General features: G+C 35.9%; 11 protein-coding genes across 40 annotated transcripts in view; 7 read left to right on the top strand and 4 right to left on the bottom strand.

Annotated features, from left to right (window-relative positions):
* Positions 1-2,692: 2,692 nt before the first annotated feature.
* On the bottom strand, positions 2,693-16,284 carry LOC100262176 (tRNase Z TRZ1). Its single transcript, XM_002273022.5, has 9 exons — positions 16,086-16,284; positions 15,283-15,496; positions 13,833-13,995; positions 13,610-13,680; positions 13,409-13,504; positions 12,539-12,652; positions 3,364-3,432; positions 3,176-3,250; positions 2,693-3,032 (listed from the first exon to the last, which is right to left on the bottom strand). Exons 1-9 carry the CDS (start codon positions 16,199-16,201, stop codon positions 2,958-2,960), a joined length of 993 nt encoding a protein of 330 aa, XP_002273058.2. The 5' UTR covers positions 16,202-16,284; the 3' UTR covers positions 2,693-2,957.
* Positions 16,285-28,314: 12,030 nt separating this feature from the next.
* LOC100265726 (uncharacterized) lies at positions 28,315-51,542 on the top strand. 2 transcript variants are annotated; one of them, XM_010665097.3, is made up of 13 exons: positions 28,315-30,123; positions 31,087-31,264; positions 32,714-32,826; positions 33,007-33,105; positions 36,885-36,954; positions 37,498-37,553; positions 47,129-47,179; positions 47,302-47,406; positions 47,657-47,701; positions 49,017-49,125; positions 49,800-50,002; positions 50,519-50,599; positions 51,127-51,542. In XM_010665097.3, exons 1-13 carry the CDS (start codon positions 28,441-28,443, stop codon positions 51,298-51,300), a joined length of 2,967 nt encoding a protein of 988 aa, XP_010663399.1. In that variant the 5' UTR covers positions 28,315-28,440; the 3' UTR covers positions 51,301-51,542. The 2 variants fall into 2 exon arrangements, with proteins under 2 accessions (XP_010663399.1, XP_010663398.1); XM_010665096.3 differs by having other exon boundaries at positions 49,794-50,002.
* Positions 51,543-53,411: 1,869 nt separating this feature from the next.
* LOC100243400 (isochorismate synthase 2, chloroplastic) lies at positions 53,412-65,380 on the top strand. Of its 19 annotated transcripts, XR_009464566.1 has the most exons (18): positions 53,485-53,869; positions 53,951-54,157; positions 54,768-55,009; positions 55,168-55,285; positions 55,943-56,059; positions 56,153-56,299; positions 56,525-56,599; positions 56,697-56,765; positions 57,805-57,923; positions 58,087-58,144; positions 58,392-58,502; positions 58,794-58,878; positions 61,040-61,137; positions 61,390-61,482; positions 61,750-61,826; positions 63,344-64,165; positions 64,288-64,535; positions 64,617-65,380. XR_009464566.1 is itself a non-coding variant. In XM_002267645.5 (16 exons), exons 1-15 carry the CDS (start codon positions 53,765-53,767, stop codon positions 61,786-61,788), a joined length of 1,683 nt encoding a protein of 560 aa, XP_002267681.2. In that variant the 5' UTR covers positions 53,485-53,764; the 3' UTR covers positions 61,789-61,826; positions 62,881-63,075. The 19 variants fall into 19 exon arrangements, 12 of the variants coding, with proteins under 12 accessions (XP_059590050.1, XP_059590049.1, XP_010663407.1 ...); XR_009464567.1 differs by having other exon boundaries at positions 64,298-65,380; XR_009464565.1 differs by having other exon boundaries at positions 64,288-65,380.
* On the bottom strand, positions 63,969-66,592 carry LOC100267345 (pectate lyase). The gene is given in 4 exon segments (XM_059734189.1): positions 63,969-64,187; positions 64,278-64,520; positions 64,592-65,313; positions 66,562-66,592. Coding segments are annotated over 4 exon segments (1,215 nt in total).
* Positions 66,593-66,992: 400 nt separating this feature from the next.
* On the top strand, positions 66,993-67,869 carry LOC132252838 (uncharacterized). The gene is made up of 2 exons (XM_059734188.1): positions 66,993-67,071; positions 67,313-67,869. Exons 1-2 carry the CDS (start codon positions 66,993-66,995, stop codon positions 67,867-67,869), a joined length of 636 nt encoding a protein of 211 aa, XP_059590171.1.
* Positions 67,870-69,242: 1,373 nt separating this feature from the next.
* LOC100246789 (uncharacterized) lies at positions 69,243-94,194 on the top strand. 2 transcript variants are annotated; one of them, XM_019226349.2, is made up of 3 exons: positions 69,243-69,418; positions 93,313-93,486; positions 93,727-94,194. In XM_019226349.2, exons 1-3 carry the CDS (start codon positions 69,334-69,336, stop codon positions 94,023-94,025), a joined length of 558 nt encoding a protein of 185 aa, XP_019081894.1. In that variant the 5' UTR covers positions 69,243-69,333; the 3' UTR covers positions 94,026-94,194. The 2 variants fall into 2 exon arrangements, with proteins under 2 accessions (XP_019081894.1, XP_002272600.1); XM_002272564.5 differs by lacking the exon at positions 69,243-69,418 and adding an exon at positions 92,905-93,074.
* A 5,918-nt stretch (positions 94,195-100,112) lies between these two features.
* Positions 100,113-101,351, top strand: LOC104882318 (17.6 kDa class I heat shock protein). The gene is made up of 2 exons (XM_010665108.3): positions 100,113-100,514; positions 100,707-101,351. The coding sequence occupies exons 1-2, from the start codon at positions 100,379-100,381 to the stop codon at positions 101,198-101,200; spliced, it is 630 nt and encodes a 209-aa protein (XP_010663410.1). The 5' UTR covers positions 100,113-100,378; the 3' UTR covers positions 101,201-101,351.
* Positions 101,352-104,758: 3,407 nt separating this feature from the next.
* LOC100262158 (protein QUIRKY) lies at positions 104,759-108,598 on the top strand. The gene has a single exon (XM_002267278.4). The coding sequence runs from the start codon at positions 105,146-105,148 to the stop codon at positions 108,173-108,175; it is 3,030 nt and encodes a 1,009-aa protein (XP_002267314.1). The 5' UTR covers positions 104,759-105,145; the 3' UTR covers positions 108,176-108,598.
* Positions 108,599-111,361: 2,763 nt separating this feature from the next.
* LOC100245018 (mitochondrial outer membrane protein porin of 36 kDa) lies at positions 111,362-113,958 on the top strand. 2 transcript variants are annotated; one of them, XM_003634266.4, is made up of 6 exons: positions 111,362-111,499; positions 111,600-111,686; positions 112,177-112,230; positions 112,871-112,938; positions 113,023-113,234; positions 113,330-113,958. In XM_003634266.4, exons 1-6 carry the CDS (start codon positions 111,451-111,453, stop codon positions 113,634-113,636), a joined length of 777 nt encoding a protein of 258 aa, XP_003634314.2. In that variant the 5' UTR covers positions 111,362-111,450; the 3' UTR covers positions 113,637-113,958. The 2 variants fall into 2 exon arrangements, with proteins under 2 accessions (XP_003634314.2, XP_003634315.2); XM_003634267.3 differs by lacking the exon at positions 112,177-112,230.
* Positions 113,959-115,097: 1,139 nt separating this feature from the next.
* LOC100245034 (hypersensitive-induced reaction 1 protein) lies at positions 115,098-119,806 on the bottom strand. Of its 9 annotated transcripts, none has more exons than XM_059734004.1 (6): positions 119,708-119,806; positions 117,230-117,423; positions 116,593-116,713; positions 116,345-116,436; positions 116,155-116,251; positions 115,098-115,689 (listed from the first exon to the last, which is right to left on the bottom strand). In XM_059734004.1, the coding sequence occupies exons 2-6, from the start codon at positions 117,416-117,418 to the stop codon at positions 115,328-115,330; spliced, it is 861 nt and encodes a 286-aa protein (XP_059589987.1). In that variant the 5' UTR covers positions 117,419-117,423; positions 119,708-119,806; the 3' UTR covers positions 115,098-115,327. The 9 variants fall into 9 exon arrangements, with proteins under 9 accessions (XP_059589987.1, XP_010663414.1, XP_002272225.1 ...); XM_010665112.3 differs by having other exon boundaries at positions 119,631-119,767; XM_002272189.5 differs by having other exon boundaries at positions 117,230-117,430; positions 119,631-119,761.
* Positions 119,807-124,614: 4,808 nt separating this feature from the next.
* The window catches only part of LOC100250150 (probable polygalacturonase At3g15720), a 2,293-nt gene continuing 1,222 nt past the window's right edge, over positions 124,615-125,685 (bottom strand). Inside the window, exons 6-9 of the mRNA XM_019226453.2 lie at positions 125,593-125,674; positions 125,356-125,464; positions 125,164-125,277; positions 124,615-125,074 (exon numbers count right to left, since the gene is read on the bottom strand). Coding sequence (XP_019081998.2) covers positions 124,838-125,074; positions 125,164-125,277; positions 125,356-125,464; positions 125,593-125,674 — 542 coding nt within the window. The 3' untranslated portion in view covers positions 124,615-124,837. The remainder of the gene's footprint in view (positions 125,075-125,163; positions 125,278-125,355; positions 125,465-125,592; positions 125,675-125,685) is intronic.

The raw sequence follows: 125,685 nt of genomic DNA, 5'->3' as shown, positions 1-125,685 counted from the left end.
TTGTTATCTACCTCACCAAAGTCCATGTATGATGCTCTATAATTATTTTTTTTCATTAATTTACAAATGTATTTCCATATTGAAGTTGTGTTAGTTCATGAGTACAATATTTTTTTTTTCTTTTACTACAAGGTGTTTTGGTGAAAAAGTTGCCCTAGTGGACCAATATTTTTGCTTTTATACTTTTCCAAGATGAACATGTGTCATGTCTTAGAAAGACATCCATAACGGAAAATATTCCTCTTTGTTTTGAATTTCAATACGACCTATAGTTCATTTTCATGATATCACGGAAGAGTTGTTCGTTTTCTCCAGCACACGGGTGGTCGTGCTTAAAACCTATATCCATTACACCATGCGGCTAAATTTGTATTCATAGTAATTGTTGAAGGTTGGCCTTATCAGGATCACTCCAGTTTCCTGATTTGCTCGCCTCCTCAATTGAAGAAGATGTTTCCTTCCTTTGACTTGCAAAAAATATCCGGACAGGGGGTTCGGACACACCCTTCGATGCCTTTGTTAGTTTTGCTTTCTAGCATATTGATATTTTTATGGGGCTCTTCTCCTTAGAAGAATGCTTACCTTCTTTGACTGTGTGAGGGCCTTTTATAGCACCAGGAGCTTTGTCCCTTTGAATGGTAGGAAGACTTTTTGGCTGTCATAATGGTGCTTAGAGGGTGACAGAGTTATCATTATCCTACAGGCGGCTTTCAGAAATTGCTGGAGGAATGGTTTGCCGTCATCCTTGTCTTTTTACTCTGCAGGCGGTGCAGGGCAGGTCATGGTAGGTCGCTTGAAGTGACCCAGGAAGGTCTTATCGAGCATGCTTTTGGCAAAATGAGTAATGATTGACTGTGAAACGCGGTCAAGAATCTTATTTGATACGCTAACCATTGGGTTCGGACTAGACATCTGAATAGACGGTATGTACCGCATGTTAGTCCACGTGATCGTTCGGATAGAGGGTTGGACGTGTCACATGTCAGTCCATATGGACATCCGGACAAAGGGTTGGACATGCCACGTGTTCAATGGAGGAGTGTCATGTGAGGCGTACGCAAAGGGGTGGTCCCCAAGTTAAATTTGGCATAAATTTGGAAATTTTGGGAATTCAAGTAAACCAAAATGGTTGAAGCAATAGATGGCGATTCAGATCACGATGAATTTGGGCCAGGAAATCTTCCGTATCCAATTCCAAATGAGAGTCATGGTGTAGAGTTATCTTATTCCACACAACTGGAATCACCTTCCGGGGTCACCACCCCACTATGGTTCCAGCTTCAATCTCATTAGGGACAACTGGGCTAGCTGTTGCCTGTCAAATGGTATAGCCCCCCTTGCTTATACGGAACTTTGGCTAGTTGTAGGGAGGTTGTTGGCAGATCAAAATCAGTTCAGATGAATAGCAAGATTGCGATGAGGCGGAAGTCGTCCTTGATGATGAAAGATTCTCAGAATAGTTATTGTCAGAGTCATCTTCTTCCTTTATTAATTTCTTGGTAACTTAAAACTTTTTGACTAAATGGCTTCTCTCTTTCTAAACGTACACTGAAGCAGGAGTGCACAGAGGAGGAAATGTACCAATGGCAACTATTAAGCTGTTGCTTGCTGGTCCGTTTCCCACATGCCTACTTGTGCAGAGCTGTTGTGACTTGTGAGCGAACCCGGAGTATGAAGGGGTGTAAACAAATGGTTTAGTTTCATCGGGTTTTGTTAAAAAAAAAAAAAAAAAAAAAAGCTTACTTATGCTAGAATAAGAACCGAACTAAGTTGTAAATGGAATGAAATCAAATTGTTTAAGGTGATTTTGATTCATTGCTTGGATACAAGTGGATTTAGATCTTGTTTTTGGCATTGTAGGATGGATGTATTTATAATAAATTAATTTGGCTACAACCTAATGACCATGAATTATGTGATCAGTGTTAGTTGGATTGATCAACTTTTCGATTTATCACTTCAACCCTAATGTCTAGTTAGGTTAATTTTCTGGAAAATGCCAAGATGCCTACGGAACATGAGATCTGTCAGCTAGGTTAATTTGCTCGCGTGCATCTATTGGATGAAGCTTTTCAGTAGGTACAGAAAAGTGAGCCTTCGGTACCTGACCCTAATTTTCCCATCTCTATATCCACGTCTTGGGACCCAATCGCATACAGGGATGAAAAGATGTCTTAACTAAGCCTGCCAACTATTTCGCCCCTGTAGTCGCGTAAACTCTCAGGGAGGTACTTCATTGTACTACAATATCATGGTGATGTGATCAGGCTACAGTTATGCCACATGCATCCCGTGCTCTTCAATAAGAGAAGGGTTAATAATCGTAATTTCTTTAATTACTCCTACAATTAAGTCAGATCTATTTCTCTCTCTCTCTCTCTCTCTCTCTCTCTCGTTTCAACCTTCTTTTTTGCCTTTCATGCAAGAATACTTTTAAAAACTACTTAAATATTCATTTTAATCTTTCTTTTTCTTGAATTAATTTAATTTATTTGTTAAAAAAATCTTTGAATATTTATACCCCTAGTTCAGGCTCAATAATTGCATGAATAATCCAACATAAGCATTCAAAATTTCCTAATAATATTCAGCTTTGACCTCTATTTTTAGTTAGAGATGAGTTAATTTGAGTGAAAATATATTAACGAAAACTTAGACATGGAAAAACATCACTGCCCATTGCATATCTAGGTGTCGAAAATGAAAGCAACGAATTTCACTAACCGCAACTGAAAAATGTTATATAGCTTGGGCTTTTAGCATTTGCCACCACCTAATTACCATTCCTGTTGTGCATAATAAGTTTAAGAACTACACCCTGTGGTGCCTTTGTAAGGCTTTGGGTTTAGCAAAACAAAATTGCAGTTGCAAGAAGCCAAATCTAACTTTAGTGACTTGTGTAATAAATACGCTTAATATACACACTTGACAGGTTTGATTCTCAACTTCATTTTCCATCAAAATCCTTCTGTCAGTGCAAATACTCGACCTCCCAAAGGCGGAGGCAATGCAGAGACAGCTTCTTGAATTTCCTGGTAAACATGACATGTTAAAATCTAAACCACTTCAATCCGGTAAACAAGATCATTTACAACCTAGTCATGTTATTCTCTTACTACTGAAAGAAAAAAGAAAAAAGCCCACAAAAAAATTGAGCAATTTTAAAGAAACTTACATCTGTTGTATAACGAGCAGAGAAGTGGATCAGAAGAATTGCTTTATTCTGAAACCTATCTGCATAACTGACTATCTGAAGAGGATTATCCAAGGATAAGAGATAAATAAATGGTGAGGACAACAACATAAAAGTAAAGGCATAATAAAACATAGAAGTTTCTTCTATGAAAGCTATGGAGACCTAACCTCAGACAAATGAGTGTGGCCATATTCTCTTGCATGCTCCACAGTCACTGTGTTGTCAACAAAGGTGCTCTGCACAAAGAGTCATCAGGAGGAAAAAAAGTCATTTAACAACAATGTTACAAATGTTCCATACTGAATTCTAGAAGCAATTGCCAGAATATTTTCAACTTCTTCAAAATTCCACATAATGTTTCCACTTCATTGGATACAATTTAGAACTAAAAACATATTAATACTTTATACTTGATGATTTTGTAATTGATACTTTGAAGGCAATATCTGTCAAAATATTGTATGAATGACCGAATACTTTGGCCTTGAGTTTTGTATATTATATATAGACTTTACAAGGATGCTTTACATGGAAAGCAAATAAAAGCAAATAAATTCCAGCATGATTCTAGCCCTATACATGTAAACTATAATCTGTCAAATAATATATGCTAACTGTACAAAATAATAAATGAAGAAATAAGGAAACAATTGTGGGCTAAAATAAGGAAAGAAGGGTGGGCTAAATTAAGGAAGGAAGTGTGGACAGCAAGTGTGGGCTAAAATAAGGAAGGAAGTGTGACAGCAAAGCTGTCCTTTGATAGCTGTCCTTTGACCAGCAAAGCTGTCCTAGTGTGGACAGCAAAGCTGTCCTTTAACAAAAGCTGTCCTTTGACAGCCCCCCTCAAATTGATGCAGGTTGATCAACAAGCATCAATTTGCTACTTAGCAAGCAATGTCGATGACGAGGGAGAGCCTTGGTGAAGATATCAGCAATTTGTAAGTCAGTGGAAATATGTGGAAGAGTGATAACACGAGCTTCAAAGGCTTCACGGATAGAGTGACAGTCCACTTCAATATGCTTTGTGCGCTCATGATAGACAGGATTGGCCGTGATCTGAATAGCGCTTGTATTATCGGCATGGAGAGGTGTAGGATCGGTCTCAGAAAAATCTAACTCCGCAAGCATACCTCGAAGCCAAATGATTTCAGAACAAGCAAGAGACATCGCCCGATACTCAGATTCCGTAGATGACTTAGAGACTCTGTCTTGCTTCTTACTTTTCCAAGATATCAATGCATCTCCTAAGAACACACACCAACCAGTGATGGAGCGACGGGTATCCGCACAACCTGCCCAATCAGCATCACTATAAGCAGCAAGGCGAGTAGAATTGCCTGCAGGGAAGAACAAGCCACGAGTAGAAGTGCCTTGAACATAGCGTATGATCCTACGAACAGCAGCCAAATGAAGATGACGAGGAGTCTGAAGGAACTGGCTGACTTGCTGTACAGCAAAAGAAATGTCCGGTCTAGTAATGGTGAGATAAACAAGGCTACCCACCAACTTCCTGTATAAACTGGGATCAGCAAGTAAGTCGCCCTCCTCTTTGCGAAGCTTGACATTTAATTCCATGGGAGTATCAACAGAAGTAGCCCCTTGTAGACCAGCTGTAGCCACCAAGTCACTCGCATACTTATGTTGATTGAGGGAAATACCAGAGGGACTATGATGCACCTCAAGACCAAGAAAATATGTGAGAGGTCCAAGATCTTTCATATGAAAGGACTCGGAGAGATGAGTTTTGAGCTGACCAAGTAAAGCAGAATCGGAACCAGTGATCACAATATCATCAACATAAACCAAAAGAACAACAATACCCATGTCTGATTTCCGAAGAAACAAGGAAGTGTCATACTTGCTCTGCCTGAATGAAAATTGTAATAAAGTGGTGCGGAATTTCTCAAACCAGGCCCTCGAAGCCTGTTTGAGACCATAAAGAGAGCGACGAAGCTTACACACATGTGAAGTCGGAGAGGGAAACAATCCCGGGGGTGGCTTCATATAAATACACTCTTTAAGATCCCCATGAAGAAAAGCATTTTTTACATCCATCTGATGTAATGGCCAATCACTGGAAGCAGCAAGAGCTAGAATCGTACGAACAGTAGTCATTTTAGCCACAGGAGCAAAGGTCTCTTCATAATTGACACCATATTCCTGATTATTCCCAAGTGCAACAAGCCGAGCTTTGTAACGATCCAAACTTCCATCAGATCGGACCTTGACTGAGTAAACCCATTTGCAACCCAGAGGAACAATAGTGGGAGGACAGGGCTCAATGTCCCAAGTGTGATTGGCCTCTAGAGCAGCAATTTCTTCCTGCATAGCTTGTCGCCAACAATCATGCTTAGCAGCATGTGAGTAGCATGTGGGAATATCAAATTTGGACAATGCAGCAGTAAGGGCTGAAATAGAATTGCCAGAACTGGAAGAGGGAAATCCATACCTATTCGGAGGTACAGACACTCGAGAAGAGCGACGTACTGAAGGTGCTGCAACTGACTGCATCTGGAGCGTGGTAGGATCAGATATCGGGTGAGCCACCGAAAGAGACTGTGGGCGGGAGCGTCTCGTATACACAATACCTGGTTGAAAGCGAGAACTGACTGGATGAAGATCTGAGAACTGTTGCTCAAAGGAGGGAAGGACCACAGTAGAAGAGGATGACACAGTAGAAGAGGATACAGGAAAGAAATGTTGATTTTCAAAGAAAATAACATTCCTAGAAATACGTGTACGATGTAATGTAGGATCATAGCAAACAAATCCCTTTTGACACATATTATATCCCAAGAAAGCACATCGAACAGATTGAGCAGATAATTTATGTCGCTCATGGGGAGGTAAATGAACAAAGCATACACAACCAAAAATACGAAGGTGATCATAACTAGGTTGCTTAGCAAATAAGCGGAAATAGGGAGACTCCATATGTAGGACTTGAGAAGGTAAACGATTAATCAAGTGAGTAGCAGTTTTTAGAGCCTCTACCCAAAACATGGATGGAACAGAAGATTCTAACAAGAGAGTACGTACCACATCTAAAAGATGACGATTTGTGCGTTCGGCAACTCCATTTTGTTGAGGAGTAGAGGGACATGAACGTTGATGAATAATACCCTTAAAAGCCAAGAATGCTTGAAACTCAGTAGACAAATACTCACCACCAGAATCTGTGCGTAATGTCTTAATAGAAGTAGAAAATTGATTGTCAACATACGCTAAAAACTCAGTGAAAGTACGAAAGACCTCAGATTTAGAGCGAAGAAAGTAGACCCAAGTAAATCAGCTATGATCATCAATGAAAGTCACATAATATTTAAATTTCTCATGTGAACTAACCGGGGAAGGTCCCCAAACATCACTATGGATAAGATCAAAGCAGTGAGATGCTCTACTTGCATGCAAAGGGAAGGGAAGAGTTTTACTTTTACCAAGTTTGCAAGAATCACACTCAAGAGATAAAGAATAACGATCCTTATTACCAGGTAAATCAGAGTTCAATACATAAGATAAGATTTGAGTATTGGGATGGCCTAAACGACGATGCCACACCATACTAAGATCTGAAACATTATTACAAGCAAAAGACTTAATAGAAGAACGTGGAGAAAAATCTGGAAAGCACAATTGTTATCAACTAATTGGCCAACAGAAATAAGATTCGTGGAAAGCTGAGGGGCAAGAAACACATCAGTGAACTTAGAAGAGGCATCGCCGATAGCAGCTATGGGCAAAGAGCTGCCATTGGCAGTTTGAATGGAAGATTGACCAGCGTAGGGCCGAACATGACACAAAGCGGTGGGATTATTAGTCATGTGATTAGAGGCCCCCGAGTCCACGTACCAGAGTTTAGTAGAATTGTTACCTTGAAACCCCATTGCTGATAATGCTGAAATTAATATTCGTTGCACCATTTCTGGGGTGCAGTAATCTGGTGCAGGAGGTGCAGGAACAGAGCACGCAGCTGAAGGAGAGTCGTGTGTTGCTACAGGAGGGACAATAACCGAAGTCTGAAATGCTTGGGCCTGACGATTCTGGGGGCGAATACGACATTCTTTGATAATGTGACCTTTCTTCTTGCAATAAGAACAAAACTTCTTAGGGCAAGTGGCAGCAATATGCCCATATTCCTTGCAGCAAAAACACTGCAAGTTTTTAGAATGCATAGGTGGTCCGCGTCCTTGGGCAGCATAAGCTACAGTTGTCGTCCCGGAACTGCCATGAGATTGCTCCAAAATAGCTTGAGTACTAAGGCGTTGCTCTTCGCGAAGTAACTCACCAAAACAAATATCAAGAGAGGGAACAGGAGATCTATTCAGTAAAGAGGAGAGAACAGATTCATATTCCGGACGTAGTTTCATAAGAAACTGATCACGCCGGGTAGTCGCGTGAATAGTCTGAATAGTTGAGAGAGCGGCAATAGGAACATCCGCTGTAACCAAATCAGCATATTCATGCCAAAGAGTCAGAAATGCCGAGTAGTAGTCCTGGATGGAAAGACTACCATGTTGAAACATGGCAATCGCATGTTCTAATTGAAAGCGACGAGCATCGTTATCCTGATGATAAACTTTCTTCAAATAAGCCCACATAGATTGAGCAGAGCGATGGGGCCGCAAGTGGGTGACAATATGAGGCTCCACTGAACCAAGAAGCCAAGACATGATGCGTGCATCAAGCACAGCCCATGAATGAGAAGTCCCAACATCCTGAGATTTGTCAAAAGTGGATGGTTTTTCAACATCCGTGCCATCAATATGACCCCAAAGGTCTTTTCCCTTGAGAAAAAGTTCAAACTGAAATGCCCAGGTAGAATAATTTGTGCCTGTAAACTTAACACACAGCGGTGCGGAATCCATAGAAAATAAATAGAACCCGAGACAAAAGGATGGACCAAAAAAATCCCAGAAGAAAACTGACCCACGACAGCCACAGAAATACTGAGAAAAATGGTTGTGGTTGGGTGCAGCACGGATCAACACAGACTTGACCGAAAGACACGAGAGGCACCTCCGAAACCGAAAAGACAGAAAAGAATTTGAGGGAAGAAAAATTAGCAACCTTGCTCTGATACCATGTCAAAATATTGTATGAATGACCGAATACCTTGGCCTTGAGTTTTGTATATTATATATAGACTTTACAAGGATGCTTTACATGGAAAGCAAATAAAAGCAAATAAATTCCAGCATGATTCTAGCCCTATACATGTAAACTATAATCTGTCAAATAATATATGCTAACTGTACAAAATAATAAATGAAGAAATAAGGAAACAATTGTGGGCTAAAATAAGGAAAGAAGGGTGGGCTAAATTAAGGAAGGAAGTGTGGACAGCAAGTGTGGGCTAAAATAAGGAAGGAAGTGTGACAGCAAAGTTGTCCTTTGATAGCTGTCCTTTGACCAGCAAAGCTGTCCTAGTGTGGACAGCAAAGCTGTCCTTTAACAAAAGCTGTCCTTTGACAATATCACATTGAGGAATAATAAATATGTGTTTCCTTTCTTTGTTCTTTTATTTCCCTCATTTTTTGTGTGATTTTTTTCTACAACCATCACTACAAACTATTTATTCCATAGTAACTTTGACTTTCCAGAAGCCCTCAGTCGTTTGCTTCGATGAAAGTGTTAGATCATCTGATGGTTTTGTTACATCAACAGATACTGTCTTGAATGATTATCTAATGCTTAAATCCAATAATTTAGAGGAAGATAAACCCATTAGAGCAGAATGAGAGGTATGGATGGTGCCAATCCATGCAGTCGGGCATGTGTCATTATTAGGATGAGTTGAGTGTTTCTAATTCATAATATCCCTACTCATGCAGATAGTGAATCTATCTCCATCTTTACTAGAATGTGCCCAAATTACACCTTGTTTAGAAGTGAAGATATAAGCATAACATCTAGTGTCATTTCAGAACACTAATCTCATTTCTACTTATTTACTAGGGTTCCCCCTTTCCCCTCTAGAACAGAGTAGAGACTACACTAGACCACTTTAAATGTTGCAATACCAGGAAAAAAATTCTTATGAGCTTCCCTTCCAAAAGAACCCCAGAATCCATCACTTCAGACCCCTAAATTGTATAGGGTAACCACATGAAGTTGTTATGAACGTGATCCTAACATTGGTGCCAGAAAAATAAGAGAGCTAAGAAATTGTAAGCCTAAGCCAAAAAGTGACATCCTTTAAATAATTAAATGCGATATCTCAATCCTAATATATCATGAACTAAAGAGCCTTGAGGCCTGACTCAAGCGGTAAAGGTTTGGGAGGGTTTGTGGGAGGTTCTAGGTTCCAGTTCCAATGACGAAAAAAATTTAACCATATATATATATATATTTGAAGAGGTGGCCTTTTATGTTTCCTCCAGTGGTCAAAGTTCCTTCTTATCTTTAGCATCATTCTAACAATTCTCTATTAATGAGGGAATACAGGAAAATCAGGGAAATTAACATACTACAAGGGAAGGAACAAAAGCACCTGTCTAAATTAGAGGTGCAAAGTAGGTTGAGTGGCCCAGCTTGCCCAACAGATAGTTCTAATTTTATTTTTATTTTATTCAACTGCATCCACGATACCCCTCCCAACAGCTAATATTATAGTTAGTTTGAGGGGTAAATGTGTAACTTGGTTATATAAAGATTTTGTATAAACAACAACAGCCACTCACCTTCCCACCCCAAAAAAAGTAATAAAACACACAAGCCTAGTTTCATGGTCACAGCTATCTACTCCCTCTACAATCTCTCCAGCATCAACCTATCTATTCTTGTTTTCAACAGGTCTACATTATCAGAGACTTGAGGTTTTTATATTAATAATTTCTTTTACATTATTATTTTATTACATATTTATTTAATTTTATGTTTTCATTTAGTTATCCTCCATTATTGACTTCTCTTAAAATATTTTGATAGCTTTAAGAATCAAGATGGACCTTGATGTTCTAGATCTTGAGAGTCTTAGATGTGGAGGAGATGAGTATGATGAATTAGTGGATGATGAAACCCCTACCCCCACTAGTGACCCTTGCCCCATCCCTTCCCATAACTTCAGAGAAAAGAGACCTTGGAATAGTAGAACATAGATGTGAAGTGCAGAACCACTTCAGTATAGTGCAAAATAATTAATATAAATACCTCAAGCTTGTTGCAGAATGCGCATATTGAAGAAAAAAACAAAGGATGTAGATGAGCAACATGCTCACAAAAGAAAACCCTAGCTTTTCCTCTTTTTTTTTCCCTAATGTCCTTATACCAAGCTTTTTTTCTTTTTTGCTACGTAAATTTTTGTCCCCATTGGGACTTGAACTTGGGACCTCCCACAAACCCTCCCCAACCCTTTACCACTTTAGTCAAGCCTCAAGGGCAATTTCCTTATACCAAATTGCCATACATGACGTTCTTTTGAGCATTTTCTATGAGTTTGAGATACAAAATAAAAATTACACTGCCTTTGATTACACTTTGAACAATATAAATGCTATAGATAAGTTTGTGAGGTCAAGTAGAGATCCATTTGGTAAAATTTACCATATGATATGTGTTTGCCATATGGTTAATTCAATTGTGCTAGATGGTTTAAAAATAATTGCTCCATCCTTAAATTCCATGTGATATGCTATTCATTATATTTCTCACTCATCTAAGTTGCAAGAGTTTCATGTGGTATGTAAAAGGCTAGTTTGAAGAAAAAAAATTGTCTTAATGCAAAGTACGGTTGAAATTCTACCTACAAATAATAGCAATCCTTAAATTCCATGCAATATATGCTATTCATTATATTTCTTACTCATCTACATTGCAAGATTTTCATAAGCTATGTAAAAGGCTAGTTTGAAGAAAAAAATTAGCTTGATGCGAAATACGGTTGAAATTCTACCCACAAATAATAGCATCTTGTGTAGGGTATGACCATGCAATAGTAGATTATGTCAATGACAAATTTGGAGGTATTGCACAGTGTGCAGAGAATTGACCAGTAACTTTCACTTCTATGGACTTCTTGAGGAGATCACTACCATGTTAGTATCACCCCTAATGTCTTGTTTAGAACTTAGGTGTATCTGTAATATTAGAGCAGTGGTTGAGCAGTGCAGGAAGTCTAGTGAAGGCTTAAAGAAGTTTGTAACCAAATAGTTATTGTTGGGAGAAAATGCCTCTAATTCTTCTTTAGCTGCTTGAATGGATCCTAGGGTTAAGTTTCATGGTGCAGAGATCACATTGAGCTTTATAGCTGAAAATATGGAATTAACATTCACACTGAAGGAAGGTATGATAGAGAAGAGCCTATTTAAATACTGAGTCTAAATGGGAGCTGGGTACTCAAGTTCCATATGTTCATGCCCATTTGGAGATTGTCTACTCTTTAGACAATTGACTAGGGGAAAGGGAAAGCAAAAGTTTAGTGCTTCAAGTTCCTTCTTACACTTTACCCTAGATGAAATCCAAAATTGTGATATTTAGCAATGGTGGAAAGAACATGAACCCACCTTTCTATACTGTCTAGAATTATACAGGATCTACTAATACCACTAGTGAATACTGCAGCATCAGAATTCTACAGGTTCAAACATAATTGAAGATACGATTTTCTAAGTAGCTTGCGTGAAGGATGGGCATGACGCAAGGAGATGTAAAATTAGGAAGATGGCATGGTAGAAATGTTTAAAAATATGAATGTGGATAGAAATCAAGAAAGAGATGGAGCTGAAAATGAAGAAATTCAATTTTAATTTCTAGTTTCAAGTATGCATCTTTTCTAGTTTTGCCAGTTTTAATAATGTATTATCAAGGTTGAGCAATGCATATGTTTCATAGTTGGGTGGGTGCCAACCTAGTTGGGATGTTCCCAAACCTATAATTAACCAATTCTCACATCTTTTTTTCCTCATAAATTTTAGTAATGTACTTTGAGTTTTATTAAAAGAATGAATAGAGTGTTTCATTTTGTGTACTTCGTTTTTTCTTATTACAAAATTTTATATTTTTACTTGTTTATTGCATTAATTTTACACCAAAAAAGAAGAAAATAATAAAATTAGGCCAACTTGGCTCAGCTGACACCAGGCCTGTAGTATACTGGGCAATACTGGGTCAGGGATATTGCTTGGGTAGGCCGGCCAGGCCCAGCCTAGTTTTCAGACAGCAGCTTGATGAGCCCAAGCTTCCACAAAACCAGGCCCAGCGCATTTGACATCTCTATGTCTAAACTGAACAAACTTAATATTAGATGAAACTACAAATTATTTCCAAATTCCAAGAGGACATGGGCAAAACAAGTCTCTATGGTCAAGTAGGAAAGTAAGACTAAATATGATCAATGTAGCGCACCTCCATGATGAGAACTCTTGCCATCAAAGCATCAACATTAGTGTGATCCAGAATGAAGTCTGACATGGTATCTCCCGTAAAGGCAATTTCAGGTGTTGTCATTGTATATGTAATCTGCATTGTGCAAACTCAACCTTGCTAGATATAAACTTAACATAAGGAAAAGAGAATGCTGGTGAGGCAGGATAAGGGAATGTGAAAAACAAAAAAATGAACCAAGGGGCAGACTGTTAAAAAGCACTGATCAGCAAGAACAAGCCAACAATGTTTTGCGGAATATAAGTTTAACCCAGAGATCTACTCGCCAGCTCCTGTTGTTTCAGTATCATCATTTAACAACTTTATCCAAAAAGATCTATTTTGAACAGTAAAGCATTAAATTGTTCTTCCATCTCAAATTAGTTCAACGATAAAACAAATTTCGGACACAATGAAAGAAAAATTCATAATAACTGACCTAAAAATTCCTATGGCTAAAAACCAAACATTAAAATGGTTTTTCTTTTGCAAACTTTTTTTGATAGGAAGTTTTTCTTTTACAAACTTGGTTCTTCTTCCATCTCCTTGGGGAAGCAACATATGCTCTCATGGTTTTGTCATCATGCACTACACAGATTTGTTATATGGTTAAGAATTTGTGAAAGTGATCATAAGTTAAAGATCAAGGCCTTGGAGGTAAGGTTTGAAGAAAAGGTCAATCTTATGGAAAGTTGTATGAGCTTGCCTTTCTTGCAAAATTCCTAGATGCTACTGTGTTTGTAATAATCCTTTTTGTTAAAGAAGAATTTAGTGAAAACGTACCAAAATCTGTGATCAAGAGGAAACTAAAATGTGTCTAAGATGTCTATAAATACAACTGTTAAGACAGACCTCCACACCTGATAACTTCAAGTTCTTAATCTCATTCCCAGGAAGGCCAACATACTCCTGCTTCAGTTTCTGCTTTACAGAATAAACTACATAACCCTGAAACAGATCATGATGGGAGCCATTAGCAGTATAATATGATTCAGAGAAATACATCTCAGGCTAGTCTTATCTAAAAGACCAGGGAGTGAAATAACTTTTTACCTGGCTTGGTATAACATGGTAGGTTCTAAACGCTCTTACTTTCAAGTCTTTTCTTAAGTAAAACTCTTCTCCTGAAAATATAACAATATACATTTTAGGTGGAATATATCAGAAGATATCCATTCAGACAGGCAAAATTAACAAGCAGTTATGTAGTCAGAGTAGTGAGTACCAGGCACTAAATTACATTTCTAACATCATTTGATTGAAAATAGGACATTACCCACATTCAAGCCAATTAGATTATGCTTCAGCTCTGACTCATCCATTGCTCTGTGCACCTGAAAAAGCATCTCCACATTTTCTTTTATAGCTTTTGGTACAATAATTATTGGGGGCTTCATTCTATACAACCCACGAGTCGCAACATACATGGGCAGTCCTCCCTAACAAATAAAAGATTGGGGCATAAGCAGCAGCAATAAAACATAATAAATGATAATATATCCATCAAAGAAAAAGATCTATCAGCAAAATATTGTGGCAAAAAAAAGGACAGAGAGCAACAAATTTTCGTTTAAGGGTTCTATACTTAAATATGTAATTTGTGACACTAGAACTAGCATAAAAATCCAGTGAAAATATGGGAAGCCCAAAGGTAGTAGACAAAATTTAGAAGAATTTAGGAATCATTTAGAATGATATATATATATATATATATATATATATGTATGTATGTATATATATGTATGTATGTATATATATGTATGTATGTATAAAATAAATCAAGAGTAAACTAGTGCCTTTTCCCTTGGGGTTGTGTTTTTATGGGAAAGAGGGGGAGGGTTGGTTCCTCCGATGCTGTTCCACAATTGCCCAAGATAATTTAGAAACTTGATGAAAAGTTCAGCAATTGTTTGCAACATCAAGTGAAAAAAGTGGAGTATGCAAGCAAAAAACATCCCTATCATTTTTAACAGAATAACTATGATATACTTAAGAAATAGCTGTCTATATATTCTTTAACGATCCAGTAATTTAATTTTTCATTGACATCATAGCACATCCATAACCAGTACTCAAGCCATTGGTTCATCTTAGAACTATGAATCACTGATTGTTCTTGAAGATTATTCGGATTTAATCCCATGTTTGTAAACATATCATATCTCAATGCAATAAAGGACAAATTGTTTACAACACAATTATATTTTTAAATTTAACCCAAGTCAAAAACTTGTAAATGAATGCTTCCTCCAAATCAAACCTAACAGCCATTATGATGAGTATGAATCTCTAAGATATATATCAACAAAGGGAATTAGTAAGGAGATATCAAATACTCTCATTAAGAAGAAATTCAGAGTTACTAGTAAGGAGTGAGAAATAATAAATAATGAATCTAGAATGCAAGAGGTGATGATTGATGGAAAATATGAAGAAACTTATGATATAACAAGAATTGTTGAAAACTTTATCCCTATATTTTTTATTTTATTTTTTTTATCATAAACTTTATCCCTTATTCCTCACCTAAATCCTAAAAAATAAAAACCATAGCTCCACCTATTTGATTGTAGGCAACCATCCAAGGGTTGTCCTACATCACATTGTTTTCCAAATTGATTATTTCATAGGGAACTGTATGGGTGTGAGGTGTTGATTTCTGTTGAATTAAATGATTCTAATAGAAAACGGAGACAAACAAAAGAATATGAGTAAGATGAACTGACAATGTGATCCATGTGTCCATGGGAAATGAACAGGAAGTCCTGCGAAATTGCACGCTGGGGACATCTACCAATGTCAAAGGCTAACTTGAGGGAGGGGAGGATTATGCAAGTTTCTTGCCCTCCTATCGACAAACCCTCAACTGGGTATCCTTCGATTTGTATTCCCTTCTCCTTCTTCGTCACAATTGAATTTGCCTCCGAATTTTTCATTCTCCTAAATCAAAATAGGGTGAAAAGTCAACTCAGATGAAGTTTAATTTTCCTTGAATCAAGCAAACTCAGCGAGAAATTTTGGATTGAAAGAAGAATAAACTTTTGGCATATAATTGGGAAATAGCGTGTAGAGAAAAAGAAATAAGAAATGGAATTACAACTGATATTCGCGGGAGTGAAAGCATTCCCAAGTAATAAACCACTCAGAGTGAAATCCGTGTTTACCAAAAAAATGAAGAAAAAATAAGTTAAACAACAGAAAACGACATTTTGATCCCTATGTTATCTCCCTCACTTTCATTGATGCCAAAAATCCAAAACCAAACCAAACCCACTCCACCATCCCCAAATAAATAAATAGAAAAAAAAAAATCAACTAAACCAAGGAGTCATACAAGTTTTAGGTAAAGTGCCATTTTCTGTATTCTCGAGCCCTAGATGGTGAGCAATTTACAATTCATTTTCTTATGAATTGAAGGATTACATCTAAATTAGAAGTACTTTCTCAGCATCCAAACGATTGAATCTACCCTAGAAGCCGATAGATTGAATTGGGAATAGGGAATAGGGAATAGCGATTGGAGCAGTACCTTGAACTCAGAGATGGATTGAAACACAGCGTTTGGAGAAAAATGATTGAATGCGTTCGTGTAGATTGGAGATAGGGGCTTTTATGCTGCAAGTAAAGCCTAAAAAATGTCAGCATCTTATTTAAGTTTCTTTATATTTGATTCTTCTTCCTAACTTCCGTCGCCATCCAAACAAGGTTGCTTCAATTTTTTTTTCTTTCCGTTCCTAACTTCTTTTTAATTCCATGGAATAAAAATAATTAAAAATACAAATGAAACTAAAAAGGCAAAATTAAAAAGAGTTATGATTTTAATTTTTTTTTACATGAAGGAATTAAGAACAAAAAAATGATTTAAAAGAAGACACATTTTGACATAAAGTAATTAAATAATAAAAATCTTTATTTTAAAAATGATAAATATGAAATAAAAAAAAAATTATAAAATTAGTTAGGATGAAATTTGTAGTATAATGTTTGGATGGAGATAGAAAATAGGAAGAAAAATAAAAAATAAAGAAAATTGTTTAAAAAGTATTTTCAACTTTTAGGGTAGGTTTGATTGGTGGTAGGATAAAATATATGTAGTTTAGGGTATTATTAAAAATAGTATGTGATGGAATTTGTATCCTAATCATATATATTTTTAGAAGGAATAAAATCTATATTGTATTTTTATATTGATGCACATATGATTGGTTCCAATACTCTTGAATTATCCGTTTGATTATGTACCAAAATCCACTTTCCAAATGTAATCATAATCCGAATGAAATTTTGAGTAAGAGTTCCAATCAGAAAAGCTTTCTAAAATTAACAGAATAAATAGGTTTGTGTGGAACTCAAATTTCCCCACCTACACTTCTCTCATTCTTACTTGGTTTTCTCTTTTGTTACATGATGGTAAGGTCCGATTGCCACTTCGAATTACGGCATTATGATGAAATTGTTCCTAATGATGAATCGGTGTCATCAAATATGTTCTTTGTCAAGTTTTGTACTTGGGCCAGAACCCTAAACCATGATGAGGAAATTAATATAGACTACAATCAAAGTCTTTTAATACAAGAAGAGACGTTTATGGTTCAATGTGAGTATATATCATGTGACTTTAAGGGTGTCATACCTCACATATGTTCGTGGCTTTTGTGAATGAGAATACCATAAGAGCTTCAACTAGCTATCACTAAAAATATCCATTGTTTTACCGTTTCCGTGGTGAATGAGTCTCACAATGTTGCTCGTAAGATACTTCCCATTCTTATGAATTTCACTACATTATGGTTTCACCCCAATATTCAAGATGAGTCCATTAATCGTCATTTAGCCATGCAACTTGAACATCCCATGCAGAAGACTACACTTACAACTAAAACTTCTATTGACACGCTTGAGAAAGTTAGACTAGAGTGTTTGGATTTACCCACTAAATGTGTTATTTGCCTTGAAGAATTTTTTTTAAAAAAGTGGAAGTAACAAGAATGTCATGGTCACATGTATATCATGAAAATTGTATTTTTCAGTGGGTGAAAAAAAGTCACTTGTGTCCATTATGCCAATTTGAGATGCCTACCATATATAATATGAATATTATATAGTATTTCATAAAAATTTTAAATGGTTTATCAGATTTGTTATGGAAAGGTACATTTTATGATTGTATTCTTGAAATGTACATCATATGGTATTGTTTCGAATTTTGTTTTTGGTCATTCATATTCTAAGCCAATGAAATTAGACAATAAACAAGTATGCCATAGTTCGAAAATTATTCAAATCTAAATTCAATTTTTCACTCGATTTGAGTTGGATTTTTAGATTTAAGTTTGCAAAGAAGTTATTCAATGTCGCTTACATTCTTAAATAATTCAAATAATAAATAAATTATTTAAATAATAAATAAACAATTGTGATATTCTTTTTACAAAGGATGTATAAAATTTCTATCATGTCTATCTCACCCTTTATCAAAGTTATAATGTTTAAGATTTGTACTCCCAACATATTTTACTATGTTTGATTATCATTTTTTATTGGAAAAATCATGACTAAATTTTTTAATAATCTAATTCACTAAATTTTTGGTCTTTTAGAAGAGTCTATAAAATGAATGAAAGCAATAACTCAAATTTTTCTCTTTTCAAATTTCTTCAATGTAAAGTTGGAATGATCTATAATAGATTAAAAATATTTTTTAAATAAGACCAACTTTTTACTTTTTCAAAAAATAAATAAATAAATATAAAAGACTAATTAATATTTAAAAAATAAAAAATAAAATGATTAAAAAAAAACCCTTATATAAACATTTTTATAAATTTTAAAAAATTATTGACTTGCCCGTGATGGACGTGGAATGATACATGTTTTTTTTTGTTATTTCCATCGAATATTATTTAACTATTAATTAAACTTGATGGCGTAAACTTTTTATTTTAGATTTTTTTTTTATATTAATGATAACTATTATATAAAATTTTAATAAGAAAATAACATTTTTTAATGAAAAAATTATTTGATTATTTTTTAAATGATGATGTTAAACTATATAGACCCTCTAAGAAAGAAAAATACGGAAATTAAGGATCGAATTAGGATAGGATAGAATCTCAATTCAATTTGTGCATTAAATTTTTTTTATCTTAATTCTTGTTTTCCAAAATTGAGAATTTTACTCATAAAGTTTAAGTATTCTTATTAAACTTAGAAGTTAAAATCTAAAATTTTATATATATATTTTGTAAAAAATTATGTTCCCGTTATAAGTGGAGAGAGTAAAATATATTTTTTTTCTTAAATGCACATCAAGGATTTGAGTTAAAAAAAAAAAAAAAAAAAAAGTTTGTCCTCGACAAAGCTGATTTATTTTTGTGAGATTTTATAAAATAATAAAAAAATTACAAAATAGAATTGAAAATTTGATCAAAATTTTATTGTATTAATGTGAAATTTGAATATTAAAATTAAAATAAAATAGAGAAATCAGAAAAAGATAAGTATAACTACAATTGGGGAATTATAAGTTAAAAAGAAGATTGAATCTACCAGAGCTTATCCTAAGGGAATTATAAGTTAAAAAGGAGATTGAATCCACTAGGGCTTATCCTAAAGCAATTTAACAAAGAAGATGACTGCCCTTTTCAAATCTAGTTTGATTGGATAAGTTGGTTTGAATTAAATAAATCAAGTAATATCATAAGTCCTAATTAGAATATAATTTGGAGTAAAAGAGTTCCTATTCTAATAACATACTAGTTTCTAACCTAATGCCATAAATATAAGGTCCTAGAAACCAAACTCAAATTCACATTCTCATACTTTCTTGTTTAATTTTCTTCTTCATTATAGTTTCTTTTTATTATTTCATGATGTCAAACTATATTGACGATATGTACCCTGAATGGTGGAAAGAAGATGGTGAAAAAGAAGAATTATTCAATGTATTTGAAGAAGAAGAATTCATTGTGTTTGAAGAAGAAAAAGAGTCATTATTCTTTTATGATTTTGAAGAAAAAGAATATGATGATGATGATGATGATGATGATGAAAATGAAGAGGAAGAAGAAGAGGAGGATGATGAAGAGGAAAAGGAAAAGGAAGATGATGATGGTGAGGAAGAAGAAAAAGAAGAAGAAGAGGATGATGATGATGATGATGATGAAGAGAAAGAAGAAGAAGAAGAGAAGGAGGATGATGATGAAAAAAAAGAAAATGAAAAGAAGGATGATTATGAAGAAAAAGAAGAGGAGGAGAAGGAGGATGATGATAGTGAAAAGGAAGAGGAAAATGATAATGATGATGAAGAAGAAGAAGAAGAAGAGAAGGAAGAATATGAAGATAAAAAAGAAGATGAAGATGAGAGTATCATTTAAGTCTCAAGTTTGTCAATGAATCAATATTAGATGTAACAGGTTGAAAAAGTAGGATGAAAAGAGTTTGATCATATTAGATGAGTTTTCAACTCAATCAAGAGTTGTCTAAATGTCATACTCTCATTATTTTTTTTTTATCCAAGTTGAATTTCAAGATCATGTTTTAAATATAATTTTTATTAATACTTATTTATGTTTAACATTTGAAATTGTTATATCCATTAATGGTTTGTTTGATTATTGGGAATTTAATATTATGTTTCTTGTAAACTTAAAATTTCAACAAAATTAAATAAAGTAATATTAACCTTACTTTATGAATGTATTTATTTCACCCAAAGAAATTAAACAACAATAAAAAAAGTTAAAAAAATGTCATGCCATGCACGATAAATCATATCTTAAAAATTCTAAATATGTCTCATGTATTATATATATTAAAAAAAATTCCTAATTAATAAATTTATTATATTTTTCATTTCTTATCTATTGCTCTAAAATTAAGCCTACCAACTTTTTTACGTAGTCAACAAAAAAAAAATTAAAATGTATTTTATTGAACATAAAAGACTAAACAATATTTTTTTTAAATATAATAACCAAAATATCCTTATTTTAACATTTTTTTTTTTATAAATTTTAAAAAATTATTGACTTAAACATCTTTTCTCTTTTATTTGTTTTTCTTTTTTCAATTGAATAATTTTTTTTTTAATTATTACCATCAAAATAAATGTACTATCTCTAATTTCAAAACTTGTAGATGAAAACTTTTTATTCAATTTTTTTTATATTGATGATCTAGGGTTTATATTTTAGGTTTTATTTTATATATCAAGTTTTTTTAATGCATATAAACTATTATATAAAATTTCAACAAAAAATAATATTTTTAATGAAAAATTAATTGAATATTTAAATATATATACCATTTTTAATTTTATTATTTATTATTTTTTTAGTAGTATTACGTGCATGAAATGTTCTATTTGCTTGTAAAGTCTAATTATTTTTATTAAACCTAGAAGGTAAAATCTAAAATTTTATGTATTTGAATCTCAATTAGAATATAATTTGAAGTTAAAGAGTTTCTATTCTAATAACATACTTATTTCTAACCAAACACCACAAATATCATGTAACCGAACTCAAATTCACATTCTCATACTTTTTTACGATTTAGTCTTTCATTAATACATTCACTTCAAATAAAGAAATTAAACAACATTTCATAGTATGAGAATATAAGTAATGTGATAACTTATCAAACTATCCTCTTTATATGGACTTAATAGCCATAAGTTAGAAATATAAGATTCTCATTTCATTTATTTATTTAACTTTTATAGTTTTTAAAATTTCTAGTTAAAAAAGAAAATGATTAAAAAAATGTGTATAATACAATTTAAAATAATGCTTATAGAAAATATTATTTAATATGAGGGAAAGAAATGATTCTAGGCTATTCCCAAAATAATAATCATTTACATATTTAATAATATAATGTAATATTTTTATTTGTAAATTGTAAATATTTTACAGATGAATATCATCAACAAAAAATAAAAAATTATTTACTAATAATTTTTGAATAATTTTCTATATTAATAAATAAGAGAAATATTTTATATTTTTTAATAGTAAATATTGAATGCTAATAATTTTTTTATATATTTTAAAACAAAATTTTTTTTATTCTATTATTTATTTCTCCTACAATTCAAAAAATAAATTTGACATGATAAATCTCATTGGATATGATGAGGTAGATAGGTTAGGATATCATTTTATCATATCTCATCTCAATGATATCCTTAATATTATACATGTTAGCATCCACGTGGATATTATGTTTCTGTTTACCCCTCATGGGAAAGAATTCCCATTTTCAATGATATCCGAAATATTGTCCACGGTGGCATCTATGTGGATAGTATGCGTCCGTTAAGTGTCCCTCACGGAAATAATTCTCTTTTTTAGATGAATAGGTTTATTGTACGTACAAAGCAAACGAAGTGTGAGATAATAAGGTATTTTTTTATATGTAAATTTAATTTAAATTATTTAATTAATTTTTATTAAAAAATTTATATTCATTTTGCATTTAAATATCTTTTATCTTAAAATATTTATATTGATTAAATTATTATATTAATACATCAAATTATGTTTTTTTCTTAAGATAAAGATAAAATTAAATTTTATCTATTATTTAAAAAATATATATATTTTAAATCGTAATTCAATGAAGTACCATCTATATTAAAATTGGAAATAAGTTTTATAATAAATTAATAAAATATTTATTTATTTTCTATTGTTTTTAATAGAAAATTTCAATACGAAATAAAAAAGTGATTAAATATTTTTTAATTAAATTAATTAATTATAATGAATAAATTATAGTTAATTTAATTTATTTTTTATTTTTTGATAAATAAACATATTTTATTATTTATTGAAATATAAAAACTAAAATAATAATCTTATTCAAATAACATTTATAACTCTTATAAAACTATATATATATATATATATATATATATATATATATCCTCTTTCTTGTTGGTTTTGAAACCAGATAAATAAAAGAAAAAACGGAAGCCAGAAAAATTTTTTCAAAATTTTTTCTCAATGATCAATACTTGTATTAATTTAATGAAATAACAAATATAGGTAAATTAAAATTGTACCTTGCAATTAGGCTGATAAATTTGAACTTCACCAAAAAGATCTTAGAATTCCAAATCCTCTAAAGCACCATGGATCTTTCTCTAACGTTCTCCAAATTATGATGAATTCAAAACGAGTGGGCGTTTTTCATTCTTGGGTTGGTTTTTTTTTTTTTTTTATCACACAACTTAATATATATTGAAAACTTGTATTCTCATCCCATCATCCGATAAACATTGAGAGAAAAAAAAACTTTTTAATACCACGAAGAAAAAAATAACTGACATATTTTGAATTTTGAAAAACATGGGAGATAATATCTCTCCCCATGATCCCGACTTAAAAAGTGTTTCTTTGAATTTTGAAAAATATGGGAGAGAATATCTCTCCCCATGATCCCCACTTAAAAGGTGTTTCTTAGGGAATACAAGTAAGTGTGGTCTTCACCACATTGTATCAAAAAATATTTTAAATAATCAAATTATAAAATAAATAAATCAAATCAAGATTGTGTGAAATTAATTTAGATTTCAAAATTCCAAACTAATAAAATCAACCCAACATAAAAAATGTTCATATAATTTTAATGGAGCCATTGAGAGGAACTATGAACATTATAATTTTAAGCTCCAATAATTTTTGACAATTAATTAACAACTTAATTAAAAAATCAAAATTATTAATTCCAAAATTACTCCACTAAAAATTTGGAATTGCACTCTTAAAATTATAAAATTAAATATATTCAAAGGATTTGAATTGCCTATTGATATAGTCACTACATATGAGTCAATCCTCCATAAACGGTTCATAATTAAAGTTAGGTTTTTTCGTTAACCTCTTTAATTATATCTTTCTCCTTAAGTGCCATTGGTTCTCTAATGAATAATATATTTATGGTCTAATCATAAATTGAGCGCTCTTATCATTCAAGGCCCGAACCAATACTTATGGGAACCGTCCATCTGACTTCTTAACGAATGAATGGATTTCATCTTGTATATTAATATTCCCGACTATTTATTTTATTATACTTCCAATACACCAAGAATTTGACACTATGTATTTGTGTCATTACCCGGTATGTCAAAAAATACAATAGAATAAATAGGAGTCTATTAATCACTCAGAATTAAGATCAATGCATATATGACCATCATTGATTAATATTGCATGCTCCATATTATAACGGAATTTATCAGAGATTCATAATTAATCGTGTTCCAGTCCTATATAATCAAATTATATAAAACGCTTTCATTCCAATAATCTCATTATTAACAATCCGGATAAGATCATTTCATTCAGAATGTAATGAACCGCGCTAGTAATTTTAAATTAAAGATCTCAACTTTAATTTTTAATTACGAACATATTAGATTATTTTACTTTAAATATTATCCTCCTGTATATAACACTTATATACAATATTTAAAGTTACAATTAAATAATCTAGGGTTTTCGATATTTATAAAGCATCTAAAACATGCATGCAACAATAATATTGAAATAATTCCTTAAAAATATTAATAATCAGCAAAATAAAAAACATCTCATTTGTTTATGGGCACATATTCCAACAATCTCCCACTTGCCCTAAATCAAATGTGACATTTTCTAAGTCCCATCCCTTCAAGATGTTGCTCAAAACTCCGAGCCGGTAAAGTCTTAGTGAACGGATCAGCTATGTTGTTCGCAGATGCGATCTTTTCAACTGAAACGTCTCCTCTACTGACAATCTCTCTTACCAGGTGGAATTTCCGTTCTATGTGTTTTCCTTTACGATGGTTCCTGGGTTCTTTGGCATTAGCCACTGCTCCACTATTATCACAATAGAGTCTGATTGGCTCATGCATATTTGGAACAACTTCCAGTTCTTTCAAGAATTCACGAAGCCAGACTGCTTCTTTAGCTGCTTCACAAGCCGCTACATATTCAGCCTCCATGGTTGAATCAGCAACACAAGTTTGCTTGACACTCCTCCATATAATGGCTCCACCTCCCAAAGTGAAAACGGCCTCAGAAGTAGACTTTCGAGAGTCTCTATCTGATTGGAAATCAGAATCTGTATATCCGATAGGAATCAATTCCCTACCAGAGTATACCAACATATAGTTTCTTGTTCTTCTCAGATATTTAAGTATATGCTTGACTGCTACCCAGTGATCTAATCCTGGGTTTGATTGGTATCGACTAACCACTCCCACTGCAAAGCATATGTCAGGTCTTGTACATAACATTGCATACATCAAACTACCAACTGCTGATGCGTAGGGAACTCGTCTCATTTTCTCCTCATCTTGCGGTGTTTTTGGACACTGCTCTTTAGAGAGATGAACTCCATGTCGAGAAGGCAAATTCCCTTTCTTAGAGTTCTCCATTGCAAACTTGACAAGCACCTTGTCAATGTATGCAGCCTGAGACAATGCCAGAAGCCTATTCTTACGATCCCTAGTCATTTGGATACCAATAATGTAGCTTGCCTCTCCCAAATCCTTCATTTGGAATTGGCTGGCTAGCCAGTTCTTTACCTTGGATAGAGATTCTACATCATTTCCAATGAGTAGAATGTCGTCCACATAAAGAACTAAGAAAACCACTTTATCTCCTCCTATTTGCTTATAGACACAAGGTTCACCCAGATTTTGTTCAAAACCATAAGACTTTATGGCTTCGTTAAATATGATATTCCAAGATCTAGAAGCTTGCTTAAGTCCATAAATGGACCTTTGTAGTTTGCACACTTTCTGCTCTTGGTCTTTGACCACGAAACCCTCTGGTTGGACCATATAAATAGTCTCTTCAAGATGGCCATTCAAAAATGCTGTCTTGACGTCCATTTGCCATATCTCATAATCATAATAAGCAACAATGGACAAGAGAATCCTAATGGATTTTAGCATGACGACTGGTGAAAAAGTATCCTCATAGTCTACTCCTTCCTTTTGGGTAAAACCCTTTGCCACCAGCCTTGCCTTGAAAGTCTCTACTTTCCCATTAGGTCCTCTTTTTCTCTTATAGATCCATTTGCAACCAATAGGCTTAATGCCTTCTGGTAGATCTACAAGCTTCCAGACTGAATTTGAGTACATAGACTCTATTTCGAGTTTCATGGCTTCCTGCCATTTCTCTCGATCAACATCATCCATCGCCATTTTGAATGTCAATGGATCATCATCACTGCCATCAGTGACTGCAACTTGTGCTTCTCCATTTTCACGATAGCGAATGGGCAATCTTATTTCCCTCCCACTACGTCGTGGTGGCGGTGGTGTTAGATCTTGAGCAGTGGTTTCTTTTCTTTGTCGTTCAACAACTGTTGTTGGTGTGGGGCTGATCTCATCAGCTAGCAACTCTTCCAGAACTACTTTACTTATAGGTTTAAAATCTGCCATATAGTTATACTCGAGAAACGTAGCATTTGTTGACACAAATACTTTGTTTTCCTGAGCGCTATAAAACAGACCTCCTCTTGTTCCTTTAGGATATCCTACAAACACGACACTCTCAAATACTATGTGATTTTGAGAGTGTCATGTTTCATATGTATTCGCGGCTTTTGTAGATGAGGACACTCGTAGAGCTTCAATTGACTATTACCATAAAGATGTATCATTTTACTTTTTCCATTGCGAATGAGTCTCACAACATTGGTCATAAGATACTTCCCATGATTATGAATTTTACGACGTTCAGGTCTCTTCCCAATGTCCAAGATGACATTACTGCTCATCTTTTGATCATGCCATTTTAAGATCCCATGCAAAAGGCTACACCTGTGACTAGAACTTCCATTGAAGCGCTCAATAAATTTAGGCTAAAAGACTTGGATTTGTCTACAAAGTATGTCATTTGTCTTAAAGAATTTTTAACTGGAGCAAAAGTAACAAGATTGTCTTGTTCGCATATATATTATGGAGATTGTATCATTCAATGGTTAGAAAAGAGTCACTTATGCCCTTTGTGCCGATTTGAAATGCCTATTGCATCAAGTTAAATATTTGATCATATTTTTATTATATTTTATAAGAATTTTAAATGGTAATTTTTTTTTTTGCTTGTTCATAACTGTAATATAATGAAAATATGCTACAAGAAGCATTGTTTTTGTTATTATTTTTGAATAATAATAAATATAATTTTTTAATATAATAAAAATATGCTTGATGTAGTGGATGATGTAGGGACCCCTCCCCCTGATGACATGTGGCGCGCATCGCTGTCCGGAGCAACTTCATTCGGATTCCCTAAGAGGACACGTGGCGCGCTCCCCTATCCAGACTCCCTCAGAGAGAAGCACACGACACTCGCGAACATCACATTCGGACGATAGCATATCCTATCCGGATATGTTGTCCGAATCATTGACTGAAGTGAGCAAGCCTTGCTACGTCATTCCGACAGTCTGCCACAACCCACGTTCCGCCGCTTGCAGAGCGAAAGGACAGGAATGATGGCAAATCGCCTCCCACGATCTCTAACAGCCGTCCGTAGGATGATAATGACCCTGCCACCACCTAGAGGCATCATGACGGGCCAAAAAGTCTTCCCACCATTAAAGAGGAAGACAGAGCTTCTGACATCATATAAAAGGACCTTCACACAAGGAGGAAGGTAAGTTTGCTATCCTTAAAAAAGGCCGACAGCTTAATCTCTTGAGTCATGACTAACAAAACCATTGGAGGGTGTGTCCGGACACCCTGTCCGGACATTTTTGCAGGGAAGACTGAACCAGAACTCAATCTTGGTTGAAAGCGTGCGTCCACTTGGCAGTTGCCCCCATTATACCCGGGCAAAATCGACAGGTTAAAAGGGGGGCATTGTAGGGACCCCTCCCCCTGATGACACGTGGCGCGCATCGCTGTCCGAAGCAACTCCATCCGGATTCCCCAGGAGAACACGTGTCGTGCTCCCCTATCCGGACTCCCTCAGGGAGAAGCACATGACACTCGTGAACATCACATCCGGACGATAGCATATCCTATCTGGATATGTTGTCCGGATCATTGACTGAAGTGAGCAAGCCTTGCTACGTCATTTGCCGTTTGCAGAGTGAAAGGATAGGAATGATGACAAGTCGCCTCCCACAATCTCTGACAACCGCCTGTAGGGTGATGATGGCCCTGCCACCACCTAGAGGCATCATGACGGGCCAAAAAGTCTTCCCACCATTAAAAAGGAAGACAGAGCTTTAATCTTTTGAGTCATGACTAACAAAACCATCGGAGGGTGTGTCTGGATACCCTGTTCATGTAAAGTTTATAATTTTGGAATTATTTTTATTTATTTGTTTTATCAAGACATAATTGTTGATAAAGATAAACAACTCTTTTCATTAAACTTATCATTCTTGCAAACAATTTCAAATATTTTAAATATTTTACAAGAGAATCAAGGTTTGTTTAATTATATTTTCTGAAACTTATTTTAAATAAAAAAATAAAAAATAACTTTTAAAAACAAGTTTTAGAAAATACAATTGAATAGATTTATATTTTTCTTTTATTTTTAAAAACTAATAAAAACAACTATTACTTGTTTTTTGAAAATTGTTTTCTATTTTACTTTATTTTTTAAAATTACTATTTTTAAATCACTGGCTAGTGTGTGTGTGTGTGTTTTTTTTTGTTTTTTTTGAAGTTTGTAATTTTGAAATTATTTTTATCTACATTTTTAATCGAGACATAATTGTTACTAAATATAAACATTATCAAACTGCCATAAATCTGGAGTTGCTGCAATGCGAAAACCCTAGAATCATTCTTCAAAAACCTAATGCGATATCTCTGATCATCTTCATCTTCTCCGGGTTTCGATCCTTAAGCTCGAAAAATGGACCATCAATGGCGGCCTCGACCAATTCAAGGTAATATCTGTCCTATCTGTTCAATTTCTCACTTTCCATTCTGCCCTCCACATCCCTCACTTGATCAATACCCAAGATTTTCTTTGGAGAACAATCGGTTATTTCAAAGACCTGTTTTGGATCCGCTTATTGATAATCGTGCACACCCGTTTGTGGGTTACCCGAACGATGGGTATGGGGATCCGCGATTTTGGAATAGAAACCCTAATTTAGAGAGGGATGCGTATGTGCAATTTCCATTTCAGCCTCAGATTGGTGGGGTTCATAGGGATGGGTTTGGATCGACGGTTTATGATTATGGTAAGAATGATTTTCTGAGTGGAGGTGACAGAAATAGTAAGAGGATGAGGTTTGATGAGACGGCTTCGGGTTCTTTTTCGAATGATTATCATTTAAATCCAACAAGGGTTATGTCGGAGGATGAGCGAAGGTTGAAGTTGATACGCGATCATGGGGGCGCCTCTAGTGGTGTGCCACATGGTGGGACAGTGTCGGGCTTGGGAATTAGTGCGGGTTTTAATGGCGAAATTAAAGAGTATAGTCATGAAAACTCAACTTCAGAGAGGAATTTCGGGAACAGCGAAGTTGTGGATCGTGGAAAATTTGATGACTTCCGGGGCTGTAGGGGTGAAATTCAGATGAACAATATTCATGACGCAGGGTTTGGTTCTGTTGAAAGAGAAGGGTCATCTTTTAGAGAGGAACATGGTTCGACCTTTGGACAACAATATATGCAGATTAATAGAAATGGATTTCAGTCTAATGTAGACCATAGTGTTTTCAGAAATGAGGGTGATGGAGTCCATTCTCAAAATGAAGGACTGAAGCAATCTCAATATTTTCAAAATGAGCATCCTCCGCATCCTTCTTTGCCAACCTATGGACATAATGGTCTCCCCACTAGGGTTTCCGACAATGTTGGGCTATCCCATTCATCACAACATGGGCCTTATCCCATTCTTGAAGTTCAGAATGAGAACTATAATGGTCACAATCTTCAACATCTTCAGCTTAAGAATTCCATGTCAGTGAAGGAGCCTCCGTATTCCCATATACCAAATTGGCAGGTGTCGTCAGGTTTGAGTGTACCATACCATGAAAAGAGAGATAGTCTAGCAGGGGATGGTGCTTCTAACAATCTTCCTGGGCAGCCTTACACATTTGAACATCCAGTTAAGCAGAAACAAGATTTCCAATCCCATGTACAGCTAAGTGATGTGAGACAGTCATTTGAAGTTAGATTTCCATCACAGGAGGGCAATCAGGGTACAGTTTTACATCAAAATTCACCTCTAGGAGCTCAATATGGTAGTCACAGACAAGGTGGTTACTTGCCAATCCACACTGGTAGTAACATAGTTTCCGAAGGCCTGAGTCAGATGCAGGCGTCCCGGTCATTTCATGTCCAGCCTCCACTTCCTGCCTCTCCGCCACCACCTCTTCCAGTGGACCCGCCAGGTCATACTTCATCAAAATCAAAAACTTCATCCTCAGCTCCCATGAAATCCTCTCCACTCTTTCCAGTTCCTGCTGGTTCTTTGGCTATGGCACCATCATCATACCCTCCAGTTCCTGGAGCCAACTCCTTGTCGCAACCCTATTTTCATAATAAATCACATCTACATGCCTCAACTGGCTTTGCTACAGAGGTATAGCTACTGACTTGTATGCTTTTTATTCACTTTGGTGCTGCTCAGCTGTTGCGTCTGTCATGTATATTTTAAGCCATTCATCATTGTTATTTGTTCATATCAAGTACAATAGAGTCCATGGAAAATGCTGTTTTTAGGCATGTACTTGTACTGAGAACTCATAAATGATTACTTTATCAAAGAAACTTTTGAAAATAAAGGGATAATGCTGGTCAGTTTGTTCTTAATTGGAGAGTCATAAGCTGCATTAGTCATTGTGGGCTCTGAACAAGTTTTCTGCTTGTAGTGGTAAACTACATCAGTTAGTATAGAATCTGTACAAGATCTTGGTTGTATTTTATACCTTAAGGCTCTTAGAGTAACAAAACTGAATATGAAATCGAAACAGGACAAATATTGTTGCCCTGTAGTTGGTCCTTGTTTTTGCTTTTTTTTCACCTTTATGTCCTTGAATCATATGAAACTATTGTCCATTCTTCAGTAGTAGCGTTGGGATTTTTTCTTTCTTCATAAAATAGGATTGGAGTTCCTGTTCCCTAGAATTGCATGTGTTTTTCTGACCATTGTTAAACAGTACATTTATTGTTTGATTGGAAGCTTGAATCAGCAAAGCAGGAAGCCCATTGGTTGACCAAGAGAGGATCCATCTCTCTGGTTGACTTTGTTTGAACTTTACGTCCTCTTAAGTTTGCGGTTGATTTTTATAAGGAACTTCTTCTCTCCCAACCGTTTCTAGCCTCCTTGTTCATGTACTGTTTCACCTCTCAGTGGCCTCTCATCCTTCTTATATGTCTTTCTTTTGCTTAATACATATAAAAATGTAGTTTCTGATAAGAGAAAAGTATCTTCATTGTTTGATGTGGAGGCTCATTGTTTGGTTCTTAAATTTGATGTCCTTGTCATTTTATCTACCTACAATACATTATGTCTTGCTAAACTTCTTCATTTCTATGTTTTTAGGAACCTCAGGATATCCGTGGGACATCTTCTAAGCAATATTTGGCAGAAGGTCAACCCTACCTGATCAAGCATCCGTCTTCAGAGAAGCCTAATTCTATTGATGCTTCCCACTTATTTAAGCAGCCACATCGAGTTGGCCGTCCTGATCATGTTGTGATAATTCTTCGAGGTCTTCCAGGTAGCTTTTCTATTCATGTGCTTTATATATATATATTCCGTGTTTACTTATCCATTGGCTATGTAGGAATACAATAGGGAGGGGTATGGTTCAAAATTTCATCTTGGGGTTAGTTTTTCCATAAAAAAATTATGGTTTTTAACTGCTAGGAGTGAAGAAATGGAAATTTATTGATACTTAATAGAATTGTCATAACTTACAAAATGTTGGAAAAAATCTGGAAATGTACTGTATGGGTTAACACATGTTTAGATGTAGCGATGGGCTTGGAAAAAAATTGTAAATACACCGGAGATCCATATGCCCAACACTTGGTAAGGCAACAATTTGAACTTGAAGAGAAGGGGTTGTTTGTAGTAGGTTTTGGAACTTTTTTTTTTTTTGATAGGTAAAGTAGTAGGTTTTGGAACTTGTGGAACCAAAACTTTGTTATATGAACCAAAAATATTTCATTGGTAAATCAATGTACAAGATATTATGCAAACACTAATTATACAAAACATCAGTTCAAAACTAATAATTTTTTTTTCCTGATAGGCAAACAAAAAGAAATATACTGAGAATTGCATAATGAAAAGGGGGCTTGCCCAAGTACATTATTCCAAAACGAATCATGTAGCTATTTATGGCCTTGGTTTCTTATTGCTTGGATTTATAAAACTGCATAGATGCATAGGCATGACCAGATTCCTCATTTGAGTAAAATTTGAATAACCTTGTTGAGGCTTGACCGGATTCGTCACTTGACCAAATCCAAATCCATGATTTTTTAAGTGGTATTGTTGTTTATTTCTCCTGAGCTGAGGCTTCAATTAGTTTCAGCTAATATTTACCAGTATGAGCAGGAATTATCATACTTGCTTCAATTGTAAATAAGCAACTCTTACTTTTTTAAAGCATGGATTTGGAGTGTTTTTGGGAACTTGAACAGTTTTTTTGCTTCCTTTGTTCTCAAAAGTTTCTAACAGACTAGGGCACATGCTATGTGAAGAAATCTGGGTCATAATTCATAGTTTGTTGTATTCTTTGATGGGGTAAATACGATCTATAAAACTGCTATATTTGCAAATTTTGCTCCTCATCTCCCTTGATTGGTGCATCTACAAGATACTAGAATTTCTTTATTCTTTTGTACCTCTATGGATTTTCCTTATGATAATGAGGAAGGAGATGTTATGAGATGCTTTTTACAAAGTTTGGTGAAACCAGATAGTAATATCTATATTTTCTGTAGGAGAGCTTTTTTTGGCCAAGGTGATCATTAGATCTCTTTTCCTTTATAATTTCTAAGATGAATGCATGATCTATATCTACAAATAAAAACTTTAGAATGCATTATGATATTATTATAAGCATGAATATGTGATTAAAGGCATTGAAGATTTCATTTTAATTACAGCGTGTGTGACAGTTTTTATGGAAAACTTATTGCATGTGTGACACCTTCAGGTAGTGGAAAGAGCTACTTAGCTAAGATGTTACGTGACCTTGAGGTTGAAAGCGGTGGCGATGCTCCGCGAATTTATTCCATGGATGATTATTTCATGACTGAAGTTGAAAAGGTTTGTGTTTGGTTTCATGCCTTGTTGATCTTTGACATAGGTGACTTGACTCTGATCCTCAATTTTTTTTTTCCTGGCTGCTCTTTGTTTTACAGATCATATGTGTACGTTTTGTAATTTTTATTGTAAGGTGTAGACAGTATTGTTTATGTAAATTAAGTATTGCTTTTTGCTATAAAGGTTGAGGAGAGCGAGAGTATGAAATCTTTTTCAGCTAGAGGCAAGAAACCAATTGTGAAGAAGGTCATGGAGTATTGTTATGAACCTGAAATGGAAGAGGTACTACTTGTCATTTTCTCTTGAATGTTAGAAATTTAGTTGTTTGGTCTATCTACTATGATGTTTCTTTGTATTTCCAGCTTTATCTTTTTGTAGTTTTCACTTGATCAGAAGGAGAAATCTGTTGCAACGTAAAATGTTTTATTATTACTTACTATATCCCAACAAATCTTGACAATGATCTGGAAGGTTGTCCTATTGTGTCTTTTTTGGACGTAAGTCACACAATGGAAGAAGAGGAACTGAAGATCATTTGAAAGCATAAAAATGTCTGATCAAGAACTAAAACTCTCATTTCTTTGTAACCTTTTGTTATGGGTTTGGTTGTACATAGATGAGAGTTCCCTAACCATGTTAATTTTATGGATTGGTTAGTGTCTTCATGAAGGGGCTCTTGTTTTTGTTGCCCTTACCTTTGCATTTTTGCTTTTTGGCGTCCTCTGTATTTGACTTATGTACCTTGGTGCGCTTTTTTCTAGGTGTTGCTTTTATTTGCCTATCCAAAAAAATTTGGGTCTTGACAATGGCTGGACATTGCTGTAGCCTATGCTTCTGAGCTTGATTTGGCCGAGCTCAGCATTACTTGGAAAAAAAGATAGAAAATATGACAATGACTAAAACATAAACTGATCTTTGATGAAGACGATTTTCCTAGTAGTTTTGAGAAAAGCATTGTTCACTTTGGAGAATATTTTCCAGAGAATAAGATTAGCTTGTACTAGATAAATTATAATTGGATTATTTACAGTGGCGACCATGAAGCCATGATCTTCTGATGAAAATATTTTGTTGGGTCAACTGGGAACTCCTCAATTCTTTTGTTTTGTATTTTTCCTTGATGGTTTGCTGCTAAATAATTTAATTGAGTTTGCTAATTGCCTTGAACCATCTCATGGGTTTGATTTTTCATCTTAAACCTGTTTACCCATAGTTGTTAACTCGTAAAATGTATCATCTATCGTTTTTCTATTTTTCTATATTGTATATTGTATCGTATAGTGTATCATAAGTGTTTTTATATAGTGAAAAATAAATAGAAAAAATATAGATGTGTGTATATTTATAGAAAGTATGAAATACACAATAATATATGATCAATATTATAGAAGATATTAGGATCTAAAGAGTTAAAATATATCATATCATATGAAAAGATTGAATGTTAAAGTTTTGAAAAGTTCAAATTAACAAAATAAGACTTTGATGTATAGATTCATCACATAATCCATAAAAATAAACTTCTTCAATTTTTAGCTATGATTTTTTGTTCCAAATTGTAGTTAGGCATATTGTTAGAGTTTTGATAAGTTCAAATTAACAAAATATGACTTTAATATATAAATTCATCACATAATCCACAAAAATGAACTTCTTCAATTTTTAGCAATGATTTTTTGTTCCAAATTCTTCAAAGTTCTAGCTTCTTAGATTTGTCATCATTCCTTTTCCACCAAAAAAGGAAAAAAAAAAAAAGAAGCATATCAAGTAAAAAAATTTATTCACCAATTACCATCATTTTCATTGTCAATACTTAAACCATTCAAATAAAAATTCTCTAATATTCATTGTAAAAACTAACTTACTTGACTTCTAATATAGCATTTGACAACAAGAAAGTAGATTTTTAAAGGATGGGGATTTCTCGGTGAAATCTTTGTATAGGACTATGCAGCCGGGGTCTCCTGCTTTTTTCCCTTCAAAAATTATATGGAACTCTTGTGTGCAGCCCAAATTGAGCTTTTTTGCGTGGGAGGCTTCTTGGGGGAGAGTTCTAACCTTGGATTGCTTGCAAAAGAGAGGTTGGGTTATGGCAAATAGATGTTTTCTTTGCCATAAGAGTGAGGAGACAATTGATCACCTTCTTATCCATTGTGAAAAAACGAGGGAAGTATGGATGGTGTTCCTTTCCTTTTTTGGTGTTTCGTGGGTTTTCCCCCGTTCGGTCAAGGAAACCCTTTTAGGGTGGAGGGGGTCTTTTGTGGGAAAGAAAAGGAAGGTGACGTGGCAATTGGGACTGTTATGCTTGTTTTGGGTTATTTGGAAGGCTAGAAATTCAATTGCATTTGAGGATTGTGAGCCGTCCATTCAAAGGCTGAAAGCATCTTTTGTGGTTGGAATCCAAATTGTGGATAAAAGATGGTCCTTCGACCTTAATAGATTTTATAGACTGAGGTTCTTAGTAGTTGGAAAGGCTCTTTTGTGGGGAGAAAAAGAAAGAAAGTGTGGAAGTCCATCCCGCTTTTCATTTTTTGGACAATTTGGAAGGAGAGGAATAGGCTCGCCTTTAAAGGGGGTGTGTTAGCCTTTCAGAAATTAAAGACTTCGTTTGTGTATAATTTTTGGGGTTGGGCTAAAGTGTACATTGATATGGAGTCGAATTCCCTTATAGGTTTCTTGGAGTGGATAGCTTCCAAGTAGGGGTGGGGTTCTTTTGTTTTTTGGTTAAGGGTTTGTAGCCTTGTATACTCCCTGTATGCTCTTTGGCTTTTGCCTTCGTTAATATATTCGCTTACTTATCAAAAAAAAAAAAAAAAAATAGATTTTATAGACTGGGTGTGTATGCGTTAAGGGAGAGGTTTTTTTGTTTTGCCTTGTCCTTTGATGTTTGGGCCCTTTTGTAAGGGGGTAAGTCCCTTTATACTGTAATTTGGTGGGTCGCTTCTTTAGCGCCTCTTTGCAATACAATCTTATACTTATTGATAAAAAAAAAAAAGAATGTAGATTTTCATATAAGATTATTTTACCTATTTCTCATTTTTATGATAAATTTTTAATCTTTTAGTATATTTTAAACAATTAATATAATAAATTCTTTTAATAAAAAATAATTAATTTGATTTCTTTTAAAAAAATTATAGAAAATAATTAAAGATGTATGTATTGTTGTATCATAATATTACATTATATTGTGTATCATATATCTGTTGTGAGATACACTTTAAAATAAGTATGGATTGTGATACATATCGATTTCTATAAAAAATTGTATTGTATCGTGTATCATAAGTTTTTAACAACTATGTGTTTACCTAATTTCACATTGTTTTTTTCAAGCAAGTTATATCATGTTTCAGTTGTTATTATGCCCATGGATGATGGGTTTTCTGACCCATATTTTCGTTGTCAATTATGGATTTGTTTTGCTTGAGCCTACTTGGCAAAGATGCTACCATTTTTTCCTTTGTTTCTGGAGACAGACATGAACAACACCTACCCATATATTATGCAGTTAGAGTTTTTTGACCTAGGAGCATTTTGAGTACCATCTATATATCCTACTTTAATAACTACAACCACTGGGAATAATTCTTTTGATAGGTACAACTATTGTGAATGGTTTTAGTTTATATGAAATTTATGATTGGCTCCCAATTTGTGAAACATGAACTAAAAAAATACAATATAGATTTTGTTTATGTAAGTGATTCTGCAATACTGAACAATGAATGATTTGTGTGTTGCATTATATCTGATTTCATGTCTTAAGTGTACCATTTTCCTTATGCCTCTAATACATGCCAAATGAGATTAGTAAACAGGTCTTTTTGCAGCATGACTGTAAGTATTCATTTATGTTCAGTTGTTGGTGCTTTAATTTGTGTTTGTAATTGTCCTTCGGTCCTCAAAGCACTTCCTATAACACACTGTGAAATTCCTTTGGTGTTAAATTTTTTGAAATGTTTGTTTGCATGACTTAGCATGAATATCTATTAAATATTTGCCTATTGTAAGATGTTATTTTTATTGTTTCAAGCCTTGATGTTATGTCTCTACAACAGGCATATCGAGCAAGCATGTTGAAAGCATTTAAGAAGACCCTTGAGGAGGGAGTGTTCACCTTCATAATTGGTATGAATCTTCTATAATGGAACTTCCAGATTAACTGAAATAGGAATGTTTGCATTGTTTACTGTTTATTGTTTTTCATTCTTTATATTGTTGCCATTTGCAAAGTTCTGATTGTTGTTTAGATCTTCATTTCTTTTGGGATGGAATCACTTGCATTATTTGTTGAAAAATATCTTAGTCAATTTGGTGACATGGTTTGTTTTGGTTTGCTGATGTTAAGAAGTGCCAACTTTTGTAATTGATTGCTTATTTTTCAGTCATTTTTCTTCTATAGATCATTAGCTTGTCTAAACCTTCCTGGACTTTGTTTAATTCAGGAAACTGAATGGGTTTCCTATTTTTTTCAATAAAATTTAAACCTTAGGTATAAAAGAAGATAAACTAATGAAGGGTTCTTACCATTATGCTAGCTTGTTTCAATAGTTTCTTTATAGATTAAGTGGCAATGCAGTGCCTGCACACTGCCTTCATTTTCACTAACCACAAGATGCAGTTTGTTCGACAATTGACCCATTTGTTGCTGGTATGTGTGCCTCGTCTTAGTGGATGACCGCAATCTGCGGGTAGCTGATTTTGCTCAATTTTGGGCAACTGCAAAGGTATACCCTCAATTCTCTTTCTCAACATCTCTGCAAGTATTTCTGTTCTCATTTTGTGTTTCCTGGGAATAGCTTGAAGGTCTGCGATTCCTCAACTTCATATATTGATCTGCTTGCAATTGGTTGCAGATCCTTTTAATATACTGCATGCACTTGCTGTCTTTGTTTGGATTTAAAAGCAGTTAACTTCCCCACTGCTTAAATTGTTGACTAGTGGTCTCTTTGACCAAAAAATTGTTTTGGCTTGTAGGTTGCTTCTTTACTTTCTCCTTTTTTTAGTTCTACCAACAACTTTCTATGTTTTGACTTCCTAACCTTTAATTCTAGAAATGCTTTTTTGTATTTACATCGAAATACAGTTTTGTAATGAGTTGAAATACTGGAATGCAAATTTTAGAAATTTTTTAGAATGTATTAAAAAGTTCCAAACAATTGTAGGATTCTTGGGTTTCTTAAGGGCCCAATTCAAATGTCTGTCATATCTGGGGGGGTGCATTTCAATGGGCCTAAGGATGATTAGTATTTGATATACATGTAATGTTAGGCCATTATGAGTGTTTTTAATGAATGTACCAAATTATCTGCTGAATGTTTTGAGCATTCGCATGTTTTTCAAAAATTTTTTTAAAAATCAATACACTTCTTAATTTCTAGTATGAGAGAGGAAATTTTGGTTTTAAATGAGTTCCAAGCCAAGAGTTCGGAACATGGTGTGGTTTAACTTGATTGGTTTTCGGTGTGTAGTTTGAAAGGTGTGGGTTGGTAAGGAGTGATCGCTTGAGAGGAAATTATTCATTTTCAGAGCTGTGATTTGTTTTTGTATATTCCCATGTGGTACTTTACTGTTGCATAGGTTTACTTGGTACTTTGAAGGTTCCAACATACCTTTTGTTTAGTTTTTTGTTTTTTGGGAGTCTTCATCCCTTTTTAGTACTTCTTGATACCTAACTTAATTTAATAGATTGTTGTTTCTGATAAAAAAAAAAGAGTTTGGAACATGGTTAGTTGGTATTGCTTGTGTAAGGGGAGGGAGGAGTCTGTGAATAACATGCTTATCAATTGTCCTATCGCTTGGGAGATATGGTCTTAGGTCATTTCCTTATTTCAGATTTGTTGAGTCGTTCCTTGATCTTTTAAAGACGGTTATCATGTTAACTTAAGGAAGACTGTAATTAAAAATTTAGAAATTAAAAATAAAAATTAATTTAAAATTTTTGAAAGTAATAAGAATTTATAAGTTTATCCATATTTCTATTCTTTTTAAATTTTAAAGTTGTTAAATTTTATTTTTAAATTTTAAATTTTTTATTCACCCATTAAGGCCTGTATTCTTAAACCTGAAGTCCATAAGATTACGTGGATGGAATAGCTATTCCTTAAAATTAAGGATTATACCTTGGGTTTTGAAAGGGAATTGCTACTCCTTAAAAACATCTGAAAGTTATTCATTGGAATACAGGAGATAGTAAACAGTGGAATAACTAGTCCCAATTCCTTTTCTTCACCTATTATGTGTACCAAACATGTTCTTAGCATTGCATATTAAAGATGCTACCTGTTAAAATGTTGCTTTTTTGGGTTAAATTGGTTTTGCATATTTCAATCATCCAGCCTTAAATACTTAACTTTGCCTGTGCGGATCTTTACTTTGATAAGTACTGCCCTTGAGTCTCTAACCTTGGGACTGAGCGATTGTAAGTACTAAAATTAATTTCACTGAAAGGTATATATCGTAATTGCCATTTTTTTAATTTATAATATTATTTTTTTATTTTTTATTTTTATTTTTTTGATCAGAAACGAAGAAGATTATATTAATAAAAGAACAAATACAGGAGAGAAAAAAGAGACAAAAGAAAGAGAAAAAAACCAAGGGAAGGATGAGAGGTCCTTCCTACACAAAAACCAAGGAAAAACACCCAACAATAGAACACTAAAAACAAAAGAAACACCAGCAATCTTCAAACTCTTGAAACGCAAACACCAATCCAATTGAGTTGTAGAATGCTTAGAGGAACTCCTCTAAAAGCTTCCGTACAAGAAGCCCATAGAGAAGAATAAAACCGGATCAAAACCCAAACCATCTCTTCCGTTCTCCCTTTATCCTCAAAGATTCTATTATTCCTTTCTTGCCACACCATCCAAATCAAAGTAAGGCAAGCAATTTGCCAAAGTGTCTTGCCTCTTAATGAGTTCCCCAAGCCTTTAAAAGAAATAACCAACATGTCCTCAATGCTCCTTGGAGGGACCCAACTCACACCTACTAGATTGAACAACCTGTGCCAAAGTCCAATGGTAACGGGACAATGAAGAAAAAGGTGGTCAATCGACTCTCCATTTCCTTTGCAAAGAATGCACCATTGAGGACAGAGGGCTTTGTAGGGTCTTCTCAATTGCAACTTGTCATTAGTGTTTACCTTCCCTTAATTTATAATATTATCAATGTCTAAAAATGAGAATACTTTTGATTTGTCTTGTATGCCTTTAGTCAAGCATTCCTATCAGCATTACATCAAAATCCCTTTTATGGCTCCATGAGTTAAAAAATAATTCGTCAATTCCTTAGTATTCCAACAGTCATAATGTTGTGCAGACATCCTAGTTCACTTCTATGCATCACATTGAGAAAGCTGAAAATCCTTAAGGATATATTAGAATATAAAGGGCTGTCTTAAGAAGAAAGGTATTGGTGTTCTGTCTCATCTACTAGTGGAAAGTGTTTAGAATAGGATCTGCCTCCTGTGGGTTCTGCAAAATTAAATTTTGATGAGTGTTCACTGGGTAGTAGAGTTAGGGATTGGATGTATGATTAGACATCATTATGGATCATAGTTGAAAGCTCATTCCAAACTTGCAAGAAGGGTCTGGTTATTGAGGCAGAGATTCGAGCACTGGTGGAGAGTTTGCAGCAGGACTGTGAGTTTCTTCAATATTTCTTGTTGGGGGGGGGGGGGGGGGGGTTTCCCATTTTTATGTGTCTAAAAGAGAGAGATGTCCATGGAAGGATGATGTATGATTGTCAAATAGTGGATATTGCAAGTGGAGTGGATTGCCCTTTCAGTTAGGCCTGCAATTAGCAAATCACGTTGTTGATTGTTTAGCCATGGGAGGAGTTGGGCAGTTGGTGTCATCCATAGGGCTGTATAGTTAGTTTTGGTTATATGGTGGAGCAGATTCTTCTTTGTTCCCCCCCGCCCCCATTTTGTTGCCCTTCATTATCCTTTTTAGAGAACAATTATTTTGTTGTTTCTAATCCCAAAGGGGAAAAGAGAGTAGTCTAGGAGGAAGTGCATAATTAAAGATGTTCTAGTAGTCATTGTGAAGGTAAATAATAAAGGATGGTCTTCCATGTCATGAAATGTTTTCCCCCTTTGTGAAATTTTATGTTGTTTTATTTTCTTCATATATTTATGTAACAAATTGATTGAGCCCAAAACATGAATGCTGGAGTGATATATTAGAATGCTGCATGTACAAATCAGTACAGGCTCAAACCATATTTTGTTTGAGGCACCGTAATTCTTTCCTGGTTTAACTGGAGCATACTACTAGATTTCTGAGGGCAAGCTTTTTCTAGTTTGTGTTATGAAGAGAACAATTAGCTGGAGGAGTACACACTTTTATGAGGTCTTATTTTTACATTGTTCATTTGATTCAATAGGAAGCTTGATTAGATGATCGATAACTGAGTTTGTTCTTTTCTAGTATTTAATAATATATAAAAAACATGTTGTTGTAAAGCAAGTTGTTCATTGTCATTCTCATAAGAATACTCAAACATCCAGTGGCATACTTCCAGAAGGATTTGTGTGACAAGTGAAATGTGATTGCAGGTTGTTGCTGATGTGTTCATGTGCCATATTGCTTATATTTAGTTTATTAACTTCCGTTTTGTGGGATCACTAAATTTCATTGCATGTAGACCTATTGACGAATTTGAGTACTTTCTAAATTACCCCATGTCATGGCACAACTTCCTTTGCTTTTTCATCAAAATTGACCTCATGGACATCTTCCTTGAGCCCTTGACAGTATTACAGATGAGCTCTTACAGCTTTCTGCTTAAAGTAGCCCTTGAAAATCTAATTTTCCTTCAAACATATTGTTTAGCCTTTTCCCTATCCCTTCACAGAATGTTCATCACAATGGGGAGCAATGTTTTGAACATCATGCTTTTATGTTGAGCCACTAAAAGAATTTTGAATATTGTTTTTTAAAACTGGTTGAAGTTAAGAGTGGATTCCAACAGATGGATGATATTTCTTTACCTTAAGCTATGACATTCTAATAAAATTTCAAATGAAATTGTTGCTTTTGAGTGAAATTAATATCATTGTTTTATTTGCCCTTGAGGCTTGACTCAAGTGGTTAAGGGATGGGAAGGGTTTGTGGGAGGTTTCAGGTTCAAGTCCCAATGGGGACAAAAATTTACCTATCAAAAAATAAAATAAAAAATTAGCATTGTTTTATTATATGTGAGAGTCATGATTACTGCCAAATCATGTTACATTTTTTTTTTTGATAAGCAAACACATATATTAGCAAAAGGCAAAACGCCGCAAAACATACAGGAAGTATACGAGGCGACGGGGGCCTCACAAGCTTACCAAAGAAACAACAAAAAACCAACCAACCCTTAACTGGAGGCTATCCACTCCAGGAAACCTATAAGGGAGCGAGACTCCGCACCACTATACAATTTTGCCCACCCCCATAGATTACAAACAAAAGAATTCTTAACTTTCTGTATAGCTAACTCCCCCCCCCCCCCCCCCCCCCCCCCTGAATGCTAATCTATTCCTCTCCTTCCAAACCGTCCAAAAAATAAATAACGGTATGGATCTCCAAATTTTCTCCCTCTTTTTTCCCACAAAAGAACCCTTCCAGCTGACAATCACCTCCTTTACAGTTTCTGGGAAGACCCATTGGGCTCCAACTAAGCCAAGAACTATCCCCCATAACACTCTAGCCACTGTACAATGTATAAGAAGACGGTTGACGTTTTCCTCATCCATACCACATAAATAGCAGCGATTAGGAAGCTGCCACCCTCTCTTTTGTAGCCTATCAAGCGTGAGAACCCTCCCCCAAGTAGCTTCCCACGCAAAAAACACTAGCTTGGAAGGAACATTCTCCACCCAAATGCCCTTTTTGGGAAAGAGCAGGGTACTATGGCTGATCAGCAGCTCATACGCTTCCTTCACTTCAAACTTCCCATTTTTCCCCCCCTTCCAAAGTGCCAAGTCCTCCTCCAAGGTGATTCTTTGACTCCTTATGATTTGTAGCAATTCATCAACCATGTTCAGCTCCCAATCATTGAAGCCCCTAGAAAACCTTAAGTTCCAACTTCCTAGGTCAGAATTGTAGTCCCATAACTCCCCCACAGTGGCACTCCTTTGGGCAGCCACATTGAAGAGTTGAGGGAACCTATGAGCCAACTCCACCTCCCCACACCAAGGGTCCTTCCAAAACCTGATTTTGGTGCCTTTTCCGACCTTAAAGTTCATTTTGTCCCAACACCAATCAGCTTCTTTCATGATCTCCTTCCAAACTCCAACCCCAAAAGCTCCATTTACCTTCTTAGTCCTCCACCCAAGTTCCTCTTGCCCATATTTTGCCACAAGGACACGTTTCCACATCTCCTCCTTAGCATTAGCAAATCTCCACACCCATTTTCCAAGAAGGGCTTTGTTCAAAGGGACTAACTTCCTCAACCCCAGTCCCCCCTTCTCCTTACCCACGCACACCTTCTCCCAATTGACAAGGTGGGCTTTTCTTTCCGTGCTTCCCCCTCCCCACAAAAAGTCTCTTTGCAACTTTTCTAGTCTTCTTGCCACTACCCTAGGCATACGGAAGAGAGACATCTGATATAGCGGCATGCTAGCCAGAGTACTCTTTATGAGTGCGATTCTTCCGCCCTTTGATATGTATTGCCGCTTCCAGAGGGCCAGCTTCCACCTCATCCTTTCCTCCACCCCATCCCACACGCTCACAGCCTTATTGGGCGCACCTAGGGGCAGTCCCAGATAAGTTGAAGGCAACTGACCTACCTTGCAACCCAACTCCACAGCCATCTCAAGGATCTCCTCCACCTCCCCTACCGGAATGATCTCACTTTTAGCCAAATTTATCCTCAGCCCTGAAGCGGCTTCAAACCAACATAAAATCCAGCTCAAAAATGTCATATCATCTTTCCTAGCCTCACAGAAGACTATAGCATCGTCAGCAAAAAGAAGGTGGGAGATATTCACAGCCTGCCCCCTGCCCCTTTGGATCCTGCACCCGGAAATGCAGCCCCCTTCCACAGCCCTCCGAATAAAGGCGCTCAACACCTCCATTCCCATAATGAACAAGTATGGGGAAATGGGATCGCCTTGCCGCAGCCCTTTAGAGCTGGAGAAAAAGCCAGCTGGTTCCCCATTAATTAATACTGAGAACTTAACAGTGGAAATGCAGCTCCATATCCACTCTCTCCACTTAACCCCAAAACCCATTTTTTGCATAACCCTCATCAAAAACTGCCAATTCACACTGTCATACGCCTTTTCAATATCTAACTTGCAGATCAGACCTTTTTCACCTCTTTTCTTCCATGAGTCAATCACCTCGTTCGCTATTAGAGACGCGTCCAAAATCTGCCTATCCATGACAAAAGCGTTCTGGTCTGAAGAGACCACTTTACCAACCACGTTTTTAATCCTATTGGCCAGCACCTTAGCCAAGAGTTTATACAGCCCGCCCACTAGGCTGATCGGCCTGAAATCCCCCAGCTCCTCCGCTCCTCCTTTTTTTGGGATAAGGACTAGAAACGTGGTATTAAGGCTCTTGAGAAAAGCCTTTTGCTCATGGAAATCCTTGAACATCTCCAAAACCTCCTCCTTTACAAACTCCCAGCAGAATTGCCAAAAGGCCCCGTGAAACCATCCGGCCCAGGAGCCTTATCCCCATTCATGCCCATAAGGGCCGAATGGACCTCCTTTTCCGTGAAGGGAAGCTCCAAGGTGTCTGCCTCTTGTTGGCTAATCTGATTCAAGTCCAACCCCCCTATATCTGCCTTCCACTCCGAGTCTTCCGTTAACAACCGTTGAAAAGCATCTACTATTCCATTCCTCACATCTTGCTCCCCTGAGAGCCATACCCCATTTATTTTTATTTTTTCCATGGTCTGCCTTTTTCGGTGTGCGTTTGCCATTCGATGAAAGTACCCTGTATTTCTATCCCCTTCTCTTAGCCACAGCTCCATTGAGAGCTGTCTCCAGTGTATCTCCTCCAGCTTAACCCATTTCGCGTAATCGTCTTTTACTTCTTTTTTCCTTGACAACTCCTCCTCTGTCAGGCCCCTTTCACCTTCCACTTGGTCCCAATAGTCCACTTGCTGCAGCGCAGCCATCTTATTACTCTCCAGATTCCCAAACACCTCTCTGTTCCAGACCTTTAGTTTCTGCTTAATCACCTTTAGTTTTGTAGCCAGCCTATAGCTGGCCCTTCCACTCACTGACATCACCTGCCACCAACTCCGCAACAGGTCTTTGAACCCTTCCACTTTCAGCCACATATTCTCGAACCTGAATGGTGATGGACCTCTTTTTATACCACCCCCCTCAATTATGATTGGAAAGTGATCCGATATAGGCCGAGATAGTTTCTTCTAGGTCACATTCCTAAACTGATCAAGCCAGCTGGGTGAAACCATAAACCTGTCCAGCCTGGCCCAGGCTTGATTTTGAAACCCCCCACTCCACGTAAAAGATCCACCTTGAAGAGGAAGATCAACAAGCTCAAGGTCATCCATAACCTGAGCAAATCTCCTCATAGCTGGTGTAATCCTCCCCTGCCTGCTTCTTTCCCCTTGAGAGAGAATCACATTAAAATCTCCCCCTACACACCAGGGTTCCCCCCAAAGCCCTCTTATCGCTCCAAATTCCTCCCAAAGGCACTCCCTATCCTCTTTGGTAAAGGGGCCATAGACACCTGTGAACACCCATATTGCCCCATTTTCCACAGTTCTGAATTTACAGGACATTGAGAATTGACCCTCCTCCCACTCCAACAAATCCAAAGACCTCTTGTCCCAGCAAATTAGCACACCTCCCGCTGCCCCAGCTGCTTCAATAGATCTCCAGTCTAAAAATCTCCCCACCCCTAAGCTTTTCACCATCCCATCCGTCATTAACTGTATTTTTGTCTCTTGGATACAGAATAAATCCACCTTCTGTTTTCTAACCACAGACTTAATAATTCTTCTTTTATTAACATCATTTGCCCCCCTCACATTCCAGCTCAACATTTTAAGATTCATTAAACAAACAGAGTTGTCCCCCTCTACTTTTCAGATGACTATTTTTCTTGTCATTCCCCTTGTATTTGACTGAGCATTCCAACCTTTTGAGCTCCCTCTCAAATTTTGATTTTTCCAGTAATCCTTTGCTATGGATCCTTTCCCGTCTTTTTCTGATTTTGGACAAGAAGTCCAATATTTCTCTCTCCAGGCCTTCTACTGAAAATCCCAAAAGCTTGCTAAATTTAGCCAAGCTGCTATCCTCCCATTTAGTCTCCTTCTCGCTCTTTTGAGCCTGGGACTCCACCAAATCATGTTACATTGCTATCGATCTTCTTATGATTTTCACTTATGGGGGCTTAATCAATACCTGAAGTAGTGTTTTCATCCAAAACCATGCATTACTCATCCTAGTTTCAAACCTGGAGTTCCTGACAAATTTTCCGAAATATATTAATGGTCTCCACTTGAACTGTGGATGTCCGTGGTTTACCACTTTTGTGCTGCCAGAGTTCATGTTGAAGATAATACACTCTAATTTTACAGGCTTGCTGTACAACTCTTATATTGTTCTTGCTGCTTACCATGTATTTTATCAAGTTTGGCTTCCTCCTAGATACAGGGTTTCCTACGTAAATCTAAGGGGAGGTGGCTTTTCCAACCAGTCCAAGCTGCCCATATCACACCTAGTTAGTTCAATATGCACTTGGCTTCTTGAATGTCAAGTTCATAACTTAGTTATACGACATGTGAAATTTTTATGCCAGGTTAAAGTTTGGGAAATTATCAATTAATATTTTGATTGACATATATGTGTTGACTTATTTTGTTAAGAGAGAGAGAGAGAGAGAGCAAGAAAATGACCATTTTCCACTGTTGGGAGAGCAAGCCCTCCATTTGTGCAATTCAAGCACTGACTCACACTGCCTGGATTTTTATGTGGGGTTGCTCAATTTCAAATTAAGCTTGTAGCTTTTTGGTGTTGATTTGCTTGGTCTTGAATCATTTGGCCTATTTAGTGTGAATGGCCAGATGGCCATGGGGTAGTGAATAAACATGGGTCCCTTTGTCTCTTGGAGCTCAGCTGTCTCATGGAGGAAGCTGATTCATTCAGCACCTTCTACAAGATTTTCTCCATTAGTGTGCCCATTTGAAACTGTCTTTTCTACCATAAATATTGTTATTTTTGTCATTATTGTTATGATTACTATTTATTATGTCTTAATCTCAGAGTAGATGCTTGCAGTTTTCTTGTCTATTATTTGATGCTTGCTCATTTCCCTTGTTTTCATGTCAGAGATCGGGATATGAAGTTTACCTTTTAGAAGCTTCATACAAGGACCCTGCGGTGAGTTAATATCTTATATTCCAGTTGTTTGTATATGGGAAAAAAATGGCTCATCTAGCATAAATAGGGCAACTTTGCTCCCTGTATTATGGATTTATGTTGATATCCACATGGTATTTCAGGGTTGTGCAGCAAGGAATGTGCATGGTTTCACCCAAGATGACATACAAAGGATGGCTGGACAATGGGAAGAAGCTCCGTCCATGTACTTGCAGCTGGACATCAAGGTATATTTAACCAAGGTTTGAAAATTTTATTTTGGGCAAAAAAATAATTTGTAGGTTCAGCAAAACATTGTCCATATAGAGAAATGGTTTAAACAACTGCTGGTCAAGCTCAGTCTCATAAAGGAAGAAACTCTAATCCATTGGGGAGTGAATTTAACTTTTGAAAGTTTAAGAAAGTTAAAATGCTTTTTCTACTTTATCATGATGTGTGTGCTTGGATTTTAATGTAATATTTTTTCTGACATGACAGTCATTATTCCAAGGGGATGATCTGAAGGAAAGCGGGATTCAGGAGGTAAAAAATATAGTGCTCATATTCAGTTTCTGTTTATCAAGAGTAAGAGCAGTGTTTTTGCATTTCTTTTATTTTGACATGCTTGAATAGCTAAACTTAGATGCCTTAATTGTTGGGGATGGGAATTGCATCTGATGTAATTCTCATTCTTTTCTTAAACTTAGATTACAACTCCTTTTTGTTTTGACGATTGTCACATGAATTATTTAAGGACAATTATGAACTACTTAGGTGTGGGCAAATGGAGATTTGTAAGAATCAGGCTCGATAAGAATCATTGCAAACATGAATTGACCACAGTTACACATGTTGCAGTTTTATTCAACTCTTGAGTTATATATCTGGAGGTACTATGTTGTAGGCACTCCTAAAAATACTTGAGTACCCATTTTGAACACTACATATGATGGTGCATGGGCATGGGATGGGTTTGGATGGGCAGACCAGCATGCATGTCTGAAAAAGGAAGCGAACAATGTCTAGACATGTGGCAGCACAATGAGGAGTCATTTTTGGTCCAATAGTGTCTAAGACATTGTATGTATATACATACATATAACCACATTAGATGTCCAAGTCCATTGACAAGTCAATTTTGTCTAAGGGCTTATTATGATAAAATGATGAAATGCTTATATTATTCAGATGCATCCCATCTATAAAATTCCGGATTGGATGGATTAGACCATATATACACTAGCCACATGTATTATGTATCTGGTCCATGGACTGACTTCCTTTTTGAAAGCATCCTTGCCAAATTTGTGGTCTAAAGTAGTAGTAGACCCTCATAATCAGCTTGGATTAGTTAGGGTCATGGTTTGATCTATTAGAATCCCCAATAAGGCAAAGGGGGGATGAGACACCTCTTTTGGAAAGCCTGTAGATTTCTTGTTTTGCCAATCTAGACTTCCAAGCCTGTAGACTTCACTGGAAATACATGCTATCTTCTGCAGTCAGTTGCTGCATATACATGGCTTCCCCTTATCCACAAGAAAGCAACAGTTGTGACCTCCCTTGACCAATGGGTTTTAGACAGCTGAGAATTTGACCTTTTTCAGTCCTAGTAGTGCATGAAATATTATGCTATAGTGATTTTTATTTTACAAATTTATGATTTTAATTTATATGATATTTGTGTCTAAGCTCCTGATGGTAGTGGTTGATTTGTTTTTTAGTTAAGAGATAGGAAACCTTTTCTACCCTGATGCAATACAACTTCTTATGGCTTCCTTAAGAATTGGGGAACTTCAGCTGTAGAACTGTTAATTTAGCTAGTTTGATATCAGTTCATTTCTCATGTCATATTTTCCAGGTAGATATGGACACAGAGGATGGGGATTGTGATGGAGGTCTATCCGGATCACAAGAAGAGAAATCTGAGAAGGTCGCAGCACCTCCTGTGGAAGATTATGCACCTGATGGTATGCAATTAATTAGTCCTTGGTTTTCCAATGCTTTTCCTGCTAATGATTACTTGTGATATGGCTTGAGTTAAACCTGTTTCAAACATAGAGAAGGGTGCACAAATGGAAACAGTGACTTTGTGTCTGGCTGCTATTTCATTGAATCATGAGAATCATGAAATGTTCCAGTTTATCAGTGAATTCAACATGTACAATCTATACGGAAATGGAAAAGCATTTATGCAAAAGAAAATTTCCAATAGGAATATGTAAACATCTGATATGTCTGCAGCTTAATTTGTCTAATTGAATTTTAATGTTGAAGTGTGAGGAGTAATACTAGCATCCAAAAAATGGTCTTAAGTGGCAGTTTTCTTGGGATTTTATTACTGAAACTTAAACAAGTTTTAATAATTTTTTATCCAACATCTATCAGTGAAATCTTCTTTTTGGTGTAAGCCATGCAATTAATTTGTCTGGCTAATTTGTCATTGAGATAACAGATTCCTTATCGCATCTTATTTGTACATCAAGAAATTGCCTGTGGGAAATCCATCCTGAGTTCTCTTGTCACCATCCAGGACAAACACCAAATTTAGTTAAAACTTTGGCAATGTTAACATCAAATTTAGTAATAAGACCCTTCACCATGCTAATTTTCCATTACTAAACTTTGTTGTTTTAAGCTATAGGTTCTTCAAAGGATGGCAAGAGATGGGATGCTGAAGGAGACCATCCGGCAGAAGTGAAAGAGTTAGGTTCAAGTAAATGGTCAAATGATTTAGATGAAGATGATACTGAAAAATCTAGAGGCCCAAAGGAAAATTTAAATGCCCTGTCTGGGTTAATTCAAGCATATAGTAAGGGAGGTAAATCTGTACATTGGGGTGACCAGGTATGTATCCTACTTCATCAAGTTATTATTTTGTAACTCTTGTTCAAATGCTGTATTTATACATCAAGTGATTTCTGAACTTAAGAGAATTGAGTTTTCTCTTATGAAATATTTTCAATTTTTAAAATTTTTTTTTAATTATTATTATTATTTTTTCTGATAATGCGGGAACCCACTAGCCCATCTTTGCAGGACAGAAGTTCTTATGAAATGTTTCAAATGCAGCATATTTATTGTATTATAATTTAATCCTGGGTTCATAATGTATATGAAAAATATAACTTTAGGTTGCTGATAAGCTTCAATTATACCTGAGTTACATATTGAGATGCCTTATAAAATTATGTGGGTGGTGGGGGTATTTTGAGGATAAGTTTCATTTAATGCTTGGTGGGACGATAGAATTGGGCATTTGGGAGATTTGAGTTTGAGTTTGGATTTGAGTTTGCTACATTTGTTTATCAGAAAACTTAATTTCTATCTGTAGCTTATATATTGTAAATTTCTGTCATTCAGGCTGGGAATACTGGATTCTCAATAGGTACAGCAAAGAAGGCAAACTCTTTAGTCATTGGACCTGGTGCTGGATACAACTTGGTTGGTTACCCAGCTTTGCCTAGTCAATTTTATGCATTTTCAATTTCTATACAATTAACCAATTTTTAAATTATCCTGGTCATTGAACCAAACCTTTGGTTGGGATTTATAGACTGCCGCATGTGTCAAGTACATGAACTCAGGCTATGTTTGATAAGGAAAAAGTAAAAGAAAAGGTTTAGGTAACAAATTTTTTTTATATGCTTGTTTAAACTTATATCACTTATTTTCCTTCATTATATAAAGATTAAATAATTTAAAAATATATATAAATTTCTAATGAATTATAATTATAATTGATTTTTTTTTTTTTTTTTGGTATTTTGCATGATAAAACTAAATATGAGAAAATGATTGTCCTCTTAACGTTTTTTTCTTTTCTTAATATTTTTCGGAACCAAACATACTTAGGGTTTCGTGTGTATCCGTTCTCATCAGTTGAAAGATTTAACCTCCTCTTATTATTTCCACTGAAAGTCCAACTTAAGTAATCTGTTTTTGTTTGCTTCTCACTCACGCTTGCGCAGAAGTCAAATCCGTTGCGTGAGGAGGAGAATTCAACCTCAAGCGGAAATACTGGAGGGTCCAAGAGGACAAGTATGTTCCAAGAGCAACTCCGAGCAGAGCGTGAGTCCTTCAGAGCTGTTTTTGACAGGAGGCGACATCGGATTGGTGGACTCGATGCAGATGAGGAATCATAAAGCATGTATGAACTACTGGTGTTTGATTTGAAACTTGATCATGTATTTTTCTTCTTTTGATTTTTATTTCCATTTCCTGGCTTAAGTTGGGTAGTGTTTGGAGGACAATCAGTCCATGAAAAATGCTGATTCAGTCCCTGTAATTTTATAATTTTAACAAGATGGAAAATGTTGTTCAATCTGTCGAGAGGAAAATGGCTTTATTTCCCCTTAATGAGAAATTCTAAGCATGTTTTCCTTTTTTTTTTTACTCTCCTTATTCTTGTACTTAATTGCTCATTAATTCCCTTTTTTACCCTTTTATTTTATTTTTTGGTGTCAAATGGTTTTCTTTTTTAATAAAGAAAGTGAGCTCAAACAATTTGGGAACTTCTAATGATACACAGTAAGGTTTAAGAACCAAGCAGAAAAAGAGAGGAAAAAAAAAAATAACCCTCAGGTATAACACTAATATTCATTGATCACGGTGATTAATTTGCGTAATATAAGAAAAAATTTCAAATAATTTTTGTGTTTTTTTAAGGTTATATTTGATTCGGGAAAATATGGGGGAAAGAAAATGTGAATAAAATGTTGATAGAAATAAAAAAGTAAAAAAATTTTTAAAAAATATATTTAAAGTCAATAAATTATTTTATATGTTTTTTCAATTTTATATCACTTATTTCCCTTCATTATATAAAAAATAAATAATTTTAAAATAAATAAATTTTTAATTAATTTTAATTATATTTTATATATATATATACATATATATATTATATTTTCTACAGTGAAACTAAACATGAAAAAATTGTTTTTTTTAAACATTTACTTTCTTTTCTTAATATTTTTGGAAAATCAAACATAACTTAAATGTTTTCTTCATAATTTAATCTAAAATGCCAAAAAAAATGTTATGTGAATCAAAATTTAGAATTAATTATGGTTATGGTTTAGCCCTCATCCAAGGGTTAAACCCGATAGTTTCCCACCTAACATAAATTCCCCTAGAAAGTTAAGTTATCATTATTAGTCTTAATTTCGCTCAGTGCAAATACACTTGATTATTATTGGTTTTAAATTCCATCCTCCTTTCCTGCTCCAATTGGCGACTTTCAAAATCTAAACGGAGAATTTTCGAGGCAGTGGCCCTTAGAGGGGCCGTCTCACTAATCGAATCTCGCGGCTGACTGTCTCCCATTGCCTAGCTTCCAGCTCCAAACAAAAAGAAAAAGGTTATACGTCAAGTTCAGAGTGAGAGTGATATTACGACGTAATTTTCCACAGATGACGCCAGTTGTTGGAGCTGAATTTCCCAAACTGCAGTCCTCTGCTAGCCGCGCGCCTTTACCTGCAACCCAAGGCTCACTCGGTGTTGCCACGAGTTAACCTCCTTCGATGGTTAAGGTAGTTGGAGTTTTTTTCAAAGAGTATTTATTTTTATTTTTATTTTTATTTTTTATTTTTTTACCTCTCTTTTTGATGGCCCGACCAATTGGATTCATATACCTTTTATCTACCGATACGTGCGGAGACTATGGGGGCATTTTCACTCCCCGTCATCGCTATCCACTTTGCTACTTCCAAGCAGTTATAGCTCCCTGCACTAACCGTCCCCACTACTCCTGGTGGTTAGCTCCTCCACGTCTTATCTTAGCACATTTCTTTCTCGGTCGTTCACGCTGACCATACTCTAATCCTGGCCCAACTTCGAGAATGCAGAGGAGGGCCTTAGGCCCATTACCCCTATTTATGGGGGTACCCATAGTAACTTATTTTATTTTTTATTTTTATTATATAGATATTGAAGTGATATTATAACGAGACCCTACAGGCAAGACAAAATTTAATATGATTCACAAATATGAATCCAACCCAATATAATTTTTATGGGTTTAATTAAGTATAATCGTGTTTGAGTTAAATTGACATTAACTTGCATAATTCACTTAATAAATATGTTATTTTTAAACTAGTCTATATAATGCGAATTTAACCCAAATTAATCTATTTAACAATCATATTAATTAATATAAATATGCTCGATTAAGAGATTAGTTATTTAAATTTATACAAAATTTAACTTGATTTGATTATTAAAAGACGGCCAACATTTCTATAAGCGGAGAGGAGGTTTTCAAGTCTATACCCAAATTACTTATCACTTTGTGGGTTATAATCGTTATTTTATTAGGTTCAACAATTTAATAATAATATTGTATTTATGTTTATATTTTTAATCGGATTGTTATTTATGTGGTGTATGGATTGAACTAACTAATCCAATGACGGAGGTTTGACACGACCATAAACACGAATTGTGACCCCTTCCTACATGGCGGCCGGATCCCTCAGAAACGGGTGGGTGATTTAAGTTCTATTGTTTATAAATTATAATGATCGTAAAGGAAGGAATTGGGAATCTATATAAGATGAGTTGACAGCAAGCCTGGGAAGAAGCGGATACCCAAAAATAGTCATCATGGCAGCAGCAGCAGCTGGGCGGTTCATGGATCTAGATTTAAGGAAGGGCCACCTCGGAAGCTCACCGCACCCTACCAGCCACTCGCTTCATGTATTCCATCAAGTAAATTAACATCGGCTTTCTTGATTCATTTTATTTCATTTGTATGTTTTCGGTGTTATAATTGTGTAAAGTAACTGTAAGGTTGTGAAACGGGCGCAGAGGTATGAGTCGTGTTCACTGTCGATGAATGGTTGCCAAGGAGACCCCAAAATTCCCATTGGAACCATCCAGACTCGGACGTTTCCAGGCGTTTCAACGCACTCACTCGCCCTCGACACCCTCAGCTCCGCCATCTCCCACTTGAAATCCGACCCACCTCCCTTCACCTCCGGGATTCTACGTCTCCAGGTATGCTTCTCCTTCCCCTTCTCCTTAGTCCTTCCATTTCCCTGTTCAGTTTTTGAGTACTGAAAAAGGGAGGCCGGAGTGAGACTTATCTGCAGTAGGCTAATAGCTGAAAGCTGAATCCAGTTGGGAAATGGGATTTTGCCAAGTGGTTGGCTCCCGTCCAACCACGTGGAATGAAATCTTACCCATAAGAATCACCAATTGGGGTTCGAACTTGAAACGCATGATTTCTTCATCCTTCCTTCCAAAATCCCACCTCTCTCCATGCAATGTGTTTAGGTAACATACAAAGAATGACATCTTTGTACCATATTTTGTTCTTATATTCATTTGAGATTTATTTCGCTTTTTTATTTGCTATAAATATTAAAAAAAAAATTAAAATAGTAATTTTTAATGTAGTCATGATGATTCATAAAAGAATTTAAATGGGATAAACCTGTGAAATCACATGCGTAATATAACATAATATTGATCCAAAGTTGCGAATACGTCAAAGTCCAGTGGCTTCGATGCAAAATCATAGAAAATAGGCCTTTCCCGCGTAAATAATAGGTTTCAAAACCCTAATTCTGACGGTTGGTGCAAATCCTGCAATTGGTGTTTGAAGGTCCCAATTCAACAGAAAATTGAAGCAATTGATTGGCTCCACGCTCAACAAGAGCTTCTTCCCCGCTGTTTCTTCTCCAGTAGAAGCCAAAGTAGCAGTTTTGATCCATTCATAGACTCCGTCAACGGAGATGGCAACGGTTTAGAGGACCACGATTTGGTTAGGGTCGCCGGCATCGGCGCTGCAGTGTTCTTCCGACATATTCATCCATTCTCATTGGACGATTGGAAGTCCATAAAGAGGTACTGCTTTTGAATGGTTTTCGTTTTATTTGAATATGAAATTCTAGGCTTAGATTGCTACCACGTGTTTTTACGCTTGATTGACTTTCTTTACTAATTTTGAAGTTCGATCTATATGCATAGGAGTGATTTGCTAATTTATTTTCTTTTGATTGAAGGTTTCTTTCCAAGAAATGCCCTTTAATTCGTGCATACGGGGCTATTCGGTTTGATCCAAGAGCTAATGTATCATCTGAATGGAGGGCTTTTGGTTCATTCTACTTTGTGGTTCCTCAGGTGCACCATCTTTATATAAACTCCTATCAGACTGAAATTAAAATGTAAAAATAACTGAGTTGCCGAAGTTTGAATTCACGATACACAGTGTGGTTGTTCAATAGTTAGTGAACAAATACTGTATTTCCACTGCCTAAAAGCTAAAGAGGGAATGACTGAGAGAAGGCTCACAGCTCGTTGTTGTTGTCTTCTGACAGAAAGAGTGTCCCCTTTTTATAGACCTTCCCAGATAGGACGAACTTAGAATATAGATTCAACTGTGAGATATATCAGATATGGAAATCGTCTTCATTTGGTTCAAATATTGATATCAGAATTAGAGTCTATCCCCACAATCGGGACTCTTTTTTGATGTGCATTCTTGGGCTCTCAACCAATGAGCCCAAGAATAACTCTATCAGTATACAATTGGCATTGTGTATTTTAAAGCATACTAGCTTGAAGGGCACATGTGATGCACGTGTTATGTTGGATAGTTTTTATCCCATGTGTTCAGGTCCATAAAAAATTTAATAAATTAACCATGAGACAAAAGAAAAAAATGGAAGTAGCTCTATTTCTAAACCAGAGATTCATAGGGAAAATATGCATCTTTATTTTTTTTTTTGGATATTTGGAAAACAAAAAATAAAAATATTACATCTTACTAAATGACAGGTGGAGTTTAATGAGCTTGAAGGAAGTTCAGTTCTTGCTACAACTATTGCATGGGATAATGCCCTTTCATGGACATGGGAAAAGGCAATTGGTGCACTTCAAGCTACAATGTGCCAGGTTCATAAGATTGGGATACAGTTGCCATTTTAGAAGTAGCTGATTTGTCAATTTTGAGTTACATATTATAAGTTTTTTCATATCTAAATGCAGGTTTCTTCTATTGTTGGGAAGTTGAGGAAAGAAGTTTGTAAAACATTTGTCCTCAGCAATAGTCATGTTCCTAGTAAGGCATCTTGGAATCTTGCTGTTAATAGAGCTTTGCAGATAATTGGCAGAGCTGACTCACCCCTCATTAAGGTATTGAAGAAGCTATATGCTACTCCCTTTAATTTTGCTGGCCTCTTTTTAGGGTCAACCAGTTTTAGTGGCAGCTAGAAAGATGCTCCAACCACTGGTAGGTGATACAATAGTGCCTATTTTTTGGCTGATGGTTAAATTTCTACTATATTCATTCTACCTTTTTTACCTTATTTCCTTGTAAGTTATCCTTAAGTGCATCAACTTTTCCATGGAAATTTTTAGGTGGTACTTGCACGTAGCAGCAGGGTTGTGACTACTTCTCATATTGACCCTATAGCATGGTTGGCTTGTTTACAGGTATTTTTTTTAATCTTAGTGTCATATTCAGTGGAAACTTCAACATGTTCTGTATAGTTGTGAAATTAGCAAGCATGATTGACCTAAGCTTCTGCAGGTTGAGGGACAAAATGCTTACCAGTTCTTTCTTCAGCCACCTGATGCACCAGCATTTATTGGGAACACTGTAAGCTATCTTTATCTTATTATGTAACAATAAAGCTTATTTACTCCTTTCTCTGCATGGTTGTATGCTTTTATATGATTATTTGCTGTTTATTCCAGAAAACTTTTCTGATAAAATAGGTTTTGCATTATTTCTGGCGGTCTTTCTGGTTGTAGTTGAGAGGTGTTCTAAGTAGTTGGGTGAAGCAATTCACCTAAGGATAATCATTTGGAGTCTGGACTCGCTCCTTTGTCCCACTTAATTTTATGCATCTTGATAATATGTCATTTGATGTAGCAACATATTAAGTATATGCCACCACCATTTTGAGTTTTGTGATAGAAAATCATACCTTGTTATTACAAATCTATCATATATAACCAATAAAAGTTATTGAAAAAAAATTATATTTTTAAAATCTTCTGTAGTAAAAAGTATTGAAATATCTAGAATGTAAACAGAATAATATATGAAACAATACTAGTGTTTTGAAGGAAACTTATACTTTTAGTCAATGGGGTAATCATTAGATCCAAGGAATATTAATGTTAGGTCTTAGGAAAGCCAATCAGTTAAAATTGATCATTGTTACAATGATTGACATATGATTTCATGCTCATAATGTAGTTGTTGTGATTATTTAATTTTGTATTTAGTGCTAGTGATATTGTACATGCTATGACTGTGAAATTGTTGTGATTGTTTAAGTTTTGTAATTAGTACTAGTGACATTGCGCATGCTATGATGTGAGAAAGGTGATACTATCTGGAATATGCAATTTCCATAAAACAATCCTCTGATGGAGTGCTCTTGGTATCAGACTTTAAATTACATTATTTATCTTGCTTAAAAACCTAATATATTGCTTGCCCTCAGATAACTGTAGATAAAAAAATTCTGCCCTAAAATTATTATCAGTTGTAAATATATCTGAATTTCTCTATGTTCAACTTATGAAGAAGCAGAGCTTTTGAAGATATCCAGTATACCTTTTTACGATTGATGTTGAGCTTAAGTGGCTACCTTCTAGTATTTACTTCTATGGAACTCTGTGAATAGCCAGAGCAACTATTTCACCGAAAACGGCTTTGCATCCACAGTGAGGCTTTGGCTGGAACCCGTGCTAGAGGTGGATCAAAGGCTCAGGATCTTCAAATAGAACTTGATTTACTTTCAAGGTTTACTTTTGTCCTTTTAGACTTGGAAAAAAAAAAAAAAAAAAGAACAAAAGAATACATGGAGAGATTTATCATATTTAACAATTCAAAATTTTTTGCCCTAACCTATCTTTGATCACTCGAACTTCTAGTTATATCACTTCATTGTTATTTATTTTTGCAGTCCCAAGGAAGACTTTGAGTTTTCTATTGTACGAGAGAGCATACAAAGAAAGCTGGAGGTGGGATGACTTTGGGATACATTTTCAAGGAAATCTATAGTGTTTCTTTCTTATACAGATATTCTTTTGTCGATATTTAGTTTTTTGTTTTAGCTAAACTATCGGCTTGGAGCCTTTTTGAATAATTGGACATTGATTGTTCATGCATCCATGACACACATGCCTCTAACTTTTTTATGGCTTGTGGAGTACACTATATTAACTATTTAATGAGTGAATATTTCTCTACTTGTTTTCTGCTTTTCAGGCCATATGCAGCACGGTGTGGGTTGAACCAAAGAAAGCAATTCGAAAACTCCCCAGAATTCAACATCTATATGCCCAATTGTCAGGACGATTGAGAAGTGAAGATGATGAGGTGAATATCAATGTCCTGTACTGTTCCATGATCAAGTTCCCTTCATGATAGTATGTTTTGATGGACTTTCAATTCAATTTCAATCTTTACTTCCTCAGCTCTGTATTTGCATTGCTTAGAATACTGTCTTCTTCCTGAGCTTCAACTTTCCATGGATGTATAGTGTGTTCTTAAGTTTTTTCTAGATGTTGAATGTTTCAAACTGTTCATCCGTGGGAGATCTCAACACCAGCTCTAGCTTAACTTTTGTTGATTACAAGATTCGCTTGTTTGCTCTTTTTTGTTTTCCAGTTTGACATCTTGTCTTCTCTTCACCCAACTCCAGCAGTTTGTGGGTTTCCTAGAGAAGAAGCACGGCTTTTAATCGCTGAAACTGGTATGCACGTATAATTTTGTTTTTTTCCATGTTGTAACCATTCTTTTTCCTTCTTGGGTTAATTTACTAATTACTCCAATGAATTCAATTATGATTTTAATTCTAAAGAAGAAATTTGTAACTTTAGCCAAGTTATAATGTGCAAAATAATGGGAGATGAAAATAACTTTTAGTTTCCTTCTTGTAGAAAAGGAAGTACAATATATGTAATGACCCGCACCCAACCATGTAAATATTGTCCGCTTTGGGCCCAAAGGGGCCTCACGGCTTTAAAACGCGTCTACTTGGTTAAGAGGAGTCTCTCCATATATAGCGCCAGGAACTTCCTCCCCTATCCGATGTGGGACATCACAAATACCCCCCCCCATGCAGACACAACGTCCTCGTTGTGTCCCATGGGATTGCGGGGCCAAACAGACAAAGCCAAACAAACCCCCACACCGGGGTCGGGGATCGGCTCTGATACCATTTGTAACGACCCGCACCCAACCATGTAGATATTATCCGCTTTGGGCCCAAAGGGGCCCTTACGGCTTTAAAACACGTCTACTTGGTTAAGAGGTGCCTCTACATATATAGCGCCAGGAACTTCCTCTCCTATCCGATGTGGGACATCACAATATACTTACAGTCAGCCTCACCTTGAATGCAATAAATAACTCACATTTCAGAGACTGAAGGGTCATGCTGATGTGCTTCACAACCTCGAAAAGCGACATTATAATTTCACTAGTCATACTTATAGTTAACCTTGTCATGTATAGTCCATAGTAAGTTTATGCTTGAAGGTTTGGCATCATGGTTTGTAGGTGAAAGATTGGAGGGTGCATTACAGTGTGATAGACTCAACATTCATTGGAAAGTTGTCAGTAATTTTACCAACATTGTCATCTCATTTTTTTCTTTTGCGCTTAGCATCTTAGGGTGTTTTGCATTTTATTTGGGAGAAAGTTGGATAACCCAAACTGTATAATGATTGGAGTTAGTCTGTGTAGGGCAAATTTTCCAAGGACAGATTTTCTAACACATGCCTCAATCTCCATCCATGTAAATTCCATTTGTTTATTATTATTATCATCATCATCAATTATTATTTGGTACTTTCACAATTTAAGTTGACATTCCTGCTTGTTCCATAGTTAGCCATATTTGATTCCTATGCATTTATGTAGTTAATTGTTTGATATGTTAATTCAAAATAGTTCATAAAAAGAAAAAGAACCACATAGTTGACCATAACAGAGGCTAGATTTCCACCACTGAGTGCAGAAAACTTAAATTGCTCAAAATTTCCAATTCTAAGAATTGAGCCTATAAGAATCTTAAAATTCACAAAATTAGAATTATACTGTTTAAGGGAGTCAATGCTATTTGTTAATATAGTTGTTGTGGTTGCTGAGCTGTTGCTGCTTGTAGTGATACTCTGGTAGTGGCATTGATGGGCTAGTGTTATTAATGTGATGTCATTAATGTGGTGCTGGCGGTAGTTGTGGTTGTGCTTGTGAATCTGGTGGTGCAAAGAGGAAATGGGGGTGGTGGTATTTTTGATGGATGTGATGGGGAAGTAATTTGGTGAATGTAGTCATGATGGTACTAATCACATGGCTGTGACATTGGTGAAGTAGTAGTTTGTCCCAGGCCTTCATTTCTATTGAGCTTACGTAGGGTTTCGGTTTTTTTCCTTAAATCCATTAATATTGCAACATGAATAACACTGGTCTCATTAGAAGTTGTGAAGCTCTCTTGAAAATTGAAGTTTCATCCTTGAATCTGAGTTGGAATTTCAGTTATGCCACAGAACTGTGCCTCTGTTATGAGTTAAGGGATTTGGGATTGGGGGTTGTAAAATTCAAATTTAAATCTCACCTCAATTTCATCCCTAGGTTATGCACCAAAGATACTGTAGAATTAAATTAGAAAACATTGGGTAGGCATGGTATCTTACTATTATTTTGGATTTTAGGAATTTAATCTTTTTCTCCCTTTTTACTAGCATGTATTTCCACAGTACAGGTGGATTAAAAACCATTTGTGAATCTTATGGTTATTGTTCTTTAATGAGTCAGAACTGTAATCTTGATACACATAAGAAACAACCCATGAATTGTTTTTTGGTTCCTTCCAATGGAAATCAAAGTTTATTCTTAAATATGTTTTCCAGAAATGTTTGACCGAGGAATGTTTGCCGGTCCAGTTGGATGGTTTGGTGGAGGAGAGACTGAGTTTGCAGTTGGGATCAGGTCAGCCTTAGTGGAGAAGGTAAACTAAGTAAATCTTCCTTTCTTAGCTACTACCTTTCTCTTAGATTTGCAAATTATGCTGTTGGAGTAAGAATTAGACTTGTTCCATGTTACTTCCAAATGACAACTCAAATTCAACAAGGTTTTGAATAAATTCATTGTAGTTACCATTAAGAGGATTGGTTTAAGGTCTCCAAAGTACTTTAAGAACATCTGTTTAATTGTACATAAAATTTGTTGGCATGCTTAAGCCGACCAATTTGTTTCCCAGGGTCTTGGTGGATTAATCTATGCTGGAACTGGGATAGTTAGAGGAAGCAATTCATCTTTAGAGTGGGAGGAGCTGGAGCTCAAGATATCTCAGGTGTTTATTTTGTTTTTTAAAGAAAAGAAAATTTAAAGATGTGCATGTAGGCATGTGTATCTCAGGTCCATTTTTCCCCTTCTATTTAGATATACATGTATGCATGTGGATGGAACTCTATCTTATAGTTTATAGGCATTGCAAACACAATCATATACAGAATGTAAAAGGGTGTGAAGAATTGATAACTTTATGCCATTGATATTTATGATGAACAACAATAATGGATGCTAAAACCCATTCTATGTGTCTTGGTGCCTCTTGCAGTTCACCAAACCAATAAAAGTTGAGGTGCCTCTCTCCTGATACAAGGACGTGATAACACAGGCAGAATCACCTAAAAGGTTAGTGATTCTAACAGAAAGGTTTCTGATCTGTGGGATCTCTTTAAACTTTGTTTTTGGATGGTGAACTGAAAAGGCACGATTTTCTTTTTGAGGTGTTGGTATGCTAAGAAATTTGATTGAGAATCCTTATCATGTTTGGGTTTACCACCAAATATCTTCTGAATTCTGCATCTTGTGTGTTTGAACAACACAAAACTTCTCTTTATACTGTTCCTTGCATTAGTCCCTCAAGTCCTTCATATGCTCTGTTATCACGTAAGCCTTGCATTAATCCTCCTGCAATGAAGTAAAATAAAATAATGACAAGAGCCAACACTGATGATATTAAACTTTAGAATCCTCAGGACTGCCAGAATTCCTTGCATCCAGAAATCGGAATCATGAATTTATCTTCACATTTATTTTGTTCAAAATATATTCACTGAACTGGTTCTGGTTTGCTTGAGCTATTTTCAATTTGATTGGTGGAGTCACTAGTGCAATGCCCAATTTATTCTTGAAAATATTTATAGGGGGCCCTTTAAGTCCTAAATACCATGATGACTGGTATAATGGAATTCCTTTAGACCAAGGTCAATTGGTGGTGCATATAACTACAGGAATTGGCCAACCTTACCAACAGTAAACTTTGAATAGTCTTATCCATTCTTTTGGTCATTGACAAGATTTTAGGTTGTTCAGTGTGATCATTATGTCATTAAGCTACTGCAATTCATGAAATTTCCAATTCACTGGTTGGGAAGTATATTTTTCTTTTATTAAAATGAAAACAAGTATGAGACTTTGTCCGATGATCCAATGATGCTTCTGGGATATTCATTTGCATTTATGCATATCTTTGCTTCTAATTGGAGGCATTAACCATTTGCACATCACAGTCAGATGTTATCCCAAGGAATCATGTGATATCAAATTTAATGTCCTTTTCTTTCAAAATATCAGAGGAAAGAGATATTTCACAGAGAAATATTCATACATTAAATTGTTTTTCTTCAAGTTATAGGCTATAAAGAAATCAAATCTTAATCTTACCACTAATCAAAATTGTTAGTTTGTGGGGTGGCAGATATCCTGAAGAGATGACATTGGGATTTTATCGAAGGGAAGATCATTTCAGCCAATTGTTTCATATCTCATGTTCTGGTTGCCTGGTTTCAATTTGAACTGTTCTTATGAGAAGAAAGAGTTTCAAGACAGTCTGTTTGTAGCTTTGGATGGAGTTATTAAACTGCCAGTTTTTTGTCTTTGGCTGGTTTCCACTGTCTCCATTCATGATAAATGGCCTGGATATAAGTACATTCTCTTGTAACTTGTTTCATAGAAAGCCCAACTTGGGATATTTGGTAATTTGATTGAACATTTATCGGAGTTAATGAAATAATTTGTGCATTACTTTCTAATGTGAAACTTGTATTTTTGCACCATATTATATTATCATGAGCAGTATGAGTGTTTCTTCCATTTCATACTCATTCTTGCAACTGAAAATGACTGGTTTTGGTGTGAGGATCCAGGAATCTAAAAAGAGGGCCAGTGTTGGATTGACATTACTCAATTAATCGATCTGAGTATTTGCCCTAGTATTAACTTGCAGAAGTCAGATGTCACCACCTAGCAAAGCAGGGGCTATCTGGCGAGATGAATTTGTTTGGGACTATTTCTTGTACTGCCGGGGAGTTGGATGAAAATAAATTTTCTGTATTTAATACACTCCACTTTGCTCAACTTGTTATATCATCCTTGGTATTTCCTCAGAACAGGTCTTCCTTTGTATCATTCTAGACTCTCAATTGGCAATATAAATCTGATTGTTGACTGATCCTATGTGCTTTACTGATGTTGTCCATGAGATATTTGATCCCTCAACATTATTCTTCAATTATTCTATATTCACAAATGGAATGAAAATACAGTATATCAATTTACAGGCAGTATATATCAACAGGGAAAGTTGAACAAATGATCAACTGATTCATTTGTACCTTTCTGGAAATTCCTGTGCTTCTTCCTGGTGTCATCCTTATGCCAGTCTTTTTCCCTCATCTCTCACTCAAAAACAAAAGAAAAGCAGCAGCAGCGACTATACATTGGTTTTTGCTCTGCATTTTCTACTCTAGTTTCTCTTTATGGGTATATATACTAACATGGCATCCCTTCTCTGCAGCTAAGAGCACCCGAAAAGCGTGTTAGCCTGGTGACAAATGCCCCAGGTTTTGCCCTGATCACATATTTGTTTGAGAAATCAAAATTAGGGTCTCCAGATTCAACGAAGAAGGCCCCATTCATCATCAGATCCCCCTGTGATCTCCACGTCCAACTCTTCCACACACTCTCAGGTGAGTAATCCCTCTTTGTCACCTGCACCACACCAAGCATGGAACACTGAGAACAGTCTGAACATGATCTTCACGTATTTCATGTTACTTCTGTTTGCATGCTTGTGCTTACCTCTTTACAGTTAATGTCAGGAGGAGCGATGAATCGGTTACCCTGGCTGAGTATGGTAGGATGGTGGCTACCCCCTATGGCGTACATCAGCCAATGTGTGTAGTCATTGTTGACAACATGGAAGAATCCCCACCGGCATCTTGGCATCCTTTGTGTCAACCCCTGGCCGAAGTGGTTGAAAGTAATTGTTATTTGCATGATTGCATCACCGGAGTAACCGTCGCTTGCACCAAACAACATGACCTGTACAATCAACATGTTAGTTGATATTTCATAGTCATTGAAAATTAGGATTCATTAATTAATAATACTACCTCATTATGGTGAGTGAAATGGCAGTTGGAGATGGTAATAGCAGTTGATGCCATGATGGCATCTATTAGTCCATCAGCACAATTCGACATGGAAATATGATCAATCCAAATATTTGTGGCCCCGAAAATCGATATACCATCCCCATCGCTTCTTGTGCGGAAGCCATAGTGGCTGGCCGAGTCCCGGATCAGGCCACCATTGCCGACCTTAATATCATGAATGTGGAGGCCATGGATGATGATATTATGCACAAACTGCAGAGTCAAGCCAGCACCATTGGCAATGTGCACATTGGCTCCACGGGCATCAATGGTTTTATTACTGGTCATGATCAGCTCCTCATTTAGCCTGATTGCCATGCTATGGGCAAATATGATCCAAAGTGGCTCCTCCTGGATCGCGGCATGACGTAAAGTCCCGGGCTTGGGGTTCACCATGTCATTGTCAGACGGATCCGTCACCACATAAATTTTGCCACCTTTGCCTCCAGTTGTCTTCTGCCCAAACCCAAGCACACAATCAGCTAGTTTCATGCGGTTGCTAGCCCAGTCACTTCGGCATCTCCAGCACCTGTCGATTGGGTTGGTAGCCATGCATAGTCCTGAAAATTTACTCAAATTCCTCCTTGTGTGGTTTGTACTATCAAAGCTCCTGTCCCATAAAATGTTACGTTTTTGTACCAAGTCACAGCCCCATTGTGATCAAATATTGGTTAATAATGCTCAAAACCTGAAATATGCATATGATGTAATTGAGTTAATGCTTTAGCAAATGGACTTACTTGTGGACCTTCTTGTTGAAATTATCTGTCACTTTCTCTGGATGGGGGTTATAGGCCTGGAGGGCGGCCTTTCTGGCTTCCTCCGCTCGAGTTTGCCACACCTCATCGAAGTCGCCTATGTTGGCAGTCACGGCTGGAACTATAACCAAAAATGGTATTAAAATTACTAATCTCATGTTAACTGCTTCCATTACTTTTTCTCACTATTTTTCTTCTGGGTTTTGCATCAATTGTTTTTCCTTTCTCCCACTTTTTTGAAACCTTTTTTTTCTTTTCTCGGTGTAGCACAAAAGATGTGGTCTAACTCTACGTGTTTGAAAGCTAACACCCCGGTCGTGGTTGGGGTGGGTTGGCCTTTGCCTTTGTGTAGGGACTGAAATAATAATGAATTGCCCATTTAAAAATCAAAGCAACTTGTCTAAATCAAGAAAAGAGATTTAATATGAGAAGCAGGGAGGGAAGAGAGGGGAGCCACTTCACCACAACTGTCAGGTGCTACTCCATTTGCCTTGTTCTTCCTTTATTTGGATAAACATAAGGTCAATCATGGGCATGTTTTTGGGTAGTTTCTTACAACACGTGGAGGAAACAATTATATATATAAAGAATAGGATGCTAATTTTTGTTGGGTTGATCAGCACCCAACTATATGGTTTCCGTTATCTGTGGGCTCCATTTCCTTTGATCCACCCATGTGGGTTACATATTTTTGTGCCTTTTGGTTGAGGGTTTTGTTAATCTTTGTTGTGATTCAAAGTTGAGTCTCTGCAATCCAAGAAATGATTTCTTTTTTGGGGTTTGTATTGGATAGAGCTTTCCTATAGCCTTCATGCTCTATAAAAACTATTAATGGTTGTAAAATTTGGACTTCTAAAGTACATGTTTGTTCCTCCTTTCAAAGGTATTTTTGTACCCTTCAACTAGAGAAAAGCACTGGCAATGTTCTGAATTAACCTATTACCATTTCCTTCAGCTGACCACTAACGGGCATTTACTGTATAGTTAGCATGAATGCGTGGGCGCGTGTCATCAACTTGAGTATACTCCACAACAAGTGGCCAGTATTATGAAATTTTTTTACTAAATACAAAACATATAAATTTTAGCACTAGTAAATCAAATAATGAAGATAGATTACGGTAAATAAAATAAATGAAAAAAAAATTAGTTCGTTTCGTAAAGACATACATAGTCCTAAAGCTCTTATGTCTCCCTTCATCCCTCCATATGAGTACTAACAATTGATGATTATTCAAGATATAATTCTAATAACGCTTAGGTTCATTCAAAGGAAAAAGGAAAAAGAAAAAATTGATCAATTTAAATGTAGTAATAATAATAATAATAGAATAAATAAATTTAACTTTGAAAATGGTTGGAATCTTTCAAATCCTTACAAAAAGATTCTTTTATTAAATTCCCAACAATTTGTGGGATTTCAAAAGCAAGGAATGGTACCTTTCGTCTGTTAGAGATTATGATGAGTTACAATCCTAGGTCTAAACATTCAAGAAAGAAAAAAGTTTGGAATAAAATTCACATGGTTGAGCAAGAAAAGTTGGTCCATTTTCTAGCTATACATACAAAGTTGGTCCCTTTGCTTCCTTCATACCTTAACAATGCCAGGCACAAAAGAAGGGAATATTGCAGATGTTAGTAAATGGGAGGAAAAAGATCATGTCAAAATCAACATTGCAGGTATTGGATAAATTTCTTCTCACCAATCTGTTTTATCATCTTTGGAGGCTTACTTGGTGAAGTTACTTTGAACTCTTTTCTTCTTATTAGAGAATAAATCATCTGTTTATAAATCTATGAATCATAGTTTAACTGCTCTTCTTAGTAGCCTATAAATACACGCACAAGATTTATAGAAACAAATGTATTCAATGGAAAAGTAGAATGTTGTTAATCTTTAATTTGTTGTTCTTATTCTAAGCCGATGGGAAAGACATAGAACTGAGCATAGACAACGCAAGCAAGCTAAAAATCAAATATAAGAACCGTCTCCAAATGATCATCCCAAAGCAGCAAGAATCTAACAGCTCTGACACCAATGAAACTCAGCCAGTGAATACTACTAGCATCCCAAAGGAGCAAGAATTTAACAGGACTGACATCGACAAAACTCAACCAGTGAATACTACTAGCATCCCAAAACAACAAGAAAATAGCTCTGACACCAACAAAACTCAGCCTATGAATACTACGAGCATCCCAAAGCAGCAAGAATCTAACAGTTTTGACACCAACAAAACTCAGCCAGTGAATACTACTAGCATCCCAAAACAAGAAGAATTTAACAGTTCTGACGCCAACAAAACTCAGCCTGTCAATATTACTAGCATCCCAAAGCAGCAAGAATCTAACAGTTCTGACACCAGCAAAACTCAGCCAGTGAATACCATCAGCATCCCAAAGCAGCAAGAATTTAACAATTCCGACACCAACAAAACTGACCAGTTTGTGAATACTACTAGCATCCCAAAGCAGTAAGAATCTAACAGCTCCGACACTAACAAAACTCAGCCAGTGAATACTACTAACAACTCTCCGGCTGCGAATACTTCTAACAACCCGGAGGTCACGACTGATGAGTCGGAAAAAGGTGCTAGGAAAGGAGGGAGTAGTGAACACAAAGGAAATGAAACTATGTTAGAAAATGTCATGACCAAGTTGAAGATGTGAAAGGGGATCGTTATAACGGCTTTTATAGCCTTTTCATTAGGGTTTTTGCTGCGTCCAAAATTCAAAGTAGCTGGATATTGATGGAAGGAGTCGGTGAATCAATCAACCTGCAGTGTTTGTTTATGATGCATTTGTATATTCACTCATTCATCTCATGGTTGTGCCCTTTACGTATGATCCACATATTGAATGAAGCGACTTAATAATAATCCCAATTCGCCAAAGAGCTTCTGTTTGTCTGCTTGCCATATATCTTCTTTTTAATTTTTGTCGGCATAAATTCAACCACTGATCAAGTGAGCTCTTTGAATTTTGTAGACAACAACATATACCCATCGAAAGAAAACCCCAGAAAATTCTCTCAAGCCATCAATTTTCAATCGATTTAATTTTCAGTTTAAATTCCAAAGCTCTCTCTGGGTTGTATCTGTTCAATTGCCGTCTGCAAAAAATGATCAATGGATGAACCTTACAAAATGATAGATAAATCAATCTGTATCAGTTCATTTACCAAATAACCTCATGCACCCACTGCTCTCTTGTTGCTTCCTCAGAAACTTGGTTTGTGTCCTAAGTGACGGGATTCAAAGTTTTTTTTTGTCTCCCTCCATACGAGTACTAACGGTTGATGATCATGAGCACTCCAAGATAATATAATTCCAATAGCTCTCGGCGATGTCTTCTCTATGAGCATGTTCAAAGGAAAAATTGATCAATCTATCTAAAGTAATAATAATAATAATATAATAAAGAAACTTTGAGAGGTGTTTGAACCTTTCAAATACCTACAAGAAGGAAAAAGGTTCTTTTTTATGAGTAGACGGGTTTTGAATATCACGGATTAATTCCCAAAAGTCCATAACTTCTAGCCTAAAGGTTGGAAATATCTAAGGTGCTCAATTACAAGCTAAAGGATTATTGGCTTGTCAAATCAAGTGATGTTATTACAGACTTATCAAATGAGTCAAATATTTTATTCTTTTTTTTTAAAGTTTGAAACATTCTTTTATCAAATTCCCAACAAGTGGGATATCGAACGCAAGGAATAGTACCTTTCCTCGGTTAGAGATCATAATTGAGTTACAATACTAGGTCTAAACATCCAAGAGAGAAAAAAGTTTGGAATAAGATTCACATGGTTGAGCAAGAAAAGTTCCATTTTCTAGCTATTTATACAAAGCCATAAAACTGATTCAGTCACCATCACCACAGGCTACTAATATTGTATCAGCTCAAGGCCTAACATCCCTCTGCTTCCTTCATACCTTATCAATGACAGACAAAACAGCAGTAAAAGCTATTTCAGATGTTGGTAGTTGGACGGAGGATGGAGATTGTGTCCAAATCAATATTACAGGTATTGAATAAATTTCTTCTCGCCAATATTCTGCTTTGTCATCTTTGGAGGCTTACTTGTTGAAGTTCCTTGAACTCTTTTCTTCTTGTTAGAAAATAAATGATCTGTTAAATCTATGAATCATTGTTTGATTGCTCTTCTTCTTAGCCTCTATATACACACACAATTTATAGAAACAAATGTATTCAATGGAGAAGTAGAATGTTGTTAATCTTTAATTCGTTGCTCTCATTCTAAGGTGCTGGGAAAGACGTAAAGCTGAGCATAGCCCAACCACCTCCTAAGAAACCTCTCGAGATGACCATCCCAAAGCAGCAGCCTGTTGTGACAGAAAAACCAAAAGAAGAAAGTGACAAACAAAAGAAGGAAGTCGAAAAAACTAAAGAAGAAAGTGACAAACAAAAGAAGGAAGTCGAAAAACCAAAAGAAGAAGGAAGTGGCATACAAAAGAAGGGAGGCCATGAATCAAAAAGAGATGAAACTGTGTTAGAAAATGTAATGACCAAGTTGAAGTCGTACAAGGGGATCGTTATAACGGCTTTTATAGCCATTTCATTAGGGTATTTGCTGCGTCGAAAATTCAAAGTAGCTTGACATTGATGGAAGGAGTTGGTGAATCAATCGACCTGCAGTGTTTGTTTACGATGCATTTATATATTCACTTATTCATCTCAGGGTTGTACACTGTTTATATGATCCACATATTCAAGAAAGTGACTTAATAAGAATCCCAATTCGCCAATGAGCTTCTGTTTGTCTGCTATATGTATCTTCTTTTTAATTTTTGTCAGCACAAATTTCAACCACTGATCTTGTGAGCTCTTCGAATTTCAATTCATAGAAAACAATATATACCCATCAAAACAAAACCCCAGAAAATTCTCTCAAGCCATCAATTTTCAATGAATTTAATTTGCGGTTTAAATTCCAAAGCCCTCTCTGGGTTGTATCTGTTCAATTACGGTCCGCAGAACGGAGAAGAAAATGATCATGAACCTTACAAAATGATGGATAGATCAATCTGTACTGCCCACTTGTTGCTTCCTCTGAAACTTGGTTTGTGTCCGGAAGAAAATTCTAAGCGATGGGTTTCATAAACTTTAGGGCTATGTTTGCTTTCAAGAATTATTAACAAAAGAAAAAAAAAAAATTAAAAAATGATTTTCTTCGAATAAAAAATATATAATTAAAGGTAATTAAAAATTTATATATTTTCAAACTATTTAATTCTTGAAGAGTTAAACTAATTAAAATAAATTTGAAATAATAAATAAAAATAATTTCTTGGTTTTAAATTTATTTTTTATTTTTATTTTATTTGTTTTTTTTCCTTATATTTTCCCTCTGGTGAACCAAACATAATTTAGAGATTCATAATAGGAAAATAAGAAGTTGGAAATAATTATCATTTGTTGGGAAGTTGGAGAGTGCATGCCTAATGAGTTTGAAACTAAACAGAGTGAAATCATACTTCTAATTTTTTTTTTATTGATTATATATTTTCTAATATGGTTGAAACCCAATTTTCTCGGTTCGTTAAAATTCATACCATCAGTAGTAACCAAGGAAGAAAATGTCGCGATAGTGTATCGAAGGGTATCGACATGATATTTCATAGAGAAATATTGGTCCGGCGATATTTCGGGATAAATATCGAGAAATCGGTGATTTTTTCCGATATATCGTATGGTCAACACGGGTCAACGAAAGTCAAACACACTACAGTGAAGTCAATGTGCTATAGTGCTGTCCCCCATTTTGCTTCCCTGGGCTAATTGCCCTTTGATATATGATGTGCAATAATTTTATATATACTTAAACTCATTATATAAAGAAAATATTAAAAGAATATTTTAAAGAGTAAATTAATTATAATTATTTTATAATTAAATGCAAAATCTTTTAATTAATTACCAAAAATATAAAATTATATAATTTTCTTCATAATGTTTTTAATATCATTAATAATTAATTAAATATTAAAATATATATATATATATATATATATATATATATATATATATATATATATATATATATATCATAATTTATTTTATATTGTTTAATACAATTGAATTAAATGAATCATATTTTAATATTAATATATATTTTAAAATTAGACATATTATAATCAAATATCATAATATTAGGTGTGATTTAATAATAAATGTACATTTATAAAATTCATATTTTTATCGATGCATACGATATTATTATCAAATATGATAAATCATATTATACATATATAAAAAATTTCAATAAAATAACTTTAAATGTCTATTATACTTATAATTATATTATTATAAGGTTTTCCTTACATTTTCATGAGTTTTTAACAATTTTAAGCTTACCGATATTTTTTTCCAAAACATCCGTTGATATATCTCCGATATATCCGATATATTTGTAAAATTGAAGTACCGATATATCCGTGATTACTGATATTTTCATCCTTGGTAGTAACCCAATATTATGGATATATGAGTAACCCAATTTTATGGATATATCGAGATATATTGAGAATAATGGTAGATATTTTTACATAAAATATCAATGAGATGAAAATTGACAAAAACTTGTGAAAATGTTAAAAGAAATTTTAAAAAATTATGTAACAAGTAATAATAGACATTTTGATATTTTTTTATTAAAAAAAAAAATATATGTAACTGTAGACCCCTCTTGGAACCGACAGTTTTTTCTCGCACTAAGGGGAGAGCTGTGTTTTTCATTTCGAAAGTGGGGGCCGGTTTTCGGGGGAGCGAGCATGCATGGACGTGGTGGTTGAGATGGTGACAGATTGGCTAAGGAGGAGCAGAGAGCCAGACGGGAGGAAAAGATAGCTAGAGGGAAGAAGAAGGAACCGAAGGAAGCAACTGGAAATCTGACTCGGCTTCTTGGAGAGGATTGTCTTCAGACGTCAAGTGCTACAGGTATAGAGACTAGGAGGCTCAAATGGCATTGGATGGAGGTCACTCTTAATCTGCCAGCTAAAGAATGGTGTCCCGTAGACCCGCCAAATACAAATAACATTAATGTATGTGATTGGAATGAGAATGTCACAATGAAAATAGGCCCCACAAGTTCAATTCTCTCATATGATTTTGGGTTTGGGTGCTAGTGCCTTTTTAGATCACTTTTCCAATTACACTTGCCACTTAGCACCTAGGTAACACGTTGCATGGCAAGCTACCAACCACCATTCACCATTTTATTTATTTATTTATTCCTTCATGTTTTAATATTAAAGTTCAATTCTCCCAAAATTCCTATTTCTTAATTTAATTTCTAATTCCCAATATCCCATTTTTTTACATTCACTTATTTAATCTTTATTATTTTTGACATTATTATTATTTTATTTATTTATTTTTCAAATTTCTAATTCTTAAATTTAATTTTCAAAACTCTGACTCTCAATTAATTTTCAAAACTCCGTTTTCTTTTAGATTTAATTTCTAAAATTCCATTTTCTAAATTTAATTTTTAAAACTCCAATTTCTTTCAAATTTAATTTTCAGAATTCCGATTTCCTTCAAATTTAATTTCCAAAATTCAAATTCTTCAATTTAATTTCCAAAATTTCATTTCTTTCAAATTTAATTTCCAAACTTCTGATTTCTTTCAAATTTAATTTCCAAAATCCAATTTCTTTTAAATTTAATTTCCAAAATTCCATTTCCTAAATTTAATTTCCAAAATTCCATTTCCTAAATTTAATTTTTAAAACTCCAATTTCTTTCAAATTTAATTTCCGGAATTCCGATTTCCTTCAAATTTAATTTTCGAAATTCAAATTCTTCAATTTAATTTCCAAAATTTCATTTATTTCAAATTTAATTTCCAAAATCCAATTTCTTTTAAATTTAATTTCCAAAATTCCATTTCCTAAATTTAATTTTTAAAACTCCAATTTCTATCAAATTTAATTTTCAGAATTCAGATTTCCTTCAAATTTAATTTCCAAAATTCAAATTCTTTAATTTAATTTCCAAAATTTCATTTCTTTCAAATTTAATTTCCAAAATTCTGATTTCTTTCAAATTTAATTTCCAAAATCCAATTTCTTTTAAATTTAATTTCCAAAATTCCATTTCCTAAATTTAATTTCCAAAATTCCATTTCCTAAATTTAATTTCCAAAATTCCGTTTCCTAAATTTAATTTCCGGAATTCCGATTTCCTTTAAATTTAATTTTCAAAATTCAAATTCTTCAATTTAATTTCCAAAATTTCATTTCTTTCAAATTTAATTTCCAAAATTATGATTTATTTCAAATTTAATTTCCAAAATCCAATTTCTTTTGAATTTAATTTCCAAAATTCCATTTCCGAAATTTAATTTTAAAACTCCAATTTCTTTCAAGTAATCTTCGAGACTCCAATTTTTCAAATAAATTTCAAAAATCCAATTTTCTCTCAAATGGTTTTAATTCCACTTTGATTTTCAAACAATTTTCTGCTCCTCTTGATTTTAATAAGTATGAATGAATTTTTCATAATTCCAGAATAATGGAATTTGTGATATTAATTAATGCAAAATAAATGGGCTTTGGTGAGGGGCCCGACATATGTGATTTTATGATTAATTAATTGATCGATTGATTTGATTACTATATATGATTGATTTACTCTATTCGACTCTATGACATGGATGCAATTATTCTGTGTTTGATTGCTAACATTTGTTTCCCTTGAAGTAAACCAGTTCATCACTCGGGTACATTCTTTGCCTCTCCTATTTATTCAGTTATTTTGTCTTGAGTGATATTCATTTGGTATCCATGCTCGATTAATCAATTGCCATGATTGTTTCATTTTATTAGTAGAGACCCATTTTTAGGGACTTAGAGGGATGCTACGGTCTTTACCGTACCTTCCCAATAAGTAACCTGATCCTCGAACTTGATCCGATTTTTTGCAGACCATCTTTTCCAAAATAAGGAGTCACACTTAGGGTTTTCTTTCTTATTTTGTTTACCCTTTAAAAAAAAAGAAAAAAAAGTGGCGACTCCAAGTCATTTTCTAATAAATAAAATCATTTTTCAAATCAAAATCGAGCTCGCCATCGAGTGAAAACGCATAAGCCGAAATGCGGGGTCCACAAAATGGCGACTCCACTGGGGATTGTTTAGAGGGTCAAGCTTGAACTTAAGATGAAACAAATGTGGCATTTGATGAGTCGATCAATGGATACCTGTCTCTTGATTGCACATTGTGAGTTCCCGAGTTTTCACTTGGGACATTAACATGTTGATCGTGTTGGTTGATCATCTTGATTAAGGATTTTGATATAGTGATTCTTTTTACGCTCCATTGATATATTTGTTTGAGATATTTGACATGCTATTTATGATGATTGATTTGTCTTGGTTGAGGATTTTGAGATATCTATTTCTTCTGTGCTTCATTGCCATGCTCGTGTGGTTGTATTGATTGATTATCTTACATTGTTTAGTATAGCAACTCTGATTTTGCTATGTTTGTTTTGATCACTTCACATGTATTGACTCATGATTGTATATCCCTTGACTTGACATGTTGATTCACTTACTTGTGTATTCTCTCTATCGTCTTTGAGCATGATGTTTGTATCACTTTTCATCTGATTGTCATAGTTTGTATGTGTGCATGAGTGATATATTCTGTCCACTATTTGACTGCATGCCGCATGACTGCCCTTCTTCTACTTGATTGCATGTTGTTTGTCTGTGTGGGCCACACATCTATCCCTCTACCTCCAACCCTCTTGGTCTCGGTCATTTTCTTCATTCTGGTTTTCACTTTTGCAAGTGTGAGGCCTTGTGTGTGCTTGTTCTCTGATCGAGCTAGAGGTTTAGGAGTAGGGTCTAGTGACGAGCTATATTGATGTACGAGAGCATTCTGGAGGAGAGTGACACTTTGATGTCGATTGAAGTCTGATCATTGAAGACCTGTATAGCCCAGAGCTAGGTTTCATGGATATTTATGTGACCAGTGTGCTTTCTCTTCTATTTTAGCTTCCTAGGGTTTTCAGATGCACCCACACCATTCACTGTGCACTCTAGTCGACCATTGAGCGTTGAGAGGTTTCACCATAGGAAACCCCCATGGGATGTCGAGGTAGTGCATGTGTGGAGGTGATGACCACCTTGCATGGAAGCACCCCGTGTCTTCAGAGGCGTGCAGAGGGTTGCGTACTGCTGGAGGGTACAATCGCTTCTGCTAGGGATATTTTAAAGTCCACCCATTTCCTTTTAGGGCCACCTTGACCTCGTAGGTTGAGCCGTAGATCCTTCGATTAGGACTCCCTCTCTACACGTGGGTGCATCTGAGGGTTTTCAGAGACTTTGTGGTCATAGTTCGGATTCAACACTCCCTTTTTTTAGTCTCCAGTTGAGAGTGCTCAGAGATCGGTGTGAGTTTGAGTATTGATTCATCCCTAGCAGCGGCAGTGGCAACGACACCATTTGATTCGAGGTTCGATCCCCGACAACGACGCCATTTGATTCGTGCCCAATTGGTGTCTCAGCTGATTCGTGTCCAGCTAGTGCTCCTTGATTGAGGGGGTAATCAACAAAATTTATAACCTATTACACCATATACTAAGGTAGCAAAGACAAAGCTACTATAGCATAGCGGCTTTAGGATCGTTCACTGGGATGGGTTTTCACTTTGCAAATGATATTAATTCAAAGCTGAATTGGTGCCTTTTCATTTCAAGGTTAGTTTTAAAAGAAAACATAAAGATGTTTGAATGAAAAAAGGTTTGGTTTTAAACTAACCAAAAATAGTAACTAATTTTACTTACAAAGAAAAATGTTTCTTGGAGTTTAGATCACTAGGCTCAGGTTCCTCATACAAAAAGGGAGTTCCGGTCACTTGTTTCTTTTCCTCGCATTAGAGAATTAACATATAGTTCCTTCTCCAACCGGTGTTGTACAGATGCTTCCCATTAATGGGTTCAAACACTAAATCTCTCTCACTGATGCATCTTGCAATGGCTCATACCTCTCACCTAGCACTTGCCATTCAAGGTGATCTTTAACCTTGGATTACCCGTCAAAAGCTCGCAAGAGATAACTAATGGATGTCTCCTTGGAGTCCAAAAGCTTACCAAGTGTTGGCTATTCTAGAAAATCCTACCTTCAAGTCACCTCCCAAAGGCTCGCAAGGGGTAAACTAGTGCATCTCCATGGACGGAGATCACTTGCCTTACCAAGTGTTGGCCCAGGTGACTCCAAGGCGTTTTAAGTTAACTAAAAATATAGAAAACACTAAAGGATCACACTTTCTCTTCATTCAAAACGGAAACAACAAAATCTCACACTTATGTAGCCGGAACCTTACTTAGCTTCCTTCACCCAATAAACAAAAATCCTAGCCACTCATCATCTGAGAAAAAATCTCACAGAATGTTTGGCTAGCAAGAAAATGAAAATGAAAGAGAAGGAAAAAACAGAGCAAGGCTCTGTATATTCTATATATTTATCTATCTATATCCCGTTGGATTACATCATGCCCTGAGAACAAGCTCCCGATAGCTATATATAAAGAAAATTACAAAACAAAATATCTGAGGTTATTCACCCCTTTTCCAAACTTAATAACTAAGGAATCCTATAATTGGTGGGTTACAAGGAGAAGAATGGAAATTTATACAAAAATATCTGAAGAAAAATATCCAAAAGTGTCGGTCGCAACTATCGGGAAGCTTCAGGAGAACACCTGTGCACTGTACAAAATGGCTGCGAAATTCTTGCAGCAAAAGACTAATTTCGCAGCTGTGCAAAAATCTTCCTTCAACTTGGAGTGATCTTCTTGCAATGGCTGTAACTCCTTCGTTTCAACTCTGAATCGCACACTGTTAAAGCATTGAAATCAAAATTAAAGCATTGAAATCAAAATTAAAACAAAAAATTAACAAAACAAAAAGATATGGACTAGCTAGTCTTTAAAAAGACTAATTCCATCAAAAAAATTGCTCCTGATTTAGCTTGCCCGGATCCCATATGAAGTTTGCATCCTTCACTTGAGACTTGGTTTGTATGATTTTCCCATACAAAGCTTGGAGAAAAGGTGGAGGCATGTGTTTCTTCATCAATTCTTCCTTGATGACTATCCTCTGTGGTTCTTCATCTATATAGTCATCTTTCTCTGTACTTTTCCCCTTTTTCTTTCCTTTGATTTCCTCCCTCTTTTCTTTCTCTGTTTCACTCTCTACCTTATGCTCTAGCTTGCATGTGGGCAGATCAACCTCTTTACCACTCAAAGTGATAACCGTTTTAACTTCCTTCACCATTGAAGATTCTTCCTCTTGAGCCTCCACTACATGGATGCCCTTGGAATTTTGATAAGGTTGAGAAGGAGAGTTTTCTTTCTCTTGCACTGTGTTGAGGTTGGCAAGCCTTGAGATTGAATCTTGGAGAATATCTATCTTCTGAGATAGATCATTTTGCACTTCATCCATCCTTTTAATCAATGAACTCTCTACACTGTTAATTCTTTGACTGAGCTGAACATTGATGGATTTCTGAGCTCCAATAAAGTCTCCCACGAACTTGCTAAGATTCACCATAGCTTGTTCAAGGATTGAGGCTTGCGGAAGTGCTTGAACATGTTGCTTGTACTGAGGCGGCTGTGGTTTCCAAGAGAAATTTGGATGGTCCCTCCAATTGGAATTGTAGGTGTTGCAATCACCAAACATTTCCCTCTCGGTTGGAATGGTAGGGCACTCATCCACCAAGTGCTCATATGATCGACAAATGGAACAAGGCATAGGTAGCAATGGTGTTAGAGAGATGGCTTGCACTTCTTGCATTTGGTTCATTTCTAGCTCTTCCAATCTCCTTTCCATAGCTGCAATCTTTGCCTTCATGTTCATACCATCATTCAAAATATACATCTCACCCTTAGCTTTAGGTTGAGACGTCATTCTTCCCTTATCTCTAGCATTTGGTTCACCCCATTCTCTTGAGACTTCAGCCACATAACTCATGAAGTTCATGGCTTCCTCTGCTATGGTATTCAATATGGCATGCACAACTTAGCAATTTGTGAATTAAAAACAGAGAACACAAAAGAAAACAAAAGAAAAACAATTCAAAGAAAGAAAATTAAGGTAAACTAAAAACTAAATAAAAGGTATACTAAAATATGAACAAAGAAAAAGAAACATATAAAAAGAGTTAGTAAAAGAAAAAGAAAAGTCACCAAACTTGTGATGAAGATCACAAGTACTCTGAAAAGGTGATATCACTGTAAAGTGGCACCATCCCCGGCAACGGCGCCATTTGATTCATCCCTAGCAGCGGCAGTGGCAACGACACCATTTGATTCGGGGTTCGATCCCCGGCAACGACGCCATTTGATTCGTGCCCAATTGGTGTCTCAGCTGATTCGTGTCCAGCTAGTGCTCCTTGATTGAGGGAGTAATCAACAAAATTTATAACCTATTACACCATATACTAAGGTAGCAAAGACAAAGCTACTATAGCATAGCGGCTCTAGGATCGTTCACTGGGATGGGTTTTCACTTTGCAAATGATATTAATTCAAAGCTGAATTGGTGCATTTTCATTTCAAGGTTAGTTTTAAAAGAAAACATAAAGATGTTTGACTGAAAAAAGGTTTGGTTTTAAACCAACCAAAAATAGTAACTGATTTTACTTACAAAGAAAAATGTTTCTTGGAGTTTAGATCACTAGGCTCAGGTTCCTCATACAAAAAGGGAGTTCCGGTCACTTGTTTCTTTTCCTCGCATTAGAGAATTAACATATAGTTCCTTCTCCAACCGGTGTTGTACAGATGCTTCCCATTAATGGGTTCAAACACTAAATCTCTCTCACTGATGCATCTTGCAATGACTCATACCTCTCACCTAGCACTTGCCATTCAAGGTGATCTTTAACCTTGGATTACCCGTCAAAAGCTCGCAAGAGATAACTAATGGATGTCTCCTTGGAGTCCAAAAGCTTACCAAGTGTTGGTTATTCTAGAAAATCCTACCTTCAAGTCACCTCCCAAAGGCTCGCAAGGGGTAAACTAGTGCATCTCCATGGACGGAGATCACTTGCCTTACCAAGTGTTGGCCCAGGTGACTCCAAGGCGTTTTAAGTTAACTAAAAATATAGAAAACACTAAAGGATCACACTTTCTCTTCATTCAAAACGGAAACAACAAAATCTCACACTTATGTAGCCGGAACCTTACTTAGCTTCCTTCACCCAAGAAACAAAAATCCTAGCCACTCATCATCTGAGAAAAAATCTCACAGAATGTTTGGCTAGCAAGAAAATGAAAATGAAAGAGAAGGAAAAAACAGAGCAAGGCTCTGTATATTCTATATATTTATCTATCTATATCCCGTTGGATTACATCATGCCCTGAGAACAAGCTCCCGATAGCTATATATAAAGAAAATTACAAAACAAAATATCTGAGGTTATTCACCCCTTTTCCAAACTTAATAACTAAGGAATCCTATAATTGGTGGGTTACAAGGAGAAGAATGGAAATTTATACAAAAATATCTGAAGAAAAATATCCAAAAGTGTCGGTCGCAACTATCGGGAAGCTTCAGGAGAACACCTGTGCACTGTACAAAATGGCTGCGAAATTCTTGCAGCAAAAGACTAATTTCGCAGCTGTGCAAAAATCTTCCTTCAGCTTGGAGTGGTGATCTTCTTGCAATGGCTGTAACTCCTTTGTTTCAACTCTGAATCGCACATCGTTTGAAGTGTTGAATTCTTGACTTCCTGAGCTTTGAAATGGTATATAGCATGTAGAAAATGGACTTCGGGAAGTGCTCCAAAAGTGCAAAAGAAGACTACAGTTGCTGTCCTCTGTTTTCTTCACTCTATTTTTCCTCTCTCCGTTGTTCTTTCCTTGCATACTTTGAACGACTTTGGCAAAGGGCTATGGATCTCCAAAGCTTGGTTCTTCATGAATTTGAGCTTTCCATTGCTTTGCCATGGATTCCAAATAACTCTCCTCAATCTCGGATTGCTTTGGTGATCAAAAAGCTATCAAAACACCAAAACTTAACACAATTTGATTAGAATTGATTGCAAGGGTCCTTAACATGTTAATTGGGTTAAAAGGCAATAACTACTACTCAAAAGTGTTTAAAAGAGTTAATTACAAGCTATGAAATAACACTTTTTGAGTAGTAATCAAGTATTGGTTGGATCACTTTTTTTGTGTCACCTTGGATTATGTTTTTCACTCGATGAGTTTGTCATGCTTTCTCCCTAGGGCTTTCATTTTTCTTTCTTGGCTCGACACATCCTTTCACTTTGCTATCACTTACTTGATGTTTCGGGATATGTTCATCGATCATGATCATCTTGTTTTTGCACTGTACATCTATCACGGGCTCAGTACCTCATTCTTTGTTGGATACTTGATTCAATTTTCAACTCGATGCTCATATTTTCACTACGGAAAGGTGAAAGGCACATTTTCTTATCCACATATTTTTCGAGAGATTCGCCTTGATCACCTTATCATTTTTTGTCTTATGGAGCTCAGGTTGAAAGTTGAGTTAAAGATATGTGTTTATAGATGGAGTATTGATCTCATGATAGTGTGTTTCTCATACCTATTTTATCTTAGATTATTGATGGGAATTCTCTAGTCACATTTGTAGCCATCTTGCAGTGGACACCTTTATGACTCTAGAGTTCTCATCATAAATCTAGATTTCGGATTGCCACCCCAGGATCATGTGCTTGCATGTTGTATTGTTGTCTTTTAAGGTCTTATTTTGTGTCCTTCATCCATTTCGTTTGGGTTTTAGGGAGTCATTTTAGGAGTTGTTTGAGTTTGGAGTCACATCCTTGGAGGAGAGTTGAAGGTCGATTGATCAGAGCAGATTCACATAAGAGTTCAGACCATTCGGTCGAGATGTCAGATGAGCTAGCTTCCACACTTGCCTCTATTCAGGAGTTCATGGCAGGGATTAGTAGACGTTTGGATCAGATAGAAAGTTCTCGCTAGGATTATCATCCAGTTGTCATTAGCATTGATGATACAGTTCCCCATGTATCTCAGACAGCGTAGGTTTTTCCACCTGGGACTTTACATGGCGTTCCATTCCATTTATCAGATCATTGTGAGACTACTCCACCACCTGCTGCCACAGTGTCACCTCCCATGGTTCCTACTACTGATGATGCTAGATTGGCCGAGCAGGAGGCCAGGGTCGAGAGGTTTGAGTCCAGGATGAGACAGATCAGATTGTAGGATGAAGGTCTGACTTGGGATGATAGGGATGGTATACCAATGGCTAGCTTGCCCGCCAAGTTTCGCATGCCAGACATTGAGCGCTATAGTGGGATTGGTTATCCCAAGATCCACTTGAGACTATACAGCACAGTCATGAGAGCACATGGGATAGATGATGCACAGTTGGTGACCTTCTTCCCTATGTCACTTAGTGGGGCAACTCAGAAATGGTTTGCTTCAGTTGAGCCTTTGAGACTTTGCACCTGGGAGGATGTGGCTCACGAGTTCCTGACCCAGTTTGATTTCAGTGCCGATATTGATGTATCCAGACGAGAGTTGGAGGCCACCAGACAGAGGCCAGACGAGTCTATTTCATCATTTGTTAGTCGTTGGAGGGCAAAGGAGGCTGGTATGATAGACCGGCCTAAGGAGTAGGATCAGATTGATATGGTTCTTTGGAACCTACAGCCGAGGTTCGCTAGGCGTCTTGTGGGCATTCTATTTCAGGATCTCAGGAGTCTGGTTCAGGCAGCTTTCAGTGTTGAGGAGGCCATTGCTCGAGGATTATGGATAGATGCTACTCCTTCCATTGACAATAAGGGGAAGAAGCCGTTTGGATCATCTAGTAGACTTGGAGAGGTTGGCGCTATTAGCTATCAGCATCGGAGGCCTGCACATCACTCACTTTATAGGCCTCCTACAGTCAGAGCTCATTTCCCTCATCCGCAGTATCAGTATCAACCGGTTTATGTTTAGGAGCCTTACATTACTCAGACCAGCATGCAACCACGACTGTCACATCTGAGAGCCACTACTCACCCACCGCCTAGACTATATGCATAGAGGCCCGCGAGACAGTTCACTCCCTTGGGCATGACTTTGACTAGAGCTTTTGAGAAGCTCAGAGATGGTGGTTTGATCGTTCTTTTGGCGCCACGCCCTTTACTACATCCTATTCCTCTACATTTTTGCTCCCATGAGCATTGCTTGTATCATCAGATTCAGGGACATGATACTGAGCGTTGTTCGGCACTGACCGAAATTCTCTATTGTACCAAAATACTTAGCCTTTTTACGTAGTAACTCTAGTCAAGAAAAACTAGAGAAAGAGTCACTACGACTTTTGTAGTATTCCAGGTATCGTTCTCAAGGATTGACTTATGAAAATTGTCAATACTAGAATATATGAATTGTTTTTGTTTAAATCCTTAAGTGAAAAACAATATGTGAATAATGTGAAACTAAGTAAAAGAAATTAAATTAATAAGAAAAAATGAATATTGATTTTAAATTCAATTGATTCAAGTTTGGGGTTTTCCACAATCCAACCTAGGGTATATAAATTAGAGAAAACAAGGGTATTTTAAGTAATATGATCTTAGGGTTTTGGGATCCTTGGCCACTCGCGATCAAGTTGAGTTCTATAACTCAAAATTGCATCTGAAACCTAATTTTTCCTTTTTAAAACAGATTCCTAAAACCATAAAATGAATGAGATTGATTATCAATTTAAGATTTGACTTTTTAACCCTTCCTACTCCTTATAGCTTTGTTTAGGGGCAAATAACGGTAGAGAAGACGATGATAACTAATGATCAAGAATTACCAAGAATCACGAGTATCAAGTAATAACTTACTGTATTATTCCCTAAACGAACTCACAAGGATATGATAAAAAAAATGATAAATTGTCACCCAACCAATAATTAATCTCATTGTTATAATAATTTACCCATTGTCCCTATAGGTTTCCTAACCCTTAGGTTTTCATGCTTCAAGCCCCAAGTTGGCTCTTAGCCTCTCATGGGGGTGATGTCACATCCACAATCCATAATAGGGTAAAAATCCATAATTTGAATCAAAAGAAACTAAAAACAATATATTCAATAAAGAAGAAAAAGAAAACAAACCAAAGTTCTCGTCTTTTTCCACCTTCAATGTCAAACTCTCCAGAAAAAAATCCAAGATCCCTCAAACCTAGAATTGAGAGAGTTTATATAATATTATCAATTACCTAACATGTGGCACACTCTCATTAGCCACTTATTACAAAATAATTTCCTAAAAATGATTAAAAAAATAATAAAATGGTGATTTCTAGTCGTGTGGGGCTCACTTAAGGTGGATGAAGAGCCCTAGATGCAATTCTTGAGGTAGAGGTGGCGGAACATCAAAGTGGCAGTGGGTGAATTCGAAATTGGTGTCATTTCGAAGTGGATTTCGAATTCATAAGTTGAATTTCGAAATCATTTCGAAATGACCCTCTAGCTTGGTGCAGTTGTCTTCAAATGGCCATAACTTCTTCATTTCAACTTCGATTTGCAAACCGTTTAAAGAGTTGGACTTCTGACTTCCTGAACTTTGAAACGATATATAGTATGTATATAATGGACTCCAGAAAGTGCTCCAAATTTGTCCTCAAAATCAGAGTATATAATGCCATCAGATTTTTGAGTTATAAATTTCTATGCAGCTAAATCTTGCTTCATGCCTCATTTCCCATGCTTTCTTGCCTTCTTTCTTACTCCATAATGGTCATTTATCATCTTTCAACCTCATGATATCCTCGTTTTGCCTTTCCTTACGTTCAATGAGTCTTGACTCACTTATTTCCTCATTTAGCCCTTTCTTGATATTTCAAAATCTAAAGTCATTAAATTTGCACAATTTTCTTCCCTTGAACTTGAGATAAGTCTCCAAAGTACAGATTAAACTCATGGCTAGGGCCTTAGCATTGATTTAGGTCAATTTGGGTGATTTGAATGTCCTTTGGTGCACAAATCATATCGAATATGTGCCATTAGAGCACATATTTGGGCTCCAATCAGGCACTCCATCATGCAATACAAGACTTGATCGATTCGGGGTTGGTCAACTTGGCTGGGCCAAGTGTGACCACCAATCCCCTGCCTACGCATTCTACACATGCAATTCCCCCTCCTCCTAGTCTTCAGTAAATTTATTTAGATGTTGATGATATTGATGGTCATATGGTATTTTGGGATATTCTGAGTTGAGGACTTGGTTCAGTTGACATGGGTACATCATTTTGCAGCGGTTTAGCTCAAAGCACATTTCATTTTGATTTATGGTTGTCATCGGAGCCGTTCCTGTTCTGTCGAGTCTAGTCTTTAGTTCATTAGAGTTGCTTTGTTGAGTCCAGTTTGGTTCAGAGTTGTTGTTTATAGTTCATGCTGAGAGTCTAGTCGTTTGTAGTCCTTTATCGCTTCACACATGATGTACTCATTTGGTTCATTTAGTGATATGATCTTTTTATTTTGAGTATGTGTTATTCTATTTTCTGATGAGTATGTTTTGCATATCTTGCGTTGATGTGCTATGCTTTCGATATGAGACATATTTTCACTTATGCATCATGATCACTTTGGTCTGACCTATCATGGAGGATATTGAGCCTATTAACCTAGGATTAGGAGATCGACCTAAGGAGTTCGAGATTGTGACCCATTTCACCTTCTAATCAGAGCAGTACAGTATCTATATCCATATCCTAACTTTTCAGGCTTGATGACCTACCCATTTTAAGCCTAACATGACACCACCCCTTAGTACTATTATACGACCTTACCATCCCTATTTGCCTTTGTATACTACAGTACCATTACCTATGCTTCCCATCATTTCTTTGATTTGACCAGGTAGAGTCTGAGATGTTTAGACCTGAGGTGAGCTTTCCATGATGATAGATGGATCGCGATGAGAGGGTGGTTTGACTGCTTGATGATATTGTTGAGATAGAGGGGTTATCATGGAGCATCCAGATATGAGCCATTGCATATGACTTTAGAGAGTCGAGATGATTAGAGATGGTGATTTTATGAGATGATGGTGAGTGACTTGTGATGATAGAGTGAGTTGATTTTCAGAGGACATTGATGGTTATCATAGAACATCAGTGGGAGCTTTCACACGATTTTAGAGGAGTTGACATGACTTTGTTGGACGGATGCCAATCTTTAGTATTGGCTATGTGAGATCTTGAAAGCACGATGTTCGAGGTTGTGGTCAAAGGATGGGTGGCCATCATTTCATGAGCCCATTTACCCTATCACCCTCACATATAGAGTTACCCGTTGCTAGCCTTTTGAGCTTCACACGAGCATCATAACATTTTCTTTCATCACCTCATTTACCTATTACACCGGGTTGGAGACCTTATAGTGCTTGCATGCTATGATTGGATACGTCATGAGTTCCAGACTTGACACACATATTCAGGCCTCATTCTTCACTCTTCATTGTGATATTTTCCACTTGGACATCATTTCATCACTATTTTCCGATATCACATATCACCACTTGTGATATTCATTCTATGACTTTTCTTTCATCATTGCTTACTCGACATTATCCTTATTTCACTTTGAGTGGTGGTTTCTCACACGTCACTGCATGGAGGATTGTCACGTTCTTCCTCCCGTTCGCCTTATTAGCAGTGGTTCAAAGATTTTATTTTGAGAGGTTGTCTTGTTAGTGAGGATTCATGTTGCATCAGTACATGAGGAGAGTTTATTCATTTGACTATGTATTTCATGTGAGATTATTCAATATTGATCAGAGTATGCGCAAAAAAAAAATAAAAAATAAAAATAATAATAATAATAAAAAATGGCGCATTGTTCATTTTATTATTCTCCATTGGGCATGTGTATGGATGTGCTAGTTTGCTTCATTGAGTTCATGTGTTAGAGAGAGTTCGTATGAGAGCTTTTTTTCTGAGATCTATCTTGGTATATTTTGGGTGAGGGTATGAGTCGCCAATTCGTTTTTTGTGAGAGAGGCGAACGACCTTTCTTTAGTATCTCCGGATCCTTGCTCTATCCATCATTCCATATATTTCAGATGTGACTATTTTCCATGCTTTGATGCGGGTTGACCATCACTCATTTTTATATCTCTTCGCATTCTTCTATCTTAATTTTATTCCTCCATTTCACTCTACCTCATTTGATTTCATTATTTTCTCGTCCTGCTTGATGTTTGACATGGGTTCAGCATCCACACTTTATTCTTCCTTATTCGATTGTGACAATTCATTTATTGTCACTTTTTGTGTGGGGACCCCTAGGTTCGGGACTCATGACGTTTTCTACGCATTGCATCTCATGCACGAGGGGTATGGGGATTATATCATTGGGGTCTTTGAGCCTAGTTTCCTTTCATTTCTTTCACCCTATTACCTTGGCCTACGTTACGTCCTATGTCTGAAGACCACCCTGAGGCCATTACTTCACATTGTGTTTGATAGCTCACAAGTGGGCAATACTCGAGCTTGGTCAGAGATTATTTCTTGGAGCATGATGGATGGGGAGTTGAGATGATGATTTACACTGGGGCATACCCCTCTTATCAGTGATGAATTTTCAGATGTGACGTTATCTACACTGGGGCATACCCCGCTCATCGATGACGTTTTCTTTCGGGATGATGCCTTGCACTGAGGCATAGTCAGTTCGCTTCTTCAATTGGATTATGATCGATTAGGAGTTGTGGGATGACCCTACACTGGAGCATAGTCATTTCAGAGAGTGCTTTTATTAGAGATATAGTCACTCTACTCGATACTTTGCATTGGGACACGCTCTACTCATTGATGGTTGATTTCCAAGATGACAATTTATTTTGAGGCATAGCCCTCTCATCGGTGGTGGACTTTGATTTATCTTGGAGCATAGTCACTTCAGATGGTTTATACTGGGGCATAACCAATTCATTCGTACTCATAGAGCTCAGAGATTTTGATTCATATGGATTATGTTGAGATGTTTCCATTTTTAGCACTAGGAGTAGAGATTGATTGATTTGTTGACTCAGATATACTACTTTACACTAGGGCATAGCCATTTCAGAGAGCGCTTTTATTGGAGATATAGTCACTCTACTCGATACTCTGCATTGGGACACACTCTACTCATTGATGGTTGATTCTTGAGATGACGATTTATTTTGAGGCGTAGCCCTCTCATTGGTGATGGACTTTGATTTTTCATTGGAGCATAGTCACTTCAGGTGGTTTATATTGGGGCATAGCCACCTCATTCACATTCATAGAGCCTTCGGATTCTGATTCATATGGATTATGTTGAGATGTTTCCGTTTTGGCACCAGGAGTAGAGATTGATTGATTTGTTGACATACACTAGCATGATCTCCTTCAGCAGTTGTCGACTCGGATGCACTGCTTTACATTGGGGCATATCCATCTTTTGGAGAGAGATCAGATTGGTTCTTTACATTGGAGCATCTATCGGATGATATGGAGATTATTGGATTGTTTCATGTTGTCCACATTGCATACTGAGGCATAACCACCTAGTTGGATGTTTCGACATCGAGATTTGACTTTTTGTTTGTGATTGTTGCTTTCGATGGATTATGGAGCTATTGACACCTTGGGTTTAGTCTTCTCGGCATACCTGGATGATCTCAGATACTTATATACATTTTATTTCATACTCAGACATTTCACCCTGGATACTCTCATGCCTTCTATCATACCAGAGCTTGATCATCACTTTATTTTATCCTACACATCCCACCGTGACACATGACCTTACCCCTATCTTGATTAGAAGGAGACGTAGATCAGTCCTCGATCACCTTGGTTGTGTTTTCATACATCTTTTGGACTTTAGGTTCAACATTTTCCATGATAGCAGGGCCTGACAGATTGTTGACTTATTAGTGACGATGCTTTCATTTTGATAGTTGGCATGTTGAGTGTTGATTTGCTTGCTCTTTTCATTTTGAGCACTGGTCATCATTATTGTTGTTATTCATCAGCTAGTTTTCTTTTGTTAGCATGGTGTCGTGACACATGGTCCTGTTTGGCATTACCCATCTGAGGTTGGACATTTTCATTACATGATGGATGAGCATATTTCAGAGTACAGTGGTTTGGAGGCATTTTTCATCTCTGTTTTTTCGTCATTGCATACTGGGGCATATCCCCCTTCCCTAGGATCATCGGACCTTCCATAGGTTTCATTCACTTTTTGATCTAGTTGTTGACTCCCTTGAGTTGCATACTAGGGCATACCCTCCTTCCCTAGGATCATCGGACCTTTCATGAGCTTAGTTATCTTTCGACCTAGTTGTCGATCCTCATGAGTTGTCATACTGGGACATATTCCATCTGGCCGAGTTTGCTTGCATCGTTATCTTGGTTATCCTTTGGCTTTGAGCCACTTGATAAGATCTTTCATCCTATCAGTTTGAGTTCATTTTGAGTTTTTGGGACTGCACCTATATCGATCGGTCATCATCTTGTCAATTTAAGTTTAGTTAGAGTTTCGGGGCTGCACCTATATCGATCGACCATCTTCCTATCATTTCCTTGTCTGTTTGAGTCTTTTAGGGTCGCACCTATATTGATCGGTCATCTTCCTATCATTTCCTTGTCTGTTTGAATTTTTTGGGATTGCACCCATATCGATCGGCCATTTTCCTATCACTTTCGTGTTCAGTTTGAGTCGGGGTCGCACCTATATTGATCGACCATCTTCCTATCATTTTCCATGTTAGTTTGTGTTTTGGGGTTGCACCTATATCGATTGGCCACCTTCCTATCATTTCCTTGTCTATTTGAGTCTTTCAGGGCCACACCTATATCGATCGACCATCTTTTTATCATTTCCTTGTCTGTTTGAATCTTTCGGGACTGCACCTATATCGATCGGTCATTCATTCATCTTGTCAATTCTGTTTGAGTCTGAGTCGGGACTACACCTATATCGATCGGTCATTCATTCATCTTGTTAGTTCTGTTTGAGTCTGAGTTGGGACCACACCTATATCGATTGGTCACTATCTTATCAGTTAGAGTTTGGGGCCACACCTATATCGATCGGTCATCTCCTTGTCATGTCAGTTTAGTTTCTGGGACCGCACCTATATTGATCGGTCACTGTCTTATCAGTTAGAGTTTGGGGTCGCACCTATATTGATCGGTCATTCATTCATCTTGTCAATTCTGTTTGAGTCTGAGTCGGGACTGCACCTATATCGATCGGTCATTCATTCATCTTGTTAGTTCTGTTTGAGTCTGAGTCGAGACCGCACCTATATCGATTGGTCACTATCTTATCAGTTAGAGTTTGGGGCCACACCTATATCGATCGGTCATCTCCTTGTCATGTCAGTTTAGTTTCTGGGACCGCACCTATATTGATCGGTCACTGTCTTATCAGTTAGAGTTTGGGGCCGCACCTATATTGATCGGTCATTCGTCATGTCAGTTTGAGTTGGGGCAGGACCCATATCGATCAACCGTATTCCTACCAGTTTGTGTTCAGCTTGAGTTGTGACCGCACCTATATCGATCGGTCATTCATCGTTTTGTCTGTCTGAGTTTGAGTAAGGGCCGCACCTATATCGATCGACCATTTCCTTGTCATGTCAGTTTAGTTTCTGGGACCGCACCTATATAGATCGGCCATCTCCTTGTCATGTCAGTTTAGTTTTTGGGACCGCACTTATATCAATCAGTCATTCATCATTTTGTCTATTTGAGTTTGAGTCGGGGTCGCACCTATATCGATCGACCATCTCCTTGTCATGTTAGTTCAGTTTCTGGGACCGCATCTATATCGATCGGTCATCATCTTGTCAGTTCGAGTTTGCGTTTTGGGGCTGCACCTATATTGATCTGTCATTATCTTATCAGTTTGAGTTTGAGTCGAGGCTACACTTATATCGATCGACCATCTTCCTATCATTTTGAGTTTTCGGGACAACACCTATATTGATCGGTCATTCTTTCGTCTTGTCAGTTCAGTTTGAGTCAGGGCCACACCTATATCGATCGACCATCTTCCTATCAGCTTAGTTCGACGTCAAGAGTCTTTGTTCAGTATGACATTTAGAGTCACATATTTAGTTTTGGCGTTTAGAGCCGTTGTTCACATTCGTTCACACACTTTGAGTCACCACTTTCTAGCTATGCACACAAAGTTGGTCCCTTTGCTTCCTTCATACCTTATCAATGCCAGGCACAAAAGAAGGGAATATTGCAGATGTTAGTAAATGGGAGGAAAAAGATCATGTCAAAATCAGCATTGCCGATATTGAATAAATTTCTTCTCACCAATTTGTTTTATCATCTTTGGAGGCTTACTTGGTGAAGTTACTTTGAACTCTTTTCTTCTTATTAGAGAATAAATCATCTGTTTATAAATCTATGAATCATAGTTTAACTGCTCTTCTTATTAGCTTATACACACACACACACAATATTTATAGAAACAAATGTATTCAATGGAAAAGTAGAATGTTGTTAATCTTTAATTTGTTGTTCTTATTCTAAGCCGATGGGAAAGACATAGAGCTGAGCATAGACGACGCAAGCAAGCTAAAAATCAAATATAAGAAGCGTCTCCAAATGATCATCCCAAAGCAGCAAGAATCTAACAGCTCTGACACCAATGAAACTCAGCCAGTGAATACTACTAGCATCCCAAAGGAGCAAGAATTTAACAGGACTGACATCGACAAAACTCAACCAGTGAATACTACTAGTATCCCAAAACAACAAGAAAATAGCTCTGACACCAACAAAACTCAGCCTATGAATACTACTAGCATCCCAAAGCAGCAAGAATCTAACAGCTCTGACACCAACAAAACTCAGCCAGTTTATACTACCAGCATCCCAAAGCAGCAAAAATCTAACCGCTCTGACACCAACAAAACTCAGCCTGTGATAACTACTAGCATCCCAAAGCAGCAAGAATCTAACAGTTTTGACACCAACAAAACTCAGCCAGTGAATACTACTAGCATCCCAAAACAACAAGAATTTAACAGTTCTGACGCCAACAAAACTGACCAGTTTGTGAATACTACTAGCATCCCAATGCAGTAAGAATCTAACAGCTCCGACACTAACAAAACTCAGCCAGTGAATACTACTAACAACTCTCCGGCTGTGAATACTTCTAACAACCCGGAGGTCACGACTGATGAGTCAGAAAAAGGTGCTAGGAAAGGAGGGAGTAGTGAACAAAAAGGAAATGAAACTATGTTAGAAAATGTCATGACCAAGTTGAAGATGCGAAAGGGGATCGTCATAACGGCTTTTATAGCCTTTTCATTAGGGTTTTTGCTGCGTCCAAAATTCAAAGTAGCTGGACATTGATGGAAGGAGTTGGTGAATCAATCAACCTGCATTGTTTGTTTATGATGCGTTTGTATATTCACTCATTCATCTCATGGTTGTACCCTTTACGTATGATCCACATATTGAATGAAGCGACTTAATAAGAATCCCAATTCGCCAATGAGCTTCTGTTTGTCTGCTTGCCATATATCTTCTTTTTAATTTTTGTCAGCATAAATTCAACCACTGATCATGTGAGCTCTTTGAATTTTGTAGACAACAACATATACCCATCGAAAGAAAACCCCATAAAATTCTCTCAAGCCATCAATTTTCAATCGATTTAATTTTCAGTTTAAATTCCAAAGCTCTCTCTGGGTTGTATCTGTTCAATTGCGGTCTGCAGAAAATGATCAATGGATGAACCTTACAAAATGATAGATAAATCAATCTGTATCAGTTCATTTACCAAATAACCTCATGCACCCACTGCTCTCTTGTTGCTTCCTCAGAAACTTGGTTTGTGTCCTTCTCAGTGATGGGATTCAAAGTTTTTTTTGTCTCCCTCCATATGAGTACTAACGGTTGATGATCATGAGCACTCCAAGATATAATTCCAATAGCTCTCGACGATGTCTTCTCTATGAGCATGTTCAAAGGAAAAATTGATCAATCTATCTAAAGTAATAATAATAATAATAATATAATAAAGAAACTTTGAGAGGTGTTTGAACCTTTCAAATATCTACAAGAAGGAAAAAAGGTTCTTTTTTATGAGTAGACGGGTTTTGAATATCACGGATTAATTCCCAAAATTCCATAACTTCTAGCCTAAAGGTTGGAAATATCTAAGGTGCTCAATTACAAGCTAAAGGATTATTGGCTTATCAAATCAAGTGAAGTTATTACAGACTTATCAAATGAGTAAAATATTTTATTCCTTTTTTTTAAAGTTTGAAACATTCTTTTATCAAATTCCCAACAAGTGGGATATCGAACGCAAGGAATAGTACCTTTCCTCGGTTAGAGATCATAATTGAGTTACAATCCTAGGTCTAAACATCCAAGAAAGAAAAAAGTTTGGAATAAGATTCACATGGTTGAGCAAGAAAAGTTCCATTTTCTAGCTATATATACAAAGCCATAAAACTGATTCAGTCACCATCACCACAGGCTACTAATATTGTATCAGCTCAAGGCCTAACATCCCTCTGCTTCCTTCATACCTTATCTATGACAGACAACACAGCAGCAAAAGCTATTTCAGAAACACCAATTTCAGATGTTGGAAATTGGACGGAGGATGGAGATCGTGTCCAAATCAATATTACCGGTATTGAATAAATTTCTTCTCACCAATATTCTGCTTTGTCATCTTTGGAGGCTTACTTGTTGAAGTTCCTTGAACTCTTTTCTTCTTGTTAGAAAATAAATGATCTGTTAAATCTATGAATCATTGTTTAATTGCTCTTCTTTTTAGCCTCTATATACACACACAATTTATAGAAACAAATGTATTCAATGGAGAAGTAGAATGTTGTTAATCTTTAATTTGTTGCTCTCATTCTAAGCTGCTGGGAGAGAGGTAAAGCTGTGCATGCCATCCCCTACGAAACCTCTCGAGATAACCATCCCAAAGAAGGATGTGACAGTAAAAGGGAATGTCGAAAAACCAAAAACAAAGCCTATTTCAAATGTTGGTGAATGGACGGAGTATCAAGATCATGTCCAAATCAATATTACCGGTATTGAATAAATTTCTTCTCGCCAATTTTCTGCTTTGTCATCTTTGGAGGCTTACTTCTTGAAGTTACTTGAACTCTTTTCTTCTTGTTAGAAAATAAATGATCTGTTAAATCTATGAATCATTGTTTAATTGCTCTTCTTCTTAGCCTCTATATATACACACACAATTTATAGAAACAAGTGTATTCAATGGAAAAGTAGAATGTTGGTAATCTTTAATTTGTTGCTCTCTTTCTAAGCTGCTGGGAAAGACGTGAAGCTGTGCATAGACCAACAAACATCCCCTACGAAACCTCTCGAGATAGCCATCCCAAAGAAGCAGGCTGATGTAGAAGTGAAAGGCGAAACCCCAAACGACGGAAGTGACAAACGGACGGGGAAAGTCGGAAGTGACCAACAACAGAAGGGATCAAAAAGAGATGAAACTATGTTAGAAAATGTAATGATCAAGTTGAAGGCGTACAAGGGGATCGTTATAACGGCTTTTATAGCCATTTCATTAGGGTATTTGCTGCGTCGAAAATTCAAAGTAGCTTGACATTGATAGAAGGAGTTGGTGAATCAATCAACCCGCAGTGTTTGTTTACGATGCATTTATATATTCACTTATTCATCTCAGGATTATACCCTGGATATATGATCCACATATTCAAGAAAGTGACTTAATAAGAATCCCAATGCACCAATGAACTTCTGTTTGTCTGCTATATGTATCTTCTTTTTAATTTTTGTCAGCACAAGTTTCAACCACTGATCTTGTGAGCTCTTCGAATTTCATAGAAAACAACATATTCCCATCAAAACAAAGCCCTCTCTGGGTTGTATCTGTTCAATTACGGTCCGCAGAATGGAGAAGAAAATGATCAATGGATGAACCTTACAAAATGATAGATAGATCAATCTGTACTGCCCACTTGTTGCTTCCTCTGAAACTTGGTTTGTGTCCGGAAGAAAATTCTAAGCGATGGGTTTCATAAACTTTAGGGCTATGTTTGCTTTCGAGAATTATTAACAAAAGAAAAAAGAAAAAAGAAAAACGATTTTCTTCTAATAAAAAATACTTAAAAAAAAATCAAATATAATTTAAATTAGTTAAAATTTTATTTATTTTTAAACTGTTTAATCCATGAAAAGTTAAATTAATTAAAATAAATTTGAAATAGTAAAATAAAAATAATTTATTAATTTTAAATCTATTTTTTATTTTCCTTTTATTTTATCTCTTTATTTTCTTTTTCTTATATTTTCTCTCAAATTTATGATGAACCAAGCATAATTTAGAGATTCATAATAAGAAAATAAGAAGTTGGAAATAATTATCATTTGTTGGGAGGTTGGAGAGTGCATGCGTAATGAGTTGAAAACTTAATGGAGATTGGGAATAATGGTAGATATTTTTACATAAAATATTAATGAGACGAAAATTGATAAAAACTCTTGAAAATGTTAAAAAAAAATTATATAACAAAAAAAAATTATATAACAAGTAATAATAGACATTTTGATATTGTTTTATTAAAAAAATTAATATATGTAACATATAATTTATGATAACCAACAATAATATTCATAATTTAATATATATTTTATAGATATTTATCTTATTTGGATTTATTCAATGACATAAAAGAAATGGTGATACATGTATCAATATTTTTTATTTTAAATGTGGATAATTTTATTTATAAATTTTTATTTATTTTATATTTAATTATTATACAAAATACACTATATTTAAAATTAATTAATTTATAATAATTTTATTCTAATTAATTTATATTAGGTATATATTATGACATATTTATAATATAAATACATAGGATATTTACATTTATGAATCTTATATATATAACATGTATATTTTATCACAAACAACAAGGTTGGCTTAACGACACGTCTTTCATATTGAAGGGTTCAATCTAATCACTTAAGTTAATTTTTCACTTCAAGGATGTGATGCAATCGCACATCGCCTAGCAACGAGATGGAAATCTATTATTTAAGCAAAGTGTTGGTGATGTACGTTCAATAAGAACTTGTGAGTTGGGTTGGGATTCTATGTGGGAATGACCCAAGATGCATGTTTCAATATTTAAAGTAAAAAGAAACCCATTTTTTGGTGTAGTATTTTGAATGACTTTGTATATGTACCTTTTTCATACTTCTTGAGGGGTTTTTATAGAGCGGATGACACCATCATCATAGCTTTGATTGTACATTCATGCCTTTCTTGTGATGATGATTCCCATTAGGGCGGAAATCAAGCCTTAGCAAAAGAGTCAATGTCATTATCTTTGCGAGGATTGGACAATCATATCAAACGAGAGCCATTGGTGTCATTTGCTGGTTGTTGAGCAAGAATCTTGGACCATGTAGTTGACTATGCATTTATGTTTGTCAATGTCGCTGATTGCGCGTAGCCATTAGTAGACATTGACTTTTAGGCGTAAATGTCATCTAGGCTGTCACTTAGGCACTGGGTGTGATTATCCATTTGTTCAATGCCTGCAATCTCCGACTGTGTTGATTGATGTATTTGGAAATCCCAATCGGTTTGGTATGTTTATTCTGTCTGGCATTGAGAAAGAAGGAAATCTCTCTCCTCTTGCGCCAGACGAAGCTTGTTTTAGTTCAGACGCATTGATCTCAAACGACTCATCTGCTTACCTTGGATGGACCAAAGGGCTTTCAATTTGGGGGAGGACACGTAGAGGGAAACCTCTCACACCATTCATAAATTGGTGATGGGTCTAAAAAAGACCCAAATTTGAAACCCTTTCATAAATTTGTGACGTGGCTAAAAAAGACTTCACAATCCAATACTCATTGTGTAATTGTTTCTCAAGTTCTAGCACCCTCTTTCATGGGTTATTTTGTGTTGTCTTGGTGATTCATTCAAATTCATATCATGCTAGATTAAGGAGTGTAATCCCAACACTATTTTAGAACTATCATAATTGCATTGACTAGTTCCAAAAATTTTCTTCACTTTATAAGAGCACTGACCCCCTAAAAATGTTAAAAAAAAATAAAAAATAAAAATCCACTTCTTGCATTAGGAGGATTCGAACGCAAGACTGATAATGCTCCCTAACAATGAGATATTTGAACCATTGGGCTAAAGCCCATATAGAATTTTAGATTTGGACAATCACCAAATATATGTTCTCAAAACACCAAACACATGGTTCTAAGACCAAAATTAATGCTATTAAAGATCTTATTTAACTGTAGAGTAATTGATGTTCTATAAGACTCATGGAATGAATGAAAACTCATCTACTAGCAAATTGAAGAAAGCCTAAAAGAAGACAACTGATATTTTCAAGTAAGTATATTCAAAAACATCTTTATAAATGTTGTAATAATTGTAGGAAACTCTAAATAAGGCTTTGTACCACGTGTTAGAATATTGAATCATAAAACTTTCTATTAGTGCCTACTTTGCATAGAGTTTTGGCCTATACCAATTCTTTCTTAAAGTACCTCAAGGTTTGCTTATGCTTTTACATGAAACCTAGGAAATTAATGCAAGAAATTTAAGCTCTTTTTGCCATTGCTTAGAATACAAACATTATGTCTTAAGCAAACTCAATCCTCGACATTTTTTGTGAAGTGTAATAAAACTAAGAATTCACAATTCAATATTCATTGTGTGTAATAAAACTAACTTAGACTTCACAATCCAATACTCATTGTGTTGTTGTTCCTTAAGTTCTACATCATATGAAAAACACCCTCTTTCATGGGTTATTTTGTGTGTGTGTTTTTTTTTATATATACTTTTATTCTCCAAACTTCAAGCATTCTAAAAAATTGGTTAGGCTAGTGATTCTATATATCAATGATCTACTCTTTTTTTTTTTTTTTGTTCTTGGTGATTCCTTCATTTCATGCTAGATTAAGGAGCGTGATCATCTCTTGCGAATACTATTTTAGAACTATCATAATTGCATTGATTACTCCCGAAAATTTCTTCACTTTATAAGATGAATGAGCACTGACGGAGGCCCCCTAAAAATGTTTAAAAAAAAAAAAATCCACTTCTTGCATTAGGAGGATTCGAACGTAAAACTGATAATGCCCCCTAACAACAACAAATTTGGACCATTGGGCTAAGGCCCATATAGAATTTTAGATTTGGACAATCACGAAATATATGTTCTCAAAACACCAAACACATGGTTCTAAGACCAAAATTAATGCTATTGAAGACCTTATTTAACTATAGAGTAATTGATGTTCTATAAGACTCATGGAAGAAGTGAAAACTCGTCTACTAGGGAATTGAAGAAAGCCTAAAAGAAGACAAACTGATATTTTCAAGTAAGCATATTCAAAAGCATCTTTATAAATGTTGCAATAACTGCAGGAAACTCTTAATAAGGCTTTGCACCGTGTGTTAGAATAATTGAATCATAAAGCTTTCTATTAGTGCCTAATTTGCATAGAGTTCTGGCCTATACTAATTCTTCCTTGAAGTACCTCAAGGTTTGCTTATGCTTTTACATGAAACCTAGGAAATTAATGCAAGAAATTTAAGCTCCTTTTGCTATGGGCTTCCAACTATGTATAGGAGCACTCACATGTCATAATAACCCAATGGTTTTACCCTAGTAATATGATGTATCCTCTTAAGGCTAAATAGGATGCTAAGTCCATTACAAACATCCTAATCCTTAATCTTGTGTGGCCCTCAATATTGAGGTACAAAAATACTTGAGGATGGGTGATTTAAATAATATAAGTCAAATGTCATAAAACATAGAAGCAAATGATAAAAAATAGACAAATAAGAAACTAGCCTAATAAAGTGTATGAATGAAAATGTCATAATGAAATTTGTACTAAAAGGCTTCATAAAGTTAGAGAGGAAGAAAAATAGGTGAAAATTACAAGAGAATGATCTTATCAGAGAAAGTCCTCAAGTGTTGAAATAGAAAAATGAAGAAAATGGAAATGTAATGGGTATTTAAACTGTTAGTGTGCATTTCAAAATAGGGACATTCAAATGTTGCATAGGGGAACATTTGAATGTTCCAACTTAAAATGGATTCTAATGTCTAAAGCTAAACAGCCTAAACCGTTGTACTCTCTCATGTTTTCATCATTTCAAATGTCCATTGCAAGTATCCTACATTCAAAATGTCCTAATGGACGTAAACAATCACTCAAATTAAATGCACTAACTATGATAAATTTACTTAAACAACTCTAAAATTTGTGAGGAGCAAAGTAAAAATCTTCCATGATTATTGTGAATAGAAAATAATTCATTAAGAATCCAATTAATTAAGTCAATAGGAAATAATGAATTTGTTGTATTCCATGATGAATAAGAAAAGTGAATCATAGTAAAGTAATTTTCAAACTTTAAATTAATTTATTTGCTTAAAGTAACAATTCTTGACCTTAAAATCCTACTAAATTTACTTAAAACTTATTAAAATTAAATCCAGGCGATTTGATCACATTTTGTTGGATTTCTATTTAACATGATATGATTTATTTTACATAGATATTCATATATGTCCTGTTAATTAATCTTTTCCTTAAAATTTTAAATTGGTTATTTCTATCTTATGTGATGGCAAATGATGAAGGGACAGTTATCTCAATTTCCCTGTTTTAGGTCTTGACCACATTTTTGGGGAATTTCCTCCTTTTTGTAGGCGAAGCTATAACATTCAACTTAATGATAATGAATTTTGGAAATATATTTTTAATTTTAAACATGAATGATCAAACCAGTATTTTATAATAAGAAGTTAGACATAAACTTGATAAATATCTTAATCAAGAGTAACATTAAGAACAAGCAGATAATGAAAATAGTTGAAGAATATCACAATACATAATTTTCAAATAAAGTATTTATAGTGGTCTTTACTTAATTCCATCAAAATATTGGCTATTTAAGAGAGTTCCCATTTACGCTTAAGCTTCATTTGGGATGACTTCCTATTTTTGGCTGCAAAAGTTCAAGCCAAAGTTGTAATTTTTAAAGGGCAATATTATTGATATTTCAAAATTTTTATTAAACATGAAACACATAAGTCAAAATACAACTTATACCAAAAGTAATATTTTCTTAGCTCATATATTAAGTTATTTTTTTTAAATTGTAAGTTTCTTTTGAATAAAATTAGTCAAACACATATAAAAACTCTAATTTAGCTTAAAAAAGAGGTTTTACCTTCCCAGAAGTTGATCTAAATAAGGTCTTAATGAACCAAACTTAAATAAAAATCATCAAAATAATAAGAAACTCGAAAATTTTAAATAAACAATAATTAAAGAAGAATTTCCCTATTCTCACAAGAACATTCTTAGACCTAGACTCATCTTATTTTATTCCTATCCTCCCTATTAAATGCAGATTAATATGTAAATAAGTAGAAACAACTTTTAATTAATTGATCTACTAGGCCTCCTTACTCTAATTATAGAGTGGAGCAGCCCCTTCAATTTTGAAAAAGTTGGGCCTTGTAACAGCTAATAACAATATCCAGTCATGCACGTATGCCAGGCTCTCTGGATATAGAATAATAATTGGTTCCACCGAAAGAGGGGTTCATAAGGCAAAAGCCAAAGCAAAGAATAGTACCTTTCCTCTCCAAACCCAATAGGCCACCAACCATATTTGACACCACCAAAGAATTAAGTTTAGAATAATTCAGATTGCATGGTTGCAGAAGAAATGAAAAGCTGTATGAATTTGAATGCTTTGAAAGAGGTTCACTTCATCAAATTTCTCTCTTTATACCACTTTATATATACAAAGACTCCGTCTATCGCCATCACAGTGATTCAATATTGGGTATCAACTCAGAGAAAAAACTCTCTTCTTGTTCTTCTATCTATTTCACATATACATTAATTAGTTCATCAATGGCAAGCGTTGAAGGGGCAAAAGAGGGGAAGACGAGGAGGAACTCTTCCGATCACCTGTCGTTCCAAGATATTGTTCCATCTTCTGGTTGGAGTGAGGATGAAAAATGTCACTATCTCCTTGTTGATCTTCCTGGTATTGAATTTTCATCTTCTTACATGCATTTCAGTGTTGTGTTGAGCCTAATTTATGGTTTGATATCTCTATATATATAAAGTTTAATCACTACAATTACAAAACTTAAAGCTTGCATGGAAACAAATGCATTCTCTGTGATTATAAATATGGAAAAGTAGAGACTTTAACTTTTGTCTCTCTTATATTAAGGTTTCAAGAGGGAGGAGGTGAAGCTTCAAGTTGATTATCAGACCAACCAACTGATGGCCAGTGGAGAAAGGCGGGTAAGTGAATTAAAATACATCCGGTTTAAACAGACCTTTAAACTGCCAAACAATTCAGATATCGAAAAGATCACTGCAAAATTTGAAGGCGAAATTCTCTATGTAATTGTCCCTAAAGTCAAGGAACAGAAGGAAGAACCTAAGGAGGAGAATGGGACTGCCAGCACCGTTGCGGAAGAGAATGTGAATGAGAAGCCCAACAAAGGTGATGACAAACAAGGTGAGAATATAGATGGGGAGAGAAACAAACAGTGTGAAGGTGTGGATAAAGTGTTCAAAGAGAAATTAGGGCGTGATGCTGGTCTATTGGAATGCGTGATATCAAAGTTGAGAAAGAACAAGGGGATTGTTATGACAGCCGTCTTAGCATTTTCTTTGGGGGTGTTTATCACTCGAAAATTTGAATCAGGTGGGGAATGAGGAAGTTGTGTTCTACCTGCATCTTTGTTTATAATGTGTTCTTATCCCATGATTATGCTTCTCAGTATAGTATATGTTCACTTTGGCATGACATATGCCTATGTACAGAATAAAAGTGCTTCATAGAATCCCAAATTATTATGAGCTTTGATATTGTTTGTATTTTTTTCTAATCCTAGGTTTTTAAGGTCATTGAATCTTCCTAGCCCGCAATTCTTGAAATGTTGGGGAAAAAAGAGAAAGATACAGGACATTCCCTCAAAGGAAAAATCAGGCTTGGTTTTCCCCTGCCAAACAAATAATGGAAAGTTTGTCTCACAAAACCAAGGGACAGAGCCAGGCTGCAACTAGTTCACTATAGTTGTATGTATATATAACAGAACATGATAATTCATGATTAAAAAGAATTGTGGAATATAGCTAAAGCTCAAAATTTTCCATTCTGAATCATAAAGATGAGCAGCCTTTTATTGTCAACAGAAGATGAATAATACATCAGCAACATACATATAAAAGCACTCAGATGTATGGTGATCGAAAATTGAAGGACACAAAACCCCCAAGTTATAGGTTTTAATTTTCAAGAACTGCAATAGCCAACCTTTTAACATGGTAAATTGAGCTGGAGAAACTGAAGAATCTCTAATAGATTGAGGAAGAAGAGCTTGTAGCAGAACTGAATAGATTGGACTTGTCAAATGATCTTAAATTGGAGGAATTGCTCATAAGTACATTAGAAACTAGCTAGTTGCTCTTATAAATAAAGCTCGATCAAATGCCAATGGACAATTTAGCAACAAATCTTTATTTTTTAAACCAGGCTACTAGACAGAAAAATTGGATCATCCAACAATTTATGCCATCCTTGAAGTACAATTCTATTAACATAATCATAACTAGGTAAACTAGTCGTATGCCCATATGCAAACGGCATCAGTAAGCTTCAGTAGTGAGTTTGTCTGATCGTTGTCACACCCAAAAATATGCCAAAACATGTGGGGCATCCAAGCAAAAATCACTTTGTGACAGGATCAGATTCTATAAGCAGTATACTTCACCACTCCACAAAAGGACACCAAATCAACCTATAGATGACGCGGGAACGAGAAGCTTCTTTGGAATATGCATGCCCAAAAGTGATGATGTGTGTACAATGTATCCTTAGGAGAAAGGGGAGGTTTCACACAAGTGTAAATCTTCTTTATTTTAACCGGTGATGGATACTACTTGCTGCATATGTCAAGAGGAGGCCTTCAGGCCTTCATTTCTATCCTGTGTAGAGGAAGGGAAAAGTCTAGATTGGGAGATTTTTTTTCCCATTTTAGACTTGTTTTGTTACAGAAAAAGATGGGGGGATACAATAGAAGAGATGTTATATGATCCAATTGGGTTGTCCAAATTCGTTATAAGAATCACAGTAAAAGGATGGATAGAGAATATCGTTCTCTAATTCAAAAAATAAAATAAAATAACCATTCATTACAGCATAAATGACCCTTTCTACACATCAGGTGAAAAAGCAACAAGGATGGTCCACACCAGATTTTGCAACTGTGGAAAAAGTAAAGTTGAGAAAACTAATATTAAAGGTCAAACTGGGGCTGTCAATCGATAAGATCATGATCTGAATCCCACAAAAGATAAAATTCAGTTGGCTTCATCTCAAATTGGATGCATGATATCCAATTATAATCATATTGAACTTGATTTAGGCAAATTCAATCTGATTAAGATTTCAGTTCCAATAAATATTGGAAGTAGATATGAGGACTCAAAAGTCTCAGTGACAGACCCCTCAATGAAACTTGGATCCCACATTTACCAAGGTTACAGAGGAGGGCTATCTATCTACCTTGGAAGTCCATGAACCTGAATGGACTTCCTTGCTAGATATTTTTTCTTTTTGCTCTCATTCATGGCAGAAAGATTGAAATCTTAAGCACTAGAATGACAATGACGAGTAGGAATTTCCCCTAGATGTGTAAGGCAAACAAAATTAGTGGAAGTCGTACAATAGCAGCTCCAAAATTCAAACTTGTCACAGGTCATGTAATGGTAAAAAGTAGACTTCACTCCTCAGCATGTTATCAAGGGATATAGGAGAATAAGAGGTAAAGGCGATGCTTTGTTCTTAAGCTTTATTCAAAATGAGGTGGGTGCTTTTGACAAAAAGGAGGGGGGCCAAGGTTAGAAGGTGGAATCGTGTGCCTTGCAGAGGCATCTTAGCTGGGCGCTATTACTATGCTGCGTAGTGTGTCTTTCGCAAGCTTTCCACTTTCATACTATGAGGGAATGATTGAGATAAGGAATACCAGCTGTTTGGGTCTCCCCCCCCTTTCATTACAATAAACTGGATTTATTTTACATGGGATGTTAGAAGGATTTCACAGTATAGGGGGTGGGTTTTTTATTTCTAATATTATATCAAAAAAATATATGCTTTTGTCGCCTTGATCCAAGTCACTTGCACACTTGTTAAGGAATTGAGGAGAATAAACCACTGCAGCATCTGTCACATGTGGCTATATATTAATCTGATCCTGAAGGTCATGTATTCTTCACATTACCATAAATGATTGGGCAATCTGATGAAATTAGGATTAGGACTTATGAAGATCTCCCATTAATTCTGCACTTACTAGCAGCTTCCATTGTGGTACCAGACCATCAAGCCAGCAGCCAGTCAGCTTTCGATTGCTCTCCACATGCTTTCAATCATAACTGCACCAATCATGAACTCATCTCTCTCAATACTTTAGTTCTCTGGGTGAAGTTGTGGGCATTTTGGGGCCAACACAGTGGTTGATCATCCACTGATTTCACTACTCTGCTTTACAGGGACAATATCCTTCAATTTCCTCCTCAAAGGTGTGGTCAACACTCATCTGCAATTACTCCCAATATTTTTCACTAATTAATACTCTTATTAAGTTTCTGATAACTTCGTTCCACACATTAGAACCCGACCCATATGCCTAAAAGCCAAATCAGAAGTAATCCGTTTATACCTAAAATTTACCTTTGAGACACTCATGAAATCAAGTACCAATGACTGAATTCAGCAATTTGAAAGAAACAAATTAGCTTGCTTGACTTAAAAAAAAGACACAAATCTTGGTCTAAGCTCGGTCTTAAACTTGACTCTTCCTGTCTCAGCTCACCCTGTTTTGCCTTTGGGTATTGATGGAGTCATCCAAGTAGAATGGAATATCAGTTTTCAGGGTTAGCTATTCCAGATTTAGATGAGATTCTTTTCACAGATATAGTACTTGGGAGACAAAACTTGTCAACTAAATTAGACCATTGAAAATCACATAACATAAGATCTAAAATGGTTGAGTTAGTGGCATACACCACCAGGCGTAGTCAAGCCTAGAATTGGAGGATAAGGCAAGTCTAAGAGGAGCCCAATTCATAATAAATGTGTTTCAAGCTACGTGAAACATGGATCCAATGGGGCCGGGACAGATGGGGACAGCATGTTTGATGTTTCAAGTTCAAAAGAAAATTATCTACAAATAAATAAAATATAAAAATTATAAATTTGAAATGGGATAGAGGAAGTGGAATTAGGAACCCATAAAAGGAGGGAATGCAAAAAGCGAAGAAAACCTTCACGAGAGGGAATGGAATCTGATCTCTCTCACTCTCCACCAAGCATCAGCACAGCAACCAACCAACCAACAGCCCAACAGACACATTCCCTCCTGAAATTACCAAAAAGCAACTAAATCAAAAATAAATATACCCAAAACATAATCAAGGAATTTTTATTCAAAAAAGTGAGTGAGAGATATCAAAACAATTGAAAGCAAAGACAGATAACCCACCCCCCTCTTTGTCTTTCCGTCCTCGCCGCTATCAACGGCCATCATTTTGTCCGCATTCCATCTCCATTCATTGCCAGAAGAGAGCTCACACACACTCCCACTGTAAAATGACACCATGACGACCTCGGCTCAACCACCCCCACCGCCATCCAAGACCCAACGCAAGCTCATTGTCGAAATCGTTGACGCTCGTGATCTTCTCCCCAAGGACGGCCAGGGAAGCTCAAGTCCTTACGTGATCGTGGACTTCGACGGGCATAAGCAGCGAACGACTACTAAGTACAGGGATTTGAATCCAGTATGGAACGAGAAGCTAGAGTTCTTGGTTTCGGATCCGGATACCATGGAGGTCGAGGAACTGGAGATCGAGGTCTTCAATGATAAGAGAATGGGGAATGGGGGTGGTAGTTCCAGGAAGAACCATTTTCTGGGGCGCGTCAAGCTGTATGGAAGTCAGTTTGCCAAGAGAGGAGAGGAAGGGTTGGTGTATTTTCCTTTGGAGAAGAAGAGTGTGTTCAGTTGGATTAGAGGTGAGATTGGGTTGAGGATTTATTACTATGACGAAGAGGTGGTTGAGGAGACCAAGACGCCGGAGGAACCTCCACCGCAGGCCGATGTAAAGAAGCCACCGGTGGAGGAAAGTAGAGTGCAGTCGTTGGAGATTCCGGTTGCGCAGATGGAGGTTGTTAGGGAGGGCTCGCAGTCGCCACCAATTGTGATCATTGAGGAGTCACCTCCGCCGCCAGTGAGTCTGCAGACGGAGCATCATGTGCCGGAGGAGGTGCAATCGGAGATGAGGAGGATGGTGCAGGGTGTGAAAATGGGAGGTGGAGAAAGGGTGAGGCTTTGGAGGAGACCGAACGGAGATTACTCCCCAAAAGTTATCCGTGGGAGGTTCACCAGCGAGTCCGAGAAGATGACGGCGTACGATCTTGTGGAGCCCATGCAGTACCTCTTCGTGCGAATCGTCAAGGCCCGCCGACTCTCACCCACCGAGAGTCCCTGCGTAAAGATCCGAACTGCTGGTCACTTCTTGAGATCAAAACCAGCGACTCTACGGCCTGGTGAGTCATGGGAAAACCCTGAGTGGCACCAGGTCTTTGCTCTCGGCTACAACAAGTCCGATTCAGCAAGCGCCACGTTAGAGATCTCAGTTTGGAACGGAACGTCGGAACAGTTCCTCGGTGGCGTTTGCTTCGATCTCTCAGATGTGCCCGTACGAGATCCTCCGGATAGTCCTCTTGCTCCGCAATGGTACCGTCTTGAAGGCGCCGACGATCAAAATTCCGGCATCGTATCTGGCGATATCCAGCTCTCAGTTTGGATCGGAACTCAGGCGGATGATGCATTTCCGGAATCATGGAGTTCCGACGCACCCTACGTGGCCCACACGCGCTCAAAGGTTTATCAGTCGCCAAAGCTATGGTACCTCAGAGTTACAGTGATGGAAGCACAAGACCTTCACATTGCTTCGAATCTTCCTCCATTAACAGCTCCAGAGGTTCGCGTGAAAGCGCAGTTAGGGTTCCAATCCGTGCGGACCAGGAGGGGGTCCATGAGCAGTCACAGTTCTTCATTCTTCTGGCATGAGGACCTCGTCTTCGTCGCCGGCGAGGCTCTGGAGGACCACTTGATCCTGTTGGTGGAGGACCGCACGGCCAAGGACGCCCTGCTTCTCGGCCATGTCGTAGTGCCGGTGAGCGCCATCGAGCAGCGAATAGACGAGCGCCACGTGGCATCCAAATGGTTCCCACTGGATGGCGGGTGCGTAGGTGGGCCCTACTGTGGGAGAATCAATCTACGGCTATGCTTGGAGGGTGGGTATCACGTGCTGGACGAGGCAGCCCAGGTGTGCAGCGACTTTCGGCCAACGGCGAAGCAACTGTGGAAGCCGGCGGTGGGTGTTTTAGAGCTTGGAATCCTGGGGGCTCGTGGATTGCTGCCCATGAAAACGAAGGGCGGAGGTAAAGGTTCCACCGATGCTTACTGCGTCGCCAAGTATGGGAAGAAATGGGTGAGAACCAGGACCATTACAGACAGCTTCGACCCACGCTGGAACGAGCAGTATACGTGGCAAGTCTACGACCCATGCACCGTTCTGACCATCGGAGTATTCGACAACTTGCGAATGTTTGCGCCAGACATGCCGGAGGAGAAGCCTGACTACCGTATAGGAAAAGTCCGCATACGCGTATCCACATTGGAGAGCAACAAGGTGTACACCAATTCCTATCCCTTGCTCGTCCTCCAGAGAACCGGGTTGAAGAAAATGGGGGAGATCGAATTAGCGATTCGCTTCGCATGTCCTTCAATGTTGCCCGAAACCTGCGCCATCTACGGCCAGCCACTGCTCCCACGAATGCACTATCTCCGCCCACTGGGGGTGGCGCAGCAGGAGGCGCTGCGTGGGGCCGCCACTAAAATAGTGGCAGCATGGCTTGTACGATCAGAGCCACCGCTGGGGCCTGAGGTGGTCCGTTACATGCTGGACGCAGACTCCCACACTTGGAGCATGAGAAAGAGCAAGGCCAACTGGTTTCGAATTGTGGCGGTGCTTGCATGGGCAGTGGGTTTGGCAAAATGGTTGGATGATATTCGAAGGTGGAAGAACCCAATCACCACTGTACTCGTCCACGTCTTGTACTTGGTGCTTGTTTGGTACCCAGATTTAATAGTCCCAACGGGCTTCCTGTACATATTCTTGATCGGATTATGGTACTACCGCTTCAGGCCCAAAATCCCAGCCGGCATGGACATCAGACTCTCTCAGGCGGAAACTGTGGACCCGGATGAGCTTGACGAGGAATTCGACACCATCCCAAGTTCCAAGCCCCCCGAAATAATCCGAGCCCGATACGACCGGTTGAGAATGCTGGCAGCCCGGGTCCAAACAGTACTGGGTGATTTTGCGACCCAAGGCGAGAGGGTGCAAGCACTGGTGAGCTGGAGGGACCCAAGGGCCACAAAATTATTCATAGGAGTGTGCCTCATTGTGACAGTGGTACTGTATGCGGTGCCACCAAAAATGGTGGCAGTGGCCATAGGATTCTATTTCTTACGCCACCCCATGTTCAGGGACCCAATGCCACCAGCTAGCCTCAATTTCTTTAGGAGGCTTCCAAGCTTGTCTGATAGGTTAATGTAGAGGAGAGTTAGTAGTAGCTGAAAATAGATTGAAGAGGCACCCTGTATTGCTGTGGGGGGCAGCGAGGAGAGAGTGGGTGAGGAACATTGAAACAATGAAATCAACTGTTTGTGTTGAAAAACAAAAGTGTTGTCCACTCGTAATAACATTGTAAGGAGTGAAAAGGGGAAGAGGGAAAAGTGGGATGGTGTCTGTCTTTTTTGTATTTGCATTGATTGACTGACTGTTGAGAACTTGAAATAAAGAAAAAAGAGCGAGGCAAACAGAGTTGAGGGGGAAAGGAGTAGGAAAAAATGGAGTGCCAGATAGATTTAAAAAAGAAAGGGAGAGATTTGGATGCCAGAGGGTTTGATGTAATGGTGTCGTGGAAAGTACAGCATTGAATTGCATTCTAATAATATAAAACTCCACCTTCATTTCTTCCTTTTGACTCCCCTCACTGAGCCATTTTTCACTTTTTTTAAGTTTTTTAACCATCATCTATATCAAGACTGAGTTCTGAGTTCTAAGTTCTTAACACTGCAAGGGGCATTTGTTGAGATACATTTGCAATTGCAAGAACCATTTATTGGGTTTGTGGCTTGGCATGAATAATTGAATAATTGATGCATGCAAAACAACCACACAAAGGGGGAAATACCAAATCACTGGGGGCTGAGAAATAGGACATAATTTGTGGGCATTCAGATTTGCCGCAGAAGCAACTCCAGCCCTGCCACCAGTTACATTTGTGGTCTGTGTTCACACATATTCTCACATTACAAATAACAAGTCTTGACTTATTATTTTCCTGAAGGGTTACAGGTGGGAATTCTACGATCCTTACTGCAAAAAACTTCTGAGATTCCAGGTCCTTCCTGCTTTCTATTTCTTCCGATTCTTGCTTGCTTGTGTGTGTGATTTTGTTTGGCAATACCTATTAATTTCATGACATTTTCCATTACGTTTATCTTTCATTACAATATTTGTCTTCAATAATGAATCTTGGAGAAAAGAATCACAACTGTCCTTGCCTTGCCATGCTGTTTTCTCCTATTAGTAAAGATCAAATCATTCATTCTCCTTCCACCTGTGCTCCTTTTCTTCATTAGTGAAGGCAAAATCATTCATTAAGGTCTTTGCAATTACACTAACCCAGAACCTATTTTGCTCTCTGCTCCAACTAAATAATTTTTTTTTTCTTCTGTAGATCATTCTGGAAAGTTCTGATCTAGTATAACCACCTTCCCTAGTGGTAGACCCAGTTGGGAATCAAACAAAATTAACCATTCCATTCGACCCGTAATGGAATTCCGTAGAAAGTTTTTTCTTTATATTACTGATATGCATAAGGCAAGGCAGTTCAAATTAGTGAAGAAAGACTCATTTTGCACCACAGTAATGAGATTAATAAAATAAGTCATCACAAATTTAACCAATATTTATTGATTATGCTCCACTTCCATGAATTTTACCTGCAATTTTTGCCACTATATATTTACTTTTCTTTGTTTTAACATGTAGGAAGCTAACTCAAGTCAAAATCTACAGCATTTAATTTAAATATGGGAGAGACCGCAGATTCAGGTAAGAAGGAAATCAAAGGGGAAGAGAAGGACAAGCATGAGAAGAAAGAGAAACATGATGATGCAGATGGGAAAGAAGAAAAGGAAGAGAAAACAAAAGAAAAGAAGAAGAAAGACAAGGATGGTAAGAGTAAGGAGGACAAAGAAAATGGTGGAAAGGAGAAGAAAAAGAATCCTCTAGATAAGATGGATGCAGGGAAACTAAAGCTTAAACTTGAAAAGCTTGATGCCAAGATGAAGGATCTGGCAGCAAAGAGAGAAGAAATTCTAAAGCTGCTTAGTGAAGCAGAAAAAAATGCAGCAAATCCATCTGGAGAAGCTGCCCCAACCCCTTCCTCTTGAGGGTTCTTGTTCAATGAATTGATCAAGGACCAACAAGTCTTATACACTTTCACTATACCAATGATGTGATCAGGAAATCTATGTATTTTTTGTACTACTTCTCGACATATGCTTTAGCTATACAACTATGTGATTATAGATTTGAAACAGTGACTGGTTTGTACAGGCATCTGGCTGTGTATTTGGTGAATAAATTGGAGGAAGAGACTAATTTCAATACGAGGAAAATGGCAAATAGAATGGGTAGTTGCATTAACCTGTCATTACCATTGTGACCGACACTTCCACTGATTGAAAGCATTTGATTGAAATGTTTGGTCTCAACAATGATTGCTTTTGCAAAATTCTAACCTCTCCTTATTCCTTACCAGTCTAAAATAAATTCCCTCTTTATAAGATTTAAGTATGGAGAAGCATTATCTTGAATCCGGCATTTTTTCCAATTCCCTTACCAGCATCTTCAATGGGAGTATTTTTGAGCTTAGTTTTTGTCACATGTTGTACAAAAAGGTTTGTTAGCTTCAATTATTTTCCTCTTCCTTTTGAACTATTGAGCACATGGTAACCCCTTCTTTAATTAACTCTTGTACATGGGGACATTTCATCAGGGGTAGAGTTGAACATGTTGCACACGTTCCAATTTTATTATAAAAAATCAATAAGAGAGAGAGAGAATGAGAGGTCAGCTGGCCCAGCTCAAGACAAAAATTATCAACCGAACTGTGGAATCATGTCTTCAACACAAAATACAAATCTTTCTGGGACAGATGCCATTTATAGGAAATAATTACATTTCATAAATTCAGTCTGTGTGCATTATTAGAAAATGAATGAATGTGTACAGTTTGGTATTTGAATTCATGAAATCATCCATGCTTTGTTGCCACAGTGGGATGAAGAATAGAAACAATAAGACATAAAGTGAAGATTTAAATAATATTATTCTTATAAACGTGCTTGGACGATTAGCAATATTAGTTTCAGATTGAGAGAAGAAGGTAGGAGATGTTGGAATTTGATGTGAAAAACAGTAGAAGGTGCAGGGCATGCGAGTCCAGAGTCAGATGAATGATTGATTCTGCGTCCATGATTCTAATGGCTTTGAGTGCAATATCTGAAAATGGTGAAATCCTAGGCAAGACCAAATAGTCAGCTGGTCCCGGGGGGCAGTTCATGGAAACTTCGTTTTTTACATATGTCCACTATCTGTTAGTACACATGAGGAAGTTTCCTCTTTGGCTTCTTCTTTTCCTCCCCAATAAATTTTCTTGCCAATCAAACAGAAGAAAGAGAAACATAAACCACCCAGAACCCATTCCCATTTCCATTCCCATTCCCATTCTTTCTAACCAAAACGGAAAAGGGAAAATGGCGTATCGTCCTAGTTTCTACCTTGAAATCGGCAGAAAGGCTAGAGGTTGTATCGGTTTCTCTTCTCCAAATCTTTTCCATTTTCAGACAATGTAGTTTCTTTCTGCACATGGGCTCATACTCTTGCTTTATTTTTCTTGTGTTAGATCTCCTGTACAGGGATTATACAGAGCAACCACCAATGCACTATCACTATGGGTGCTGCGACTGGAGCTATGATTTGGCCTTGAGATGTAATTTCCCCTCTTAGCTGATTTTTTATTTTTTATTTTTATAAATTTCTGGGTTTTCTTTATTGTTATGAAAATATTATTAGAATCCACTACATATATTTGATTTCAATGAGTTGCATGTCTCATGCTCATCCATACCATAATGTCATGGACTTAGGCTTCTCCTAATCATTTAGAGCATGGGCCGAAAATATGCCCTAAAAAATGCCCCTATGCCATAAAATAACAGGAAAAAAAAATCAGATGTACTTTCTTGAAAGATTTTGAAAGAATCTTTGAGATTTCTCATAAATATATTGATCTTTATTTTTAATTTCTATTGCAGTTGATCAGAAAATTAAAACAATTACTTGAAGTTAATATCGTAATATAAATGATTTCTATTAAGATCATTTTGATAAAAGATGTTTCCTCCTATCTTAAATTTAATTTTTAAATTATAATATAATTTTATATATTGCCTAAATTTTTTTTGATATTCATGGTGCAGCTCAAATTTGTCGGTCGACTTCGCACGAAATAAATGACAACAACCAAGAATTAGGTTAGAGTTCATTTTGGCCATATGTAATTCCTAGGCTTCTCAAATAGGACATTAATTAACTATTTTCAAAATATATTTCCTTTATACTCATTCTAAATCAAGCATATTTGAAAAAAAAAATGCAATTATATAACTATGTTATAATATAATGTACTACAACATAAAAGCTTGGAATAAATAATAAATTACTGCAGTCATAATATTGTGTGACAAGAAAAATTAATATCAATGCAAATTAAAAAAAAAAAATTATTTCTTTCATACTATGACTATTAGAAAAAAAAAAAAAAATCATTTTTTGCATCGTACTTTGCTTTTTTAATTCATTCAATATGTTGTGAAAGAACATATTAGGTGTAAACAAATGGCTACATCACAAGATATTGATATTGATATGTTAGATGGTGATCCATTCATTCATTGTGCTCGATCTATCAGGGTGGCTGGTGGAGGAGTCCAAGAAATTAAGACTAAGTATGTAATTAGGAAAAAAAAAATTAAGGAAGGAGCACAAATGAAATGGAGATGTGTTATTTGGTGATGAAAGTGTGTTGAGAATCAAAGTTTGCATACATTGAAATCTTGTATTGTACATAGTAGGAATGGTTTTGAGCAAATTCAGTTTTGATTGACCTTACAGTGGGGGAGCATGTTCCTGGAATCAGCGCAGTTCTGCGATTTATTGTTCCTGATCCGTTGTCTAGCAAGGTAATTTTCCCTTCTTTTGTGTTTTAATGTGTGAATATGTATGGAATGGAGCTTCAGTAGTGTAATGATGGTGGGCATGAACAGGTAGAACTTCGGTATTTGCGCGATTTTCTGGGGATTACAGCAGGGATTGAGGGGATGACAACAAACCCAGTGATGAGCTTCTCGGGTGTGATCGGAAGCAGTGTCGTCTCCCTTGGAACTGATCTGGCATTCGACACCATTCTAAAGAACTTCACCAAATGCAATGCTGGTTTGAGCTTCAGCAGCCCAATCGTGTCTGCTTCGTTGACCTTGTGAGTTATTCCTTTTCTCCCTCCGAAGTGCTCCCTCTTGTACACAGAATGGAGTTGATCCCTTTGATTTAATGTTGATGATGTTATGTATGCAGGGAAGACAAGGGGGATACTGCAAAGGCTTCCTGTTTCGGGTTAATTAACCCGCTGACGAGCACGGCCATTGCAGCAGAGCTGAAACATACGTTTTCTCAGAATGAGACATCTCTGACCCTGGGAGCCCAGCATGAGGTCGCCCCCTTGACGGTGATAAAAGCACGGGCGGACACCACTGGGAAGGTGGGTGCTCTCTTCCAGCATCAACTTGTGTCAAAGATTTTCTTAACTCTTGCTGGGGATGTGGACATCCAGGAGCTCAAGACCAGTCCTACAATCGGATTGTCTTTGGCTCTCAGGCCTTAGATCAAACCAAACTGCACACAAACAACAACGCCTCTATCTCTGAGTTTCAAGACATACAATAATTTATACCATCATAAACACCCTATCATCATCTTCCCTTTAGATATTCCTTTCTACCCTTTATATTGGTTCAATTTCTCTAGGATCAAAGTTATGTTTTTGTATGACTCTCATAATTTGGACATTCCAGCCTGTGAGGAAAAGAAAGAAAGAAAGAAAGAAAGAAAAGAAAGAAATATATGTATACCTTTTCGGTTTTGGGAATAGTGTGATATTTGAGTTAATGAAAAATTAAAGCTTATTCTGTTTTTTCTTTGTTCAATCGTTGAAAGTAAATGATGAGAGATGATTGTTTCATAACAGAATTGCATATGATGGTTGAACCATAAGTACTTCAATTATTCACGGCTGAAGTAGCTAAATTTTTTTAGAATTATTGATGAATTGAAAGAAGAATGCATGACAAAGTGAGCAGGGCATTAAGCATCACTCGTCTGAAATTAAGAGTACATTTGGTATTGATTTTATAAAGTGTTTCTAGTATTTTTTATGCTAGAAAAATAAAAAATTTTAAGTATTAAAAAGATTAAAAATATTTCCTAAAGTTACTATCAAACGCACTTTAAGTTGACTCAAAGTTAAATATCACTACTTGACTAAGAGCCTGTTTGATATTGATTTTAGGAAACGCTTCTAATATTTCTAATACCTTAAAAATTTTATCATTCAAATGTTAAAAAAACTATAAACATTTTCTAGAATTATTACCAAACGTATTCTAAGAATTCGTTTGATGGTGATTTTAAGAAACATTTTTAACCTTTTTAATATTTAAATTTTTTTATTTTTTAAGTATTAAAAATGTTATAAATACTTCTTAAAATTACTATCAAACTTACTTTAAATTTCTAGGCTTCGATGGGACTAATGATTTGAACCTTAACCCACTAGTAGTCAGGACCATGATTTTTCTAGTAAACTTTTTAATAGTGATCCTCCAAATTTATTTTCTATCAGCTTAAAAACCAACTACTTTTCGCTCTACTTCATCCTCAAAACCTACTCCCAAGAGATGAGAGGAAAAGGAAAAGTTTGGTTTTCTTTCTTCCAGATTTTCATCAAAAGGATTTGGGAGTGGTTCAGAAGCAGAAGTTTCAACAGAGTATCTCTGTGATATCAATATACAAGGACGTACATCAACCAAGTTCTAATAATCGCAGTGGTGCTCCAAAGATTGAGCTAAAAGAGTAGACTCGTGTCATTTCATGATTGCTTTGACATGGAACAATTAGTAGGTAAAAAAGAACTTCAAGTGGACAAATACTCGATGGGAGGAAGATGAGACTGCCACAAGAAAATAAAGTATGTCTACTGGATCACCATGGGGATGCATTTTTAGAACAATGCTTGAAGGTGAAACAGAAACCAATATCCAATATATTCTTGCAGGAGAAACTAGCATTAGCATTAAGAAATCTCTCAAAGTTTAAAATCAAATTCAAGTATACGGCTCATGTGACAAATCTTTGAGTTCATATGTACAATAATAGCAATGGACAGATTGCACTGACCATGAAATAAAACCAAACCACACTAAACACCCTGAGAGATCAACATGAACATAAACTTCACATCAAAGTTGTTTCAGTGACAAGCCTAAAAATAGAAAAAACCTTGTAAACATAAGACAATTACTGATGTGAGAGGGTACTCTGAAGAAGTCCATCACGAATCTGAGTAGCCACATCACGAACAGCTCCGGGTCCATGGGGGATGAACACAGCTGAGGATTTAGAAGCAGCACCAATTTCCTTCATGGTGTCGAAGTACTGTGTGACGAGGACCATGTCCATCACATCCTTCGCAGTGGTGCCTGGAACATTGACTGAGAAGCCTAGCACACTGTCTCTCAAGCCATCAACAATTGCTTGACGCTGACGAGCAATACCAAGCCCTGATAGATACTTGGACTCAGCCTCACCCTCTGCACGCTTGATTTGCAAAATTTTCTCAGCCTCCGCCTTCTCATTGGCTGCCACCCTCATTCTTGCAGCTGAGAAAAATATGAATAATCACTTAGAAAACTGTGCTTAGATAAAAATAATAAAAAATAAAAAAAATGTGGGGTGGGGAGAGGAAGGGAATCCTATTTCTCCAAAAGTTGGAGCCACGATGTTCAATAGAGATGGCAGGGGAGCATTCAGTGAAAAATTGGCAAGATAGTTGGCAAATATTCTTGACCAATAAGTATGAATAATTGAACTGTTTGGTAGACGAGGAAAGCACAGGAGGTTTCAAGAGTAACCATTTGATGGATTTTTCCAGGAATCAAAGCCAAGATTATGTCAATAGAGCAATGTTGATTCAATCAGGAGACATGAGATTTGGCCCCTCAATGCAAAAGACTTGATCATTGGGACTCATTAAAGAAGGCCTGGCACACCCCTATGGATTCTGCATATCGTCTAATGGGGTTTGATACTTGGTCAAATTATTGGATAGATGTTGAGTACTTTACCAGCATTGATTTCATTCATTGCTCGCTTCACATGCTCATCTGGTTCTATATCAACAATGAGTGTTTGTACAATCTCATACCCATAGGCAGACATAGCCTGTGAACAATTATTACATAGGAAAAATAAATCAAATCAAATCAAATCAAATTCACAATATTAAATCACAACTTATCTAAACAAGTTGATTACCTTTTCAAGTTCATCTTCCACAGATTTAGCAATTTCATTTTTTTGCTCAAATGCATCGTCCAGATTGAGCTTTGGAACACTTGCTCTAATAACTGAGTTGATGGTAAAGGCAAACACAGTTAGGCTTACATATTTTGTATGAAATAATTGAAATATCAGAATATAAAAGACACACACACACATTTTTACACATTCAATCATGCATTATGCATCTCTCTTCGGAATAAAGTAGGATATTTAAATTATACCATCAAAAACATAAGCCTGGATCTGGGACCTTGTATTGCTGAGTTTGTAAAAAGCATCATTTGCCTTATCTGCCAGGGCACGATATTGTATAGAAGCAACAACATTGACAAACACATTGTCCTGCAGAAAAAATAAGAATTAAGATCAATATTTCAGCAGTACTAACAGGCACATGGAATACCTGACGTGCGGAACTATTATTCATTTAAATTATCACTTAAACAGATTAAAATGTGCTACACTAAGACATACATGGGGAAGAAAGCCTGATTAATTGAATGGCAAGAAAATAAGTAAATCTATCAGGACTTGGGAGCTTGATGTCAAAAATGCTACACGCAACTGATATCCAATAATTTCTTAGTTTGCAGCTATAATTAATATGTTTAAAGCCTAAACATGCATCAATGTACAAAAGCATTCTGCACTAAAAATGGCCATTCACTTGCCTAGGAAAGCTTACTGGTGTGCTATAGATGCTTGCAGGAAGAGTATAATGAATTGTTTCCCTCTATATTATTATAGAGAAAGTAGTGGAAATAAAATAGAATGTTCATGTAAAATTAAAGAAGCAACTATGAACATGTCATAGGCACAAAGGTTAGATCATCTTCATGGTTGGAAAAATAGGCTGACCTTTGTCTTGGTCTCACAACGCACATCCAACTGTTGCAACCTAAGTGAAAGATGGCCAGCAAGCTGACTCCCAAAGCACCAAGGCAAGCAATGGCATCCTGGCTCAAGCACTTCCTCAAACTTGCCAAATCTCTCCTTGATAGCTACTGTGGATTGATCGACTTGTATGCAACCAAGCAGATTACCCATGTTTTCTGCGCTCTTAACATTTCAAAAGAATGTTCGCATCAGCAATTTCTAGCAAAGGGAAGAAGGATCCACACAAGAAAACAATGGTATCCACTCTAAGATATATTAAAATTAGCATGTTTTCCAAATCCGATATGGAATGGCTTGCCATTAAAACACGTCATTACCAACCAACATATTATCATGCCTTAGTTTATAGAAATCAAAAAATGTTTGTGCTTATGGTGATAATAATGTTTTTTCACATGAAGATCAGTATATATTAGAGATCCAAAGCAAGATACAGACACGAACCACTCCCAGAGATTTGCAGTTGTATATCATATAACAGATTATTAAACTTAATATCTTCAGGAAGCAGGCGAAAAAACAAATTCTATGCCTGGATATTATGGAAACCTCAAAATTATATCTTTATAAAAACTAAAAAAAGCCCAGAAGGACAAGGGGGTGAAAAGCTTGTGCAAACTGTTCTGCAAAACAAGAAAAAAATAAGTAAACAGAATCGGGTTCAATGACTAGGACAGACCCTGGTCCATACAGCAGACAGGATAGATAAGAAACTACAAACAGGAACACCATCAGTATGATCAACTATATTTTTAAAAATTTTATTGGGATCTCCCAAATATGTTATGAACCACGAACCCAGCTCCATTTGGTTGCCCAGGGAAGGTAGCACAATAATAGAAATTCAATTTTTTTTTTTAATTACAAACCAAAGTAACATAAAAGAAAAGATTGAGAATTTTATTTATCTTCTTTCCCCACTGCCCCTCTGCAACCAGAAGGAGAAATGATTGAGAAAGAAGATGGAACAAGATTAACATACACAATTCAGAGCAACCCCATTATACATCAGAAGACCTTTTCCCCTCCATTTTGTCCTCAAACTAGATCTATTGCAATGCCACCAGAGCAAAATTGTTTAACACCATTCAAAACTCCAAATCCAGGACAATTATAAAATTATGGAAGGTAAATTCAAAAAAAAAAAAAATCAAACAAATTACCATCTACCAGAACAAACACCCTCCAAACATAAGTTCATCACCTTCGATTACAAGATTACAAGAGAGAGGAGAACACTTACAATTCGATATACAAACAAAAGGGAAGGAGACGAAAGCGGAATGGGGAATGTCTACTCAAAGAAGAAGACTTTATATAGACCCCATAACCTTTAGTTGGAAAAGTCTACCCACCCACAATTTTAAGAATCCTCTACAGCTCCCTCATTAACTTATCCATTCCACATCATTTCTAACTGTATATTATCTGTTTCACATTGAAAAGGGAATACAAAATAAAGTGAAAATAACAATTTTAATTAAATATATTAACTTTTCTTTCATTTTCCAAATAAAAGAGATTATTCTAAATACAGTTGAATTATTCTAAAATTGAGTTGTCCACAAACTGAATATATTGTTTTTGTATTTCATTGTTATCCACCCATCATTTTTCGCCTTATATTTTAAGTCTCCCCATGGAGGAAAAGTCAACAAATTAAATATTTTTCCTTCTTTTGCAGGGAATTGCTATCATTTAAAGACTTGATATTTAAGCTGCATCCACTCAGGAAATTTCTGAGAAATTTCACAAAAAAGAAAAGTAGATAGAAATTTACCAAATCCAGTATATACAAATAATTACTTAAATAAGAGTGTTTGGAGTAAGAACTCTAAACATCTGGTCAGCATTACAATAGTATATGATTACCAACAAGACAAACCTACTAATTATTAATTAATTAATCGATAAAAATTAAGACCAGCAAAGAACAACAAATATTAACTAAAATTCTTTGAAAGATGAGGAGAAGACAGATGGGTTGTATGATTTTTGCCGTCTCAATCACAAAATACAAAATGGGTTTGCTTCGAATTCGCTTGCTCATCATTGAAAATATCAGCGCATAGGATTGGCAGAGACGGATTTGGAATCATACTTAATTATTGCCATTACTAGTTTTTCCTTCGAATTGAAAAGGACATGTTCAGCAGATTCAAACAATAAATATCAGATGAATAAAAAAAAAAAAAAAGCAATAAAGCCTATGTACAGCTGTGTGAAACGGGGAGGAGATGGAGAGAAGACAAAAGGTGGGTGACTTGGCCATTTTCGGAGAAAATTAAAGGAGATTAAAGATGAATTCAAGAAGAATAGACGAAACCCACATGCGAAATGAAAGGGAAAATACGAAATTTACCTGCTTTTTTGCTTTCCTAGAATCAAGATCTAGCAGTTGGAGACAAGAGCATAAGGGCTACCGAGTTGGGATAATACCTAGAAAAGACTGCGAAGCTGCTGCTTCATAAAGTAAACGACGACCTGGGCCACCATTCCCAAGCAACTTCTCCCCATCCAAAGTTTCTTTTTTTATTATTATTAATTTTTTAAGATATTATCCGAATAAAATAAGGGTTCAATAAAATTGGAATGTTTTTTATAGAATTAAATTAAATAAATTAAAATTTAAAAAAATTTAACACAAGCATATTAGCTTATATTATGATTTGCTTGTTCTTATCCTCGTGATTGATACTGTTGACTAAAAAAAATCTGAGTCAGGTTGCGTATAGAAAGTGAGGCAGATTAATTTTTCCTATTTTTAAATAGCATAATAAAAAAATAAATAAGTCAATAAAGAAAAACGAAAAGGGTGAGAATCCGATGCCTGGGTGTTTCTCACGCAGCCTCATGCAATTCACACTGCAACTTGCAAATCATGTTTGCCACCTAATTTTATTCCCATTACCACCTTAGCCACAATCCTAAATTTAACCTAAAGATATTTTATAAAATTTAAAAATTTAATATTAAATTTTTTTTAAGTGGATAATAAAATAAATTTAAATGTTATATCGTATTTTACATTTAATTAATAATAAATAAATAAACAAATATAATAAATTATTTTTTATTATAAAATTAATTTTATAATAAAATCATAGGATAAATTATGATTCCTCAATGAGTCAAATATTTCTAGATGGAGTAAAGAAAAATATTACCCCATAACGGACGCCAAGGTAAAAGTAACATCCTAATAGCTTCCTAATGGAAAATCCAAAATTTTCTTACTTTAATCAAACTACAAATCATGAAAAAATTTCTCCCAAGGGTTAAACTATCTCACTTGCTTCTTTTAAGGGGTAAAGGACAAGATTAATTAGGATCATACACGATTATCTCTCAAAAAGACATTTTCAAGTCACATGTATTTACTCAACGAAGACAAAAACAAGTATGACATCAAATTTATGTCTGCACTTCATATAGATTCTCACGAGGGACTTTTATAACACTGAATATTATTGTCATATTAATTATAATATAAACCTATTTTACTGAAGAACAAGTTATGAGATTAGTTAACATTATTTAAAAACTTGCAAAAAAAATTCTAGAATGTCAAGATTTATACACTTTTCCACAAGCTTGGACATGTAGTAGAACTATCAAACATCACCACATATCATATCAAGATGCATTTTAAGACAATCTTAAAATTTGCTCCTAAAGAAAAGGTACCACAAAAGAACATTTAAGTTTTTTCAAATGAATTTGTTCCTGAAAATCATTTGAAAATTTTCATTTCAGAGACAATAAAAGAAACGTCGAATGGTAAAAATTCATGTTTCTTTCACATATACAAAACCATATATATAAAGAATGCAAAATTGAAAAAAAAGTCACCAACCACCAAAATTTCAATATTAAACACAAAAAAAGAAAAGAAAAAGTGTAGCTCACTTTGTAGAAACATTCAATAATGTTGAAGCATAGAAAGACTGTTTAGTCAAAAAATTGGTTTGCCTATTAAAAGGATATGCATTCCATTGGTACAAAATCTTGAAGTTATAAGAAAGAAATTTCCTTAATCATTTTTATAATACCTGTCCATATCAGCATATTTGAATTTACCAATACTAAATAACAAAAGGTGAGTCTGTGATTGATTACATCAACAAATGAGAAAATTTAAGTTTCGATTGCAAATAATAATTATTTAAAAGTCCTATTATTGAAATTTACACTCGAGAATGAATTTTATTACATCTTGCAAATTATGAAACCAAAAACATCTAAAAAACTAGCTACATGAGCATATGATATAAAAGTTGGTGTAAAAACAAATACAATTAAAACATGTTCATAAAAAACTTACAAATGATTCTAATGGAGGCAAAAAATCACCACTAAGGATTAAAGGAGTGGAACATCAAATTTGATTACAATTATTTCTTAATCTATACATTGCTATGCTCTAAAAAGAAAATTATCTTTCAATTAAGCAAGCATGGACATGAATTACTCACAAGTTTACATTTAACTTATTCAAACAAGTCATTATTGCAAGTATTCAACCAATTTATCAATTCGTTGAATATTATAAGTGCTTAAATTGCAGTGACAAAAAAAAATAAATTAAACTTATGTCAAGGAAAAAAAATTATTAGTAAAATTTTAAATTAAGAAAACAAATTCCTTAAACTATATGCATATAAGCAGCTTTGAAAACATATTCCAAGTTTAGTCAATATTTCAAAAAAAAAGAAAAAGAAAGGGGATTTATACCACTCAATTTGCAATCATGAACTTTATTGAAGAAAAAAATAATCAAATTCAAAAAATTATTTACTCTTCAAATTCAATTTATACTTGTGCACAACTTTTTGATGAAAAAGAAAATTCAAAATAATCTTTGGAATCTCCCGAAATTAAAATATGGTATTTCAAATGGTTAAGACTATTAACCCAAAAAATAATGGAATAACCTATAAAAAGGAATAAAATCTTCCCGATTTTAGAAAACTAACCCTTCACCTTTTTTCAACCTAAAAAATACCTATTTTTGATAAAAATGCTTTTATTTTATTTTCTTGCAAAAATAATAATTTTTTTTAAAATATATATAAATAATGAAATTGTTGAAGGATATTTATGTAAAAAAATAAGTTAAAAAAAGGGGAAATATTTGTTTTATAAAATAGGAATATTTTCATCATTTTTAATCCATTAATCCAAAAATATATTGAATTGACCGTTAAAAAAAAAAAGAAAAAAAACTTTGGCTGGCCCACAATGGGGGTAACGGACAAGAATATTTTAAGCCTTTAATCACGGCTGTCAATTATCAGTGACCTGGCACATACATATTTTAATATTAGTTGAGATGTTTTCTTTGGAAAATTCCTTGTGGAAAAACTTATTAAAAAATAAGTCGTTCTCTAAACTCAATTGATAAGAGGCCATAGAGTTCCAAATCACAATCACGCTCTCAAATCAAAGACCAATGACAACAAAGTTTTTGGCCCAAGCTTTTAATTTTTAGTTTTAGGCCGTATGACAAAGTTAAAACTTAGCCTAGTGGTACATTATAAGAAAACAATATTTTTAGAATTGGATTGTATTAATTGAAAAAATTTATTGATTTAACGTTTAATAATCGGATCGATGGTTAAATTACGAATTTACGGTTGAATTTGTAATATCATAAATATATAAGTTATATTATTTAAAATTAAAATTAAAAATCCCCCCATAGACAGGGTCAGTCAACTGGCTTGATTTGGGCCATTTGGTCCATTGAAGTCATTTTCACAAGGACAGGAATGGAAATAAAGTGACAAAGATGTATTGAATCTCTTCTTATTTTCCATCTCAGCCGCATTCGGATTGCATGGTTGACATTTACTGTACAAAATATAGGACCTGAAATTAGGATATTTATAGATATGGATATAGGGTTGTTGGGGAGCAACTCAAACCATTCAAACATGTGAACCTAATTTGGTTCCACTCGTTATGATCAAATGAATTTTAAAAACTACCATATTTATGAAATATTTATAGTTATAATAACTTAACATATATGAAAATAATATAATTATGATCTAATATATGGATAGTGTCTCAAATTTTTTTAAAAAAATTATAATGAAAAAAAAAAGTTATAAGATGGAGGTTGTAAAGATACAAAGAAAAATGAGAGATTTCCAATGAAATAAGGTCTATAATTCTATCTTTTATAATATTTTCTATGATATGGTGAGATGATTTTTTTTTATTTGTGAATATAGATATGATTGATTGAAGTATATTAAAATATTATATGCTCTTATGTAATTATTTTATCTTTATGTTATTGAACTAACGTTATTTGCATTAAAGTTTTTGTTTACATAGCAGAAGTTGTGACATAAGTTTAATGATTGTCATAAATGTTGATCTAATTTTCATTTTTGTAACGGTTTCTTAAGAATGCTTATTTTTTTGGTTTCTTAAGAATGCGTATTTTTTTTAGTGGCATATGGTTTTGAAGAAAATTTCTTATTAATTATAAGAATGTATACATCTAACTTATAGCCCATATCATCATTCCATGGATCTTCAGGTTTAAGAAGAGATGGCAACCTCACGTGTTGCATGGAGCTGCAATGGCTTAGTTCATTTTAGTTTTGAAAATGGGCCTCCAGCCCATGAAGGTGAAAAGTGGGGTTATGCCTATTATTTTAAAATTAGGCCTAATTATATAATTGTCCCTTATTTATTTTTCATTTCATTAATTAAAGACATGATAGTAAGTGATGTTTTTTTTTTTGGCTTTTTAAAGAAAACAATTTGTTTTCAGAATTTAGGTTGTTTGTTTTTCTATTTTTTCATGAATTATTATAAATTTTTTACTAAATAGAAAAAGTCAAAATATATAACTTTTTTTAAATAGAAAAAATAACAGATTGATTTTTTTTTTTACTTTTTTATACTTAATAGAAATAAAATACTACAAAAACAAACAATTTAATATTTAACATTATTAAACATTAAAGTTCTATTTAGAATTAAGTAAAAAAATAAACACCGCCTAAGCTGTGGATGATTCATTTTCAAGAAGAGTCGATGAAGATTGCTTGTTGACACCATTACAAGTAACAAATTGAATGGAAAAACAGCATTCCTCCTGCTATATGATTTATATGAGAAGGGTTTGAAAGGAAAATGTGCCCACAACCCAAAGTGGAGGCTAGATGATTTTTTGGGTACTTAGCATTTCAATTGAATTTACAACCAAAGCAAAGTCATAGCCATCACTTTAGAACTCGGGAAGAGAGAGATTCAATTCCATAAGGAAAGGATTTGCAATTTAAATGGACGCCAAAATCAGGGAGTTGTATCCGCCAAGCAATTCAAGAAAATATCACTTTCTTTCCCTCCAAGCCTAATTCACCAATTTAAGTACATAGAATATGATACATGTGCGGCATAAGAAATTAAGGTTGGTGTAGTTGAAGGCATCCTTGCAAGCCCCCCTCCACTTCATTAATTTTGTGTTCTCCAAGCATGGACAAGGCTTTAATTCCAACCCATATAGCCTATGACTACATGACCTAAAGAATGCGGGGGCGCCGGGTTCTACGATGTCTGATAATACAAGCAAGGAACAGAAGGTTCCATTATTCCTTGAGATGTTCCATTAACGTTCTTACAGTAAGCTGAGGCATTAGTCCCCTGGTAACTCAAGTTTATGTCCTGCATGAATATATTTTTGCATGGAACTGATTCACTGCAGGCTAACTTCACTGCTGTCTTCCTCATTGATGTCCCCTTTATATCAATATATGAGATATCGCTGATTTCCACTGCATCAGCCTGTAAGTAAAATAAAAAAAATTAACCAATCAGAGGTTTGTAATTAACTTCTTAAATCAGGGATGGAGTAGTAGTAGTACTATACTCACTTGTTCATCGCATTTTGCATGGGGGCAGTAAAATTGGTCAATTTGGATAGGGTACTGGGTGTTTAAGGATGTTATCCCCTTGAAGACCATTTTCCTTGCATGACCTTTGCCTCCCTAATCATATATAATTAAGTAGTTGTTAGTCGGTAGTCTATAATTATATATGTACCAAATCTCATGGCTTGAAATTACCTGCCATGTCTTGATCCGAACACCGCTCAAGCTCCCTTTAAATTGAACATCGCTAACGTAAATATTTTCTACGGTCTCATATGCTCCATATTGCCCCATGCTTCCAATACTGTATTGAACACAAAATCAAGTTATTAAACGGGATCTACAGACACAAACTTGATGCCTACGCCAACGGCCAACATCACTAGAAATTCAAATTAGGAATAGAAAGTTAGGAACAATATATTCTCTGACCTTATGCCATGGCCAGGACCACATTCAATATTTTGAATGGTGATGTTGGAGCACTTGTCTACTATTGATATGCAATCATCGCCTGGATTCAAG

The sequence above is a fragment of the Vitis vinifera genome, chromosome 17, assembly GCF_030704535.1.
Source record: "Vitis vinifera cultivar Pinot Noir 40024 chromosome 17, ASM3070453v1".
NCBI classification, from domain to species: domain Eukaryota; kingdom Viridiplantae; phylum Streptophyta; class Magnoliopsida; order Vitales; family Vitaceae; genus Vitis; species Vitis vinifera.
This window is presented reverse-complemented; position numbering and strand designations above follow the sequence as displayed.

Bases quoted from the DNA above. Each gene is read 5' to 3' on its own strand.
- LOC104882318 (XM_010665108.3), top strand. From the start codon at position 100,379: ATGGCAAGCGTTGAAGGGGCAAAAGAGGGGAAGACGAGGAGGAACTCT. The intron at 100,515-100,706 runs GTATTGAATTTT...TCTTATATTAAG, and splicing joins TCTCCTTGTTGATCTTCCTG to GTTTCAAGAGGGAGGAGGTG.
- LOC100245034 (XM_059734003.1), bottom strand. From the start codon at position 118,277: ATGTATAATGGGGTTGCTCTGAATTGT. The intron at 117,431-118,250 runs GTATGTTAATCT...TGAAATGTTAAG, and splicing joins ATGGGGTTGCTCTGAATTGT to AGCGCAGAAAACATGGGTAA. The intron at 116,252-116,344 runs GTAATCAACTTG...AATTGTTCACAG, and splicing joins TGGAAGATGAACTTGAAAAG to GCTATGTCTGCCTATGGGTA.
- LOC100265726 (XM_010665096.3), top strand. From the start codon at position 28,441: ATGGACCATCAATGGCGGCCTCGACCAATTCAAGGTAATATCTGTCCT. The intron at 31,265-32,713 runs GTAGCTTTTCTA...TGACACCTTCAG, and splicing joins AATTCTTCGAGGTCTTCCAG to GTAGTGGAAAGAGCTACTTA. The intron at 47,180-47,301 runs GTGAGTTAATAT...ATGGTATTTCAG, and splicing joins CTTCATACAAGGACCCTGCG to GGTTGTGCAGCAAGGAATGT.
- LOC100262176 (XM_002273022.5), bottom strand. From the start codon at position 16,201: ATGCTGACATTTTTTAGGCTTTACTTGCAGCATAAAAGCCCCTATCTC. The intron at 12,653-13,408 runs GTCTGTCTTAAC...TGCACAATGCAG, and splicing joins TGAAGTTATCAGGTGTGGAG to ATTACATATACAATGACAAC. The intron at 3,251-3,363 runs GTTAGGTCTCCA...AATCCTCTTCAG, and splicing joins GCCACACTCATTTGTCTGAG to ATAGTCAGTTATGCAGATAG.
- LOC132252838 (XM_059734188.1), top strand. From the start codon at position 66,993: ATGCCAGGCACAAAAGAAGGGAATATTGCAGATGTTAGTAAATGGGAG. The intron at 67,072-67,312 runs GTATTGGATAAA...TCTTATTCTAAG, and splicing joins TGTCAAAATCAACATTGCAG to CCGATGGGAAAGACATAGAA.
- LOC100243400 (XM_002267645.5), top strand. From the start codon at position 53,765: ATGGCAGCAGCAGCAGCTGGGCGGTTCATGGATCTAGATTTAAGGAAG. The intron at 55,286-55,942 runs GTGCACCATCTT...ACTAAATGACAG, and splicing joins TCTACTTTGTGGTTCCTCAG to GTGGAGTTTAATGAGCTTGA. The intron at 58,145-58,391 runs GTGGGATGACTT...TCTGCTTTTCAG, and splicing joins GCATACAAAGAAAGCTGGAG to GCCATATGCAGCACGGTGTG.
- LOC100246789 (XM_002272564.5), top strand. From the start codon at position 92,975: ATGACAGACAACACAGCAGCAAAAGCTATTTCAGAAACACCAATTTCA. The intron at 93,075-93,312 runs GTATTGAATAAA...TCTCATTCTAAG, and splicing joins TGTCCAAATCAATATTACCG to CTGCTGGGAGAGAGGTAAAG. The intron at 93,487-93,726 runs GTATTGAATAAA...TCTCTTTCTAAG, and splicing joins TGTCCAAATCAATATTACCG to CTGCTGGGAAAGACGTGAAG.
- LOC100262158 (XM_002267278.4), top strand. From the start codon at position 105,146: ATGACGACCTCGGCTCAACCACCCCCACCGCCATCCAAGACCCAACGC.
- LOC100245018 (XM_003634266.4), top strand. From the start codon at position 111,451: ATGGCGTATCGTCCTAGTTTCTACCTTGAAATCGGCAGAAAGGCTAGA. The intron at 111,500-111,599 runs GTTGTATCGGTT...TTCTTGTGTTAG, and splicing joins AATCGGCAGAAAGGCTAGAG to ATCTCCTGTACAGGGATTAT. The intron at 112,231-112,870 runs GTTAGAGTTCAT...TTGACCTTACAG, and splicing joins TGACAACAACCAAGAATTAG to TGGGGGAGCATGTTCCTGGA.